The sequence below is a fragment of the Panicum virgatum genome, chromosome 9N (genome assembly GCF_016808335.1).
Source record: "Panicum virgatum strain AP13 chromosome 9N, P.virgatum_v5, whole genome shotgun sequence".
In the NCBI taxonomy this organism is placed as follows: Eukaryota; Viridiplantae; Streptophyta; class Magnoliopsida; order Poales; family Poaceae; genus Panicum; species Panicum virgatum.
Window position 1 is genome coordinate 32,371,287 of NC_053153.1, and position 121,896 is coordinate 32,493,182.

General features: G+C 44.3%; 5 protein-coding genes and 2 long non-coding RNA genes across 14 annotated transcripts; 3 read left to right on the forward strand and 4 right to left on the reverse strand.

Moving 5' to 3' along the window:
* Nucleotides 1-23,978: 23,978 nt before the first annotated feature.
* Nucleotides 23,979-25,828, forward strand: LOC120693141 (GDSL esterase/lipase At1g28590-like). Of its 2 annotated transcripts, none has more exons than XM_039976548.1 (4): nucleotides 23,979-24,373; nucleotides 24,456-24,671; nucleotides 24,899-25,050; nucleotides 25,165-25,828. In XM_039976548.1, the coding sequence occupies exons 1-4, from the start codon at nucleotides 24,091-24,093 to the stop codon at nucleotides 25,669-25,671; spliced, it is 1,158 nt and encodes a 385-aa protein (XP_039832482.1). In that variant the 5' UTR covers nucleotides 23,979-24,090; the 3' UTR covers nucleotides 25,672-25,828. The 2 variants fall into 2 exon arrangements, with proteins under 2 accessions (XP_039832482.1, XP_039832483.1); XM_039976549.1 differs by having other exon boundaries at nucleotides 24,902-25,050.
* Nucleotides 25,829-36,188: 10,360 nt separating this feature from the next.
* Nucleotides 36,189-38,477, forward strand: LOC120693442 (GDSL esterase/lipase At5g45910-like). Its single transcript, XM_039976871.1, has 5 exons — nucleotides 36,189-36,629; nucleotides 36,752-36,964; nucleotides 37,038-37,189; nucleotides 37,293-37,566; nucleotides 37,690-38,477. Exons 1-5 carry the CDS (start codon nucleotides 36,362-36,364, stop codon nucleotides 37,965-37,967), a joined length of 1,185 nt encoding a protein of 394 aa, XP_039832805.1. The 5' UTR covers nucleotides 36,189-36,361; the 3' UTR covers nucleotides 37,968-38,477.
* Nucleotides 38,478-74,615: 36,138 nt separating this feature from the next.
* On the reverse strand, nucleotides 74,616-78,636 carry LOC120692152. Its single transcript, XR_005682495.1, has 2 exons — nucleotides 75,651-78,636; nucleotides 74,616-75,193 (listed from the first exon to the last, which is right to left on the reverse strand). It is a non-coding gene; the product is annotated as an uncharacterized LOC120692152 (long non-coding RNA).
* Nucleotides 78,637-78,771: 135 nt separating this feature from the next.
* On the reverse strand, nucleotides 78,772-79,862 carry LOC120692921. The gene is made up of 2 exons (XR_005682791.1): nucleotides 79,730-79,862; nucleotides 78,772-79,279 (listed from the first exon to the last, which is right to left on the reverse strand). It is a non-coding gene; the product is annotated as an uncharacterized LOC120692921 (long non-coding RNA).
* A 787-nt stretch (nucleotides 79,863-80,649) lies between these two features.
* LOC120690254 (shewanella-like protein phosphatase 1) lies at nucleotides 80,650-85,003 on the reverse strand. Of its 6 annotated transcripts, none has more exons than XR_005681670.1 (11): nucleotides 84,607-84,982; nucleotides 84,375-84,478; nucleotides 84,138-84,251; nucleotides 83,584-83,802; nucleotides 83,244-83,379; nucleotides 82,788-82,963; nucleotides 82,562-82,653; nucleotides 82,371-82,440; nucleotides 81,850-81,952; nucleotides 81,478-81,589; nucleotides 80,650-81,064 (listed from the first exon to the last, which is right to left on the reverse strand). XR_005681670.1 is itself a non-coding variant. In XM_039972850.1 (10 exons), exons 1-9 carry the CDS (start codon nucleotides 84,788-84,790, stop codon nucleotides 81,866-81,868), a joined length of 1,182 nt encoding a protein of 393 aa, XP_039828784.1. In that variant the 5' UTR covers nucleotides 84,791-84,982; the 3' UTR covers nucleotides 80,650-81,064; nucleotides 81,850-81,865. The 6 variants fall into 6 exon arrangements, 3 of the variants coding, with proteins under 3 accessions (XP_039828784.1, XP_039828783.1, XP_039828782.1); XR_005681669.1 differs by having other exon boundaries at nucleotides 81,478-81,600; XM_039972850.1 differs by lacking the exon at nucleotides 81,478-81,589.
* Nucleotides 85,004-90,209: 5,206 nt separating this feature from the next.
* LOC120691142 (subtilisin-like protease SBT1.8) lies at nucleotides 90,210-94,639 on the forward strand. Of its 2 annotated transcripts, XR_005682117.1 has the most exons (3): nucleotides 90,210-91,932; nucleotides 93,602-94,512; nucleotides 94,543-94,639. XR_005682117.1 is itself a non-coding variant. In XM_039974132.1 (2 exons), the coding sequence occupies exons 1-2, from the start codon at nucleotides 90,297-90,299 to the stop codon at nucleotides 94,261-94,263; spliced, it is 2,298 nt and encodes a 765-aa protein (XP_039830066.1). In that variant the 5' UTR covers nucleotides 90,210-90,296; the 3' UTR covers nucleotides 94,264-94,514. The 2 variants fall into 2 exon arrangements, 1 of the variants encoding a protein (XP_039830066.1); XM_039974132.1 differs by lacking the exon at nucleotides 94,543-94,639 and having other exon boundaries at nucleotides 93,602-94,514.
* A 5,756-nt stretch (nucleotides 94,640-100,395) lies between these two features.
* On the reverse strand, nucleotides 100,396-113,263 carry LOC120690588 (serine/threonine-protein kinase RIPK-like). Its single transcript, XM_039973292.1, has 5 exons — nucleotides 113,206-113,263; nucleotides 102,095-102,230; nucleotides 101,147-101,283; nucleotides 100,925-101,048; nucleotides 100,396-100,809 (listed from the first exon to the last, which is right to left on the reverse strand). Exons 2-5 carry the CDS (start codon nucleotides 102,204-102,206, stop codon nucleotides 100,451-100,453), a joined length of 732 nt encoding a protein of 243 aa, XP_039829226.1. The 5' UTR covers nucleotides 102,207-102,230; nucleotides 113,206-113,263; the 3' UTR covers nucleotides 100,396-100,450.
* Nucleotides 113,264-121,896: the final 8,633 nt, after the last annotated feature.

Genomic DNA, 121,896 nt, shown 5'->3' on the forward strand with positions numbered 1-121,896 from the left:
TATTTTACTTATTGAGTTTCAGAATAAATTAAACCAGTTCACTATTCGACTAGCAAATGAAAGACATGTGAGAACATCTAAGCGTAAAACTTTATGATCCGGGTTGGGACACTAAACAAGTTATTTAAAAGATAAATTTATATTGGTATTAATCCATTTAACATTAATTGTGAAAATCGGTGTAGAACTCTAATTAGCTTTTAATTAAAAAAGCTAGTTACAATAGTCATTAATCAAATTAATTCTAAATTTAATTATCAAACTCGAACTACGGAACAACTAACTACCAAGCTATAGCTCAAGCTAAAACAAACCTAACGTAACAAGAACGGATCGAAAAGAAGCTAAAACCTGGAACCTATGAGCTAAACAACATTAGAAGGACCTTGCCGGGATTAACCAAAACTTCCAGGATTAGCACAAAAGATTTTCGAGACATACTAAACAGTGCTGATGTCGAGGTTAGAGATGAAAGATAACAATACTTGGACTGGACCGAGAGCATTTAACCTATCTTGAGGGCTTTGTATAAAAGATCATACTCACAAAATTAGAAGAAGATTACAAGATTTGTGAGGGTTCTTACTGCAAAAGCACGTGGCCTCATGTCCATGTCGGACGATGCTCCTGGGACTCCTGGGGCTTTCCTTGCTGGTCTTCAAGTGCACGAGAGACCATGGTGAGATGGGAAAAATAGAGAGGAGAGGGAGGAGGGCTCACCGTCACCAGCGGCGGAGGTTGTTGAATTCATCCGGAAAATCAGAGGCCGGCAGCCGATCCAGCGGCTGCTCGCGGCGGCCATGCTCCAGCAGAAGGGAGACAACGAGAATAGATGGAACGTGTGCAGTTGGGCGCTGGGAACCCCGGGACGGTGACCATCTGCGTTGGGGACAACCGAGCCATCTGGAATTGGTGGCCGACGACCAGCGATGGCAGAGGCTAGCGGGCAGCCTTCTTCAGCAGAGGAAACGGCTTGACGTGGGGTGGGGCAGGTGCACGGTGGCTTGATGATGCCCGAGGTGGTGGCAGCTTGCACCGGTGTTGATCCATGCGGCCGAAATCACGCGGTCTAGAGCCGTGGCGGCAAGCTCCTGGCGTTGCGAGGCCAGCGATGGCGCGAGACGTTGCGCAGGCAAGGAGGGCGGCGGCGCTTGATTGGCCAGCAGCAGAAGACGTAGGGAGGCAGCAAAGGCGAGGAAGCTAGGGCATAGGCCGGTGGCGTGATCTGTTACGAAAAGAGAGAGTCAGAGAGGGCCACAAGTGCATGCCTGGGGAAAACAACCCGACGCCTGCGTGGTGTCGATTCCAACTCTGATTGGGCTCGCGCGCAGCAAGATGGATGAGCCTGGGCATGAAGCGGCCCAGGGCAGGTAGAAGACGAGGAGCTTTAGGTTTGTTCACCGTACCTTTTACGTTGGTGGTTTGGAGCTTGCATTGTTGGGTTTGGCCCAACACACGCTGACGTGAGGAAGCTGCGGGAAGACAAAAACTTTGGAGAGAGGGAGAGAGAGAGGAAGCTGCGGGAAGACAAAAACTTTGGAGAGAGAGAGGGAGAGGGAGAGAGGGAGAGAGAGAGAGAGAGAGAGACTCATGACCTGACAATTCAGGATTTGAAGGCCAAAGTAAAAGTTCCCAAAGAATGAAGCGAAAAGAGACTTTCGGCAGATTAATTAGTGGAGACACAAAGTAATGGGTGTCGATGCCAAAGCTCATGGTGCTTCAACCATGACCAAGGACCCCTGGCCAGCCATCTTGATGGCTCTCCATCAACCTCGGGTCAGCGCTAGAGTGGCGAGCCAGTTTAATTACGGGCCAAAGTAGGTTCGGCTAGGGGTCGAACCTGAAAACTAGCTGATGGTGCTAGTGGCCGAAGCTGACGGCGATGACAAATGCAATATCACCAAAAAGCACCGAAATCAAGATAAGACTTCGTTTCGAGCATGATTTGATCGGGGAGAAAGATTAGAGAACCGAAACTCGAAAGAGCAAAACAATTTGAATTCAATTCGGAAAGAAAAGAAAAGGAATTTCAATTGCTAGAAATATATATTCAGATTTAAAATAAATATAAAAAATGTAGATAAATATTTTAATCCATGAAAAATATATTCTGAAAAATTCCAAGAATTTCAGAAAAGATCCATGAGATAGTTTGGGATGCAAGAAGTCCAAATAAAATATTTGAATCTCGTGAAAATATTCTAGAATTTTCCATCAATTGGATTTAGCTCTAGGAAAAAGTGAGAATAAGTGCCAGAAAATTCTGGAAAATTCTCAAAATATTCAGAAAATGGATAATTATATTTGAAAAGATGCTCACGTCCCAAAATTGAAATTTTGGGGTGTGACAAATATATAGATAATCCTTTCTTATTTGAAAATGAGATCACTTCTCCTTAATTATCATCTTTTGATTTGACCCAATTTGAGTGTTTGTTAACACTCTGCCTAGGACTTTTTGGTTTGGATCTAGTTAAAGGTGTATAGCAATTTTCAATAGGAGTATATGTCGACAAATTTGTAGTCTTAATATGATGGACTGATCATGATCAATACATATCTTGTGAGAGATTAACCCTTTTTAATCCTATGTCATTTCTCACGACCATAGAATTAGGGCATTCCACAACCCAGCGCCTAATTTACGTGCACATATACTGGGCTTCTGAATACAAAACATTCATAGGCTTTGGATTCAAATAAATCCATAAAGTGTCTAACAACATTTATGATGTTGATTTGCATTTACTCGGAGGATCTCTCCCCCTATTTCCGCGGATGCTTGTATTAAACTAAATTCCTAGCTTGTGACCATACTTCTCCCCCTCATATATTGATATAGGAGTTTGAGTGACATTTCACTCTTTCTGTCACATTAATTATAGGAATCTTGTTTGATGACACTTTTGATCAGTAAATGCATTTGGCAGGCTATTTGCAATGTGTTGCAAATATAAAATGTTCTGAACTATTGGTTCTGAATTATGTATGCGTGGATATGAGGATTGAATGTAATAACATTCTTCTATAATTTATAATTCCTGGCATTCTCTATGTGTTGTATTAATCTCCCCCTAATGCCCGGAATTATCTTCAAAATGTAATCAGCATATAGGCTTATGAATAAATGAATTAATCCCTTATGAGTGATCCAAAATATTTTATGAATGATGGATAAATATCTTATATGGATCCTCAATGCCCATGGATGTATGCTGTGATGGTGATATCAGTATATGTCAAATGTAACCGACACGCAGATGGAAAATATTTGGCTGAGGCCAATATTCTACGTACTTACTACAACAAGGGGTACCGTTTTGATTGCAGTTATATGAATTTGAATTAAGTTTACGGTGTGTAAGACCGTATGATGCCAACGTGATGTTGACTGCAATTTTATGATAATGGTCTATCAAGTAAGTTATTCTCTTGGTAAGAGATTTGGCTAATCTATTTTGTGTATATACAAAAAATATTCCACATTAACGCCTAGAGCCATACAATAATAATTGAAGGCTTTTGAGGAGAATTTAGCGGCATTGTTAATCCCGATAGATTTGATTGTGTGTTCCTGATAATATGCTCTTTAATTTGATAATTTGAGCAAATAATCATACTTAGCATGATTTTTTGTGGATAACAATACATACGGGACCATCTATTTGATGCATCAATAAGTACCAATTTGGTCCGACTAATGGATGAATGGACCACAAATGTCTCTTTGAATGCGTTTAAAGAACTATAGTGATTCAGCCTTCATCTTAAGATAAGAGGTTCTTAAGATTAATTTTCCCATGGCACATGTTATGCACACAAATATGAAGATTTGGAAAAAAATTTGAAATATTTATGTGGTGACCAATTGAATTGCCGATAAATTTTATGTCATCCATATCCAAGGATGATTAAGGCGATAATGCCATGTCTTGAGTATATCAAGATTCTGAAAATTATCTTGTACGCTGTTGGTATTTCTTAACGTTCCTAGAATAATCCGCAAGCGCACGAAAGATACCGTTGTAGAACTTCACCCAGAGAGTATTCAGGGTATCATAATTTCACAGGGAACGGATGTGTAACGATCTTCTGTCTAGCTTAACCCAGGAGAACAAGAAGTAGGAGAGCTTTGGGTAGTGTGGTTTATCTAAGGTTAAGCATCAAAGCAGGGTAAACTTAGCCTCGTCACTTGTTTACTTCTAGCACCGGTCTGACCCAGGTACTGTTAGGGACCTCCGGCTTGTAGCTCTACACCATACTCGGACATGGGGGAGAGCACTAACCACGAAGCAGCTTCGTAGCAGACCGACAGGGCTGTCACCACCTGCGGTCTACCCCACAATATTGTGGAGCACGAGGCAAACAAAGGTAATCTAGGACCTAAGCACCACTGTAAGGATCACCGGGGTGTCTGATCCGAGAGGGGGAGAGGGTGAATAGGGTCGCTCATCGCTTTCTATCCTAGAGCTCAATCTATTTGCATAAGATAAACCTAACACGTCCTACACATGCTAGTTATGACTAAGGTTTATCTATGCTACTCTCTACTTACCCCTAAAAGACTTGCAATATATAGCCAATCCTAATCAAACTAACTAGGAAAGTAAAGGCACGCAAGATAGAGCAAATGCGGAAACGTAATACGATAAGTAAAGAGGTAAGGGAGAGAATATGCAAACTCCCGTGAAGACACCAAGACACATGATTTAACGTGGTTCGGTTAGGACACCAAGTCCCTCCCTACGTCCACGGCCACTTGTCCAACACGAACAAGTGTGATGCCGAGTCTCTTCGCTTGATCACCGTCTTGCGTTCGCCCTCAAGGCTTCCGGCAAGCAAAGGCTAAGTGGCGCCAAGTCACCAAGACAAGGCCACCGCCACCATCTCTCTCAAAGCGTCACCAACGGCACCGTCTTCACTATTGGAGCTTCTCACCAAGAGGGGTCTCCTTCCCCGCACAAAGTGTTGTTGCCGCTTCACACCAAGTCGGAGGGTCACACGAGGAGTACACGGTTGCTTGCCGCAGCAAGACTTTGCTCAAGGGAGCTCTCGCAAGAACTAATCCCTATACAAGTGCACAAAGCACTCTCTCAAAGCTTCTCACAAGCTAGATATGACACTAAGATTTGCTAGGATGGTTGGAGATGTTAGTTTGCTTGGGCAACACTTCCTTCAACTTTTCTGGCGTCCAACATTATGCAGCAACCAGCCTTGGGGGTATATATAGCCCACACACCCCAAAAGAGCCGTTGGAAAAGTGGCTGACAAAAAGCACTATCACTGGTTAAACCGATGATCCACTTTGTGTCATCACCGGTTTAACCGGTGAGCACCTTTTTCCAACTAGTCGTTATACTTCAACGGCTACCTTAATCAACCGACGTAATTAACCGGTGAATGTATCTTCATCGCCGGTTTAACCGGTGCATGTAACTGTCCCAGAGTTCCCGAAAACCAACTCTCTGGACAAGTACACCGATGTTCACTTTGCCTTGATTGTCGGTTTAACCGGTGCCTGTAAAACTCATGCTACTTCTTCGGCCTCCAAGTCCATTACACCGGTGAGTGTAAAACACCCAACGCCGGTTAATCCGGTGCCAAACCCTAGCTCGCAGCTTCTGTGTTCATTGCACCGATGAGTGCAATTTGCTCATCATCGGTTTAACCAGTGATAGCAAATTGTCTTCGGTTTAACACCGTAGGTGCGGCCCTTCGGGCCTAGCTACGCCTATCTTCTCTTTGTCATCACTTGAACCTAAAAGCCTGAGAATGGTCATCTTAACAATCATATTAGTCCAAGTGTTGTGTTGTCTATATCAATCACCAAAACATTATATTGAAATATGGCATGAGAGGCCATTTTTGCTACAACCACGCTTAAGCCTTCGACTACGTACTCTAGCATTGCGCAGGGTTACCCATCTTTATCAGGGGCCCTCTACCAGAGTATCCGTTATGAGAATGGACGATGAACCCGTAAATAAATGAATAACTTAAAAATACTGAACCAAGAACTTAACAGAAGATGAACTCCAGATACTTACTCAAGTGATTCGTATCCGTCGAAGTAAAAGACGAAGAGAGGCCAACACGTCCAGCTCTTCTCTGATCCTCCACCTCGCACACTTCCCTACTCTAATTATACAAGTGGAGTCCTACTACTACTCTTTTTCCTTGTGTATGTGATGGAATGAATGAAATTGTGAATGCCTTAAGAGGGTGTGTGGAGGCCCCTTATCTAGTGTGAAGAGGTCAGTTCTCGGGTGAGAAAAGCACGGGAACGTTGGCAACCGACGTTGGGATGGCAGTGGCAACCTTCCTTCCAAAGCTGAGGGGGCGGGAACCTGTCCAGGTTCGACCGAACCTGGGGTTTGGCCGAGCCCCTCTGCCGCCTTTGCCCACCGACTTTTGCAGGGAGACTGGTGAGTGGGTTCTCTTGACTATACGTCGGTGCCTGGGCTTTATTCGTCGGTTTGTCCTGCTTTGTGGGCCCTCTTTGTAAGTGTGACACAGGGTTGGATATTTCGTGCACTTGTGTTGCGTCTTTTGTATATTTTTGCCTTATTCCGTGTATGGGTGCCTGCAATCCAAGAATCACCAAAACTCGTGGAAATGGTTAGAAATAAGCCCTATAACTACTTTTGGTGCTTGAAAGTCATGAAAAGATGCCGGAGTTGACGACTTTATTTCTGACTTATGGACCGTCAACATACGCAACATTTCTACGGATTTGATGTATGTGTAATACAATTCCGGTGATGTTGAAGGAAATCTTTCAAGCATTTGTTTGATATATCCGTAATTTTTATGATGAATTGATATTTATTATTGTTGTCATTATGTGTTTCCACATGGAAACTATTGTGATGGATATATTTTTGTAACTCAATAGGGTACGAGTCGAATTGGGATATAGGAGCGTATCCTCAATTGCTAATTTGGTACCCATAGGGAAAATTAATGTGCATCGACCAAAAATCAATTGATCACAATATCGCAGTATACAATTTGTGTGAAATTTCAAGTATTTAATTTCCCTAAGTATAAGTGTTAGTGGTACCATGTCCACTAAATAGATTCCTTCCTTGATTTGGATTGTTCTGGTAGGATAATTCTTGACAACAAATATTTACAACACAATATAAATTTGGCTAGATAATCAAGTTTCTGGGGATTATGGAGATCAGGTTGTGTCTCCAAATATGTCGTTGGATTGAAATTTCATGACCATGTTGTCAGTGCTCAATAGGTAGTTCCATGTAATGGGATCTCCTCAATATCATGTTCTATAAAACATCTTTATTGTGTTCCATAGGAATATCTTTGAAGCAACTGATATTACTATGTCAATTGTTGAAGTGAACTTCAAACTTGTCCCCTTGAACTTGTTTTCCAACGGATTTCAGATATAAATCAACCAAATATTTGGTATTGTTGCACTTTTAATGATGTGATTATGACAATCACATTTTTGACAAAACTTGAAAGTTGCCATGTTGAGTATTTTTTAAAAGTGCCTTTGCCTTTGTTAGGACTCATGTTTTGTGATGATCCTTAGTTTTCCCTTGAAATTCATTCAGAATTTCATACCACCAAAATTTTATTTTGGTATTCTCATCATTATAGTGATTTTCTACTTCACAAAGCTGAAGCTTGCAACACATCTTTGATTCTGCAGAATTGGATTCTACGATAGATTTGAACTTTATAAGGCGAAGTAGTGACTACTCGTGCCATGCTTCTGGTAAATGATTTCCCTATGTGTATCTTTCAAAATTTACATGGACCCTTTACATATATCTTGAGATATACGTGAAGATGATGTCTCAAGAAGTAATATATTATATTTGGTTGTGTCTGAAATATGAGCTTGTGTATTAGGCTTATTGATGTCATCAATAAAAGCTTTTGTTGTTAGCATTATTTTGACATTTATAGCCCAGAGCAGATAGTTGTGACCATCTGCTGCAATTTCAGTGAAATCCTTATTGACTAGATTAGCTATTTTTCTATATGAAAGATCATGTATAGAATTAATTTACTGTGGTAACTTTAAAATTTATATGTGTGTAAATTAATGCAAAATAATGAAATCAAGATGAATCTTGAATTCACAATTTAATGTATTTTAAATCAATAGTGCAACTATTGTAAATTGTATTCCTGTGGAAATTAATGACTCGATAGCCTTAATGTATACAAATTTAATTGTATGGATATTTTGGATATACACGTTGTAGGTAATCATCATAAGATGTAGACCTCTCAGTAATGGGCAAGTAACTTGTTGTCTAAAAGCATGGTCTCAAGGCAAATAAATTCTTAAAGAATTTATCGCAGCTAATGCCTAGGTCTCCATTACCTTGAGTTTTTCCAAAAATTCTGATTTATATACCTTAATTTTAATTTTGCATAACTCTACGTGATGTAGAATATAAATCAAGTGCTATATTTGCAATGATACAAATAAAATAAATTGCACATAAAAAGATTGTTCAAAAATAATATTTGTATAACTAATGTGAGATCTGCGGATCACATATGACAATTACTGCAGTAAATATGTTTTTCACATTACATTGGTGTTAATTTCTAAACTTGATAGTTTAAGTATAACAATATACAATGCAAATTCAGAATAGTTTGAGGACTAAAACAGAACAATCTAAGGACTTAAATATAAACATGTAGAACTGTAGTTCTAAAATATGTAAATATATATAAGTTAGGGGGCCTAATTGCAAATTTAAAAGGAGAGAGGTATGGCCCTCATGTGGCGGGCCTGCCATGCGGCCTGGCAAGGCCAGCCTGTGGACGGCCTGCCAGCGGCCCGGCTCGCTGTGGCGCGCCGGCCTGCTTGCTGCCCGGCTCGACCTACATTGTGGCGGCCTGCGTCTTGGCCTTTTGCGCCGGTTTGGCTGGCCGGCGGCCCGGCCAGTGTGCGAGGCCTGCTTGCGGCCCGAGGGGCCCAAATAAGATTAGGGTGGTAGGGGGCGGAAGGTAAACCCTAACCCCGACCCCCTGAAGCGCTGCTGCCCCCCCTTGGGGGCCGCCGCCGCTAGCTCGGGATGTTGTCGGTGCCGCCGCCGACCCCGGTGTGCATTGCTGGTGTGTGCCGCCCGCGCAGCCGCCAGACCCTTTGGGGGGCGCCGCGCCGAGCGACGCCGCGAGCGGTGCCCAGTGCCTCCATGTGCGCCTTCGTTCGTGCCTCCCCTTCTCTTCTTTGGAGCGGCAGCACCGGCCCCCGAGCGTCGGTCCAAGATCGGCCGCCGGCCACCGCCTGCCCCTGTGCGCCGCCATTGGGCGCCTCTGGGTGTGCCGCGCCCCCCATGTGTGCCGGCATTGATGACAGAGAGGTTGCGGGTGCCGAGGCTGCCACTAGAGGAGGAGGGACGGGCGCCGACCCGGTGGAGGAGGAGCGGTCGTCGAGGGCGCCACTGCCAGTGGATCCGACCGCCGATGGTGGAGATGCGGGGCGTCAAGGGATCAGGCCGCTGGTCTTGGTTCAGTGGTGGTGCCGGACTTCTTCGTCGACGACGAGGACTTCAATGGTGAGGCATCAAGTGGCCTCATCCATGGCAATGAAACGAAGGTGAGAAAGGTCCATTCTTACTCGTTGAAGTTCAGGCCTCGTCCATGTTCTTCTCATCGAATTTCATGGAGGCCAAAGTCGGTGAGTTCCTGGGAGCGTGAGACCCACTAGTCTGTGTTCTCGCCGTGTCTTTTCTAGTGATCTCGTTGAGTTCTTGGTGAGGAAAGGGAGGTGGAACTCGGCGGGTTTCCTGGATGCCGACGAGTTCTGTTTTCTCGGTGAGAGATGGTGCCCAATCGAGAGCAAAGTGCATGATAACATGTTGTAGAGTGAATGAATAAGTAGAGAATGATTGAACAACTGGTTCCATTGATAGGGGATTTTGGTTTATATACAAGCCAAGGGGCAAGGTGCCCGAAGGGACATGCCCCTTCGGGTTGATCGTTTCATGTAATGTAACTGCTAACGATGTCATTAACCTATTAAGTAATTAACTAATTACATAATTGATCACTAATCTATTTGCTTCATAACAGGCTTGACCCATTACCCTTCTAGGGGAAAGGAAGTCCCAAGTCTAGAAGATCAAGAGTACGTCCATGTGAACGCCTAGGGAAGCCAATAATCTTTTCTTTACTTTTCTTCTGCGGTTGTTGCGGTCTTCCCTTCCCACACGACAACACGCTGCAAACCAGGAGCTAAAACATTTTTGAGTCAGCCGCAAGCGCTTCTTTCGACTTGTCACGATGATGCCACTTCCATGACTTTTTGAGTCAGCTTCACCCATTGGCAACTTCCGTCGTTTCAACTCTAGAGAAGCTAAAACATTCTTACCGCTCATGTGGAATGGACATAAAGTAGAAGACATATTTTTGTTGTTTTTTAGATTTTATTTTATTTTTATTGCAAGCAGTAAAGGATATAGTTCACTTGGAAGAGATCCTCCCCCAAAGCTCTTGGTTTAAGGTCTGCTGACCAGGACCATCTTCATTCCTAGTTTAATTAAGGTCGAGTCGTCCATACTTAGAGGAGAGGTTGAGGACGGCGACATCTTCTTCACTCGCCACACCTCATGTTTTTCTTTGATCTTGTAGGTGTGGGTGATTGATCCTCGGATGAGAGCCATGGCTCTGTCCACTATCCTTGCCCCCTTGTCATTAATCAGGTACATCTATTCTTCCTTGTATTGAAACATGAACATCATATTCCTTCCCCTGATGCAGAAACTGATTTTCTTTTTCCAACATCGATCCTACATTTACCATCCCTTAAGAATGCTCTCCCGAGATTGAGCGATATTCTAGCTTTACCATCCCTTAAGAATGGTCGCCCAAGATTGAGCGATATTAAAAAGTCACCCACCATTACAAGGACCGCGAAGCCCACGAGGATGAACGAATCCTTGACTCTAACCAGAAGATTCTTCACTATTCCCTCAGGATACCACACCTTCGAGTCGGCCAACTGTACGCATATTAAGGTTGGGAAAGTGCTGCATAGCTTAATTTCACAAATGTTACATTATGCGTGATGTTGACGCTTGCTCCAAGGTCACGAAGGGCCTGCTCGAACTAACAATCGTATATCGAACAACTGATCATTAGGCTTCCTAGATCTCTCTTCTTTGGTGCTACTAGTTCACCCCACGAATTCCATCTTAGATATGTATTATGTAAGCTTTTCTACATAGTTAGTGAAAAATGACCCCTGTGATGGCTTACCCCATCTGGCGATGACTGCATTAACACTTTCTAGGGTAAGTTCAGGTTGCACCAGAAGCTTCCCAGTCTAAGCAGTAGGAATAGCAGCGGCTAGCTGAGCTAGTTGAATTTCAAGCATCTTGTTGAAACTCAGTTGTTTCTTGATAGCAGAGTAGATGCCATCCATCTTGGCATGAATGGTCTCCAATGACTTGTTGTTAGCGGCCAGCTTCTTTTGCATTGATTCATTGACCTTTCCTTGGGAAAGGAAAAGATCCCTCAAAGGAAGGTTGTTGGTTAGGATTAAAAGAATATGATTACCATTACCTCCTTGGAAGTAGGGGCGCGACTAATTCCACCTTTGACCTTGCGGATGGAACCCATTGTTGTTCATGTACATGACTTCTTGGGGTTTTTTTTGGGGGGGGGGGGGGGGGGGTCGTTCCCAACTTTACGGTGTTCTGGTAGACATTGCACATCATGCGAGTGTCTAAGATTTGAAGTGTGTGGATTTGAGTCTCGTCTTTGTAATAATCATCCATCTTGTTGAACGTCAGTCAGCAATGTACATCGACTGCCAACAACAACAACAACAAAGCCTTTTATCCCAAGCGAGTTGGGGTAGGCTAGAGATGAAACCCAAAAGACACAAAAGTCATGGTTCAGGCACGTTGATAGCTAGTCTCCAAGTGCTCCTATCCAAAGCTATCTCCTTAGAGATATCCCAATCTTTAAGGTTTCTCTTAACCAACTCGTTCCAAGTCAGCTTAGGTCTACCTCTACTCGACTGCCAACTCATACAAAAAATAAAGAGTGAATCAAATAATTGCTTGTGTTGGGCAATTAAAATTATGCCTACAAATGGCCTACAGTCTCTTACCCTTAAACTGTCAAGAATATCTGAAGTCAATTTGTGGAGATATGAATTTTCAACAAATTGAAGGCTATTGATTTGTGTATTCAATTATGTTTCAACTTATGTACAACACAATTATTTGAAGGGGTGGGTGACACCATAACCATCCCCTACAAATCAATTTCTAAATAATGAAGAAGAATTAGAAAAAGCTTGAAAACAGCAAAATAAAAAATATTCCAGCCAACCGGCCATCACCACGAGCCCTTTTACTAATGAGGTACCATTGTTTTGATGAAATATGCATACACGCATAAATTGGGATTCAAACCACATACCTCAAGCCTCGTGCGTACCCTCCTCTCCACTACACAACACAGAGATATGTTATTCATTTATATTAACAACGAAATCAATTTGTACCCCTATAAATCCATTTCCAAGGATGACGCCATCACTGCCCCCAAAAATATTTTTCTATTTTATTCCATAAATTCATTTAAATCTTCAATATATTCAAGAACAAATTTAAAAAGTGAAACTTCTACAATATGGTTATTGTGAACTATAGATATAGAAAATAATAGGCCAAATATATTTTAGTATATATAAAGGTTAAGATTGTTGAAACATAAAAATATAACTTAATTTGTATGAGATAGTATATAGTCCTAGCCGTATGTAGGGTACAACTAGTAAATGATCTTGATCCTAAATAGTCTTAAATGAATGATATATAAACTATAAAAATTTAAGAATACAACTACAACTTTAATATAGAACTACTGTACATCCTAGGTTGTTTGAAAATGGATCATTAAAAATTGTAGATTTTGAATCTGGGGAACTTATAGTAATTTTTTGGACTATTAAATGATCTCAAATGAATATGTTATCCACTAGAAAATTTCAGATCTCATCAAGCTCTCCAATTTCAGATTTTGTCAAGCCTTACAATTTTGGTATAAAGTTATTCTTCATCCGAGGTCATAAGAACAAATTATGAATTTTTGTACATGAGGCCATTTGTAGAGGTGGGTCGGGCCATCACCTGCCCCTAGAAATACTCACTACTACAAAAACGATTTTTAGCAACGGCTCAATTTGTCGACACTGTAGCAATCAGCCCGCCCCTAGAAACACCATTTGTAGGGGCGGTTCACACTCCGACCCGCCCCTACAAATATATGTAATGTTTTTTGTTTGTTTTTTGCTCAAATAGAGCTCTCTTTGCGTCTCGCTTGATTTAGATCTCGATGGTGTGGATTAGGCATAGTTCATTCGAATACCAAGCCTGTGGAGAGCACATACTTTTGAACTCTTACAGGAGACGTATCTTCACAATTTGTTAGGATAAGGCGAATCCTCTCTAACAACTTAGCACTAGCCACACAAGTCTGAAGGCAGTTAAATTGCCGTCTTCGATCCCACGAGGGCCACCACTTCTTGGTAAGAGGGAGAGGGAAGACATCAAATATTGTCTTTGGAGGTATGGAAAATAGTGGTGACCCATTGACGCATGGCAGGTTATGTATTAGGGTTTGCAGCCTCTGTTTCTGGCAGCGGCATAGAAGTACTTTGAGTCTACAAATTGTGGATCAATATCAAAGAGGAATATTGATATTTTACCCCAAACACCTTTTGGGGCAAGTGCCACGTTCTCATAATAGAAGTATGGTGGCCCAATAGCCAATCCAAGTAACAATCTGTTGTTCACTGATCTGATCTTAACCCGTTTGACAAATTAAAGCCAACCATTGGTTTTGGGAGACGCATTGGCTCATCATCCGAAGATTTAACATAAGTTCACAGCTACACAAATAGTGTGCAATACATAGTCACAACTCACAAACTACACTAAGAGATAGAAGATTTAACAAAAGTTCAATTGCATGCCTACATTACATTATCTACGAATATTATTCCGAAGCAAGATGTAGTCAACATACTTAACATCGTCTATCTTGTACCCCAGTGCATCGTCAATGAAAATCAATGCACAGATAAGTGCGTTGTTCTTTGCTTCACTTCTGCGGTAGGATCTGACATGGTTCGAAATTGAAAAGAACCCTGGTAGAGACCTTCCCTTGTATGTACCGGTCCATCCTCAGTTGAATAATAACCCAACTGTTCCACGGCTTGACATAAAATTTCTTTTAAACTTATCGCCGCAAAGGTGTTACCAAATATATCCTGCAATGGAGATTGAATATAAATATTACAAAAAAAATTTATTAAAAAAAATTCACATACTATGTCATGTAGAAACTATCATAATTCTTTAAATTAACAAAATTCACATACTATGTCATGTAGATTATCTCATGAAAGGCTCTCACAGAGACTAACAATATCATGTTGATCCCGTCGAAGTGCTTGGATTTTGAACCATCACAAATCTGGAATCAAATAATCATAGCTCTGAAGTTACAAAAGGCGTGCTTTTATGGAAGTTCTTTCATAAGTCACCTGAACTGTTGATTCTTTCCCACTAGCCACTATTGGCATCATGGTACCTGGATCTTGTCTTAATGGTACCTCGAAAGAGATTGTCATTTTCTTAAATTGTAAGCATTCTATGGTTACCACCTGAATAGGTGTACCACCTAGACATTGTAGTACTTCACTAAACCATTTAAAATAATCGATCTGCCACATTAGAGGTAACATAACATTAATAAGTATCAACCATTCTTATTAATCAGGCCAAAAAAGAATCATAGACCAAAGATGGGTCTTATTATGCTTGGAGCTGTAGTGTTCTGTTGAGAACATCGCCTCAGTCTAGCCCTGTTGACTCTGCTGAAAGTGATGCCAGGAGGGTGAGCCAGGGGCAAAGGGTAATCCTGATGCAGCGCACCACCACCAAATCCACCACTTGCCCTATACCTTCATAGAAAAATTATGCATATTTCATACATAATTAGCTAATTTCACTAACTAAATTTCCTATTCTCAAACTAATTAGCTAATTTCACTAACTACATTTCTTATTGTCAAAATAATTAGCTAATTTCAATAACTGCATTTCTTATTCTCAAACTAATTAGCTAATTTCAATAACTAAATTTCCTATTCTCAAACTAATTAGCTAACTTCACTAACTACATTTCTTATTCTCAAACTAATTAGCTAATTTCAATAACACTACATTTGGATGTTGGTATTGAGGCCCAGAATCAGGCATTGGCATTAGACCTCCTCCAATTCTGCTGTTTGGATAGTTTAGATATTGGCCCGTAGAATCGAAACGCAATACCAGGAAACTTTTGGCCACGCTCGCGGGAGCCCGCCAGCAATTCCGAGCCCTCCCGCTCTGAATCGACTCCTCCACCCCCCTCCCGCCGCTGTATATCCCGCGTACCCCTTCGTCGCACCCCCGAAAAACAAAAGCTGCCACCGCTAGGGAACGGAATGGGAGATTGAAGGAAGAAGACGGTGCCGCCGCGCCACCGCAGGTTCCCTCCCTCCCCTCCCTCCTCGTCCTCTGGCATCTCCGGCCATCCTCCATCGATTCCCCTCTCCAAGAAAATTATTTTTCTTGGTTTTTTTGTGTTTACATATACTACATACTTGTTGATAACATGGTCTCATATAGGAACAGATTTTATAATGTTCAAACCTTTCAACATTCACAATTCCACGAGTTGTACATCCAAACAAGAATTGGAATTGCATTCTAGCCTTTGATTCCAGTTATCAATTACAAGCACATCCAAACAACAACATTGGCATTGCAGACCATTTCCAATGCAGCTTGGATTTGGTATTCAAGCCCAATTCAATTCCTCCAGCTGAATGCCTACATCCAAACGAAGCCTAACTAAATTTCCTATTTTCAAACTAATTATCTAATTTCACCAACTACATTTCTTATTCTCAAACTAATTAGCTAATTTCACTAACTACATTTTTTACTCTAAAACTAATTAGTTAATTTCACTAACTACATAATTATTCTCAAAATAATCTAATTTCACTAACAAGCTAATGTTATACAAAAAAATAAAAATAAATCAACAATCTCACCTTAGCTCAGATTCAGAGCTGAAGATCCGGATTGCAGGCGCCGGAGGAGCTCGACTATGGGCGGTGGAGGAGGACGACCACGGGCGGCGGAGGAGGCGTAGGTTCGGTAGGGCGGGGGGAGGAGGCGCGCTGGTGGAAGTGGCCGCGGGCGTGGAGGGCGAAGGAACGACGCGGGTCGGGCGCGGGAGGGGGCGGGCAACAATTTTTCGGGGTGGGCGGGGTCATCACCCGCCCCAACAAATCAATTTTCAGGGGCAGTCAAGGCCGTGGACCGCCCCTAGAAATCAATTTGTAGGGGCGGGTGAAGCCCACCCGCCCCTAGAAATAGTTTCTCAATTTGTCAGAAAAAATATTTAATCCTAAAAAAATAGCAAACGACTTATAAAAACATGAAATTTTCACCATTAGCGTATAACAACATGTGGATCTAGTGAAAAATACAAAAAATTCAATTCGGGTTTTTTATTGTTTGAATGTGTGTAAAGGACAAAGTTGCTCTTAAGTTGTATGAGAGAATAGTGTGATTTAGTAAAGGTTAAAGTTTGAACATATTTTCTTATAACATACATTGTAATATAGTTTTATTATTTTTTCTGTATTTTACACATCAAAATACGCGTATGGTAAAAAAATTAGCATTTTTTTGATAATGTTTACTATATATTATGATTTAAATGAATTTTCATAATAAATGTGGAAAACTATTTGTAGGGGCAGGCAGGGGCGTAACTCTGCCCTACAAATCAATTTCTAGGGGCGGGCGTGGCCGCGGACCGCCTCTAGAAATCAATTTGTAGGGGCGGGTGAACACCCCACCCGCCCCTACAAATAGTTTACCAATTTTGTCTGAAAAATTATTTAATACTATAAAAATAGCAAACGACATAAAAAACATAAATTTTTCAAAACTAGCGTATAGTAACCTGTGGATCTGGTGACAAAATACAAAAAATACAATTCAAGTTTTTTTATTGTTTGAAAGTGTGCAAAGGACAAAGTTACTCTTAAATTGTATGAGAGAGTAGTGTGACTTAGTAGAGGTTAAAGTTTGAACATATTTTCTTATAACATACGCTGCAATGTAGTTTTGTTAGTGTTTCTGTGTTCTACACATCAAAATACGTGTATGGTAAAAATTTTAGTTTTTTTTATAACGTTGACTATATTTTATGATTTAAATGAATTTTCAGAATAAATGTGGAAAACTATTTGTAGGGGGGCGGGGCGGGCGTGGCCGCGCCTACAAATCTATTTCTAGGGGAGGGCGTGGCCGCGGACCGCCCCTAGAAATCAATTTGTAGGGGCGGGTGAAGACCCCGCTTGCCCCTACAAATTATTTCTAGGGGCGGTCGGCGCCATGGCATGCCCCTAGAAATAGTTTTTTGGGGCGGGTGATGCGCCCACCCGCCCCTACAAATCGAGCTCCTATAAATATCTAAGGACTTAGAAAAATTTTCAGACTCCCCTAGCGCGCGCGAGAAGACGCCGGAAGGCTGCCAAAATTTTCGGTGCTCCACCCGCCGCCGCTCCCCCGCCCGGCCGCACCCTCCACCGCCCCCGCCACCCTCGCGCCGCCCCCTACACCACTTCCTCTGCCGCCCCCGCCGCGCCCTAGCTTAGATCTGGCGCGCCGCACCCTCCGCTGCCGCTCCCCTGCCACCGCCCCCTTCGCCGCCCCCGCCACCTTCGCGCCGCTCCCTCCGCCATGCCCTAGCCTAGATCCAGCGCCTCCCCGCCGACCGCCTCGTCATCCCCGCCACGCCCGCTTCCTCCTCGCCGCTCCCTCCCACGGCCTCGTACTCCCATCCACCTCCGCAGTAGCCATGCACGCCTCCTCCCCGTCGCTCCCTCCCCCGGCCTCCTCCTCCCCGCCACCTCCTCCGCCGCCGCGCACGCCACCTCCCCGCAGTTCCCTCCCCCGGCCTCCTCCTCCCCGCCTCCTCCCGGCCACCTCCTCTGCTGCCGCGCACGACTCCCCGCTGTGTCCGGCTCCTCCCCGCCGCTCCCTCCCCCGGCCTTCTCCTCCTTGCCCCCTCTGCCGCCGCGCACGCCTGCTCCCCTCCGTGTCAGCCTCCTCCCCGCCGCCACCCCAAGCCGCAGCGCCACCCCACCCTCAGGTGACCAACCGCCGATGGCACATTTCAACTATCAACACTTGACACTCTTTCAGGAAGAGTTCAACTTGCACGCTCAGGTTTTTGCTGGCCTCTTAATAATTACTAATTTTCCTCCATATTCGCATACTCCAGTAGAAGTCCCCTGTTTTGTCGGTCGCACCGAGCTACAGCGAGTGATATTGAACAACACTGGGATAGAGCTTAATATCTTATGTTTGTTCAGCGATTATGTGCTACTAACCCGATCATACGTAAAGATGGCAACGGGTAAAATCCGTGCGGATATCAACTTCATAAACCCGTACCCGCATGCTAAAATCCGCGCCCGCGCCCGCGCCCGTGCCCGCAACCCGCAACGGGTAGAAAATGATACCCGTACACGCTATCAGCGGATACCCGTATACCCGCGGGTACGCCCGCATACCCGCAAGTTTTAGAAAATCAAGCACACAATCACTTTTTAATAGCATGTAAATATTAATATTCACCTCTATATCTCATAATTAATAAATTATAACCTAATAATCAACACGTCAACACCATTTGTTTGAGGAAACAAATAAATTTTAGCAAATAAATGAACCAGTCTCATACATAATACATCACAAGAGTCATTATTTGCGGGTTTGCGGATTCGGGTATTAATTTTTCAAACCCGTTTGAAGATATCCGTTGGGTTTAGAGTTGTACCCGCGCCCGTACCCGCGGGCACAAACTCAAACCCGTATCCGTGCCCGTCGGGTTTGGTATCCACGAGTACGCGGATATTTCGTGCCCGTTGCCATCCCTAATCATACGACGAAGCCACTCGCATCTTGAGTTTTCCATACATCCAAGTTGAGAACCATGTCCTTGCGATCGTAGGATGGACATCCGACTATGGTTCCACTACTTTATTCTTGGATCAGTCTATTCCACTAGAGCACTAGATACAAGGTAGACAACAACAGCCACAAGGAAATAACATACCACCCAGTCTTCTCATATCTGAAATGCCACCACAATTATTTCTGCAGTGTCGCACGGTATTACCTAGAATCTTCGCGAACATATGTAACCTTTGCGACATCCCTACGAGGAGATTGGATTTCTCAATCAGGGCAAACACATTCGCTCCAATGAACGCTATACCTAGTGTTGTACATATCTAGCCGTGTGCAGATTCATGCGGGGGGTGCAGGGGGTTCCTACTTGAGCATGTGGCCACTTTAGATTAGTGCTGATGTTCTTCCACCGGGTGACCCACAGGCAATCTAGGCCAGCGCGAGCGCGAACGGTAATTGCAGTTACAAAAGACTATTGCTCCATTAATGTTAAACTGTTCCCTCTAACAATTGTCACTCTTCCTGCAGCACCAAGCAACTTTCCACTCCGATACACACTATACCCGCAACCCCAAGGTGACTAGGGTGCGGGGACTTCTAGACAAGGAGGTGGACTTGAAGCACGTCATCTGCAATTAAGTATGGTTCAACTTATCTATACATCGCCCCTAACTATACTTAAGCACCAAAATAATCCGTAAACTGCACTACCTCATGCGCATTCTCATGCAGATTTGATTGAAAAAGAAGATTCGTCTCCTCAAGACAAATGGGGATCTGGTTCCACCGAAGTAATGGAGACACCACCGAGCACACCATCGGATAACACAAAGCCAATGGACGTTGCGGAGGGCGACCAGGAAGAATCCAACCACGACGAAGATGGAAACGAAGAATTACTATGGTATAGTTGTTACTCCAATTCTTATGTATACAACTATCCAACTAAAACCAAAGAACTTGTCCAGCTGTTGTTTTGCTAACACAACTCTTTTACAGCCCCGAAGAATAATAATTACAAAGATGAGGAGACACTAGAAGCGGCAAACACTCAAGAAAGTTTGCCTAATGCCACGACTACGTGCCCATCCTCAGTCTTGCCAACGGAGCAACACCAGCTGTGTTCTGTATGGATATGTGGTAGTAAGGACTAGTAGCTAGTTGTATGGATTGCATGTGATGTTTGTTGTAATGTATGGACTTCTATCATTTACCGTGTGTTCTGTAATGTATGGACACATAATTTTCAGATTAGTATGGACTTCTATCATGTATGGACACATAATTTTCGGATTAGTATGGACTTCTATCTTAATAATACGCGTAATGTATAAATTTTAGTTTTTTTATATTGTTTACTATATTTTCTGATTTAAATTAGTTTTTGGATTAGTATGGAAAATGATTTTCAGGGGTGCGTGACCCCCACGCGCCCCTGAAAATCAATTTCTAGGGGCGGGTGACCCACCCACCCGCCCCTGGATATGCATTTGTAGGGGCGGGTGGGGGGTCACCGGCCCCAACAAATTGATTTTCAGGGGCGGGTGACCCCTTACCCGCCCCTGAAAATGCATTTATAGGGGCGGCCCTTGTAGCCGTCCCTGCAAACCGCCATTTTTAGCTGCAAAAAGGAGGGATGGTTACGCCGTCCGCCCCTAAAAATACATTTTCGCCCGCCCCTATAAATCGTTTCTGCAGTAGTGAGTGGCTATTTTTAGGAGCAGGTGAAAATTGATTTTTAGGGGCAGGTGATGGTGACACTCGCCACTAAAAATGGTCGCTATTTTCAGGGATAGGTCACATCATCATCCGCCTGTACAAATGCATTTCCAGGGGCGGATCAACTGCTACAGTAGCTCCGCTTCTTTTATTGAAGCGGATTACATTTTGATCCACTACTTTAAAAAAAGGTGTTGCTACAAATCAATTTTCTATTAGTGCATATGTGCTTCGGTTATATATAGGCGGTGGATTAGTTGCGTTCTTTGATTAAATGATATATATATTTGCATATCATGCTACATAATCGAAGAAGATGTAGCACAAATTTATGCCTTTCATGCTACATAATCGAAGCAGATCGGGGTGAATCTATTCCGTAAAGATCGAAAGTTTTTGAAAATATTTGTTACTTGAATCAGATCCACCATCATATTGGACCCATATGTCATGATGGAGGGAAGTGGATGGAAGAAGGGTACATCCACATAAATCATAGGTTTGAGGATGTTTCTACATAACCAAAAACAAATCTTTTTTCACCCATCGAGACCATACCTGCCCACAACATCCAAAATCACCACTCGCCTGGCAGGGCACCCCACGCCCGTGCTCCCTCTCCCGCAACCGGAAACCCTATCCTCGACCAATGCAGTGCTCTTGCTCCTACTCGCACTCCCCAATTCACCGCGTACTTCAGAATAAGTATTATAGTGGGCTGTAAGTTGGCTAAATGCTGAGATGGAGGAGAGAGAAGAGGAAAAGAAAGAAGGTGGGCTGTAAACTTACAGCCCGCTTACGCACAAAAACTAAGAAACAAGGCAAGAAGATAAGATTTCATCAAACAAGAACGATGGCCTCAAGTAAAACTAAGCGTTACCACTCCACTCAAAGGTTGGGCTATCGTAGGCTGCTAGCCTATTGTGTTTCAAGTACATGAGTATGCTTCACGTTTAATTTATTACTGCTAGAGCTTCAAACTGTTTTGAGATAGGTTATTGAGTATTATTCAGCCCAACATGTACCCACGCACAGGCTTAATCTTGATCTTGACTTTTTTTTTCTAAGAAGGAGAATGGAGGTGCGATCATTTCTTTTTTTATGTTTGAAAATTGTTATTTCGTGGGAAGAAATAATGCATATAATTTGTTCGCAATTATCCGTTGTAGTCCATTCATGTTGCATTAGATTTGTGTCGACCTAAGCTATGAGATAAAAGTAACGTTTATCATGATACATAATTTAGAATTTATTTCAATATTAATTAAATTAATACTTAATTAAATATACTTTTGAATTGAAATCTAATTATGCTTCGTAAATCACGTGTGTGACGCATGTGGATCTACGCTAGTTTAATCAAACAAAGCAACTAATCTACCACCTATATATAACCAAAGCAGATATGGGATCAAGATGCACCATCAGACTATATATAATATAATCTGAACGCCAAACATGAGGTTAATAATTAATTAAGAAAAATGATCATGTGCAATATATGTGTAACATACGGGTAATATTTTAGAAAGCATAATAGACCTACGATTTTACACACTAACAAATTGATGCCCAGCTATTTCTCATAATTTTTGTTACAATTCGAGAATTCATCTTTTTTTTCTAGCGTGTCTCGTGACATTTAATGTGGAGGCTGCAAAAAGAGCATCCAATTTGTAATAGTATGACATCCCAACTCCATGTTAAATCGTATAAAATAGCATAGATAATAGTATGGTAAAACATAGAGCTATATCTTCATCAAGATTAAGGACGACACAAATGTGTCGATCTTTTTTGAATTTTTTTACGAAAAATGGAAGTGCCCAAACCCCTACTAGTTATACATCAAAAGAACAAAAGGGCAACAACAGAATAAAGAAATAACAAAAAAATACATCGAAATATCTCGCAACGGAGTTGACCCATACGGTACACTTTGCATTAGGCGGTGAACTATACAAGGTGTATATTGTGACATTGGCTTATTAGTTCGGCCGGATTCATTAACTAGAATAGCATTTGTAGCAGGAGCTGGAATCTTTTCACTAGTCGAATTATCAGTTTGGTTGAAGGATCTTAGGTATATGCCAATTTGATGTATCTTCTAATACATTATCAATCATCTTACTGGTACTAGAATTAGACGCATGTTTATCGCCACTGGTAGACTTTATGTCAAGTTAGGCATCTATTTGACTAAAGTGAACACCAAATATACTACGAATATTTTGACCCACAGAATCAAGCTTATTATTTAAGTGAGTAGTAACAGAACCATCAATCCTATTAGCTATTTCTGTTTCAAGAACGAGTTGTATACTCGTGTTGGTTTTTATCTTGTGCTTTGGAGAATCAAAGATGACACATCTTTCGTCTTCGTGACTTTCCCTCGCTGGTCCACAAAGAAGTGCATCATATAATGTTGCATAGCCTCTTTTTCCTGCCTTTGAATTTTCAGACTTCATTTGCTTTCTTTAGAATTTTAAAATCATTCGGACATAGGTTTGTGGTTGTGTTTCCTGCATAAGATGTTCGAAATTTCTTTTCATTTGACGAGTAAGGTCTCAAACTAGATTAAATAACATGAATATTATTTTTCACTCATTTTATTCTATTGTTTGAATCATTTGCAATTCAAATTTGACTTGATTCAAAAAGTTGCTTGAAATACAATTAATTAGTTTAATATAGCAAATAAATATAAAAATGTACCAAATCTTAACATGGAGTACCACATGTTGTATGTGAAGAGTACAAAAAATTTCGAGGTGAGAAGAGAAAAGAAAATTTATAACTTTGTTGTGTGCCAAAATAAAACACATGGCAAAACATGACTTTGTCGTGTGCCAGAAAAAAGCACACGGCAAAGCATATCTTTACACATGACAAAGAGGTTTTTTGTCGTGTGCCCGATAGCACACGGCAAACTACAGGGCACACGACAAAGAGCTGAACTCCGGTAGTGGTGACGCATGTGCGTCTCCGCTAGTTTAATCAAACAAAGCAACTAATCTACCACCTTTATATAACCGAAGCAGATATGGGATCAAGATGCACCATCAGACTATATATAATAATCTGAACGCCAAACATGAGGTTAATAATTAATTAGTCAAGAAAAATGATCATGTGCAAAGTGTAACAGCATATATATTACAGTTACAGATGCCATGAGTGGGTGAGCACTATTAGGGTGCAACAGCATATAATCAAGAAAATAAATCACGCGTTGGTCACAACTCACAAGGCAATTACAAATAGCTAGCTACCGTTGAATACACCCTCACCACCTCCAACAACTTCTCCAATGGCAACTTTTTCACACCTCCCCATGGTGCTTCCGCTTCTCCTTACCCTTCTCGTTGCAGCAGAAGCCGCTGCCGGCGCCGCCCAGCCCACCGGCGGCAGGCTCAGCCCGGCGCGCTACGCCCGCGTCTTCGCATTCGGCAACTCGCTCACCGACACCGGAAATGCGGCCATCTTCCCGGCCACGGCCACGGGCCCATCCACCCGGCAGCCGTACGGGCAGACCTACTTCGGCCATCCCACCGGCAGGGCCTCCGACGGCCGGCTCATCATCGATTTCCTCGGTACCCAAATTCCAGTCCCGTCGTTGTTCATGTGCTTATGCGCTGCCTGCAAGGCTCTCAAGCCAATCCGTGACGCTCGCAGTCAAAGAACTGAAGGTGCCACTGCCGACACCGTACCTCGCCGGTAGGACGGCCGCAGACTTTCTGGGAGGCGCGAACTTCGCGCTGGGCGGCGCGACGGCGCTGGACCCGGCGTTCTTGGCGAGCCGAGGGATAAGGTCGGCCGTGCCTGTTTCTCTCAGCAATGAGACAAACTGGTTTCACAACGTTCTGCAGCTACTAAGCTCCTCAGGCTACGGTACCAAAAAATATCAGAGCTCCTAGTTTTAAAGCTTAATAAACTCGATCCCTCGTGGTACCTGAACTATGTGAATTCTGCATCAAAACAGCATATGGAATTTGAGCCCTTTTTCCTTTGAATCACAAAGCTAGTTGACCGTCTGAATGGACAGGTGGATGCAATCAAATCAAACCACACATCCTAAATTCCTAATAACGTCATCATTTTGTTGAATAATAATGTAGCAGAGCAACGCAAGATCACGTCGAGATCGGTCTTCCTCGTCGGCGAGATCGGAGTCAACGACTACTTCTTGGCCCTCATGAGCAATAAGTCCATCGATGTTGCGGAGAGCCTCGTGCCCCACATCATCGGCACCATCCGATCAGCCCTGACCGTAACTACTCTACTCAACCTCATCGCCACCGCTATCGATCACAAAATCTCGGTATAGCGTCTCCAACGTTTTTTCGCTCCCGTTTCACTTGTCCTTGCTTGCTGATCTTTACAGGACATGATCGGCGCCGGAGCGAGGACGGTGGTCGTCACGGGAATGCTACCCCTCGGCTGCGAGCCCAAGCTGCTCGCCATGTTCCCGAGCGGCCCCAGCAACTACGACCCGGCGTCCGGGTGCGACGAGCGGTTCAACGAGCTCGCCGTGAGACACAACCGCGCGCTCAAGCGCGTGCTCTGGGAGCTCCGGCTCCGCTACCCCGGCAGGTCCCTCTTGTACGCTGACGTGTACCACCCCATCTATAGAGCCGTCGCGTCGCCGGCGAGGTACGGCTTCGGCAACAAGCCGCTGGCCGCATGCTGTGGAGGTGGCGGCGGGCCGAACAACTTCAACTACACGGCGTTCTGCGGCACCCCGAAGTCGACGACGTGCGCAGACCCGTCCAAGTACATCTCGTGGGATGGGATCCACCTCACCGAAGCAGCCAACAGGTTCATTGCACGCTCCATGCTAAGGGGAGTGCTGCTGCCTGTGGCGGAGCCAGGATTCCAGCAGCAAGCCTAGGAGACGAGATCCACCCAGGCCCAAAAGCAGAAGGGACAAATTTGCACAATATAAAAAAATTTTGGATACTAGGCTATCAACATGTACTCAATCGTTGTACACGGTATAATAAATCTTAATGGCATAAGTGTTGGAAATAAATTCATGAAAAAAGGTATAACCGCATTGTGTTCTCTAACATTTTTGTTAAATATTCTAACATGATAGTTGTGTTCTCCCAGAACAAAGAAAAGATGAAAAAAAACCCCACTCGATCTATGCACTGTGTGATCCTAAAGTTCTAACAATGGTATCAGTCACCTACACTAGAGTGTAGATCGAGATGGGGACAGAAGGATTCGACCACGAATTGAAAGAAAGGAAAATAAGAAAAGAAAAGGCAAATCGATCTCGAATCGAAAAAGTTTCAAACCCTAACCCTAGTCAAAGGACAGAGACGGCGAGCCTTACCTGGGCTCGTCGCCAGCACCAACGTCGGCCACCGCCGCACGTCAAAGGCATCCGCGGGGCCGGTATGCCGGCGCACGGGATGGACCCGCGCCGCCGCTCGTCGGCGCGCGGCACAGAGCTGGACTCCGTGCACGTGGGTGCTCCGGAAAGGGCACCACCGCCAGCCCGCTCGATGGCAGCGCGCTCCCGCACGGGAGAGCGCGCGCGTCGGCGAGGGGGGCGGCAGCGGTGCCAGTCGTTTCCTCCTCCGGCTAGAGAGCCGCCGTCGTTCGCGTGTGGAGAGAGAAAGGAATGGGGTAAATGACGCTAGGGTTCGCGGAGGAACCGGCCACCGGCTGATTTTGTTCCACCGAGAAGAGCGCCAGGCCGTTCGATCAGATTCGATGGTCAGGATCGCCCGGCCGCTGCTCGGGCTGAATGCGGCCCAAGAGGGGTCGCACGGGAGGCTGTTTTTCCGGCCCAGGCCCAGGTTGGGGCCTGGGCGCGGGTGACGCCGCGCGAGCGGGTAGGTTGCGTGCCTGCTGGGCCGCCGTGGCGGGCTGCCACCGGCCCAAGAGCCGAGCGCACACAGTTTTGGGCCGCGGGCTGACTTCTCAGCCGGGCTTCTTGCACAGTAAAGAAAGTTTATGTTTTTTCATTATTTCAGAGGCAATTTTGGTAGTTTTTGTATAGTCTTTTGATCTCTATCCAAATTTGAACTAACGGGATAATTTGTTTAGAGAAAAGTACAGTTTTACAGTAATATTGCTTTTGAATAAATGTGTTTTACATGTTTCCGCTGCAAAGTTTAAAGTTATTTCTCTCTAATTTAATTGGAACCAACGGGACAATTAAATTTAAGAGCATGTTTAAAGAGATTACTTGAAAACTGAATTATGATATTGTTATTTTCTGACCAACGTTGTTAATATCAATATTATAATTTTTGAATGGTTATTTGCTTTTATTTCTATTCCTGCCCAACAGTGATATAGATTTAATTGCATAAATAGTTGTATGTGTTAATTTTGACCAACGTTGGAAGTAATTCATACAATTGTTATTGTTGTATTCTCACTTTCTTTGTCATTTCAGTAGGGATGTACTTGATGACCTGCATCAAGGATGTCTCAACTCTTAAAGGTGACAACTATGGAGAATGGCGCAAGAAGGTTGACCTAGCCTTCATTTGCGCAGAGGTGGACTGGGTTCTCAACCTAAGCCCAAAGAGCCACCTACGCCAGTCAGGGCAACAGAGGACAGTGATGCTGAATGGCAGAAAAAGCAGAGGGAATATACTCCCTTATAGATGTCTTATGACTTAGACAGCAAAAGTGGGGGAATGCCAACAAGAAATGTATGGCATTCCTAAAGAACATGATTGAGCCTGCACTAGTGGGCTCAATCGCAGAGTGTGACTCCGCCAGTGGGTACCTTGAGAGAATACAGAGCCAGTTCACTGGTTCTTAAAAGACATATGCCACACAGATCATAGAGCAGTTGCTAAAAAAGAGGTACTATGGCGGTGCGGGTACTATAAGGGATCATATAATGGGGATGAGCACCTTGAACTCCAAGCTCAAACCAATAGACTTGGATCTCAAGGAAGAGTCTCTTGTTCACCTGGTATTCGCTTCTCTGCCAAAAAAGAGTTTGCAACATTTGTTGTAAACTACAACTCGCAACCAGAGAAGTGGAACATAGAAAAGACAATAGCAATGTGTGTGCAAGAAGAAGATAGATTGAAGCAACAGAATGGTGGTTCACTTAATTTTATGCACAATAAAAGAAAAAGGCCTTTCCAAGCTGGCTCTTCATCACAGTCCAAAGACAAAACTCCTATGCCACATAAGTATCAGCAACAGCGTCCTCCAGCGGAGCAAGATGAGTGCTTCCACTGCCGTGACAAGGGGCATCGTAAAGCAGATTGTCCCAGCTACTTAAAGATGATAATGGCAAAGAATTGTGTGAATGTAATTTCATTTGTAAATGAATCCCTGTATATACAGTTTTCTAAATCTACTTGGTGGATTGACTCTGGTGCAACTGTGCATGTTGCAAATTCTTTACAGGGGCTCCCTTCGATAAGGACTATGCTAAGAAGCGAAAGACACGTTAAAGTTGCGAACGGAGTACAAGCAGAAGTTGAAGCTGTTGGCGATGTCTCCCTCGAGCTAGTTAATGGCTTTGTGTTTGTATTAAAAGATGTTTTATTTGTTCCTTCGCTTCAAAGAAACTTGATTAGTGTGTCACGTCTTGACAAAGATGGTTATGGTTGCCATTTTAAAAATGGCAAATGTAAACTATGGTATGATAATAATTGTGTTGTTGATGCTTTCCTTCACAATGAGTTTTATTTATTATCTATGCGTGATAAAGTACATTCTGTGTGTGATGCGAATATAAATGTGATAGCGTCCTTGTCAGTGAATGCGAACAGGAAAAGAAAGAGAACTCGATCAAGTTGAATCGTCGAAATTATGGCACTGTCGTTTAGGCCATATTTCGAGGGGGGAGAATTGAAAGATTAGTGAAGAATGAAATTCTTCCTCCACTAGAGTTCTCTGATCTTGAACAATGCATAGAATGCATTAAAGGAAAGTTTGTAAAGCAAATTAAAAAGGGTGCCAAACGAAGTGCAGGAATTTTAGAGATAATCTACATGGACATTTGAGGTCCTTTTCCTATGCGAAGTGTGGATGGTTGTGACTCGTTCATAACATTCACAGATGATTACTCCCGTTTTGGATACATTTATCCAATTAATGAAAGATCAGAGGCATTGGATAAATTTAAGATATTCAAAGCTAAAGTTGAAAATCAGCATGATAAAAGAATTAAAATAGTAAGATCCGATCGGGGGGGTACTACAGCCGGCATACCCCGTATGGAAAAGTTCCTGGACCTTTTGCAAAGTTTCTACAGGAAAATGGAATAGTCGCCCAGTATTCCACACCGGGCGAGCCTCAGCAGAATGGAGTGGCTGAAAAGGCGTAACCGTACGCTGATGAGTATGGTGCGCAGCATGATGAGTTACTCCACCTTGCCATTGAGTTTGTGGATGGAGGCGTTAAAAACCGCCATTCGTATTCTCAACAGAGTGCCAAGTAAGTCGGTGTCCAAAACACCGTACGAGCTGTGGACAGGAAGAGTACCATCACTAAACCACCTGCGTGTGTGGGGGAGCCCGGCTGAGGCTAAAGTATTTAACCCAAATATTGGGAAACTGGATCCCAAGACAGTAAGCTGCCATTTCATTGGCTATCCAGAGAAGTCAAAAGGTTTTCGTTTCTACTGCTCAGACAGACACACAAAGTTTGTAGAAAGGAGACATGCTGTTTTCCTAGAGGAAGAAATGGAAAAGGGGAGCATGGTAGCTCGAGAAATTGATCTTGAGAAGAAGCAGGTGTGTGTGTGCCTACTCCGATGATTCAGGAGTCATTTTTCTCGCTACCTGTTGCCGCTGTATCGACAATACCTGATATTGTGATGCCAGCACCTACTGCTGCACCGACAATACCTGATATTGTGATGCCAACCCCTGTTGTGAGTTCTCCAGCTGTGGAAACAAATGATAATAGGGAACCTGTCCTTCAAGATCCGACTGAACAAATTGCCACAGATGAGGGGGAGCTACAACAGCCCCAAGAGCATAATGTTCCACAAGTTGAGGTACAAAATGTACCAGAAGCCGAGGCCCCTAGAAGGTCTCAAAGAGTCAGAAGGTCAGCTATTTCTAGCGACTATAAAGTTTATAATACAGAAGAGTCTCATATGGAGGGTGATCCCGCTTCATATGAAGAAGCCATGAGAAGTGTTCACTCATCAGAATGGCTTGAGGCTATGAAAGATGAGATGAAATCGATGAGTTCCAACGGTATTTGGGACTTAAAGTAAATTTCTAAAGGAGCCAAAACAATAGGCTGCAAATGGGTCTATAAGATTAAACGTGACTCCAGAGGGAATGTAGAAAGGTTTAAAGCACGACCCGTGGCAAATGGCTTTACGCAAAGAGAAGGGATTGATTACAATGAGACGTTCTCTCCAGTCTCATTCAGAATTATAATGGCACTGGTGGCACATTATGATTTAGAGTTATATCAGATGGATGTAAAGACGACGTTCCTTAATGGGGATCTAAATGAAAATGTTTACATGGCACAACCGAAAGGTTTTTTCGTGGAAAGAAAAGAACATATGGGATGCCGCCTAAAGAAATCCATTTATGGATTAAAGCAAGCCTTTAGGCAGTGGTACTTAAAGTTTGATGAAACCATAAGAAAATTTGGGTTTAATGAAAATGATGAGGACAATTGTATTTATGCAAAGTTTAAAAGTGGAAAATTTATTTTTCTTATCCTGTACGTGGACAACATTTACTTGCTAGTAGTGATGTCGGTCTGCTACTGTAGACAAAGAAATTTTTGTCCTCAAATTTTGATATGAAAGATCTTGGGAAAGCTTCATTCGTTTTAGGAATAGAAATTTATCGAGATAGAAGAAAGGGGGTATTAGGATTGTCACAGAAGGCTTACTTGGAAAAAGTTCTAAAGAAATACAGTATGCATGTCTGTAAGCCTTCACCTGCTCCTACAGTCAAGGGCGATAGATTTGGGAAATTTCAATGTCCCAGGAACCAATATGAGATCGATCAAATGAAAGCGGTTCCATATGCTTCAGCTGTCGGAAGCCTACAGTATGCTCAAGTGTGTACACGCCCTGACTTGGCATTTGTTATCGGGATACTTGGCAGACATCAAAGTAATCCAGGACAGGCACACTGGATAATAGTAAAGAAAACTTTGCGCTATGTGCAAGGCACAAAGGGCCTCATGTTAACGTATAAAAGATTTGACACCCTAGAGATAGAAGGGTACTTAGATGCAGATTTTACGGGAGACATAGATGATCGGAAGTCCACGTCCGGTTATGTTTTTACTCTCGCAGGAGGAGCTATATCGTGGAGAAGCTCCAAACAAAGTGCCACTGCATCGTCAATGATGTATGCAGAATTTGTTGCATGTTATGAGGCCTCGGGGCAGGTAGAATGGTTAAAGAAATTCATACCCAGTTTAAGAGTTGTAGAGAGGATTCAAAGACCACTCAGAATGTACAGCGACAATGATCCCGCACTGTTCTATGCTCACAACAGTAAGTCAAGTGGTGCTGCCAAACACATTGACATAAAGTTGAATGTTGTGAAAGAGAAAATCCAGGATCACTCTATTACTCTTGAGCATATAAGCACAAAGAAAATGCTTGCGGATCCGCTCACAAAAGGCTTACCACCTAGCATGTTCAGTGAACACGTAGCCGACATGGGTTTAAGGGAAAGCCTGTGATTCCTGGACAATATAGGGCCCAAAGGTTAAAGAATTGTTTCAGAACAGTGAAATGTATGGTAGCTGTTAAATCTATCGGCAACTGGCCGTGGATGATGAAGCATGTTCTATGCGCTAATCTGTGATGGAACGAGTAAAGTTAAAAGTGTTAAAAGATAAAGTGTAAAGTTGAAAGGAAAAGTAGAGATCAAGGGAGAGAATGTTAGGATTGATCTCGGGCCGGACTCAGCCCAACGGCAGAGTCCGACTCGGTCTCCCTCTCGTGCCCTGATCGGGGGCGCCCAGCCTTCCTTTGGCTGGTGGGCCCCTGTTGCATAGCGCCACAATAAATAGGGGTGAGGGGCCGGGGCGCTCGGTACGAGGTTCACCGCGCCGCCAACACCCTCACCCACAGAAACCCTAAGCCGATCTACTAGGGGGCGCTGAAGCAGCGGGAAGTTCCGCCGCCGCCGCCATCACTTCTGCGTCGCCGTCGCCGCCACCGTCCTTGACATCGTCACGCCGGCCTCGACGTCTCTGCACCACTTGTCGCCACCTTTGAGGGGATCTTCATCACCGAACCTGACGTGGCTAGCTCGAGCTCCTCCTCTGGTGGAGGCGAAGCTCCTCTACTCTCTCTCTCTCTCTGTGTGTATTTGCTGTAGATCTAGGAACCTTGTAACCAGAACAACGGAAAGATGAAAGAAACCTCACTCGATTTGTGCACTGTGTGATCCTAAAGTTCTAACAAAGAGCACGTGTATTCGCAGAGCAATCAAGGTATGGCGAGCGCCATACCTCGCCATACCGGGTCCTCCGCCCCTAGTTGTGATAGAATTTTGTTAGAGCATCTCCAAGAATTTCTTATCCCTCTTGCTCATCTTTATTTTTTTGAAAAAAAAGAAAAAACTCTCCAATAGTGTCATATCCTAATTCTCCGTCTCCTAACAATTGGCATATTATTCATCTTTATGTGTAAAGATACGCACCCCTCCAGTGACTCCCGATCGACTCCCGCGGGCGGTTTTTTTGGGCGCTGCCCTCCTTCGCGCCATCGTCCGCCGCCCTCCAAGCTACGATTATCCGCCCTGTGCCCCGCCATGCGCCTGCTGCCCTGCGTGCCTTGGCCCTGGCGCCCTGGTGTCCTGCGCCCTGCTGTGCCATGGTCGGCTTGTTGGCTGCTGGCTTGCTGGCGTCCTAGTTGTGATAGAATTTTGTTAGCAACCAAAATATAAACTTTTTTGTCAACATTTTTAATCTTCTTTTTTTTTCATTTTTCACCGCCACCAAATATTTGTTTTATACTCTAAATTAAAATTTTAGTTTGAACTATTTTCTAGCATAAAAATTGACATTCTTATCGCTTACTCCATAGATTTATAAAAGGTGGCAGTGCTATTCTTTCTATTATTAGTAAAAATAATCGTCAAAATACTAAACTAAATTTACCAAATTCATCGATTACTGAATTACTTAAAAAAATCAGAAAAATTAATCAGTGTTTTTAGTCTTCCTTTTTTTTCCATTTTGCACAGCCACCAAATATTTGTTTTATACTTTTTAATTAAAATTTAGTTTGAACCATTTTCTAACATGAAAATTGAAATTCCTATCGCTTACTCCAGAAATTTATAAATGATGACAAACATTGTGCATATATATTATTAAGTTTAGTATTTTTTATGCTATGAAATGAGCGAAATAGCTAATTTTGAATCATATGGTAGTGTAGTTTGTGCGCTTTTTTACAATGACATAATAAGTAATTCAACTTCAGATTTAGTGATTACTTTAGGGTATTTTTAATAATTAAATAAGTCAAATCTAAATATTACTTTCAGTTGTTCATATAAAACGAGAGGTGGGAAATTTAGATGGAATACTCAGGGTCTTATTTTAAATTATTTTTTATAATGCCATATATGTGTAACCTAGATGAAGATGAGGACGTTATATTTATCTTTGGTAATGTGATATTTGGGTAATTTAAATACATATTAGAGGGTTACTTATGTTATTTTTCATAATTATACATACAGGTAATTTTTTAGAAAGCATAATAGACCTACGATGTTTAGACTCTACCAAATTGATGCCCAGCTATTTTTAATTGTTGTTATAATTTTGAGAATTCATTTTTTTTCTAATGAGGCTTCAAAAGAAGCATCCAATTTGTAATAGTATGACATCCCAACTCCATGTTAAATCGTACAAAATATCAGGGATAATAGTATGGTAAAAATAGAGCTATATCTTCATCAAGATTAAGGACGACACAAATGTGTCGGTTTTTTTATGAATTGTTTTATGAAAAATGGAAGTGTCCAAACCCCTACTAGTTATACATCGAAAAGAACAAAAGTGTAGCAATAGAACAAAAGAAATAACAAAAAATTACATCGAAATATCTCGCAATGAAGGTGGCCCATACGGTACACTTGCATTAGGCGGTGAACTATACAAGTTGTATATTGTGCCATTGGCTCATTAGTTCGGCCGGATTAATTAACTAGAATAGCATTTGTAGCAGGAGCTGGAATCTTTTCACTAGTCGAATTATCGATGGCAATTTGGCTGCAGGATTTTAGGTATTTGCCAATTTGATGTATCTTCTAATACATTATCAATCATCTTACCAGTATTAGAGTTAGACGCATGTCTATCGCCACCGGTAGACTTTATGTCAAGTTAGGCATCTATATGACTAAAGTGAGGATCGAATATACTATGAATATTTTGACCCACAGAATCAAGCTTATTATTTAAGTGAGTAGTAATATAACAGAACCATCAATCCTATTAGCAATTTCTGTTTCAAGAACGAGCTGTATACTCACGTTGGCTTTTACCTTGGGCTTTGGAGAGTCGAAGATGACACATCCTTCGACTTCATGACTTTCCCTTGCCGATCCACAAAGAAGTGCATCATATAATTTTGAAGACAGCCTCTTTTTCCTGCCTTCGAATTTCATGCTCCTTCTCCTCTCTAGTCTTCTTTTTGAAACATCAAAAGCTTTATGATCCTCACTCCAGAGTTACTCAAAACTCAGCCTTACAACGTTTTTAGCATCAACTTCATTAGAATTAGGTATCTTACTATCCATGGTAGTCGCTTGATCATTTTCCTTCACCAGCGGAGTCACCAAAAAGTACATTGACGAGAAAACTTGCCACATCAAATATGGAGCACATCACGTGCAACATGCAGGAAGATCCGATGAATACTCATCCAGGAGGGATTGTCTCAAGGAAGCGCACCTTGGGCTGATCTAGGGACGATAGGACACCTAGAACATCCTTAAATGCCATAGAGATGAAGGAAGCACAGTAGAATCGGGTTGGAATAGCTAGAGTTTGGGGAAAAATGCAAAGGAAAAAGAAGGTAAATGGATAAAAATTTGTGTTTCGATCGATTAGATCCCTCAATCGAATGTGGCTCTTCATATTTATAGGCAGGGGAGCTCTTACCCTATTATGAGTCGAAACTCGTACTTATACCATATCAAAATACAGCTCCTAACTCGGGCTATGCAACCAAAACCAGTCTGACCACCCTATTAAACTGGTATGACCTATCTTTCATGTATCAGGTCTTCCCGAAATCATAACTGTCTCATCCGATATTCTCCCTCTGATCTCAAAATATATCTACTTTTAGGGGTTTTTTTCCAAATCAAGCCTTTTAAACTTTCACTATACATGATAGAAGGATCATAAAAATTGACAACATAAAAATGATATTAGTTTATTCATGATGATATCAACTATCGTATAACCTTTTTATTTAGTAGTAATTATTGTTTACAATAATATTGGTTAAAGTTGAAAATATTTGACTTTGACCAAGTTCAAAAGTTATTATATTCTAGGATGGGGTAGTATTCATTTTGATCATCTCGAGGAGAGCTACACAATGATGAAGTCAAATTTGTATTTTAACAAAGTCAACTAAACCGGTCCGACTAGTCCTTAATTACAGCAGGCCGGTTGGGCTAGCCATGCAAATTTTGATCGTTAACACCAATCTAACACCTAGTCAAATAAGCATCCAATCATTCAATCAGATAATAAGATTCAATCTCACATGAATCTGAATACCAGAAATAAAAATCAAAATATAACATAAAGTAACATGAAACTGCATGAACAAGGAACACTTCTGCATTAATTCATGGAGTTTTTGGAGTTGCTCATATCTAGCTCCAGAAATTTTTGGAGCTAAAGTTGTAAATAAATCAAGTGTCTTTAGCTGAGTAATTATACTTTTGTTTTAGATTTAAAATAAAATATAAACTATTTCAATCTATTATACAAACTTCAGCTCCAACATAAATCTCAGAGCTGGAACCATGCCAAAAATAGTTTTTATTTGTATTGTTGCCCATTGTATGGATAGCTTTTTTACGGATCGAGACAGACAGAGTTATTCAGAATTTATGTGTAAAATCGAAAACCCCCAAAAAAAAGCCAAGCGGAATATTAGGTATGTTGGGTTTCTTCATTTTCCCTCTTGGTTATTTCGGTTTGTAGCTTTTTGAAAACAGGAAGTGTTCAGACTGAATAAACTGAACCGCATGATCGTAGGTCAACGGTCATGCTTCGTCTCTCTCGTCCCTTCTCACTTGGAGTAGTACCTACTTTTACAGCGCTTCCAGAAAGGTTCCAGAAGTTATAAATAAAAAAAGAAATATTCAATTCAACCCAGGAATTCCCACAACTTCCCCAGTTTCCTCGAGCACAAATCAAAGCCGCCGCAGCTTTTCCTTTCTCGTAGAGCCGAAAACAAACACACCACGATGTCACGAACCCATCTCGCCTCTCCCTGCCTCCATCAACGGGGTCGCTTTAAGTAGCCCTGTTGCGAATGGCAAGCCACACCAAACGGCTCAGACTCAGACCGATCGGTCTCACGGGTCGTGACATCGGGGAAAGCGAACCAGATGGCGCCACTTGCGCGCCTCCTTGTGGCCGTGGCGCTTCTTCACGCCGCCGCGGCAGCCGCCTCGGACGGTGACGGCGGTGGCCGCCGCCGCCGGGCGCGGTACGACCGCGTCTTCAGCTTCGGCGACTCCCTCACCGACACGGGGAACGCGCTCCACCTCTCGCCCACAGGCGGGGGCCCCGCGAGCCGGCCGCCGTACGGCGAGACCTTCTTCCGCCGCCCCACCGGCCGCGCGTCCGACGGCCGGCTCGTCGTCGACTTCATAGGTGAGCAGCGCCGGCCACCGCGCGCGCGCGCCAACCAACTTCGCCGTCGTCCCCGCGTGACAGAATGACTCATTAATTTATTTGGTACGGTGACGTGCCGGCGTTCGTGGCGCATCATGCAGTTGAGGCGCTGGGCGTGCCGCACCCGACGCCGTACCTCGCCGGGAAGACGGCCGCCGATTTCCGCCGCGGCGTTAACTTCGCGGTGGGCGGGGCGACGGCGCTCGACCTGCGCTTCTTCGAGAGCGGAGGGCTGACGCCGTTCGTGCCCGTCGCTCTGGACAACCAGACAAGCTGGTTCAGGAATGTCTTGCAGCTTCTTGGATCAGCTAAAGGTAACAATATAATACACTCCTGCTAGTAAAGTAACTGAGCAAGTGTAAACGTCTTGTGTCCTGCGCTCGGCAGAGCAGAGGAAGATCACGTCAACGTCCCTCTTCCTCGTCGGAGAGATCGGGGTCAACGACTACTTGGTCGCCGGCCTCGGCCGGAACCGCACCGTCGGCGAGGCCAACACCTTCGTGGCGCGCGTCGTGGCCGCCGTCCGTTCGGTCGTCACCGTAAGCTCCATGGCACGCCGCGTGCTCTGCTCTGCTCAAGCACGTTTCAGTTCAAACCTGAAAATCATCAGCCGCACACGTCGGCGCACATCTATCTACGCAGGAAGTGATCGCCGCCGGAGCAAGGACGGTGGTGGTCCCGGGGATGATCCCGCTGGGCTGCGAGCCGCAGCTGCTCGCGCACAACAAGGGCGGCGCCAGCGGGTACGACCCGGAGTCCGGCTGCCTCACGCGCCTCAACGACCTCGCCGAGCTGCACAACCGCGAGCTGCGCCGCATGCTCAGCGGCCTCCGCCGCGCGCACCCCGGCACGGCCGTCGTCTACGCCGACCTCTACCGCGCCGTCACCGACCTCGTCGTGTCGCCGGCTAAATACGGTACGCACGCGCGCATTGGTCACCTCCGTGACGATGAGTGATCGAGGCGCGTGGAAGGTGCGCGCTGATCTGATCGATTTCTTCCTTGGTAATGGTATGGTTTCTCCGATCCGTCGCATGCAGGTTTCAGGAGCCGGCCACTGGCCGCCTGCTGCGGCGGCGGTGGCGGCGCGTACAACTTCGACGACGCCGCGTTCTGTGGCGCGGCGGGGACGGCGGCGTGCGCCAACCCATCGGAGTACGTGTCCTGGGACGGGGTGCACTTCACGGAGGCCGCCAACAGGCGCATCGCCTGCGCCGTGCTCGAGGGCTCCCACTCTCACGGCGCCGCCGACGAGCCGGCGCTGTCCAACTCATGGGCCACGACGGAGGCTTGGCGTCGCAGGATCGGCTGCGTCTAGTCTCGTTCCTCTCGTGCCTAGTTCTTCTCTCCTACTCCTGGCATGCATGTATGTAGCTACTAGCCAGCCATGAGACATTTAAATTATGTTAAATTATTAAAAAGTGAGGAAAAGCTCCAACTCGCCCGAGCCAGCAAAAATTCCAAAGGCGCCGGAAGATCAAGAAAAGACGAGCTGATAGCCATGGCCGCGATTAATCGATTGGCAACGGCGACGGTGCGAGGCATCACTGACTCCGCACGCGGCACGTCTGGAATCGCCCTCCGCGACCGTCCATCTTTCCGTCCCCGGGGTCTTCTTCAATCTGCGGCTCCTACTGAAATAGCTTCGCTGTAGTTTTTTTACGAAGAAACTGAAGCTATTTTAAAAATGTTGGGTAAAATGGCTTCAGTTGCTTAGGATCATGGTAGCCGTAGAGGCTACAATTTTTTTTTCTTCAGTCGCGTAGGCAAAGCTATTTTACAACTTATTTATGACCTACGTAATGAAATTATTTTAAAAATGGTACTTTGACATTGGTGAATCTGGTGAGGAAGCTATACTAAACTGTCTCTTGAGCTATCTGCTGAACTTTAATTGAAAGTGCAACGTGAGCTACTAGACATTAAGCTTGTTGTAGAACTACTTATCTAATTATATTTATTTTAAAGAAGAGGAAGGATTAACTTTTTTTGCGCCGTTAGGGGGGGCGTGGCCCCTGCTCTAGCCCCCTGGCTCCGCCATTGTGTCTCACCCAATTTTGTCGCCGCTGTATTTGTTCTCTATCCTCGTTCTGATCAATCTTTCTGTGGGTTTGTATTTTGTGTGTTCTATTTGATATGTGGGTCCGTTAGTTTGGTTCACTATTTGTATTTTGGGAACCACGCCTTTAACGTTTCCCGTCCTCTCCCTACCTGCCACCGAGCTTTTGACTTTCTTCTTCCCCCTCCATGTCTGCTAGTCCCCTCCATTTCTGCTCGGTGGAGCTCTCTCTCCATAGTGCGTCTTCGTTGGTTATCATCCTATTTTTTAACTAGTTTAGTTTGCTAGATTATAAATCTCATTACTTGGCTAGGTTTTATTTCAAAGGTTGTTTAGGGTCTTATGGAAAGGTTTTTTTTATTGTTTTCATGATTTTTGGCTGCAATTTGTTTTTATATTAGGTTCACTATAGCTCTCAATTATTGTTATATTAGGTTCAGTATACCTCTTAATTATTGTTTTCTAATCTTGACTCATCGATATTAGGGTTTTTAGGTTAGTTGTTGTCAATATTGCTGTGAGTGTGTGTGTCAAATGACTGAAATGGATTAGATTCTCTTGTGTCTCTGTTGTACAATAGTGCTTATATACAAAGTGAACAGGCATGCGCCTGTGACCGAAGGGGCATCTTGCCCTGTACGCTACCTACGAAAGGGTCTAAACGGTCACCGTCATTAGCAGTTGCTAATGACGGTAATTATCCTATTGATCACTAATTAATTAATACTAATAAATCCTAACAAATATGTCTAGCCAGACTTCATTTGTTGCGATCAGTGTGAAGTGTAGTCCAATGTTGGTCCATAATGTTTTTTTATTCGTACCTATCAAATTTACTTACAGTTGATTCTAATTGTTCTGACAGTCCAATATTCATTGTAAATTCTGCTAATATAACTGTCATTAGGTGTGAAGTCAACGTGTAGTGGGTTATTTGTGCCATCATTTTGAAGTTATTTGATCTTTAATTCTATAAATAGATTGCTCTATATATTCTGATTTTTTTTGTACATATACAGCTCAAATAACCTCAACTTTTGTTCGAATCGAGTGTTTAGATTTGTTATTTCTAATTGCTAAGTGTCAGACCCGGGGCAGCGGGACTGCTTATAGGGATAGAATATTCTAGAGTAAGGGATAGCTCATGGATGTACCTTACCTCTCTTGTAACTACCCGAATAGGTGTAGAACTAGCTGCAGTACAAAGGAAACTACCCGATTGTGTTGTAGTAGGACTCCAACTGTACTCGGCTAGGACTTTCCATGTAACCCTATCCCCCCAGATATATAAGGGCGGGCAGGGACCCCCTCGAAATAACATCAACATCTAAGGCAATACAAACAACCACACAGAATGTAGGGTATTACGCAACTCGCGGCCCGAAGCTGTCTAAATCTTTGTGTTTCTTGCACCATCGAGTTCCAGAGAAGTCGATCCCTATCTACAAACCTTACTGCTAAGGATATCCCTGAGCAGGCTTGGCGGTAAACACCGACAGCTGGCGCGCCAGGTAGGGGACTAGGCGAGTTCATCGGCGAGTTCGATGGCCAATTTCGCTTCCAGCACCGTGTCGCTTCCTCAAGGCGCCACCTTCGTCTTCGGCTCATGGATCTGCGTCGCCAACGGTTCAGGCGGCTTTGACAGTCACATAACCAACCCCAACATGCTAAGGCAATCTCGTCGGAAAGCTCCAATAAGCTCGCCGGATCGGATGATCATGGCGTCAGGCTGCTTCCCGACCTCTCCAAGGAGATCGAGATGAAACTCGAAGACAACTCGGGTTCCACTCAAACTCAGATTGATCTCAAACTGAATTCTACTCGGCTTGAGACTCCTCTTGCCCAACCCATCTATGGGCTGCGCAACGCATCATCTACTTACCGACAGATGATCAAAATCATCTACGAAAATAGTTTGGACCAACTACTTTGTGTTAAAAATTCCTCAGTCGCCGCTAGCCGGGAGGCACCCGTTTTCGACGTATACCCAGATCCAGTCGAGTTATCTCATGACAGCCTGGATTTCATCACCAATACATTGGCAATGATTCAACTCAAGTCCTGCCAGGATTACACACTCGCAGAATTACTCGACAACATCCGAGAAGTTGCCAGCATTGATGATCTCACGTTCCAACACGGTATCCCACTTACAACTGAGCGGGAAACCGGGTCTGGAGCAACAGAGCTAGCTGATTACGGATCTGACTTGGAAAGCTATTCTCCAGAACGCTTGGTCTCCATGATCAATCAGCCAAACAGGGGTGCTCCAAGCCAGCACGACCCCAATTAAACCCCGAATCAGATTTCAAAGGACAATCGGACTCAAGATGCTCCGCAAGATGAGGATGAAGCTACTCGCACAGCTCGCAGGGCAAGAAATCAACGTAAAGGAGAACGCAGGGCTCTAGCTACTGAGCGCGCTCGCCTCCCCCCGCGCATTCTCTACAATGAATTCAATAACATCGCGGATCCAGTCTTCACTACTCCTATCGCCGCGATGACAGAGGCAATCCTGCGACTCATGTAGATGCCACAGAACCCGCAGATGGAGCGAGTCATACACCTTGCCAAACTTACTGTCGAGCAACTCGAGAGACAAAATCCCTTGTCCTCGCTTCATGGCACCCGGTCGAGGGCTACCGCAACAGTCATACCTCAAGCAAGTCGAACCCCCGGATGCCATCATCGTCAACAACAGCTGGCGCAGCAAAACCAAAGAAACCAAGAGGATCAGGAAGTCACAAGAAATCGTCGCCCCAAGGGGGTCAACCACCAGCAAACCAAGCCCCTGGGCCTCAGCCGAACCGCAACAACAACAACCAAGAAGAAGTTGCCGATTCCATAATGGACGCTCGGGATATCATCAATGCAAGACGCAGAGCGCATCTCGCAGAGAATTCCGATCGCTTCCCAGCCCTCAGCAGCGTCTTCGACAACGTCGAGTACCCAAAGGATTTCAAACCCACAAATATCTAGAAGTACGACGGTAAGCAAGACCCTGCTCAATGGTTACGTTTATAATCGACCGCTATTAGTGTTGCAGGAGGAGACACCAACACCAAGGTCCTCTACTTCCCGATGGCCCTAGAGCCCGCACCTCTCACGTGGCTGGAGAGCTTGACGCGCGAGTCCATACACTCGTGGGAGGATCTCAAGAAGGTCTTCATCGACAACATCCAGAGATCTCTACATCGAGTGGCTACTCGACATGCTCTTTCAATGTGCAAACAAGAGCAAGGCGAAACCATCAGATCCTACGTCAAGCGCTTCTTCGACACAAGGGCTACCATCCCCAACGTTGCGGACGAAGACGTCATCAACTACTTTCAAAGTGGCATTACTGTCCAGTCCCTCTACCGTGATTTCGGGCGTAACCGCCCCAAAACGGTAGTGGAGCTACGCGACATGATGCAGCGCTGGGCAGACGAAGAGGAGAAAAAGCGCAGCCGCTTCCCGTGTCGTAACAACGATAATAACGGGAAGCGTCACAACGACCGAGGAGGGCCCAGTAACCAGCGGGATCCCGCGCTCAAACATAAGCCTGACAATACTGTTGGTACCATGGATCGCACCCCACGTGGTAAGAAGAATGAAAAGTCGCAGGATCTGTTTGACAAGATCCTTCACAACAAAAAGTGCCCAATCCACCCCAAGAGCAACCACTCGATGTGGGAGTGCACCATCCTGTGCAAATCCTTCCAGTCAACACCGCCAGAGGCTCCTAAGAAGAAGCAGAAAAAGGACGACGAGGACGACAAGAAAGACCCTGATGGGTTCCAACAGCAACAAAACATCGTCAACGTCATATTCGGAGGAGATCCTAGCTTCTCCAAACGGGCCCAAAAGGTACTACTCAGAGACATCCTCTCAGTTGAGCCAGCAATTCAGAGGCCATTAAAATACAGCGAGGTACCCATCACCTTCTCCAGGGAGGATCAATGGACCAGCTTCTCTGAACTAGGAAAGTTCCCGCTGGTACTCGATCCATTTGTCCAAGGATCCAAGCTCACTCGAGTACTTATCGACAGCGGAAGCGGGCTCAACTTGATCTTTGCAAGTACACTGGCGAAGATGGGCCTCAACTACATGAGTTTGCTTACTCCAAGCAAAGCCCCCTTCTACGGCATCGTCCCCGGAAACTCTTCCACACCAATTGGCTCGGTCACCCTCCCAGTCATATTTGGTACAAAACAAAACTTCCGGACGGAGTACATCAAGTTTGAAGTAGCCGACTTTGAATCTTCCTATCATGCCATACTGGGAAGACCGGCGCTCGCCAAGTATAGTAGTGCCACACTATGTGTACCTACTCCTCAAGATGTCGGGCAACACAGGAGTCCTTTCCCTACGAGGGGACCTTCTCAAGTCCTTCGAATGCGACAAAGAAGTAATAGATCATGCTTCCACTATCCGAGTTCCTAGCTCTGTTAGCGAAATACTTGCTGCCGCCATGGAACTATCACTCAACAAGGACTCGATGCCTTCCAAGAAGCCAAGCCAGTCGTCAGTTAAGTCAGCCGGTGACGTGGGCACCAAGACTATTCAGCTACAAGAGGGAGACGACTCCAAAACCGCCATCATCGGAGCTGGCTTGGGCGACAAATAGGAATTCGAGCTCGTCAACTTCCTTAGGGCCAACCGAGACGTATTCGCATGGAAACCAGCGGATATGCCAGGGGTGCCCAAGGAGTTGATTGAGCATGCTCTGAAAGTCGACCCTGAAGCCACACCAAAGAAGCAACGGCTACGTCGTTTCTCCCCGGACAAGAGAGAAGCCATCAGAAAGAGCTGGCAAAATTACTCGCAGCAGGGTTCATCAAAGAGTTCTATCATCCTGAATGGTTGGCCAACCCTATACTCGTCTAGAAGAAGAATAACAACTAGTGGAGGATGTGTGTCGACTACACTGATCTAAACAAGCATTGCCCAAAGAATCCTTTCGGGCTACCCCGCATTGATCAAGTAATCTCAGTAATTACTGACTTTCCATTGGCGGATATACTCCACAATCGGGATGCCACCGGACGAATCTCAAAGTGGGCAGTTGAACTGGGAGCCTTGGAATTCAATTTCAAGCCAAAAACAGCAATCAAGTCGCAAGTACTAGTCGACTTCTTAGCTGAATGGCGGGAAAATCAAATCCCAGCACCTCACAACATCCCAGAGCATTGGGTAATGTGTTTCGATGGTTCACTCAAGCTCGACGGAGGTGGCGCGGGAGTTCTATTCATCTCCCCCAAAGGAGAGCAGTTGAAATATGTGTTCCAAATCCTGTTTAAAGTCTCCAACAATGAAGCAGAATATGAGGCTCTGTTACATGGGCTTCGCCTAGCGGTTTCTCTCGGTATCAAGCGACTACTTGTCTACGGCGATTCTCTACTCATCGTCCAGCAAGTAAACAAAGAATGGGACATCAACAAGGATACAACGGATGCATACGTTGAAGAAATCAGAAAACTCAAAAATAAGTTCTCAGGATTGGAAATCCACCACGTAGATCGTGACAACAACGTGGGAGCTGATGTCATGTCCAAACTTGGATCTACTCGAGCAGCTGTTCCACCTGGAATCTTTGTTTATGAACTACATCACCCATCAGTCAAGGTACATAATTGTTGGCGCTCCTTAAGTATCCATTTTATCCCCTGTTTAACTTTGATAATGGCATGAATTTAATATCAAAATCACTAACCATCCTAACCTCGGCCCGATCATTGGTCGTTTTTGCATTTGCACATATATTTTGGAGGTACTTCGTTTTTGCAGGTTTTTGACCAATTTTGGAGCATGAAATGATGAGGCCCATGATCACGCAATAACATGAAGAAAGACGAAGGCCAAAGCCCAAACAAAGGACCAAAGGCCATGACGACTAGAAGCCCGTTCGTGCACATCCACCCTCCAATGAAGCCCAAAGGACAAAGCCCACAAGATGAGATCGAGATACTTCGGGGCTAAGCAAAGCAAATAGAGATTTAAGGAAGGATTCTCTGTCCTATCCTTCCCCACGAAGAAATCTCGAAGATAACGACGTCCAACGGGGTGCAATCGTGAAAGGTATAAACTCCAGAAGACTCCAGAAGACTTGGGGAGAAAGGAGGACGCGAGGCGGCGAGAAAATGGGCCAGGCCGGCTGGCCTGGGCCCATTGAGCCGGCCGGCCCAGGCCCTTTTCAGGGAGTCTCGGCCTCCCCTTCGACCTAGGATTTCTTGAGGCTATTTAAAGACCCCTCCCCCAGTCTCACGCAGAAGATTATTGGGGAGACGACACCAAAGAGCAGAGAAGATAGAGGGACACCTCTCGGAGAGCCGAGGGTTGTGCTAGTTGTCTAGGGGCTTCCCTAGCCGACGTGGGAACCTTGCAAGGAAGACCACGTCGGAGTTCTAGAGCTAGGATCATCAAGATCAAGGTAGGGCCCCAGTTGTGATCTTGTGATGTACAATCATTCATTGTGAAGTTACTTGTGATTCCGAATTTTTAGCGACCATGTTCTCTCTTTCGATTTCGTTCTTTTCTTTGGGTTTGCTTCATCCTAGATCTATTATCGAGATAGATCACTTAGCATGATCTTGTAGTCATGGTGGCTAGAGGTTCATGGCGGAACTACCAAAGGGGGTTTGACTTGCTTCAGGGTGTTTTTAGTAGATTAGATTCGTTTTACACCATCTCAACACAAAGGATTCTCTATGTTAGTTGATTGTTTCTTGTATCTTTGGTTCCGTGAATTGATAAACCTTGGGGGAATACTCTAAGGGAAAAGCTACACGATCCCGTGCGCTTGTGGTATATAAATTGGGGCGCTAAGGAGCGTCAACAAGCTTTTCTGGCGCCGTTGCCGGGGAACCATCGATTTAAGATCCAATCTTACTTGCATTCGTAAATATTTCTTTTTATTGATTTTTTTAGATCTCTTTTTTTTTTGTCCTAACTAAAAAAACGGATCTATTCCACAAAAATCAATCTAATCTAGAGTTTGCTTTATTTTTCTTTTATGTTTTAGATCTTGTATATTCATCTTTTAGATCTCGTATATATTTTTCTTTTCACTAACCCCTAACAGGAGATGGACGGGAGCCTCTCCAACAAACCCGAAAATTTTGTGGATGATCCAGAAAAAAATTTACAGGCAAAGGAGACGAGAAGCACGATCAAGGAAGCTGGAACTAGAAGATCCAAAAGAAGAAGTCGCCGGTTCGTCGTCTTCACCTCAAGCGACTCCACCAACAAGTCCAAAGGAGGCGCCACTTCACCAAGGGATGGCGCTACCGGAGCAGGAGCGTACGATCGGAGAGCTATGCACTCCGGACATTCGGGACTTGCCGATCCAAAATCTCGACAACATCGGAGTTCCATTCGAGATCAGGACTTCAATCATAAGGATGGTGCAAACCTCGCCCTTCACTGGAAAAGAAGACGCTAATCTACATCTTCAAGCGTTCCTCCAACTATGCCTCACCTTCGACATGCAAGGGATGACTCAAGATCAAATGAGAGTGAGGCTCTTTCCGTTCTCTCTACTTGGGAGAGTGCTGCAATGGTTTCATTCTCTACCGGCGCACACGGTGGAAAATTGGGAGTCCTTGATGAAGGAGTTCATGATGGAGTTCTACTCACCGGGCAAGACCCAAATTTTGCGCAACAAGATTGCTACATTCGCGCAAGCCCCGACGGAGACTATTGCGGAAGCCTATGAGCGCTTCAATGACTACATCTGTGCCGTACCTCATCACAAGTTCTCAAGGAAAGATGTGGTCCAAAAGTTCTATCAAGGCCTCACTACTGCATCAAGGGGGATTATTGACGCATCGGCAGGAGGATCGATCATTGAGCTCACGCCGACTCAAGTTTTCAAGCTATTCAAGAAGGTGGCGGACAATGACGCATGGGCATCATCGGGGCGCCTACAACCACTCCAAGCTGTGGGCGCCGCGAAGAGTGTATTGCAAGTGGAATGTGAAGAAGTGCTAGAAGGGAAGATCGACTCGCTCATGAGAAGGTTGGAGAAGATGTAAGTGGAAAAGAGATAAGCCCAAGCTATTGATTTGAAGGCGGCCGAAGCAAGGTCTACATGTGAAGAATGTGGAGAGTACGGCCATATCCAAAAGAATTGCCCGGAGGAAGCCAAGATGCTCGACTACATGAAGAAGGGAGAATGGATCCCGCAACCCAACTTCCGCTACGGGCAAGGTAGACCTCAATTTAAAGCGAGCTCTTCCATTCAAAACTCGGTGCCTCTTCGTATACAATTGAAGGAGTTCATGGAGGAGCAAGACAAGATCAACAAGGACACCGTCACCAAGTTCAAGGCTATGGACAAGATCTTGGAAAACATTGATGGCAAGGTGACGGAGGTCGGGAGCTCTAACCTTCAAGTACTCAACATGATGAAGATGCTAGAAACGCAAGTAGCCCAGCTCGCCGGACGCCTATCTAGCAACGAAAGAAAATTGCCCGGGCAACCTCAAGGTCCGGAGACGGCAAAGGCAATTCAAATTCGCTCGGGAAAGGAGACCGAAGAACCCGAACATGCGGCGGGAGCAAGGAAGCCTAAGCCAAGAGTTGAAGTGGAGACCATCATCACAGAGAAGGCGCCTACTCCTACGCCAGAGATAGTCACCGAAGAGCCAGAGTTTGAAATAGATGATATAGACACCAAGATTCTACCGCCAAGGCCACGATACCGCAAAGGTAAACATGAAGATGAGCAATTCAACAAATTTGTTGACATGGTACGCAGGTTGAGCATCAACATGCCGCTCTTGGACGCTCTAGAAGTTCCAACATATTCTCGCTACTTCAAAGACATCATGGGAAACAAGCACGAGATACCGCCAAGCTCCGTCAAGCTAACCGAGGAGTGTAGCACGGCAATCGCTAATGAAGCTCCTGAGAAGAAGAGGGACCCCGGATGTCCTACCATCCTGTGATCCATTGGATCTCTTATGTTTGAAAGAGCACTTTGTGATCTCAGCGCAAGTGTGAGTGTCATGCCAAAGAACGTGTTCGAGAAGTTAAGCTTACCGGAGCCGGAACACACCGCCATGTGCCTAGAGTTAGCGGACAATTCCGTTCGCTATCCTTTGGGAATCGCCGAAGACGTGCCCGTGAAGATTGGAGAACACTTAGTCCCCGTTGACTTTGTGATTCTCGATATGGGAGAAGGGAGCAAGGCGCCTCTCATACTTGGGAGGCCTTTCCTCAAGACCGCAAGGGCGAACATTGACATTGGCAAGGGGGAGATCAAGTTCGACATCAATGGCACCACAAGCGAGTTCAAGTTTCGTCCACGCCTCGAGGTATGCAATATGATCAATGTCAAATATGTTCCGCCTCACCGCCGTGTCACAGACGAGAAGCTGAAGAAAGAGGAGCCGAACAAGAAGGAAGCGAAGAAGGAGAAAGAAGTCATCGCGTCCATCGCGACAAAGAAGATCGCTGCACCCATCAAGATAAAAGCTAGAAGCACGCCTGTGAAGACCAAAAAGATGACTAACCTGGAAGACAAACCCGCACCAAGGATTGTGCGGAAGTGGGTACCCAAGACTGCAGCGCCATCACCGAGCGTTGGTCTGAAGTGAAGAAGAAGAAAGTCTAGCTATAGACTATAAACGAAGCGCTTTGCGGGAGGCAACCCGTTCGTCGAGTCAAGAATAAAGCTGCTGGGAGTTCAACCCGTTCGTCGAGTCAAGAATAAGCTGCCGGGAGGACAACCCGCGAGAGATTTGGGTAAGTGAGTCAAGAATTTTGCTACGCAAGAACATGATAAACTTTTGAACAATTGGTTGTTCGGTCGAACAATTCGATTTGTATTTTATTCGCTCGGTCATTTCGATGTTGTTTCTTATTTTAAACCAATGACATGAGCCATCCTATGATTTATTTGCCTCTTCTTGAGAAAGCCACATCCAAAATTCCATACCTATTTTTGGCGACCGTCCTCTCCATGATGGCCGGACCAAGTTGAGATAAAAGACAAGAGTAGAGCCGCGCTATGTTTATATTATTTAAATTCTTGATGCGTAGGTTCGCTCAAACATAGAGAGAATTTTTAGTTTCATAGGACTAGAATTTTCCAAACTTTAATTGTTCCCTTTTTCAAAAATTTCTCTCTCATTTTGGCAAAAAATTAGAACCTAAACTCAAGACCCACGGTTGAATTCGAGATTGTTCGCTATCAATTCATGAAAGTGAACGGTTCCGGTGCAACCAAAATTAATGTAGTCAGAAAATATTTTTCGACTTACAAATGTAAAGATGTTTTGATTCCCCTCTGATTATTCATTTAAGCTCATTGCATGCTTTGAGTTAATTCTGAAATTTCGAAGTTAGAGGAGGATTCAACATCTAAGCATGATTTGGAGAGGGTTTATGTGCTTGATTAACATCTATTGATCAAAGTGAGTTCACGGGAAGGAATTGTGCTCTCTACCTACCACCACATGCAAATGATCCAAAAAGGGAGCAGCCATGCATGGGAAGGACATGAAGTTTTCAGCAAAGATGGCACCATGTGATGAATGATGAAGTATGGGACAAAGTGAATGACACAAAGTGAAGAAATAATGTTGCAAGTGGACAACAAGGACAAGGAAGGAGTGGTGCACGGGTTTTGGACGGTGCAAAGCATAAAAGATGTACTGGACAGCGGCAAGAAATTGCGCCAGGAAGTCACCAGAGAAAGATGAAGTGGAGGAGGGCCAGGAACACCCTAGGCCGGCCGGCCCCATGGCCCTAGGCCGGCCGATCTGGCCTCTTTTTAAGTCCCCTGGTGCTCCCCTTTCACAGGTATGCTCCTCACTCAATTCCTTGTTCGTGTTCTTCAAGTTCTTCACCCAGAAACATAAGCTAGAGCTCTGAAAAATTCGTCCACTAAAATCAACTCCAAAAATCTCAGAAAATTCACCACAAATCCTAGTTTGCTCCACTCTTTGATTTATTGTTCTCCCACCGGCAAGAAAACCCCGGTGTGTTTATTTTTGAGTGTGTGCAGTAAAGAGTCACCATGAGTGGCTTCATGAAGTTCGTCACCGGGAGGAGAAGGACGCGTTCATCAACACACGACGCATCGGCAAGTTCTTCGTGGAGGCACTCTGTCTCCGGGTCTCCGCGGAGCATGGAGGAAGACAACCCCGCACCGAGAAGCGACATGTTGCTCCTTGGTAGGATGAGAGACCCAAGAAGCTCCTCCATGAGATTCACCGAAGGGATGCCACCTCCTCCACGGCGTTCGACAAGGTCATCCGCACCACCGCCATACAAGCCCAAGCATTCTGAATATGGGTTTACCATCTTGTCAATGGAAGAAGAAGAAAGGCTCAAGTTCATGAAGGGAAGGCTGTGAGCAAACTATGATTTTGATGATGAAGCATTGGAGAAGTTGGGATTCCATCATGACATCTACAAGCTCTTGGAGAACATCGGTTGGAAGTTATTTTCCGACGGTGTTACGGTAGACATGCAAGAAGAAGTGGCTTTGGAGATGTTCATGACACTAGAGAAAATAACAGAGGTGGTGGATGATGAAGAAGTGCCATGTTTGAAATTTTGGCTCAAGAATGAAGAAAAATTCATCACCTATGGAGAAATAGGGAGTTTGCTCGGGTTCAAAAGCAATGCAAATGAAATGGTGGAAGTCGAAGATGGAGAGCTCGATGAGTTTTGGACGAAGATAGCAAAAGATGTCAATCGCCAAAGGAAGAATATAAGTAATGTAATCCTCCAAATATTCCACTCTTGGGTGAGCAAAAGAATTCTCGGGACGATGAGAGAATCAAAGGTCACCGACCAAGAATTGAATTGGATGTATGCAGCATTGAAGAAGCAAGTGATTGATCCCACCTACATCATGGTTGAAAGATGGATTTGTGAAGCATCATCCGGCACAGGAGAAGTTGGTTCGGGGTGTTATCTTACACTAATAGCCTGAGCTATGAATCCGGGGTTAGCGGTGATCCAAAAATATTATGTCCCGGGAAGAGATATAGGGATTGAACATTTGAGGCAAGGCCATTATATCGGAGGGGATGAAAAGAAGGGATTCACTATTTCCGAGATGGATATTTCCCTCCCCGATCAAAGGCTTAAGTTATTCGCAAGAGGAAGGACCGATTGGCGAGTTGAAAACATTTGAGCAAAGGTGAAGAAAACAAAAAGAGGAAGGTTGATTGAAGGAACATGGCACAACAAGAAAATTTAGAAGTAAAGCTTCCACCACCAAGTTCCACTTATTGGAGGAATGAATTTCAAGGTGCATCAAGTGGATAAGAACACCCGCAAGGATGGACGAGTCAATGGGAAGGAAACCAAGATCAAGCATGGGGGCATGGTATGGCGGCGCCTCCACCGGTGTACCCCGGCGCCCCCACCATTTAGCAACTATGGCTACCCACCCCCATCATACCAAGGAGAGATGCCCGACCCATCATTTGGAGCACAATTTTTTGACCTCCCTCAACCGGAACAAGGAATGAGAATCATGGGTGCCTATGCAAGAAGAAACATGGAAGACATAGACGCCATCCGGAGGCACACAAGCCAACTAGAAGATGGAACCGCGGGAATTGCATATCAAATGGGACTTCTAGGCCTAGCGCCACCGGAACAATTTGATGGAGGAGCATTTCAACAATATTATGACCAAGGATACAACGCAAGAGGCAATCAAGGAGAGTGATCGACGACAAGACCATGAATAAAATGCGCGCACGTGTGGTTTGGATTTTTCTACTTCTTTTCATTTATTTTCAGCATGTGTGCAAGCTTGTGTGTGCGTAGCAATTTTCTATTTTATTTATTTTTCAACATGTGTGCAATTTGCTTTCTTTTGCTTTCATCACCATGATAAATAAATGCATCACCCACGCTTTAATGTTATGGTTAGTAATGATGATAGAAAGTTTGTGCCATGTTAAAATATGATGATCGTTGCCGCCTTGTCTACTTTCTTGTGCTTGGTTTGTGCATGTTTAAACTAATGCTCTCTCTAACATGATCTGAAAAATTAATTAAATGCCGGCTAATTTATTTGTGGAGATTATGATAAATTAAGACCCACATCTTTCTATTCTTGCTCTCTTACTTAAGCTTGTCAAGGAAAATTTAATTCAGATTTAATTTTGAGCTAACATTGTCAATGATACCTTTTGCAATTGCTCTACCCTTCTAAAAGCCTAAATGTTATATCAGGACAAACCATAGAGCAAGATTTATTTTCAGGTAAATTAATTCAAGAATTATATTCTTTGGTACTGACTAAGAAGCTGACCATTCCGTATATTTGTGTACCTCTCTTTTGCTAACCATTCTATCCATGCATTGTGAGTTTCTACACCGGGAACATCGCAAACCTCACTGGATAATGAAAAGCTCCTCGGCTCCGTTTGCTTCGTTAAACTCCAAGTACTTTGAAGATTATTCTATACTCAATTATTCCAACCATGTGCAATCCGATAACAAGGATTTCAGTTGTGCCTTGGGATCAACCGTTGCCATTTGCACATGTCCACCATCTAAAGTATGTGTTCCATTCTCCCCCTCTCCACAAAGAAATTATTTTCCAATGGTCTTTTTGACGAGTCTCGGTAAATCCATAAGAAGTATTTCTTGTTTTGATAATATCTTGATTATAATATCTTTTGTTAGGAATAACCTTTCTAGAGCTCTAGATCAAGCCTCACACATATATATGAGAGAAAGAAAGGAGAAAATTCTAGCAAGTTTGAGAGACAAGATGAGCTGAGAGTTTCCATGAGAAAATTGCAATGAGGTTTAAATTATTGATCTTGGTTTAGCATTATTTATGGAACTTACTTTCTTAATTCTGAGACTTGTTTAATTTTGAGAGCATGTGTTTGATAATTGTGGTGAAGCATTTAACTTGTATCTACCTTCCACATTGAAAAAGCTGGTTACAACTTAAACTATTAACTGCAAAATATTTTTGGGAGCATTGTGTTTTCTCGTGTATGATCAAGTGCAGGGATTGGACACCGAAAGGCAATAATGATTTTTATCAAAGACTTACTCAAGGACGAGCAAGGTTTAAGCATGGGGGGAATGTTGGCGCTCCTTAATTATCCATTTTATTCCCTGTTTAACTTTGATAATGTCATGAATTTAATATCAAAATCACTAACCATCCTAACCTCGGCTCGATTATTGGTCGTTTTCGCATTTGCACATATATTTTGGAGGTACTTCATTTTTTGCAGGTTTTTGACCAATTTTGGAGCATGAAAAGACGAAGGCCAAAGTCCAAACAAAGGACCAAAGGCCATGACGACTAGAAGCCCGTTCATGCACATCCACCCTCCAATGAAGCCCAAAGGACAAAGCCCACAAGATGAGATCGAGATACTTCGGGGCTAAGCAAAGTAAATAGAGATTTAAGGAAGGATTCTCTGTCCTATCCTTTCCCTCAAAGAAATCTCGAAGATAACAACGTCCAACGGGGTGCAATCGTGAAAGGTATAAACTCCAGAAGACTCCAGAAGACTTAGGGAGAAAGGAGGACGCAAGGCGGCGAGAAAATGGGCCAGGCCGGCCGGCCTGGGCCCATTGAGCCATCCGGCCCAGGCCCTTTTCAGGGAGTCTCGGCCTCCCCTTCGACCTAGGATTTCTTGAGGCTATTTAAAGACCCCTCCCCCAGGCTCACGCAGAAGATCATTGCGGAGACGACGCCAAGGAGCAGAGAAGATAGAGGGACACCTCTCAGAGAGCCGAGGGTCGTGCTAGTTGTCTAGGGGCTTCCCTTGCCGACTTAGGAACCTTGCAAGGAAGACCACGTTGGAGTTCTGGAGCTAGGATCATCAAGATCAAGGTAGGGCCCCGGTTGTGATCTTGTGATGTACAATCATTCATGGTGAAGTTACTTGTGATTCCGAATTTTTAGCGACCATGTTCTCTCTTTCGATTTCGTTCTTTTCTTTGGGTTTGCTTCATCCAAGATCTATTATCGAGATAGATCGCTTAGCATGATCTTGTAGTCATGGTGGCTAGAGGTTCATGGCGAAACTACCAAAGGGGGTTCGACTTGCTTCAGGGTGCTTTCATCCAAAGGGGGGCGTCGTGACAGGGCGTTGCTTTAGTAGATGGGGTATCGAAGGATCGGATTGGAGATTTTGGGTTTAAAGATGCTTTTCATTGAGATTCACATCTGTCTTGCTTCACTACATCTGGCTTGAACTACAACATATGCATGATCTAGGTGATCTAGATTGGTTATCTCTAACTTTCTCTTGCTACCTTCGGTGTTTGCTGTTTTTAGTAGATTAGATTCATTTCATACCATCTCAACACAAAGGATTCTCTATGTTAGGAGATTGTTTCTTGTATCTTTGGTTCCGTGGATTCATAAACCTTGGGGGAATACTCTAAGGGAAAAGCTACACGATCCTGTGCGCTTGCGGTATATAAATTGGGGCGCTAAGGCGCGTCAACAATAATCAACAAGTCACTGACATGGAAGCCCCGGCCACAATCAGTGAAGTGCTGAAGATCGAAGAAGACTGGCGGATTCAGTTCATCGACTTCATCAAGGAGTTCAAGCTTCCTCCACATGTTGATGCTAAGAGCACCGAAGCCGCCCGCATTATCAAGAGTTTCATTCTAGTTGGCGACAACCTGTACAAACGCTCTGCTTCGGGTATCGTCATGAAATGTGTTACCCTTGAAGAAGGCAAAGACATCCTCAGAGAGATACATGAAGGAGTTTGCGGCAACCATGCTGCATCAAGGACACTAGTCGGCAAGGCCTACAGGTCAGGATTCTTTTGGCCAACGGCTGTATCAGATGCAGAAGATCTTGTTAGACGATGACCTGGCTGCCAATTCTTCGGTAAGACAACTCATGTGCCAGCACACAATCTGATAACAATCCCTCCATCATGGCCGTTCGCCTGTTGGAGTCTGGACATGATCGGACCCTTAATCGTAGCACCAGGAGGATTCAATCACGTGCTGGTAGCAGTTGACAAGTTTACCAAGTGGATTGAGTACAAGCCCATTGTCAAGATCTCATTAGATAGAGCAGTGGATTTCATCTCCGACATTATACACCGGTTTGGATTTCCCCATACTATCATTACAGATCTGGGTTCTAACTTTACATCGCAATCTTTTTGGGATTTCTGCGACAATTCTTGCATAAAGGTCAAATATGCTTTAGTGGCTCATCCTCAAGCAAATGGTAAAGTGGAACGTATCAATGGCTTAGTACTCGACGACTTAAAAAAAGAGACTCTACGACGCCAACTCCAAGAAGGGTGGAAAGTGGATCCAAGAAATACCCCATGTGGTCTGGGAGCTGCGAACGCAGCCAGCAAAGCGACTGGACAATCTCCTTTCTTCCTCACCTATGGGTCAGAGGCTATACTACCCGCAAATATCATGTGGAAGTCTCCAAGAGTAGAAGCCTATTAGGAAGGAGAAGCAGATGAAGCTCGACAACTTGAGTTGGACTCAGTCAAAGAATCCAGGATTAATGCCTTGACCCAATCGGCTAGATATCTTCAAGGAGTCAAACACTATCATGATCGCAATGTCCAGCAAAGATCTTTCAATATAGGGGATTTAGTCCTACGAAGGATTCAAGATGAAACAGGACTGCACAAGTTAAATTCCAGATGGGAGGGACCCTCATTGTATCTAAAGTTACAAGACCCATATGATACAGAATCACCGATGCAGACGGCAATGAGGTACCCAATTCTTGGAACATCGAGCACTTACGCAGATTTAATCCTTGATCCAAGAGCATGGTGATGTCAGTTGATCTCTTTAATAAATCAAGAGTTTCTATCAATTGTTCGACTACATTAAAGGCAGTTTTCAGCCTGGCAGCATTATATTGGACTACTCTCTAATTGGTTTTTCAAACCAGGGTAATCTCCACAGATTCATACTGACCTAGATAACCTAATGGGGATAAACTTACACAGTTTCTCCATTAGGATAAACTATACAAGTCATATCCTTGTCCTCAATATAGGAACACAACCTACTCGCTGGCTCGAGAAGGTCTTTGGATACCTTTACTAGTTTGTCCAACTTGGGTAACCCGACGGGGTTCATCCTAACAGGTCAACTATAAGGAACTCCAGCATTGTGTTAAAGGCACAACTACTCGCTTGCTCGAGTACGTTTTGGATACTATTAAAATTTGTCCTACTAGGGTAACCCGACGGGGTTCATCCTAACTAATCAATCTTAATAGTTACTCCAGTCTACATGTTAGACACCCTACTCGCTGGCTCTAGTAGGTCTCAGATATTTTTAAGATGGTTTTATCTTGGGTAACGCGACGGGGTTCATCCTAACAGATCTATCTTAGAAATTACTCCAGTCCTTGGTTAGGACACCCTACTCGCTCGCTCGAGTAGATTATGGATATCTCTACATAGTTTTTTTTATTGCTTAGTTTCATCCAAGCTTCATCCTGATCAACTACGGAGATTACTCCATGCACGCACTCTACTTGTCTACTCGAGTAGTTTGTGTTTCCACTACTTATCCTATGGTATCAGACTATGCTTCTGAAGACACACCAACATGATAAAAGCAATACATTCAAAGACAAGTCTTTAAAATATTACAAGAGTTGTTACAAGCATATTATTCTGCCAAGTTCTTCAAGATCTCCTCGGCAATCACTTCTGATTTATTACAATATCCGTGGAAATCCTCATCAGAGCAATCAGCGGCTATTCCTTTAGCTATTGGAGCTAAGTTATGCTGAGGCCAGTAAGACTTGACAATTCCAATCATATGGGTTAGATAATTCTTGGAGGTGGCCGCCATGATGTCGAAGAACTTCTTGGGAGCATCTTCTAAACGCTCCACTAAAGATTTACTACTCGACGATCCTCCTTCAGAATCTACCATATCCACAATGACCTAAGTTGCTGCTACTAGTCAAGTTTGGTCACTTGAAGAACCTGATACAAGGATATCTCAGTGACTATCAAATTATTAGCAAAATACTGATGAAGAAAATATTCAAGTACTCACTAGCTTGAGCAATTTGCAGTTGTTCTTGGAGCTTGGTTTTCTCTTCCTCAAGGCTCTTGATCTGCTGTTTCATCTTATAAAGCTCTTGAGTATGTTCACGGTTAGCTTCATAAAGCTTGTTTCGTGCAGCAAGAGACTCATCAAGGCGCTTGGCAATTTGTGCATTTTGCGGAGCCAAGGTTTTTCGATTGTCAACGGTCTGATACAAAGCTTGAGACTTTAAGAAAGACAGATTGGCAACATCCTACAAATACAACAGATGATATGTCAGATATCATACATTACTCGATACTGGGAAAGACTTGACAAGCAGAAGCCTTGCCTTGGTAAATTTGAAGCTCCATTGCATATAATCTGCAAGCTTCTTCACATTTTCCACAGACAGCAACGGATCGTCAAAGAGTTCTTTTCCCAACTCCTCCTGAGCAGACTGAGGAAGCGAGTGAAAGGGTACTACTCGAACATTATATTTCCTTGACCCTCCAGCCTCATCTCCAGCAGAAGCAGTGGCGGTCTCTCCGGCAGCCGCAGATGGAGAAGGTTAGGTTATTTCGGGAGCCGACTCTTTTGATATCCCAGAAGTGCCTACTTCTTGACACGTTCCAGTCGCAGCAAAGGTCTCGATCAACCCAATTACTGGTGATTCGGGGGCTGATTGAGTAGTTGAGTTTGGGTCATTTTGCATCCAATTCCGGAAACCTTGAACTTGAGCCTTCTCATGCTCAGGAAGGTATTGAATCCTAAACAAGCCAAAGTCAATACAAGGCAGCCGAGGCTAAATCGGATCTAATGGAGAAAGTAAGATTCTTACTGGCCACTATCGGGTCGGTATGTTTTCCTCCGCAACAGTGATCCAGGAGTTGCCTTATGCTTCTTATCGCCACCAGAATGGGTGCCATCATCTGAAGACAGTGGCATGCAGTACCACATCTTATAATTCCTCTGCAGAAAGGAGGTTTCATCAGATTAGCAAAATGCTTACTTACATGTACTCGAGGATGCTTATTGACACTTACCCAGGTATTCTCGGGTGGATTGACTGCCGAGAAGAGTGCAGGTAGCGTCAAGGAGTTGTCGAAGTTGTTGAGTACTTTCCGACGCTGCAGAGGCTGAATCCGATGGCTCACGAAGGAAAGCACTACATGGTCTCCAGTAATTCCTTTCTTCTTCAACGTCACAATAGCATCAAGGAGGCATGTTACTTGACCGCCACCAAGTCTAGTACTCGTCCAACATGCTTCAACATCACAACATGCTTGTCAAGGAGGCACTACATGGTTCTCTCAAGAAGTGGAGATTCAAAGTTCCCGACATGAAACCAGAAACTTTTCCACTCGACTCCTTTACCAGCTGGTTTATAAGATAAGTACTCATCTCGGGTTTTAGGACAGAGAACTAACTCACATCCACCGATGACGGCAAGCTTGCTAACATTTGGAATGGGTACAAGGATGAAAAAATGCTTGAAAAGATGAAAATGAGGGAGGATGCCAAGGAATGCTTCACGGAAATGGGTGAATATTGAAAGATGCAAGATAGATTAGGGGGTCAGATGATACAATTGGATTCCCTAGAATTGAAGAAGAGCATGGAAGAATTCGGAAACAGGCACTGCCAGATAGCATTCCACGAAATTGCGAAACATGACGGATTCGAAAGTACCTTCGAATGGGTAATCCTCTCCTTTAGCTGCACGCCACTGAATTACAGCTTGACTCTGAAGTAGACCCATAGTCTCCTGTTCTTGCACAGCCGCTTCGGATATCTTGCTCTTTTGCCAACCTGTGGAAAGATCAGCAATTTCCTCGTCATCGACCTTGGACTTGTTCTTCTTGGGAGCCATCTTAGCGTCACGAGCTATGATCTTAGCTCGGGGGCTACGAGAGAGGCTAATGAAAGGCGAGCTGGGAAGGAAACGGCTTGGGAAGTTTTGGATCTGCCAATGACGGCGGCTTGGAATCAAAGGGATAAAAACCCTAAAAGTTACCGCTCGGGTTAACAAGGCTCCGAATGGCAATTTTGTGAATAATTAGAAGCTCAACGGCTATTGTCTATTCTGAACAGTTTTGGAAAAATTGAGATATAATCGTCTGCCATGAGTTTTGGATCCTTAAATCTAAATTGAAAGATTTAAAATTAAAGGCTCGGGGGGTGCAGGATATGTGCATCAGAGATTTATTTTTCAGTTTTTTTGGAAAATAATGAAGGAAAAAGACTGAAGTGACCCTCAGCCTGATTCTGCGATTCAACCTAAGGCTCGGGGGCTACTCCATATGAAGCGCGAGTACTTCGCGCACCATATATGATCAAGATTTCGAGGCTTGAGCACCTCACAGCCTCGGGCCAACCACAAGTACTTGAAGAACTACTCGACGTATCTAAAGAAAGGCCCAGAAGCAACCAGAAGGACGTTCTGACTAATTGAAGTACTCGAAGACGCCTAGCCAAGTGCTCGACGCCTGCAGGACTCGGCTACGAAGAGCTCGGGGGCTTGTCAGACCCGGGGCAGTGGGACTGCTTATAGGCATAGAATGTTCTAGAGTAAGGGATAGCTCATGGATGTACCTTACCTCTCTTGTAACTACCCGAATAGGCGTACAACTAGCTGCAGTACAAAGGAAACTACCCGATTGTGTTGTAGTAGGACACCAACTGTACTCGGCTAGGACTTTTCATGTAACCATGTTCCCCCCGATATATAAGGGCAGGCAGGGACCCCCTCGAAACAACATCAACACCTAAGGCAATACAAACAACCACACATGACGTACGGTATTACGCAACTCGCGGCCCGAACCTGTCTAAATCTTTGTGTTCCTTGTACCATCGAGTTCCAGAGCAGTCGATCCCTACCTACAAACTTTACTGCTAAGGGTATCCTTGAGCAGACTTGGTGGTAAACACCGACACTAAGTAAGAGTGTTTAGATTTTTTTTTCATATTGACAATACATTTTATTGAAAATTACAGTATTTATAGTACTGTAATATATATATATATATATCTTGAGTGTAATTAGCTATAATACTTTAGTGCTCGGATTTTTTTCTAGTTTGTTCATTTGCCTTTTACATTTGTAGGATTACACACTGGCCCCAAAAATTTTGAAATTTTGTAATCCATAAAAATATTTTATAAACTTTTTAAATTATGATATTTTGTTTATTATTTATTTTGGCATCAGTTTAACAAATTCTAAGTAAGAGTGTTTAGATTTTTTCCATATTAACAGTACATTTCATTGGAAATTAAAGTGTTCGTAGGACTGTAATCTATATATATTGAGTGTAATTAGCTGTAATACTTGCTAAGTAAGAGTGCTCAGATTTTTTTTTCTTTGTTCATTTGCCTTTTGCATTTGTGGGATTGCACATTGCCCCCAAAATTCTGAATTTTAGTAATCTATAGAAATATATGTAAATTATCATATTATGTTTATTATTTTTCTGCATCAGTTTAACTCATCATTTGTTACTTTTCTTGTTCTATTTTTGGGTTCTTTTTCCTGGTCGTTGGTTTCTGATCTGATGGCTGTATTTTGGCTGTATTTTTTGGGTGAGGAAGTCTTCTAAAAAAACTCTATCCGGGGAGGAAACGGCACCACCATTTTTTTCATTAAGAGGAAGCCACACCGGCATACTCGGGTAGAGAAAACCCCCGAACCCCGGCCCATGCCTGAGAGGGCCAAGCCTCGCGGTGAGCACAGCGAGGGAGTTTTTTACTCCAACAGCCGGAAATTCGCTTCTGATGAGAATCGAACTCAAGACCTGTTGGGGCGCGACGCTACCGGACCGGGCTAGCCAACTGGCCGCCCGGCCTTTCGCGGTGAGGAAGTCTTCTGTTTCACTCGATTTTTTGTTTCACTAGATTTGGGTGAAACAAACAGCAAAATCACCTGAGTGATGAAGTCTTTCAAATCACTCGAGTTAGCCATAGATTGATCATTGACGATGATACGTGAATAAGAGCATCTTCGGTGGTTTGTTTTTTCCTAATAAACCGTCAATATCCTCTACTTTTTACCATTTTCTTAATAATTATGAATTTTTTTCAATATAATATTTCACTCCAACAACCCTTAAATAATATTTGAGATAATATGAGGGACCGTAAGAGGATCTTCCCCCCAATAACTCCGTGAAAATGGTATTAGGAAATCCTAATAATATTTTACATAGAAATATTTATTGGGGATGACTGGGCATATTTAAAATAGAGATGCCTACTACTGACTTTTTTCCACGTCAACTAACTTCTGTCCAACAAACTTTTTCTATAACTTGCAAATTCGATGAATAGTACACTTTCAATAGTACACTCCGCTCTGTCTCCGCGTGGGGTAAAGCTAGGAGATTCAGTCACGGTATGGCCGCGCCATTTTAAGTACTGAGTCAAAACACCAGTTGATACTAAAATATAATATTTAATACTGGTCGGTGTTTTATCCCAGTAATAAAATTGTTTCGGAGTCTTCAAATTTGGACTCTGTGGTAAAATGGCTCTCGAGGCCATTTAGGATCGGTTTTAAATGTGACCAGTATTAATGTCTAGCAACAAATGCCTAGTTATCTAGTAGTGCTAGTGATTACAAGAGTTTTGGTAGCACTTTAGATCTTAGATTCGACTCCTCGTGAGAGCAAATATTCTAGAATTTAATGGTGTTGTATTTTCTAGACTACATTCTCGTCAACAGCGAGACGCTTACGGTGACTTCGTCAATCTCGAGGATTCGCCGGTTCAGTCTTTGAAGATGCTTATAGGATTAGGATTTGCATACGTGCGTTCATATGAGTGTGAGTGTATGTGCGTTTGAGTACTAAGTTGTATTGTGTAATCTTAAAAAATATAATGTACCTATAATTTATTAATAAAAATATTTTTAAAAATTAATGATTGGTTGGAACATTCGAAGATAAGTTTCCATCAATTGCTGACATGTGTCTAATATGTTGTAAACAACTTTCAGATACCAACAATCTCCAGATCATTTGGCAAATAAGGCTCGTGCTGAAAACTACACCTGTGCATTATCTAAAAGTATCAATGTTTTCTCTATCAAAGATAAATTAAAGTACCAAAAATAAATAAGAAGATGAATGTGCGACCGACGATTGACCCAAGAGATTGCTTTTATTAGGCACGCATGTAGCTAGTCTTTAGTGGTTGGAAAAGGTGTTAGGCAGCGCAGACCTCAGGAGCATGTGTAAGCAGACCCTGGACAATCGCTCGCTCACTTAAGATTCGCAAAAATTCTATATCACCCCCTCACCTATAAGGGTTGGACTACATAATCTTCAATTTATGAAACAGTCTATATCATCCCTTGAACTTCTTAAAACCGGTCAAATTAACCCTAAAGCAGTTTTGAAAAATCATAGTAAATCGTAAAAAATCATAAAATAAAAAATCTAATTGTTTTGGACTCCAAATGAGTGGATCTACACAGTGAACATATAATATGGTATGATTTATTATATTTTTTACATCTATGAAGAAAATCATAGATCTAAAGCTACAACAAAAAATATATTAAAGCATACCATATTATATGTTCACTGTGTAAATCTTCATTTGGAGTCTAACACAATTGGATTTTCCATTTTATAATTTTTCTGTGATTTACTATGATTTTTTGAAACTGCTTTAGGGAGTAATTTGACCAGTTTTGAAAAGTTCAGGGGTGATATAGTCCGTTTTATAGGTTGGGTGGTTATGTAATCCACCCCCTAGGTGAGGGGGTGATATAGACTTTTTCCCTTAGATTTTTATGCAGCCAGGAGAGGCGTTTAACTCGTGTCTTGTGAAAGGGAACCTTGTTATTTTATGAGTGTTAAATAAAATCTATTTACTAAACATATTGCACAGATGGATTGTAAATCGCGAAATGAATCTAATAAGCCTAATTAATCCATGATTAATTCATAATTAGCAAAAGGTTATTGTAGCATCACTGTTGCAAATTATGAATTAAGTAGGCTCATTAGATTCATCTCGCGATTTGCAATCCATCCGTGCAAAAAAATTGTAAATAGATTTCATTTAATACTTCATGCATGTGTTCAAATATTTGATGTAATATTTTTTAAAAAAAAATTGGGATCTAAACACACCCATAAAAATGGTATCAGCTTTCCTGGACGACCATGACATATAAGACAAATCTCCCTCCATATTTTAAAATCATGCATATATTTTAAGAATTTGATTTTTAGTCTAAGAAAACGAGGCATAAAAAATTGTACTGTTAGACATCCCCTGTGATAATGATTCCCTTGTCGCAAGTAATACTATGTCCAGTTACAGTATAAACTTGACTCTTTGAATAAGGTATGGTAATTTTGCAGACTTTAACTACTAATAGCATTGAAAATATTTACTTTCTGCAACTTGAAAATCATTGCATATATGCAGATGTATCCTAAAACGATTTTCAGAATATCATAAATATATTGAATTTATTATAAGTCATATTGCAACAGAAAAAAAGTGTTAAACTACACACTAGAGATGGTTATATTATCTAAAACATTATATTTCAAGGTGACAGTGGTTTGAGATCCAAACCAAAACCGCACCAAACCACTTACATTAAATATGATAATATAATCCAATCCAAACCACCTCATAGCATATAAAAACCAAACCGCACTACCCCATTTAGGTCCGCTAGAAGGTTAGGTTGAACGTTCGCGAAAAAAAGAAGATTAGGTTGAAATAGATACTCTGTCCAAAACAGTATAACTATATATATAAATATGGGTCCCGCGATGAGAACTGGACCCTTAAAATAAAACCTCACGTTCACACTATAAAATTTTATCGAAATTGACTGAAATTTGTTGGAGATGACTTATTATGACTGGCAGCTACTCTGTGCAAAGCGGTGCGGCTAAACCTATATGTGGGCCCCACGTCAAGAGCCGGACCCTAGAAATAAAACCTCGCGTTCACACCACAAAATTTTATCGAAATTGACTGAAATTTGTTGGAGATGACTTATTATGACCGACAGCTACTCTGTGTAAAGCGGTACGCCTAAACCAACACGTGGGCCCATGTCAAGAGCCGGACCCTAGAAATAAAATCCCGCGTTCACACTATAAAATTTTATCAAAATTGACTGAATTTTTTTAGAGATGACTCAGTATGACTGGCAGCTACTCTGTGCAAAATAGTGTGGCCCACGTGTTATGACCTATACGTGGAACTGATGTCAAGAGAACAACCGCTGGTTAATGTTCCAAACCAAAGCAAACCGTTTCTCTTGTAAAACCAAACCAAACCGGATTGATTGCTAAAGAAACCATTTCCCACCAAATTGAAGTAGAACCAACACAAAATACAAACCACTAAAACCAGTTTTAACCAAACCGTTAGCAGGTTGAATTATATTACTTGTGACCAGAGGAACGGAGTAAATAATAAAAAACCGAAGGATAATTGTTTGGGAGATCGCGCTTGCATTGGTTAAACCCAACCGGACCAGCAAGATTACAATTGTTTCAGATACACCCAGGAATGATTTGTCATGTATCATCCCCTAGGGTGTGTATGAATTGGAACTCATGGTTTGTATATGATTTCACAGCAATCTCATTGAGATAATTTCGGTCCCTATATGAATAGAATAAAAATATGTTCAAAATGGAGCTTCAATTAGCCTTCAATAATATATTTGTGCATCCCTTACGGTGCACCTAACCATATATTGTGCTAGGGAAAAGAAAAGTACACCACCAACTGAACGTGATAAGGCAGAAAGTACTTTTGTTCAACAACATTTTTGTCTGACTTCTTGCTGTTATCCTTGGAATCGAATTGCTCTATATATATTTCCACAAATCTGTTCTATCCTATATCCCTGGTGAGTTTAAAAGCACCACGTCACTTGCTTCACTGCAGATACTATGCAGACTTTACACGCCGACTCCAACGTGGCTTAACTTAACAGGGCTAAATTGTCCAACATCCTTTCCACGTGATGTAAACTATTGTCTCAAAATCAAGTAGTATCCCGTCCTCATGTGTTTGATGATATTATTGGCATCAGTGAATATATGACCTGGATTTCAGAGTCCCTATGTGTATGGCGTAACTGATCAGTTTAGGATGTTCAATGATTGTAAAGCTGAAAGTGATCGGATCGTGCTCTAGTCTAAGAGGGGGAGGAAGTGAATTAGGCAAGTTAAAACCTTAACCTATGGCTCTAACTAAATTGCACAATATTAAACTAAAGCGTGCTATCTATATGTGCAACTAGGGCTTTTCTAGTGTGAAACTCCTATCCCAAAAGAGTTTAGCAACCTATAGCCTTTCCTATCAAGAGACTACTCTATGAAAATAAAGACACACAAGAATTGTTAGTATGAAATACGGAAACGTAAAGAACGGGATAGGAGGAAGCAAACTCTCGACGCGGGTGTTTATCCTGTGGTTCGGTTAGCCACAAAGGTACCCCTACATCCACGTTGTTAAAGCACTCACTAAGAATATTGCTTCCTAGCAATCAAGTCTCTTCCGCGGACTCAACCACGGTCATCTTGATCCCGATTTCCACTAAGAAGCTTGTCCACGAAGGAAGAGGGTCTCCACGTCTCCCATACAAGATTGTCGCCGCCGCTCCACACCAAGTCGGAGGGTCGATGACATGTCGACGAGCCACCAATGCTCCAAGGGACCGGCGCACCAAGATCTTCTTGTTGGTTCACTCAAAAACCAGCCACAAGGTACAACACCTTGCTTGCTCACTCACTCAAGAGCTAATCTAGCACTTACACTCTCAAAGCTAATGCTAAACCTAAGGATTTGATATATATGCACTTGGGTTGGCTTGGAGAGTTTTCTGAATGTGTATGAGGCTTGTAGCAACTCCAGCAATCTTCAAATGGCCGAGGGATGGCATATATATGACCCACCAAGTCCATAGAGCCGTTTGTAGCCGTTGGGCCTTTTCTGCGCAGGGCACCGGTTAAACCGGTGGTAGGGCACTGGTGTATCCGGTTACTCACAGCTCTGCACTATCCATTGGCCTTCTAACAGCTGACGTGGATGTCACCAGTTAGACCGGTGTGTTGCACTGGTGGCCACCGGTTCAACCGGTCCTGAAGCTTTTCTCTTCAGCTGACGTGAAATTGCACCGGTGCTTTGCTCCGGTGGTTCACCGGTGTAACCGGTGCTGAACAATCTTCACTTGCACGCCAAATATGCTCTTAGAGTGATGGCATGGTGATTGCACCGATGCCTCAAATTAGCACCACCGGTGTAACCGGTGCTACTTGGACTTCTCCACTTGGCTGGGCATTGCTCAACCCTTTGCACCGGTGATAGGGCACCGGTGTATCCGAAGCCAATCGATTAGACCGGTACTTAGTCACCGGTTCAACCGGTGATATTGTTTTCTGCCTCCTTTTGTCCAACTTGTCGCTGCGGTTATTTGGACACTCCAAATATATTCTATCTCTGTTTTTTCACTGCGATTTGATATTTCTACGGTGGGTTGGACACCTCGTCTCGACATTACAGTGGACATCTCGTCTCAACGTTGCATTGGACATCTCGTCTCGACGGTGCATTGGACGTCTCGGATATTGCTTGACTCTATTCAAGGGACCTAAAGAATTCTACAAATAAGATCTTTCAAACTTGTTAGTCCCATTAATTATATTGTCACACAATCACCAAAATCATAAATAATAACTTAATGGGGCCATGTTTCTTACAAAAACCATCATCAGTAAAATGAACGAAAGGAATCTGCACGCGTAGAAGCAAAACCCACGCGGGAGATAGGAAACAAAGAAACATGAGGTGGCAAGCGGAAAATGCGATAGGGTCGAAAGCCGAAAGGTTCTTGGTCTGTCTGGCCGGGGTGACTGATCTGTCTTTATCTCGCGGCGGCTGAAAAAAAGTTGATGGTCAGGTTCGGCCCCTGCGGCGTTTGATGTTGCTGGGCTGCGCTAGTGCGCAGGCGCGGCGCGCCGATTGCTGCTTCTCTCCACACCGGGGCTGTCAGGCGTGCGTCGAATCTTACTGTTTAGAGTATTAAATAAAATTTATATACAAAACTATTTACATAACTTTTGGGCTAATTCTCAAGATGAATCTAACGAGATATATTACATGTTTAATTGATGATTACTGTAACAAATTATAGATTAATTAATCTCATTACATTCGTTTCGCAAATTAGTCTAGAGGTTATGCAATAGATTTTATCAGTAATTTATGTTTAATACTTTTAAATATCAAAATTTCTCCGATCTAATAATTAGACCGGAGGATACAAACAGAGCCCTGAATTCCCTGTGTGACCAGAAGAGTGCCGCGTGCCTTATCCTGAAAATATTGTTCCAGTTCTAGAAACGCGCGAGCATTTTGTTACGAAGAAATTAGTATTAGTGATCAATTTCTATAATAGTTAATTAGTTTAGTCATTAAGCGATTACCTTTATCGAAAGGGCCGCCATCCCGAAGGGGCCATTCACGAAGGGGCATGTCCCTTCGAGAATAGGCACTCTTTCCCTCTTGTACATATATAAGAAGTGGTCTAAACCATCAATCAATACAATCAATCATTCCATTCTACTCATTTCTAACACGTTATCACGCACGCCAGACTCTCCACTGACTCGCGATTGCAGAACTCGCTGAGTTGTTCGAAAGAACGGAGGAGGCCAGAGGGCCTCACGCTCCCTGCACAACAAAACTCGCCGAGAACCAAGAACACTACAGGAACTCGCCGAGTTCATGCAAGAAGATCGCAAGAAAGGATAGAGGCCACGAGGCCTAAAAATTTCATTCGCGGCTTCACGATTCCAGTCATGGACTCACCCAAAATGTAAGAATAGAGACTCGATGATCTCTACAGCACCAAAACGAACATCAACAAACGCTTCGCCGGTGGTCGGGATCACTGGATGGCTCACCATCGGAGCCCTCGCCGTCGACCAGGAAGCACGGCACCACCGGCGGCAGCAAACGACGCCCCCTCACCCACCCGTGGTCTCGGCCACGTCGCGGTCACGGGTTGCCGGCCATGCTGTGTGGCGCGGCCCATCGGGCACACGGCACTCAACGACAGCGGCGCCCAACAGCGGCGGCGCATCGGGCAGGCGACCCTCGGTCAAGCCGCCCTGACAAGGCCGGCGGCCGGGCCACAACCGGCGCACAAGGGGGGCGGATCGAGGCAAGAAGAAAAACGGAATGAGGGGGAGAAGCGGCGCTCCACCAGCGATGCACGGCGTCGCTCCACGGCGCTGACCTCGGTGGTGCGCGGCAGGGGCGCGCGGCCCCGCCGGAGATAGCGCTCCGCCGTGGCAAGGGGTGCCGGCTCTTCGTGGCGGCGCACAGCACAAGCAACGGCACACACAGGAGGCCGCGACGGCAGCGACGCTTGGCTTGGCGGAGGACGCGTGCAAGCAGCAGCAGCCCTCGGCCGCAGCGCAAGAGGTGGCGGCGCCTCCAGGGGCGCAAGCGACGGCGGCCCGAGGCGGCGCTTCGCGGTGGCCGCATGGGCCAAGCGGCGGCAGCATAACCGCAGGGAGGCGGCGGCGGCAGCCCCATGGAGCCCCTTTAGTCGGGCCGAATAGGTGGCCTGTAGGCCTCGCCAACGGGCCAAATCAGGCCCAGCCGAGCCGATCTGGGCCGCCGGCATGCAACAACAGCGCCAGGCCTTCTTTCTTCAATACAAAATTGCACAAAGATCCCATAAGTTCTATCTATTTACATATTTAGAATATTTTGTTCTGAGTTTTTTTCATCTGAGACCCTAAATTTTATGTTTGAGCCCCTAGACTGATACAACACTGCAATATACTGCATTTATAATTGATTATATAAATGCTTGTTTTAGACCTTTTTTTAAATGATTTAAATGATGCAAATTATTTACCTAGAGTAAATATATAGTTTTTGAGACCTATGAGTCTTTAGAAATTGCATCATAATACTTTATATTGCATAGATTTTTTTACTGTTCATAATACATTAATTTGTGTATGTTGGTGCCCCCAAACCATTTTTGCACCACATACTTGTTAAATTTGCTAGTTTACATAGTTGCAATATAACAAAGTTCTCATTGGATAAAAGACTTTAATCCATCTAGGATTAAAATATGCCATATAAATATCTTGATTATTTTGGTTATAAACACAAGGTAATGGAGTCTATGGCATTGGCTGCGTTTAATTTCTTATGAATTATCCTGCCTTGAGACCATGCCATAGCAGTGATCTAATCACCCATTACGAAGAGGTCTACATCTTGTTTCTACGAAACTTGATGATTACCTACGTTGTGTTTTTAATCAAAATAAAGGTTTTGGATTGCTCTTGGTCATCATATTATTTTATTATTACACAAGGTAGTAGAGTCCTAAGCAAAGGCTGTGTTTAATTCCTTGTGAATTATTCTGCCCAGAGACTATGCTTAGGCAGCAATTTAGATTGCCTACTATAAAGATCTACTCTATGTTTCTGACATAGAGATTATCTGCCTTGTGTATATCAAAATTAATGATGATTGGTTGTATGGTCTACACAATTTTGTGATTACCTACAACATTCTAAAAACTATGATAAGATATACTTCTATAAAATATTGCATTTCAGGTTACAACATTACCATAGTGATTTTGAGTTTTATCTTAGTTGTAAATTTATTAAATCAATGGTATGTCCTATGATGTGGATATTGACTTCAGAGGAGTCGGTTGAACTCTCTCTTGATGGCATCAATATCCCACATGGACAATGGACAAGTAACATTATTATTTTCTACTGTCCATCAAAATATGTTGTAACACTTGTTGTCATAAGTATTGTAAGTATCATCTTGATAAATTTGATGCTCAACAATATTTATGGTTTTCCTATATATTAGACGAGAATTTCATTGATTTCCTATATATTAGACTGGGAATCGTCCCAATCGGGATTGATATGTGCCTATTGGACATTTGTGTTTTCATAGATAAAGGCACATAAGTAATGAGATAAGTCTCATTTTGGCTGTATTATGCATACAACCATACCCGTACAACGTGTTGCGTATAAGAATTTTTCACGTTGTTGATCCATTTAAAATTTGGAATGGTCAACTTGGCCATCCAAAGAGATACGTGAAAAAATTAATAGCAATTCTTTTTTTGTCAGGATTTTCCCAAAGTATGGATACAGTAAGTACCATAGGGAAACAGATTTTAAGACTCTTATCTTAAAATCATATTGACTTTAGATTCCTTGATCATATTCAAAAGAATATAAATGGGTCTGATACAAAGATTGTATAGACAGTTCAGGTATTTCATGGTTGTATAGATACATCTGTAAGATGATCTAGAGTGCGGAAGTTTCCACACTCATCCATGCATTTAGAAGATAATGGCTCTTGTTATGGGCATTATCCTGAACATTACTAAACTATTGCACCTTCAATAACGATTGTTAGGTATAACAAGAGTTTAGTTACATATCCAAAAGGATAAATTGGAATCTACAACTATGACATTAAAGTCATTATAGGACCATTATAAGTAAATTGCTAGTGCCAACTTCGTGTTGGAATCAGGTAGACTTACACACTCCTGACTTATGATTAACTGCATACCCCCATATGCATTTAGTACGTAGGAATCCATAAAGATTTCCTATTTGCGTAAGATTAGGTTACATTGTATATATGCCAATCTCACCACCGCAGCATACATTGATAGGTGCATACAGGAAACTAGGGATCAATCTAAGATTTCAATCTCTGTCAATTGTTCAGTATCTAGATCTCTATAGAGGATCTATTTACAACCCGTATGCTGGTTTTAGAATAAATGAGCTTTCCAGGCATTAGGGGGAGATTAGTAGTACCATACTTAATGCCTGAAATTTTTTTTGGGATGCATAAAGCATTTCAAGCTCAGGATCACGTACTAAATAAATTGAACCAATAGTTTGTCGCATATTGTGGATATTGAATTCAGAGGAGTTAGTTGAACTCGCTCTCGATAGTATCATTATCTCACATAGAAGATGGACAAACATTGAGTTCATAGAATTATTGATTTGCATAATATTGCAAACAAACTGCCAACAAATTATAAAGGTGTTACAAAGTCTCTCCATCCTGCAAGGAAAGTGCCAGAAAGAGTGGAGGTACCTAATAATAAAACCACTCAACCCCATATTGGCTAATAAAGGGGGAGAAGCACTTCCAATTAGCAAGATGTGATTGCCGGCAAGCAAAAGAAGACTGGAATACAACTCAACCTTTGGTTGAAAGACACCTAGATGACATTTATATGTCATGTGGATATTTATAATCCACAACCCAGCTCATTATGCGCATAAACACTGAGGCTGGAAGATCGGAAAGCCCCGACTCTCGTTTTGGGAAGTCGCGACGAGTCATTCAGGGAATCTTGAGTTTTAGATAATTGGAGAATTATATGATAGAAAGGCTACACGCATCGATGCATACTTCTCTGAATAATTGTATACAATATTTCAAGTTATCCAGTTAATAAGACCTAGGCAGAGTGCTTTTTGTCACTCTTACTGGAACTTGCTAAATAATACTATACATACAGAGACAGTCTTGCTCACTAGAAGAGAGGTGTCTTGGTAATAAGGCCAACACCTAGTTGTACCTTTACTGTGGGTACAAAAGTGTTTTCATCAAAGAATGGATGAGAACAATGAGGTGGTGATATTAAAGTAAGACTAGTAGCACAAGAGGTTTACGCAAAGCCCAGGCATTGATTTTCAATGCTTATTCTCCATAGTAAGTTATAAATTTCCGACACTAACTTTATTTGGCAGTACAAAAGCATCTATCTTTGCAGTTGATAGATGTAGTAATTGCATATAATCACTTGATTTGGTATATTTTGAAGCTTCCGGGAAGGAGTTCACATACCAATCACCCATACATAAAAGCGCAACACATATTGTATATTACTTAAGTCAATATATGGCTTAAAGAAGTTAAGTCGAATTTGGTACAATCGACTTTGTGTGTATTCCTTAAATTGAAGGGATACAAGATTGATTACACGTTGTGTTCATTTTGGAGTCCTTGATTGGATTTCCTAGTATTATATGATTGTCAACAATTTTGACATCATTGGTAATAAACATTTGTCAATAGCACGTTGTAATCTAAAGACAGAGTTAAGAGATGGGAGATAAGGTCTAAACCAAAATTTTATTTTGTGTTTAGAATCCAAATATCTTCTCCCAAGTTTATATAGTAAAGCTATCTATATCCACATCATATTGAATGACTCAATATGAAAGGGAATCCTATGGTGGCTCTACCTCATGATAGAGAAAGGCATGAGGAAGATTGTTTATTATGCCATAGTGATTGAATTGAGATATTGGGATATATGGTCCATTATCCTAGTGCTATTTATGCGCTAATACATATATTGCAAAAGTTCCAGGCCGGATATTATCTTTGCAATACTTTGCTATCTAATAGCAGCACTATTCTACCTAAAGTTGGTAGATAGAAGTTAAAAATAATTTTTGATATATCTTAAAATAGCACATACGGATTTGATATAATCCAAGATCCGATTACGTGGATATCATGATTCTAGTTATCTGTAAGATCCCCAAATTCCAGATCATTGAAATAAGCTTTACAGGAATATGGAAAGACCAATATATAATAATCTTTAAGTACATAGACATTTAATGGTCAATTCCATTAATCATTCTGATATAGTATTGTATAAAGATACACATGAATGTGTATAGCTTGACAGAATGATATGTCACATATTGAAGTTATGTGGTATTAATTCTATTGAATCAAAGGTCATTATCTACAAAGATAATGCAGCTTATGTTGTTTAGATGGAGACAAGTTATACTTAATGTAATACTTTGCATTAAGATTTTCTGTTCCATAGGTCATATGGACATATGAACATTTGCAAACTAAGTAGTGTGATAATCTCGTTGAGATTTTCACATAGTCTACCATATTTCACATTTTATATGTGTTAAATACATTGGTATGAAAGGTTTGCAAGTTTCAGGGGAGAGTCTTTTGACTCTCTGATTAATAACTTGTTGAAAACATCATATTGCACTCTTTTCTTTGTATGAGTTTTCCCTTCGGTTTTCTCATATAAAGTTTTTAATGAGGCAATATCAACACAAGACTATGTCATATCATCCATTTTTCCCTAAGGGGTTTTTTGGTAGATGATATTGGGACATATGATACATTGTACTCTTTTCTTTATGTGAGTTTTTCCTTTTGAGGTTTCTCATATAAAGTTTTTGATGAGGCAATGTCAACATAAAGTTATATGCTATATCATCTAGTTTTCCCCACCGGGGTTTTTAAAAGATGATATTTGAAGCATATTGACCATAGGGTCAAGGTGTTATTAGACTAAGACTTTGGGTTATCTAAAGGGTCTATTGACATTGGTTATTGTATACTATGATGTTTCTCCTTATTTTTCCACTGGGTTTGAAGGAGTTTTGCCTAGTATACCCGAATTACTTTGGTTTTTCCCACAGGGTTTTCCAAAGATTCTCCTCGCATTTTTCCTGAAAGGTTTTTGGGGGGAGTTATATATATCGCATCTCCTGATTTTTCCCATAGGGTTTTCAAGGAGTTATTTGATTGATTACAAGACCACAAGAAGATCAAATTGATTACAAAGGAGAAGAAAATTGATAAGGGGGAGTGTTATGAAGAAATTAGTATTAGTGATCAATTTCTATAATAGCTAATTAGTTTAGTCATTAGGTGGTTACCTTTATCGAAAGGGCCGACATCCCGAAGGGGCCATTCACGAAGGGGCATGTCCCTTCGAGAATAGGCACTCTTTCCCTCTTGTACATATATAAGAAGTGGTCTAAACCATCAATCAATACAATCAATCATTCCATTCTACTCATTTCTAACACATTTTTCAGTCCATCCTTGCTATATTTTCCAGGTATGTAACTATTGAGATGTGAAAACATATCAAATAAAATACCGAGCACTAAACGTGCAGCACGTAAGGGCACGTCTCACAACGCCGATTGGATCGGTGTGGTAAGCCAATCATACCAGTTTTATCAAGAGCCCGAATCCAACGAACGCTTAGGAGGGTAGCATCCTATTGGGGCAAGCATATCTTGGATTATTTTAGACTCAGCAGTTCATATAAAACGTCCTCAAATATCGTAGAAATAAAGTAAAAAATAGCAGGTACGAGGTTGGAATGAAAACGGTCGGAAACGATCAATAGAAGGCTCCACCACTTTTACTTTCATAGTTTTTTTCTTAAAAATAAAATTATACAATATTATCGGGAACGAGAAAGGTGTCGGTATTCCAATAATTTCGAAAATGAAAATATACGATCGAAAATACATTAATAATAGTTGAAACCATCAAAATAATATTTCCAAGAACGGTAAACACGTCAAACCGTAGAACATGACACAACTATATAGTTTGACCTATCTCATACGCAAGTACCTACGATAAACATAATCTAAGTATCCAACCATCCGTGGCAGACACATACATGAACCATAATATCTTTGTACTCCCTCTATTTTTATTTAGATTTCGTATTAGATTTATCCTAAGTCAAATTTAGCAAATTTTGACTAAATTTATAGGAAACTAATAAAATTCATAATACAAAATTTATTTAATTGTGATGCGGACTAGGCCCGATCTTCCAAGAGGTAAAGGTACGTTCGATTGGTGGAGGACTCGACGTTAAAGATCTGAATTCAAATCAGCACGATTCAAACCCTGCAACCGCTACACCACTGCTCCGTTGGTTATCAACCATGCACAACTTGATTGACCTCGCCGAGAAGGCTATTCCTACAAGCGAATCGAAGGACACAAGCAAGAGGATGTAAACACGCAATCTGATAATTACAAATATGAATGAAGTGAATCTCAAGAGGGGTTCAAGCACACGATTCGAAAGGACTTGTCGCTACAGATACAACGATGCAATCTTTGTTTTCTCGAAGAAAAACACATGAACTAAACAAAACTCAAGTCTAAGTGGTGGCGGCTACAGAGTTTATGGGGAAAGCAGGGGCGTCCTAGGGTTGGACAACCAGGGTAGGGTGCTCACAATATGGGCTTAAGGCTCGACAAGATACAATGCCTGAAAAGGTCCAAAACAGGTGATGCAGCACCTTTCTGTGGTCACACAGAATGGTCCATGAGGTTTCTGGAGCTAAGACCAGAACCAAAAGAAGTGTCTTGTCGTAATGATTCCAACGCATCCAAGAATGCCTTATTTGGACGCCGTATGAGGGAGATATCGTTGTTTTGGTACAGGCATGTCGGCTGAATCCGAACCGAACTCGCTGTCCAACTTGGCGACGATTTGAAACTTGGTGATGAGGCCGGCTCATGCATGTCCAGCTTGGTGATGTCTCATCATTCTCCCCTTCTTGAATTGGAGTCATCCTCGACTCCATCACATCATCAATCTTGTACAAAAGGTTAGTGACATTAGGGTACATTATGCAAGATATAGGCTCATTGGTAAGAAAACACAAATCTCGACAAAGCATAGGATAACAAGGTGCATCTGGATTATCACATAAATCAGCAGCATCAGATGAAGTAGCAAGATAAACACCTTCTTTCAATTTATTTCCATTATTTTTAGCATCAGAAGATTCATTGCTAGTAGGTGTATTTTTAACATTTGTAGCAAGCTCTTTAAAATGTTTCCTAATATCAGCTGGCGATAACGGAAGCAAAGTAATTTTCTTGTCCTTATGCATGAAAGTATGTATTATTTCTACCATGGTGTGCAACATCATTATCAAATTCTCATGGTCGTCCTAACAACAATGAAGATGATTGCATAGATACAACATCAAAATCAGCATAGTCATGATAAGAACCAACATAAAAGTGTATACGTGCTGATTTAATTACCTTAGCCTTACCACTATTGTTGAACCATTCTAGGTGGTAGGGGTGAGGGATAGAACGAGTGGTCAAGTCAAGCTTCTTGACCAAATCTGAACTCACCAAGTTGCTTCAACTCCTGCTATCAATTATGGTGAGAACACGACAATCCTTAACAATGAGAAACTTGTGGAACAAATTCTTATGTTGGAGCTTCTCCTCATCCTCATGTTCCGCTTTAGAACTCAACACATGCTGCACAAGAAGGCTAGGAAAACCCACCGATGCAGCTAAGAAATCAATTGTCTCACCCTCTTCTTCCTCTGAATCTGCAACAATGTTAGTTGCAAGAACTAAATCATCATCAACATCACTAGCACATACATATCCATTGCCATCAGGTGCAGTGATGAAAGCGCGAGTACTTGGACAATCCTTCATGACATGTCCCATTCCCTTGCAGTGGTGGCACACAATGTTTGTAGATCTACTCAAAGAACCCTTTCCAATAGTAGTATGCTTCTTGTGTTGTTGGGTCTGCACAGTAGACACATTGCTTACCTCAGAAGCGGGCGCAGGAGCTGGAGGTGTTGCTGGTGGCTTAGCAACAGACGCCTTGGGCTTCTCAATGTCTGAACGCTGCTAAAACCCATCTCCCAGTGTTGGACCTGAAAGAAAGTTGGTCTTGGCGGCGTCCCTATACTTCCCGTTTGGCCTTAAGAGCAAGATGATACAATTGGGAAAAACAAGTCCATTCTTTGTAATCTAGAATGTTCTGTATATCACGATTTAAACCACCAAAGAATCTAGCACTACTTTCATCATCATCCTCACGAATACCACAACGTGCTAGACCAATAAGTAATTCTTGATAATATTCCTCTACTCCTTTGTCACCTTGTTTTAAAGTTTGTAATTTTAAACGTAAATCATATTGGCAATAAGGAGGAACAAAACGAGATTTCATGCGTTGTTTTAAAACAGGCCAAGTTTGAGGCACGATAGCAGCATTACTAGCATTGCAAAGATCATTCCACCAAAATAGAGCAAAGCTAGTAAATCACTAGTAGCAAGTCTAATTCTATGCTCAGCAGGAACTAAATGAGAATTAAACTTTTGTTCAACAGCAAGTTCCATATCAAAATAAGCCTCAGGATCAGCAGTACCAGCAAAAAGAATCATGGTAAATTTAGCTTTAGCAAAAGGATCATGGTTACCACGATTATAATTACCTTCCATACCTTGACGATTGCACCGAAGGCGGTCTGCATCACGAGCATCATCATCATCAAAGTCGGCATCCTCGTCCTCTTCCTCATCACCATGAGGTCGTCATCGATGCCGCTGTGAAGGAGGCCATTGTTCAACATGTTCAATCCGGGTAACCAGGCCATTGATATTGCGCATCAGGTCATCAAATTTCCCGTCATGTAGATGCACTGGTCATCAAAAAGTCTCTGAAGCTCGTCCTTCGAGACACATTCATTGAAGTCCGAAGGGGACTCCACTCCTTTCCCTGACCCTGTCATGGTTAAAAGACAGCAAAAGACAACACCAAGGTATTATCCCTATCAACTAACAACTACTGGGTGGTGGTGAAAGTGGAGTGCAAAATCTCAAGTAGCTAACCACCATTTTGCAAGTGTTCTTACCAAAGCCAAATAGGATGGTACAATCTGTTGCCGAGCTGGGTGTAACAGTTGCAAGATGAACATGTACAGACCGAAGTATATGGGGAGATTTGGGACAGGCATAATATGTAGCAAGGAGTAGCAAATAACGAATGCAGAGTAGCAAAGTTCAATAAGTATCCAAAGTACAAGTCACAATTGCTGGCTAAGACATGTCCTAGGTATAGCACAATAAGTTGGAACAAAGGACGGTGGATAAAACTTACAGAACAAGCAAAACAACACTTTATGCACTTGTTTTTAATCTTTTCGCCGAACTACCTCCAAGACTAGTAGGAACCAAGATTTCTTATTTTATTAAACTATTTTTTATATTTTTATCCGAACAGATGTAACACAAGCTCCAACCAAAAAATTTTGCACCTTAAACAGAGCTGGGATGTGGTCTACAGAAAATAAGGCATGTTTCTTGAAAACCTGAAAACAACTTAGGAGCCTCAAACTCCATCTTTATGATTTTTTTTTTGCAATTCTGAGATCGGCTCCAAACGGCGAAGCGGTTTAATCCTATGTGCAAAAATTCATCACCTTTCTATTGTAAAAATTTGAGCCAAAACGGAGCACCGAGTGAAAAGTTATACTTGTTTTACCGAAGGATTGAGATGGCACAACTTGGCAGATAGGGCGGCGGCGGCGGCTAAGGCAAATCTTCCCTGAACCCCGGCACAGAACACGGCTGAGCAAAGCTTCTCAGTTAGGGCAAAGTATCCCTGGTGGATGCATAAATAGGATATGCAAGATGAATCAAGGGAGGCCTGCGATGCAAGGTGAAGGCACAAGGCGGCTTGCAACCTATCTAGGGCTGGCGCGGTAGGAAGTCACACAAGGCGGCTAGTGAGGGCAAGTCGAGTAATAGGGTGGATCGACTTGTTGTTTAGGTAAAGTTGGAGTCGGACAGCGGTGGAAACAAACACACGGCAACGAGCGGTTGAACTCCGACGACAAACACATTGAACCAGCAACAAGACTCGACCACGGACACAAACTCAACAAAGTGAATCGAAAACGAAATTGCCAAGGCCAAAAAGGTTCTAGGTCAGCGAAATTTTTTTGTAGGCTCTTTTTGTGTCGATATAGAGATATGACACAAAACGAATCTAAGGGGAAAACGAAGGGTAATACCTCACGGGAAACCTCAATATCTAATACCACTTGATGAGGACTAGGCCCGATTTTTCGAGAGGTAAAGGTACGTTCGATTGGTGGAGGACTTGATGTTGACGATCCGACTTCAAATCAGCACGATTCAAACCCTGCAACCGCTACACTACTGCTCTGTTGGTTATCAACCAAGCACAACTTGATTGACCTCGCCGAGAAGGCTTTTCCTGCAAGCAAATTGAAGGACGCAAGCAAGAAGATGTAAACACGCAATCTGATAATTGCAAATATGGATGAAGCAAATCTCAAGAGGGGTTTAAGCACTCGATTTGAAAGGACTAATCGACACAGTCGAGGAGAGCAAGAACAGGGCCCTGAATGGTATAAGGACTTGTCGCCACAGATACAACGATGCAAATTTTGTTTTCTCGAAGAAAAACACAAAAACTAAACAAAACTCAAGTCTAAGTGGTGGCGGCTACTGAGTTTATAGGGAAACCAGGGGCGTCCTAGGGTTGGACAACCTAGGACGGGGCACCACAATATGGGATTAAAGCCCGACACAATACAAGGCCTGAAAAGGCCTAAAACAAGTGACACGGCACTTTTCTGTGGTCACACATAATGATCCACGAGGTTTCTGGAGCTAGGACCAGAACAAAAAGAAGCGTCTTGTCATCATGATTCCAACGCATCCAAGAATGCCTTATTTGGATGCCGTATGAGGAAGATATCGCTGTTTTGGTACAAGCATGTCGGCTGAATCCGAACCGAACTCGCTGTCCAACTTGGCGACGACTTGAAGCTTGGTAATGAGGCCGGCTCGTGCATGTCCAGTGTGGTGATGTCCTCATCAAATTGAATCTGTAATAAAATATATGTTGGTAGTGCATATGTTGGATAATATAATTGTTGTTATATTTTTTTCATAGATTTGATAAAAAATAGTTAAGTTTGGTTTAGGATATATCTAATATGACAGGTAAAAAAGAAGGAAGTGTATATATATTAAACAATAAATGAAAATTATGATGTGAATGATAATGAAATGTCAAGACGCACTAAAAGTATACAACCATATCTCAACTGATTGGATAATATGAGCAGCCATTCTTTAATCTGTAACATTTCACCATAATTAATTGAAGTTTTTCGACGAACATTGTTTAAACTATTAGTAGTGAACATGTGTAGCACGTGAACAAAATTTGAATAATATCCAATCAGACTAAGCCCATAATAAATTCAGCAATCTTCTCACACGGTTCAAAAATGCATATCTTTTATTAGGACATATAGGGAGAGAGGGCTCACCCGATAACATTTGGAGGAGTCCATGTTGTCCTCCTTGCCTCCCCGTCCCCGCCACCCGCCGGCCCCGCCTCCGACTCTGGCGAGCGCCACTCTCCTCCTACTCGTTCCCTCCCCTCCATCCAGCCTCAATCTGCTTGCATCCGCCTCCGCCCCCGCCGCCGACCTTCCCCTCACTGGTGTTTGAGACGCCAACGAGGACTGCCCTCCCCCCTCCCCACCCACCACCACGTCCGGAATTCCCCATGTCCACCTCCACTAACTCCCCCCCGGGCGCGGGCACTGCCCAACCGGCTTCCCCCACCTTGGATTGTTTTCGAGTCGGCGGTCCATCTAAAAAGTAAGAACAATAATTACGGAGTTGGAAGAGCTAGAGTTTGAAAAAAAATAAAAAATAATAAAAAGTAATAGATTGACATGTATTTGAACGAATGTACTCAATTGGTCATGGTCTTATATTTATAGGGAGGAGAGGTCTTAACACACTAGGAGTAGAAACTTATAAAAGTTTCGTGTCAAGAAACAATTTCCAACTCGGATTGCCCAGCTAAAAGTGATCTTACCGCTTTTGGAAACCGGTTCGATCCGTTTCTCCAGGTCAAATCTTCCTGAAATCATAACTCTCTCATCTGAACTCATAATCCAACGTTCTATATAATGCATTTCGATTGTCTCGGTGAAAGCTGCGCAATGTTGAAGTCAAATTTTCGATTTAACAACGTTCAGCCCGATTTATGCACACCGGTCAAGCCGATTTACACGGCTGGACCAACTTCAATCACCAACGGTATCATGTTTCTCGATCTTATTGATCCGGAAACTTGGTGAGTACAATCTCTTCCACGGTTCCACCTGCTACTACTACTAAAGATATAACTCTGCTAAACAAATCCACGAAAAAACATACTAAAATCGAAGCCAAATTTGCATGAGAAGTATCAGAGGTACTTTGTTTACTGACAATAATCCAAACAGAGTCAGCTGGTTATGTAGGCTTTTCTTCTGTATTTTGGTGTAATAATGTTTACAATGCTTCCGGATTCTAGCTATTGAGTGACAACACATGAAAAAGATTAAAAGAGGACTATGTTTTCTTTCAGAGGACAGAGCATTTACATGAGAAGCCTCGGCATAATCACATCTCCTCCAGCTCGCTCTAATACTTGCATAATGCATAGTCGCATGATACATTGATACCTGATGGCCTACAGCTCTGAAGAAGGCTACCATGGAGAGATCCTTGGATGCTGATGAAAGTGAGAGCACTATCAAAAGAATTTGGCTCCGGCTTGGCGAAATGTGCCGCAAACCTTCCCCTTCACGTGGGCCAGCATTCGACTGCAGTTTTCTTCAAGAATTGATATGGATGACATTTAAAAAGAAAATTTGGTTCACAGTGGTGACTACAAGCCTACAGCTGATCTCGTTTATGGATATATTCAGATTTTGGGAGAATCAACACTTAAAAATGTCTTAAGAAAATCCTAGTTCCTTGTTATATAATTCATCTTGTGCCAGAATATTGTCTTCTGATGGAAAATGTACGGATTCTTGAGGAAGTTGTCACCTTCCAGACCTGTTGCACTGCAGGCAATAGAACTAGGGTGGCTAATTGTAAGCTAACAAAATTTTACTTATGATAGGATACTTCGATTCCAAGCTGTAATTTAGGAGATCCAGATCTATAAAATTCATAGTGCAGTGCAATTTTGTTCAAACATGAAATACAGTTCTGACTGAAGGAAACATACTAATCACGTCGAGAAAACCTTCAGTTGAATTTACATATATCTCTGTAACTTCTATTCCTGTACTTCCACCCAAATTGTCTGGTACAGTAGCTCTTCGGAAAAAGAATGTTTGCTGTTATATACCTGCAGCAATATGATTATTTTCTTCCCAGACTTTTCTGTGTATCGCAAGCAATAGCTATGCATGAATGTTTGATGTCATCCAATTAGTATGTGTAATTATCAGAACTCTCGGAGCAGAATATTACAAAAAATATAACACACTATTACAAATTTGGTAAAGCTTCTAGATTTCAGAAGCTCCAAAACCAGCGTGGCATGCTTCAGTTATGTAGAGAAATGACGAAGGTGTTGAGATGAAAGAGTGCTTACACATGATTCTCAAGGTTTATAAATAGTCCAGCACTTCCATCTCGTCATATGAGTCCCTCCGCTTCTTCAAAACCCTTGGACTATCATTGACTATTTCTAGGACCTAATACAAGCCGAACATCAAACAGCAAATTGAAATTTTCAAATGTAGGTCTTCATAATTAAGAATAAATGAAATTAAATATTGGTTTAACTACTGTGTCCTACTAGTCAAGGAGGATGGAATTTTAGATGAGAAAAGAGGAAGTCATTTATTAAAAGACCTTAATTAAATATTTCAAGAAACTGTGTGATGCTCTCTATAAAATACACAAGTCACACAGAAAAAGAAAGTTACTAGTACACATGGCATGCCGATGATCACCAAATACAGCTTATGAATTATGTAGCAACATATCCAAGTGTCAACACAAAAATAAACAGAAATTTTGATCATAACAAAACTATCATCACATTTCAAATTTCAAATGTCTAATGAATCCTATTTTCAAAAAATATCTCTCTCAAAAATAATACTTTACCTCTGGTCTTGAGTAGAGAACACCATATGACATGCCCACATCAATGCACCAAACTTTGCCGTCGCATTTGCTGACCACAGATGAAAGTCATTGATTATTTATTTGTCATAAAATCCGGTATCTTAGAAATCTCCTATTGAGAATCTTTTGTATAGAATGATGTCCAATTGAGATGTAAGAATGATAGATACCAATTCACCCCATGGATCTGAGGAGTATGCCCAACCACCATCCCCTTTGCTCTGACAGATTCCAGCGTTTCCTCAGCAACGATGGAAGATAGCTGAAACCAACATGGACATCTATGTGATCACTCGTGAAATGTGTACTGTTTTTTCCACTGAGATACATATTTCCTGTGGTGCAAGAGGAAACATCAGAAGTTGAAATGGTTACTGGATTGGATTATTTTCTAACCAGCAAAGCACGGCGTGTCCTTTCAGCAGAGTCTTGCGAATACAATCTGCTCCATACCACACTGTCATAACCTCTAGTAGCTATGAAGGGGATGTCAGTCTCATCATTACTGTTTTCACCTGAACTTTTCATCCACCTTGACACTTCTCTGTTCATACGCCCAATCCCGTATTCAACTGCAGACATGAAGATAACAAATTGAGATAACATGGTTCACTTGATGCAATCCATGTTATTGAAAAGAATATTTATAATTGTAGCCGAAATTTTGTTGGAACACAAGATTCACGCTTAATTGCTAGTCTGAAACAAAAGCCTCTTCATGCATTTAATTTATACAGTGCACCTGTCAAGCAGGTTCTGTTATATACACTGAACCATATATTATCTTTTAGAATAAAATCTCGTAAGAAAATGTGATAGCATTGGTACAATGGGAAGGGAGGGGGGGTTCACCGTGATGAGGAAGAAGGCCACCATGACAAAATATCCAGTCATTGATCTTAAGGACAACAGGATGCCGTGCCAATTCACAAGCTAGCGGGCCACCTCGCTTGAAAAGCGATGATCTTGCAGCAAACCCTTTCTGCTTCTGTCTCAACATTTAAAGCTCAACATTTCAGAAGCAGAAGCAAAATATATAGCCCCACCAGTGCATATTTTTTGAAACAGCTCTGCAAATGAGTTACTAGCAGTAAATTATTTATTTCAGTGCTGATTAAGATGGTGGATTTCTCTTTCTGCCAAGTGGTTAGATTGAATTATATATATTGGTTGCAAAAGTGTTTATGCTCACCTTGACAAAGTTCCAAGAACGCCAGTCACCATTATTAGGTGAAGCTCTGTATTCTTTCTTCCTCCTTTCAGCGACGTTAACCCAGTTGAGAAAGGCGTCATCCCAGTTCCCATCACACTCATCCAAGTACTCAAGGAAGCGCATGCACTCATCAAAGCCTCCCGGATCGACGTATCGGAAATCACCTTCCACGTTCATGGTTTCATGGTTCCCATTAACCTGTCAAAAAATCGAACTCCATGTATATAAGAATATAATTAGTGGTATTTTCAGAGAGGGAAAAGTCCAGTTTACACCCTCTAACTATCACAAAAATCCGACTTTCAACCTTCAACTACAAAACCGAATAATAGAGGACATCCAACTGTCGAAACTAGGCAAGTTTAGCCCATATGATGGTTCAAAGATGGTTTTCCATTTTTTTTAATTAAAAATATTCAAATTTAAACTAAGAAAATTATAAGTGATTCATTTTAAATCAGAAAAATATGAAACTAGTACAATTTTTTTAAAGTGTAATAAGGAACGGTAGGTAGAGTGGCCGTCAATGAAACCTGAAACACAGCGCCACCTTGAGGTTTGGCTTGCACGTTCAGTGAGCTCAGTAGGGAGAGTATAGCAATTTCATCTGCACCACGATCAAGGATGTCCCCAACTTGAACAAGTACCTATCACACAAGAACATACATCTATTTTATTTCCGAGGGAGAAATGTTAGTAGTAATGGAGCAATACTATGAAACGCGCGATGCTAAAGCACTGAACTTGAAATAAACATCGAGGGGGCTTACCGTGCGCCCGCCTGTCCACACATGGCCATCTGATTCCGCGCTGAGGACACCGGCCAACACCAGCGCGGCTCGCGTCTGGGAGAGATCGCCGTGGACGTCGCCAACTGCACGGGATCGAGCTTCGTCAGGTTTATTAATTCACACGGCGCGTACGGTGTATTATGGACGGTACGCAGCACGAATTACCAATACTGGGAATGGACTGAATCGGCAGAGATGCTGACGTACGTACTGGCGACAATGCGGCGGCCGGGCGCCGACACGACCGTGGGCGGGTCGCCGGCGACGGTGATGCGGCGTGGGGGTCCGCCGCCGCCGCTGGCGATGGCACGGCAGGATGAGGCGAGCCTGCCGCTGCTGGTCCTAGGATAAGGTGGGGCCACGAAACCCAGCCTGCTGAGAGAAAGAACGGCCATGGATAGACAAGACAACCAGAGCTTTGCTCAAAGTCGAGAGCAGCTACGAGCTACGAAGGGGAGGAGAGAAGGCGGCAAGCGAGGCGAGAGGCGGGCAGCTGCTGCGAGCTGCCGCTGTAAAAACTGAGCGGCGAGGGAGTCCATGTCCATGTAACCGGCCGAGTTCTTGGTAAGGAAGGCGAGGTGAACTCTGAGCCAGTCGTTTGCAGATTGAGTTCCCCGTGACGCCTTTTTTTTTTTTTTGAAGAGGATGCTCGGCTCGGCTCGCTGCAAGGACCACACACGCTTGAAGAGGGAGGCCCATAGTGTAGTGCGTCGGGCCGGGCCGGATCGGCCGATGGAATGGCTAGTAGGCTCAAAACTGCAAGCCCGGCACAGCCCACCAGCGTTTCGTAAACGCTCTGGAGACGTGTCCCTACTCCCTACTGCCGTGGCGTATTGCGTGGATCACCGTTACGCCAGCACCATCTCCTCATCATCTGTCTGACTTGCGCCCTTTCTCTCCCTCCCTCTTTTGTAAAAGGAGGATCAATCCCTCCCTCATCACAAAGGATAAAGTTTGTAAGGGAGATTCTCGAGATTCTAATGCCACCCGCTAGCACTCCAGGGAGAACATATGACACGATATAAAGTTCTCTAATTCGATTTTTTAAAGGATTCTAAGGCCATGTTTAGATTCCAAAACGCAAAATGAAATTTTTTTGTAAATCACTTGTATGGTATACTAAATGTAGTCGAAAAATAAATCGCATTACACAAATGGATTGTAAATCGCGAGACGAATCTAATGAACCTAATTAGGACGTGATTAGACACTAAATTGCTACAGTAAATATGCTCTAATGATGAATTACTTAGGCTTATTAGAATCGTCTCTAGTTTACAGACGAGATCTGTAATTAGTTTTGTGATTAATATATATTTAATACTTCAAATGTTGAAGATTCCTTTCAAAAAATGTAAAAATACAAAATGCAAACTGATCTAAACAAGCCCTAATTCGATTATTCACAAACATAACAAGATCCTTTCAAAAGTTTCAGAATAATATTGTAGCATGCATTATGTCCAAACACAAAGTGGTGGATGATACCATGCTAAACGTCACTAGTTGGGGTCCTTCGTATATCTAATTATGTTCCACTAATCCGTTAGAAAGCTAAACTTTGTAAGTCTGTAACCAATAATTAGTCCAAATATATGACGTTGAAGCCATTTAATTCTTTACAAAGTAGCATTCATAGCAACTATATAATCTTGAAAGGATTTGCCTTAAGATCAGTAACACACTAAATGACATTGTTCGCACGGCTGTTTAGCCCGTGTACACACCATATAAATGCTATACACAGCGACCAGTCGTATCCATTTAATCAGCCGTTTACCATGTTTAATGACCATTTAATCCATTTAAATGGTCGTTTAGTCTGAATAAATAGCTAAATGATAGGCGATTGACTATTTAGTGTTTACTGTTTATGCTAAAACTGCTAAATGGCTAATAGGCCGTTTGGTTCTCCAAGAGCTCCTCCCTCTTTCCAAATTGTAGACGAGCTACAATTTGAAACGGAGGGAATAATTATTGGCTACCAAAATATAGCTGAGTCGCTTCTCTTGCACTATTGCAATATTCCTTTTAGAGGCGGTCGAAAAACATTTTCAGAGGCGATCAAAGACAACCGCCTATGAGCAATCATCTCTGAAAAAGGGGTATTTTTTAGAGGCGGTTGCACGACCGCTTCTGTTAATGGAAAAAAAGGGACAGGCCCCCCGAGCCCATCCGCCGCGCTGCTCGGGGCCGCATCCCGCCGCCGCACCAAGGCCACCGACCACCGCGCCGCTCGGGGCCGCATCCCGCCGCCGCACCAAGGCCACCGACCACCGCACCGCTCGGGGCCGCCCTGAGCGTGCGGGCTCACCCGAGGGCGTCGCGTCTGAGCCGAGGCCGAGTCCACCGCGCACCCCGCTGCCGATGTTGCTGCTCACCGGGGCCGACCGCTACTCGCACCGCCGAGGTTGGCCGCTGCACCGGGACCGCCCTGAGCGCGCGGGCTCACCGAGGCCGCCGCATCGAGTCCGAGGCCGCTGTGCTGCCTCCGAGGTCGCCTGAGCCGAGGCCAGCCGCTGCGGCCGCCTGAGAGGAGCGGAGGGAGGGAGAGAGAGAGATTGGAGTTAGGGTTTGGGTCGGGTATATGGGTTTTATTGGGCTCGGCCCATTAACTGAGGCGGGTTTTTTATAAGAAAACCGCCTCTGAAAATATGAGTATTAATAGAGGTAGTCATCATAATAATGGCCGCCTCTGTTAATAGATTTTGAGAGGTGGTTTTTTTAACCGCGTGCCTCGGTTAATAAATGACCGCCTCAGTTAATCTTGGGCATTAACAGAGGCGGTCATTTTTTATGCCCACCTAAGAGTTGCTGAAAAAAGATCGTTGTTAATCAGTTTTTTAGTAGTGCCGGGATCCTAACTAATATGCCAGCTATTAGTAACACCAACCATCTGATCAACAGTTAGCTAATACCCCCCCCCCACCCCCCTGTATAGTTAGTTCTATGGATCCAAATGGCCATAGGGTGATTCACGTGGATTTATTTTTTTCTAAATACAACACAAATGTAGAAGCTCAAATACACGCACCCATACTCATCTGATCCCTATGAATACACGCATGAACTCTACCCTTATAAAACCTCTAAAAGATTAAGCTGGCAAATTTCGAGATTGACGAAGTCACTCCTGTTGATGTAAAGAACAGTACTGGTCAAATCATGGAATAAATCCAAAAAAAATGTGAAATTAAATCAAGTTAAGAATATTTTATATATCACTGAATATATAAGTATTATATACAAAATGAGCTGCATATTACTTACTTACATACATACGTATTATATTATATATATAATATTTCGGTTCTTTTCACTTAACTAATCCATAGTGTATAAGATTGAGAGATTCGCCAATATATATTCCCGTATCTTAGGCCGTTAGCCTTTGGAGCTTTCACTTTAATTTACGCGTGTTGCTAATCCTCACTGTCATCAGCTATATATGAGCAGGGGTCCGTGCGTGGAAAACGCGGTGCCACCATGCAGGATGCAGGGAAAGAGTGCCGGCCACCAGGCAAAGAGGCGTACGGCAAGCATCGAGCTAGTAGTGAATCTCTTAGTCGCTTGGTGCGCCACGACCTAGCAAAAGCTATTGTGCCACTTCGATCACGACGAGACACGGAACTAATAATAATATTATCGGTTGTTTTTCTTTTGCATAAAATCAATCGGTCGCGATTCAGGCCTTATTTAGATGCACTCAAAATTCCAAAACTTTACAAAATTCTCCATCATATCGAATCTTTGAACGTTTGCATGGAGTATTAAATGTAGTTAAATAAAATAAATAATTACATAGTTTGACTATAATTTGTGAGACGAATTTTTTGAGCATAGTTAACTCATGACGGGACAATAATTACCAAATACAAACAAAAATATTACAGTACTTTGCACCCATGGTTCACAAAACCGGACGGGAACCGACGCGGTTTCCGCGGTTCCCGTTTCTCGTTCCGATTCAAAAACGAAAACCCAGTCGGAAAACGCCAGAAACCGCACGGAAACGCCGGAAACCGCCCGGTTTCCCGTTCCCGGACTTCACCAGGAAATAACTTCCCGACGGGAAGTTAAACCCTGTTTGCACCTCAAACTTTTCGCATCTAAATAAAGCCTCAATCGAGACTGTTCATTCCCGTGGCCGGCCGGGGATCACGTACCGCGCGTGGATAGCGTCGCGGGGATAGGCATCGGCAAGGCCGGCTCGATCAGGGCCGGGGGAATCATTCAATCAATCATATCCGGGAATTATTTGAGCGATGACCGGCATCCTTTCTCTTTTTCTTTTTTTCTTTCAACAAGGTTATTATGACCGTAGGCTCCCCGCAAACCTTTTTCTTTTGGATGGAGAAAATAAATAAATAAAAGGAGAAAAAGCCGATGCATCTTGGACACTGTAGGTTCCGCGCCGCCATGTCAAAGTTGTCTACACCTAAATTATAGGTACCTCTGATGAACTCTATATAAACTGCTTATATGTTACTTTGGTGGAGCTTCATCGTTCCAGCTCCTTGTGCTTTTGAGAGGGGGAGCTTGAGAGAAAATAAGCTTAAGTGATGATGATTAGTACGTGGACAGCATTGCTCGAGGTGAAGTTGAAGCCGTTTAATTTGGAGCCTAGCCAAAGGAGAGCCCTCATCATAGTTCTAGGTGCTCAACAGCTAAAAAAGCACCCCTGTTTGCCACGCACGCACCGAGCTGGTTCCAAAAGAGGAGCAGGATAACGGGAGCCAGCCCATGACGGATCCGATACGATCCCTCTCTTTGCTGGACGTGGACAGGACGGGGGGCGGGAGAGCAAGCGTGCGCCCGGTGAGTGGCGGAGTGATGCTACTTGGTATGCTAGGTGCACGTACGCACATCGCCACCGAGCCGAAGCAAGCAGCAGCATAAGTGCATACTGTTTGTTTTATGAGTAAATTGCACTTCAAACCCTCAAACTTGTCCTCAAGTTTTACATAGGTCTCTAAACTCTCAAATCGTGCATCCAGATCCCTAAACTCTGTTAAGTGATTCATCGGAGGTCTCAAACACACACGTGAGTTTCCCACGCTGATGTGGTATGGCATGTGGCGCCACGTGAGCTCCCCTCCTGCGCGGACGGGCCGCATGCATCTGCCGCAGGCCGCGGCATCTGCTGCTTCCTGTCTTGCTGCCCGGTGGTGGGGCAACCTGTCAGTCACGGGTACGCCGGTCACTGTTCCCGACGCCATTCCTCCGGGGAGTTTACCGTTCACGGGCCCGCTAAAGTTACCGTTGGAAACCTCGTGCTCGGCCTCGGAATGACTGTGCGCACATACGGGCCGTTTGTGGGTTTTCCTAGAACAGTGACGTCCTAAACGAGTAAATATGCGGTTGAAGCCAGTAAAAACCCTCCTAGACGAGCAACTGTGCGGTGCGGGAACTATATTTTCTTTTATTTTCCATTAAAAAATACAACATTTTACAACTTGATCCTCCACATATCACATTCTTTCTATAGGTAAAAAGTTCAAAAATCATCCATAAATTATAGGTTCATAGTATTGCACAACGACTATCAAAATCAGACTCGTTTATAAAACACAAGATAACTTAATCCCCTAATCTCTAGCCAGATACCAATTAGTAGCTAAATTCTCAAACCCTAATGATACTCCATTACTCGCTGATCATGTCTCTAATGTTGTGTTTTTCCTTACAACAAACCTAAAGACATTCTCCATCTTCATCCTCCCACACCAGTACAGCACTCATAAATCATAGTAATGCGCATCCACAGAAACAAAAAAAAAGCCCCAGAAACCTCTCTAAAGCCCTGCAAAAGGGCCCTACCTCGCCACAAGCCACAAGTGCTTCCCACGCAGCCGCCATTATTCTCACTCTCACTCTCCCCAACAGTCGCGCTCCCCCACAATGGAGCTCGCTCTCCCCCTCCTCCTCGTCCTTGCAAGCCTCTCGCTTGCCAATGCCAATGCCAATGCCGGCGGGACAAACACGACGACCTACATCGTGTTCATGGACGCGGCGCGGATGCCGGCCGTGCAAGCGTCCCCGGCGCACTGGCACGCGGCGCACCTCGAGTCACTCTCCATCGACCCGGCGCGCCACCTGCTCTACTCCTACTCCGCCGCGGCCCACGGATTCGCGGCGGCGCTGCTCCCGGACCACCTGGCCATGCTCCGCGGCACCCCCGAAGTGCTCCAGGTTGTCCCCGACGAGGTGTTCCAGCTCCACACCACGCGCTCCCCGGAGTTCCTGGGCCTGCTAACGCCGGCGTACCAGCCGGCCATCGGCAATCTGGAGGCGGCCACGCACGACGTGGTCATAGGTATCCTCGACACCGGCGTCTGGCCGGAGTCGCCGAGCTTCGCGGGCGGCAACCTGCCGCCGCCGCCCGCGCGGTGGAAGGGGGTGTGCGAGGCCGGCGTCGATTTCCCGCCGAGCGCCTGCGGGAGGAAGCTGGTGGGCGCGCGTAGCTTCTCCCGCGGGCTCCGTGCGGCGAACGGCGGCGCTATAGGCGTGGGGAAGACGACTTTCCGGTCGGCGCGCGACAGGGACGGGCACGGGACGCACACGGCGAGTACAGCGGCGGGCGCGGTGGTGGCGAACGCGAGCCTGCTCGGGTACGCCACGGGGACAGCGCGTGGAATGGCGCCCGGGGCGCGCGTGGCCGCATACAAGGTGTGCTGGCCGGAGGGGTGCCTCGGCTCCGACATCCTCGCCGGCATTGACGCCGCCGTTGCCGACGGGGTGGGCGTGCTGTCGCTGTCCCTCGGCGGCGGCGCGGCGCCTTACTTCCGGGACACCGTGGCGGTCGGCGCCTTCGGTGCGGCGGCGGCCGGCGTGTTCGTCTCCTGCTCCGCCGGGAACTCCGGCCCATCCGGCGCCACCGTCTCGAACTCCGCACCGTGGGTCGCCACCGTCGGCGCCGGCACGCTAGACCGCGATTTCCCGGCCTACGTCACGCTCCCCACAGGCGCACGTCTCGCCGGCGTGTCCCTCTACGCGGGCTCCTCCCCTTCTCCCCGCCCCGCCATGCTCCCCCTCGTCTACGGCAGCGGGCGCGACAACGCGAGCAAGCTCTGCCTCTCGGGGACGCTTGACCCGGCCGCGGTGCGCGGCAAGATCGTGCTCTGCGACCGTGGCGTCAATGCGCGCGTGGAGAAGGGTGCCGTCGTCAAGGCCGCCGGCGGGGCCGGGATGGTGCTGGCCAACACGGCGGCCAGCGGCGAGGAGCTCGTGGCGGACAGCCACCTGCTCCCGGCCGTGGCGGTTGGGCGGTCGGTCGGCGACAAGATACGGGAGTACGCGGTGCGCGGCGGCGGCAGGCCGATGGCAATGCTGAGCTTCGGCGGCACGGTTCTTGGCGTCCGGCCGTCGCCCGTCGTGGCGGCATTCAGCTCTCGCGGCCCCAACACCGTCGTGCCGGAGATCCTCAAGCCGGACGTGATTGGCCCGGGGGTAAACATCCTGGCCGCGTGGTCCGGCGTAGCGGGACCGACCGGGCTCGCCAAGGACGGCCGCCGGACTAACTTCAATATCATCTCCGGTGAGCGTCCCACTGTCACTATCAGGCTGTTGCATTCCTCGGATTCAAAATTTCTCATTATCTTGTCATGTTGCTATCGTCCGTATCTCAGGCTCTTGCACTTCCCAGATTCAAAATTTCACATCTTATCATGTTGCTAGCTTGTTTGGGGTTACTGATTTACTGCTCCTACAAACATATTTCAGTCAGTAAAAGGGGAGATGTACTAGGAAACAGATTCAGGCCCTGTTTGGTTCCGGTAGCATGAGTAGCACGCACAATTCCCGAGAAAAGAATCTTCAATGCATGAAGTACTAAACGAAGTTTATTTGCAAAACCTTTTCACGGATGGATGTAACTTTTCGAGACGAATCTAATGACGGTAATTAATCCATGATTGGCTACAGTAATGATACAGTAACCAACCTCTAATCGTGCGGTCAAAGGCCTCATTAGGTTCGTCTCGCGAAGTAGCGCAGAGCCGTGGAGTTAGTTTTACAAATTGCCTTTATTTAGTACCCCTAATTATTGGTCAAAATTTTTGTGCTACTTATGCTAGAGCAAACCAAACAGGGCCTCAGTCATACTCATGCTGTTGCAGAAAGGCCGTTTCATCCCAACGTTCATTTTCTGTCGTAAGAAATGGCATTTGCTTTCACAGCCTTTTGTCAGGGATGCACATGTGATGCATTGCAAGATATGAACTCATAAGGCAACAGCAGCTAGGAGCCTAGGACAAGTTGCCTTTTTACTTTTGTTTCTTTTGATTGCCAATTCAAAAGGCATGAGGCAAGCAGACACTGTCACACTAGTGTTTGAGTACTCTCCAACTTTTTATAGACTGGATATTGTGAATCTGTAGTAACTGAAAAGAAAGGTGTCGATTGTCGTGAGTACCGAAATTTGCTACACAATTGAACAATTCTGTGAGATCTATATCGCATTAATTCTTACTAGTTGTCTGATGAATGTCAGAATAGTCTTTGATTCTGAACAATTCTGTGAGATCTATATCTCATTAATTCTTACTAGTTGTCTGATGAATGTCAGAATAGTCTTTGATTATATCCTGTACTATGACTTCAGGTCCAGGAGTAGATTAAATTCTAACAATGTTTGCTTACTGAGTTGATGCTGGTATATTAATATGTTCTTAGAAACATAGTTTGATTGATAGTAGATAAAGCTGTTCCCAGTGTACCCCTGGATCATGTGCACTGCTGCTCTGTGTTGCCATGGTGGATGAACTGATAATCTTATGTGCAATTTAGCCACGTTGTGGGCCATTTATGATTAGAAGAGAAATACACAGGAGATTTTCCCTTTGTTGAAAAAATTACAAGCAGATGGAATGGAAGGGATAACTGAGTTGATGGTACCATAACAGAGAATTCGAATCTTGAAATCAAGTGAGATTTTTTTTCTCCAGTTGCATTATGTTCCATCCAGGCACATACTCTTGTATTCTCAGCTATGGTTTTCTTTTTTTTTTATGGGAGCTATGGTTTTCTCATATGTTGATGCATAGATAGTGCTTTTCTCCCATGATTTATATTATTTAATCTTGACTGTATCAGTTTGCATGCTATTATGAGCTGAGCTGAACACTACATTTGACTAACTAGTCTTTCTAATTATTCAGATGTTTACATTTATCTGATCAATTGATTGATTACTTTGATTCCTGCAGGGACATCAATGTCCTGCCCTCACATCAGTGGAGTTGCGGCGCTACTGAAGGCCGCTCACCCTAACTGGAGCCCTGCTGCCATCAAGTCTGCACTTATGACCACTGCATACACCGTTGACAACACAAACTCCTCTCTGCGGGATGCAGCAGACGGGTCACTTGCAAACGCATTTGCTTATGGCGCTGGCCATGTTGACCCACAGAAGGCGCTTTCTCCAGGCCTTGTGTATGATATCTCCACCAATGACTATGTTGCCTTCCTCTGCTCCCTGGACTACAGCGCCCCACACATCCAAGTGATCACCAAGATGTCAAACTTCTCCTGTCCGAAGAAATTCCGTCCTGGTGATCTCAACTACCCGTCCTTCTCGGTGGTGTTCAAGCAGAAATCGAAGCGGGTCCTGAGGTTCAGAAGGGAGCTAACCAACGTTGGCCCAGCTACGTCCGTCTACAACGTGAAGGTCAGCAGCCCTGAATCTGTTAGTGTCACGGTGACGCCGACTAAACTGACGTTCAAGAAGGTCGGGCAGAAGCAGAGATACTATGTCACCTTCACGTCGAAGGCTGGTCAAGGCCAAGCAAAACCGGATTTCGGGTGGATATCCTGGGTGAACGATGAGCACGTTGTTCGCAGCCCGGTTGCCTATACATGGAAGATGTGAGGACGGTAAGTTCAGGCTTCCTGGTGCCTAATCATGCTCTGGAGCAGATGAAAGATAGATAGCTTGATGTAGTTTGCTGATCACTCCACAAAGAGAATCGGCGTGGAGCCCTCGACTACAAACCCCTATATTTGTTTCTTCCCTCGGTCGGTCGGTCGGTAACTCACCGGGCCTTAGTTTCGCCTCTAGTTTTCAGAAGTCCGGCATGTAACTTGTGAAATTAACATGTGAGGTTTCCTTTCTTTCTAGTTTATGCCTGCAGACACGAAATCAATCTGCCATTTGGTGTAGCCATGTGGCTGGTAATATGTACTGGCTCTGCATTGACTCTGTTACCTGAAGCTGTGCAGAATGAAATGATTGGGTTTCTCTGCTACCTTGTTGCCTGTCAATCCTTGTATTGACCTGATTTAATGTTTTGGACATGCTCGTCTGAATTTCATATTTGAACTTTGGTACAACGCTGAACATGTTACTGCTATTTTGCCCTCCACATGAGTACATGACTCATGAGCTGCCGCTCTAGACGCTGGTGACGGGATTGTTGCCCCAAATCTTTCCAGTGTGTCGCACAGAAACATGAGAATTCAGATCCCAGCATATTGTGCCGTTTGCAGATACTAGACTGGTTCGATGGACATTACGGTCTGCTTTCTGGGACAAGGAAAAGAAAAGGCTGCGTGCCTTGTCCCACACCACGCCGCCTTTTGCCCGGCATGAGTGTGTACGCCTGCAAAGCACGCGTGCTCTCTTCTCTCCTACCATCTTTCCTCCCGCACTTGTCATCTCCGTTAGATATGGTCTGTATTGCTATTATTTTTTTTCCTTCCAGCATTATTTTTTCCCCGAAGGAGTCCTTCCAGCATATATGAAAGGCAGTCCGTTAACGGAATGATTAGGCCTGCTTGGAATGGCCCAATGGGTGCAAAGTCAGTCATATCTGGAGTAAGCCACATTTATGCTGACCAATACCCCCATCACTGCACCTTTGTTAGGCTGCGTTTAGTTTCAAAAATATTTGCGCAGTATCCGTCACATCGAATTTTTGGACACATGCATAGAGCATTAAATGCAGTTGAAAAAATAACTAATTATATAGTCTAACTGATTCATACAAGATGAATCTAATGATGCTAATTAATTCATGATTAGACATTAATTGTCAAATAACAACGAAATGTGCTACAGTAGCCAAACCCAAACTTTTTCACCAACTAAACACCCCCTTAGCCTAAAATTATAATGTGTCTTGGCCCATGCTAGCCCAAAATTACTTTTCATTCATCCCAAATCGAAGTCACGAGCTTTGTACCTTGTACGGGTGCTGTTATATATCGCCAGAGAGCAACAACCATCATCCAAACAGCGTTTTTTTATGCAGTGATTAAACAGGCTGTTAGCCCAGCAAACATAAATATACGTTCTGTTCGGCTGGCTGTGGTTGGTGACTGGTGCTGATTTGTTGTGAGAGAAAAATACTACTGGCTGATGCTGATTTGTTGTGAGAGAAAAATACTGCTGGCTGGCTGATGTGAACAAAGTTATATACTGTCATTACTCCCACTAGAGGAAAGACACATGTGAAGACGAAATTTGATGACATCACCCATATATATAAAACGGTTTCTAATAGAAAAATTTATAAGTCTTGAAATATGTATCCAAATTAAATTTCGACTACACCGTTATGCTTCTTGCGACAAGATCTACAAAACAAAACAACACTTGACCATATTTTGGATAATATTTATCTTTTCTAATAAAGTAATAATATTTGATAGCCACGAACAAATGCTTAAGTAAAAGGAATAAATAATTAGTTTCTCCGAAAAAAAAAAGATTAAATATAATGAACAAATAATAGTACACCGCAAACAAAAAGGTTGATCAAAAGAACAACAAGTAGCAAACTTGTCCATGTTACGTTGTAACAGAGTCTTTACCTTGTTAATATGGTTGGGGATACATCATTTTGTTGTTAATATGTTACTTGTACTATCTAAATAACATGGGATGCATGCATGCAATAAAAGATGAAGTAATACCATCACCCGAGGTGTAAGGAAGCTTAAAGCTTAAATACAATAAGTCACGAACTAAGCATCCAAGTTCATTTTTTATTCCAGTACTGTATTTTATATGATAAAAAACAAATAGTTTGTAGGATAATATTTGAAATAGTTTTTCATGTTGAAGACAACTTAAAATGAATTATATAATTCACGGAACAAAATAATTGCACACCATGAACAAATTATACGAACGAAAGATACAATCAGGACAAATTATATGAAACAAAATAAAATGTACATATCAAACAAATAATATATACTCATGGAATAAAGCTTACATCTGAAACAAATTATATAAACCTGCATGACAATGATATGTACATTTAAAATAATTATATAATATTACTATATACCTAAAACTTAAGGAAAAAATCTATAAGTTTGAAATAAATTATATGAACTTCTAGAACAAGATTGTACACCTAACACTGCTAGAAAATTCGACACTAGTACCTGGTGGGAACCCCGTGTTAGTAACGGTCTCCCGCCCGGTACCAGCGCGTCGGTCGAAGTGACCGGTACTAAATGCGCCAGCATTTACTATTACCGACTGGTACTAAACTGCTGATCGGTCGCCATGTGTAGCTTTTTCTTTACTTTTCTTTTCTCAATTTCTTTTCAGTTTTTTTTCATTTCCACACGGCACCGACCACCACTCCATTCACAATCACAAGAATCACAAAAAATTCACAATCACATGAACTACTTACAAATTTCTCATGAATTAGGTACGAATTTTACAAGAATACATGAACCATAATAAAAAAAATTACATGAACCACAATCCCTGCGTGCCGGGCCGCCTGGGAAAGCTCCCTCGCGCCACCCGCGCGCCGGCAGTAGCCGGTGGTGCCGAGCCCTTGCTGGCCGGCGGCCTCCAAGCCACCCGCGCGCCGTCGATGGCCGGGGAAGGCTTGCGCGGCCCTCTACGTCCCGAGGAGGCCATGCCGACGCGGAGTAGGCGGAAGAAGGAAGAGAGAGGAGGCCGGCCGCCGTCCCGCATGGGGCTTCCATCTCTGCCGCGCGTCTCCATCACCGCAGCTGGCCATGCCCGTGCGCGTCTTCATCGCTGCATCCTGGCCGCGTGGGCCGCCGAGGCTTCTGCCTCCGCTGCCAGGCCATGCCCGCGCGGATCTCCACCGCCGTGGCTGAGCCCGCGAGGCGCGAGGGTCTTGGCCGCCGTGGCCGAGCGGCTCCTGCCCGCACGCGTTGCCGCGGCCGGCCAGGTGCGCAGCGCCGAGGGCACCGCCCGACGGGCCGCCGGCGCCCGCCGCTTGCTCGAGAGAGAGAGAGAGAGAGGAGAGAAGGGAGAGGGACTCGAGAGAGAAGAGAAGGGAGAAGACAAGAGGAAAAGGAGAAGGGACGAAGAGATAAAGGCCCGCTGGCCGTTGTCTGTGAGATTTTTTAGGCGTGGTCTGTTTGTACTGGTTGGAGGCTCCGTCCGGTACTAATAGGATATTTTTTATACCGGGTGAAGCCTCTGCCCGGTATTAAATATTCTGGGTGTTATTTAGTACTGGCTGGAGCGACCAGCCGGTAGTAAATGGTTACTTCGTGGTGTTAGTGGTGCACTTTTAGTGCTGGCTGGTGGGCACTGTAGCCTAGGCCAGGTACTAAAAGGCTCCAGGGAGTAATGTAGCCTAGGCCCGGTACTAAATAGGCAGTTAGTACCGGACCAAATTGTGCCCGGTACTAACTGCCGCGGACGAATGAGCCGTTTTCTAGTAGTGTAAAATAAATAAATATTACAATAAATCAAGGAAGAAAAGAGAAAAAATAATTTGAGAATAAAATAAAATCAACTAAAATAAAGAATAAAGGGAAAATAATAGAAAAATAAAAATTAAGTATTAATATATTTATATCACTCTCTCACATAAAACATTGGAAAAATAAAAAATAAGCAAGCGCAGCCTTATATGCATAGCTTTTTAGTTAATGAAATGAACAAACTACATGGACTTACATAACAAATATTGTCCATCTGAAGTAAACTATTTGAACTCAGAAAATAAATGATTGTACATGATAATAGATAAAATATGGACATAAAACTAATAGTATGAAAAAAACAAATTAGGCATATGAAGTACAAGAAGAATGAAAACTAAACAAAAAATAAAGTAACATGATATATAAAAAGAATGTATGAAATGAATAAAATAATAAATAAATGAAAAAAGAATAAGAATCATAAGATAGTGAACGAGCGAAAAACTAAAGGAATAAAGAATTAAAATAGATAGAACGGCCAAAAGGAGAAGTATTGAGTGTTATAATCATATAATATATAATTTTTTATTAAAAATCTATATAGAAAAGAGATAAAAATAAATTTATACCTAGAACAATCTGTATAAAATCTGAGAAGTCAAAGTACAAAGTAACATGCTATCAAAGAAAAGAATTAGAAAAAATAAAAAGAAAAGATACGAAAACAAGAAAGAAAAACAAACACAAGAAAAAAAACACATCAATGAGAAAAGAAAGGAAGAAACAAAATATGAATGCACGTTTTTCAATAGTGCTTTAGTCTACCACGATCTGAACCAGACATACAGTAATAATATTTTCACTTACATCATCACACGCATTTCCATACAGCTACTTCACGTGAGCTCACAAGCATGGATAAGTTTATTAATTGTTGGACTCACTTATTGGGCTAATTTACTGCAACGGCCCACCTGAGTTTGGCATTTTCGCACGAGCAACATATAGCCCTTGTGGCTTCATATGTCTCGACTTGATTTTAACTTCCACATAATGATGCTATGTCACGTCTCTCACTTCTTCTCAACTCCTCGTTCCCTCTCTCTACAGTAAATAGAGCAAACCGAGGGCGATTGTCGCTCCGGCGCCAAATCTGGCAGGTTCTTCCCGCCTCCCATGGCCTAGACCCTGTTGGAGGTGTGGGGATCCACGGATTCAGCAGCCATTTACATATTCTTATCTATTAGGCTTGTATTAGGTAAATTAGGGTTAGGTTTGACCACATCGACGAGGTGTGGGTTCGTCTCCCTGCGCTTCTACTGCTGCTCCAGGGTGCGACGCTGGAGGTGCAGAGAGGTCGACGCCATAGGTTTCGGCATGGGCTTCTCCAACATCTTCGCGGCTTCCCCGACACACTAAGCGGCGGCATCGTCAGGTTCTATCCATTCCTCGTCTCTGTGATCGGTCGGTTACCATGCCTGCGGAGGGCTTGCGGGTTTGTGGCGGCGGTCCTGGTGGCGAGCTCCGGTGGTCTCCCGGTGGCGTGAGGTGCGCTGCGCATGGGGCTGCGGTGGCCGCTGACGAAACTGCCAGCTTTTGTCCCTTCCAAGTCTACGTTGTCGCCAATGGCAGATTTGGGAGGTTTGCCTACCAACTCGCTGAGAAGTTGGTTTGGGATCTATGTACCACTGCTTCTGGTGGTTTCTTTTCCCTCCTAGGAATCTCGTCGTTCGGCGAGCCGGGGTTGTTGGTGATTGAGGCGCCAGATCCCTTGTTCGCCGGCGAGGTGATGGCCTCTGGTCCTCTCGATTGGCCTATTCGTTCAGTGCTCAAAAGGCATGTCGATCTCCCTAATGTGTTGCTTATGGTGCCGTTGAAATTCTCTACTGTTCTTCATCGGCAAGGCGATCGGCTTCACAGGCGGCAGCTTCGATCGTCGGCGACAAGGGAGACCGGGAGTATATCTTGCAAGGGCGTGGATGTATTTTGGTTTTCTTTCAGGGTTGCCTTTGTAAGTTTGGAAATGTAAACTACCAGAAATTTAAGTGAATATAATTCCGTTTCTCAAAAAAAAAAAAGTAATGGTGCTATGTCAGCCCTTAGGATGGTAAATCGGACTATGTTATCGTTTTAGGGTCAAATAATCTTTTTATGGAAATATTTTCCATAAAAAATTATCCAAGTAATTTACGAAACAACAATTTAAGCTCATTTGCCTTTCTTCAAATTAATGAAACATGATACACGTCAAGAAATCATTAGTATGCGGGGAGGAGACTCCATTAATCTACTTGCAACTTTGCAAGAAAACCTTGACTTTCATCCCCCCCGTTAATTTCCATAATGATGCGGACAAAATTCAATTTGTGGATCCTTCTGTTCTCTTACACATTAGTGACCGTTCATTTGTTCTCTGACGGCGCCGTGTACACAAATGGTTGTACATTGCCATCATCCAGAGAAAGCAATGACTCCAGGGCCTCTACAACGGCTGACATCTGGGGACGCGATTTAGGGCTTACATTCAAGCACTTGTGAGCGATTGCTGCGGCCTTTTGGGCAGCTTGAGTAGGGTACTGCCCATCCAGACTTCGGTCCATCACGCGGGCAAGCCGGCGAGGATCGTTCAGGCACGGCCGCGCCCATTCCACAAGGTTTTGCTCCCGCGGCGGCCTGTTCTTGTCCACCACCTTCCGTCCTGTTAGTAGCTCCAGTAGTACGACACCGAAACTATACACGTCGCTCTTTGTTGTCAAATGTCCTAATTATAGAGAATAAACAAGAAATGGTGTCAATTGAGTTCTGTGTATTTGTTCAAACTTTTGCTTGCGTATGGAAATAACAAAGATATAACCAAAAGAATGCGAAGCCTATACCAATCATGATGTACTCGGGTGCGGCGTAGCCCTGCGTGCCCATGACTCGGGTCGAGACATGGGTTTCATCTTCACCAGGCCCATCCTTTGCTAGTCCGAAATCCGATAGCTTTGCTGTGTAGTCCTAAAGGAAGGGAAAGAACCACATGAACTGAATGTTATGTGATGATATACAACACTGAATTATGCAATTGGTTAACGAATCTAAGCTTGTACACATACCGAGTCCAATAGGATGTTGGAGGTCTTGAAATCGCGGTAGATGACAGGTTTTGCAGCTTCGTGGAGGAAGGCCAAACCTTTGGCAGCTCCAATGGCGATCTTCAATCGTGCTGACCATGGCAGGGAAGCAGAGTATTCTGTAGTATTCATTAAAGCATTTTAGGCCACTTAACCAACAACAAAATGCAAATTATATCATTTTAGTAATTTTTCTAAACGAAAGCATTTAGTATGACATAACTTTGACCACTTTCAACTTATGAGCTTTGCTAGTTCCCTGATGCACAATACAATGGTTGGCCATCTCAATATGATGTTCTGCGTGGGTTCTTTAATAAAATGAAACTATTAAATTGCATGCACCAGCCAATTCAACTGAAAAGCTTAAGCTGATAGGAAAAGGACAATTCACTTATACTCTAACATAAACAACCAGAGAGTTCAATGGCCTTTTTTTTTATCACACTTGGATTCCATCAACAGCCTTTAACTAACCCATTAATGTGAACTGGTCTCTTTCTGTATATAGTTGCAAAAAGGAGTAATATGATGTATGAACCATGAATAATACAAAAGTTATATGCATGAATCATATCAGGTTGTCAAGACTAGGTCATAGATGCATGAAGACAAAGGATGATGTAAACATGTCAAATATATACGTGACAACAAGTTTCTATAAGAAATCTAAAAAGCAGTATGAATAGTCTATGTCTTTTATATTTGGACATGCACATAGACGAAAGCTAAAGGAAAAAATTACATAGAGATCATGATAGTGACTACTATTGATGAGTGCCTCTGGTTCTAAAAGATAAACTTGTCGATCCATTTATTTTTTGCAAGGGCACTAGGTGGATTATTTATTTCCAAGATAAATACGGAAAATAGTTTGTCAAATTTTGTTGTTAATAAAATATATGAAGTAAACTATAGAACCTGCCGTACTTTTGAAGAGATGCTTCTCCAAGCTGCCCCTCGCCATGAATTCGTAGACAAGAAGCCTGTGCTGATCCTGGTAGCAGTAGCCGATCAGTTTGACGAGGTGTGGATGCCGCATTTGCCCAAGGAAAATGACTTCGGCCTGCCCAGCCCAAACAAATAAATAATCCATATCACGAATTGATACAGGTCAACATATACATCATCTTCTAGGTATTTTAAGGAATATTTTGACGGCAAACACCTATTCTAGTCGAATTATTTGACCAAATAATGCAGTGTTGGTTAGGTGGTTGACAAGTTGACTTGGAGAGTTCTGAAAGGAAATCACGTCTGAAGAGGAGCGAAGACTTGGCGACTTTCGTCCAACGTGATCACAGCTAAGCCAGATAGCAACACTACAGTTTTCTTCGGAGTAGGGTGGGATAACTTTCATGTTTGTTTATTAGTCTGAACGGCAACCGTTCATCATTGTGCAGAACAGTGCTTGAAATTGTAACAAGCTTGAAGTTTTGTTTAGTTAATCCTACTTCCTGAACATGCTACCCCAAACTGCAAAACGCATAACAGTATCTATGACCATGAGACTGACAACTTTGGAATTTTGCAGATTAATTCTTCAGTGCGAATTGAGGAAAATGCTTAAAATTAAGACAGTACTCATCACAATGTCAACAATTCAACATCACGCCCCGGAAAATTGGCTCATTCATGAAAAAAAAACACCATGGTAAATAGGTCCCAGGTCTTGGCTGGCTAATTGTTCAAATATACATTAGTACATCTCAATTATTCGATAAAACACTAACATGGTGTTTTGTTTGATGATGAATAATGAACCAATCTTAGATGGGTAAGATGATTCCAAGAACTTTGCTAGTATAACTCGAGCCATCATGCTTAAACTAATTATGTGCATATTGAGGAATATGAGATGGTGATGGACCAACCTGTGACGGAATCGTCAAATTAAAACTCTAATTAAGCGTAATGACCGTCATTTGAACACATTGGGCGCATTAGCTTGACGGCTTAATTTGGCGATCCTTTCTCAACCCACGGCCCGATTGAAACAACACCGGTAGTCCACCGCGAAGGAGGGCGCAGATGGTACAAGCACAACATAATACTTAAAAATACATACACTATATGAGTACAAAACATTTGGTTTTACAACCCGAGTTCAAATATACACATAATTTACAAGAGTTGCATAATTTACAAACTTTTCAACCGATGTACTGAAATTCGAATAGACTAGATCCTACAACTGCACTAACCTTCAAAAGCCCTGACTAACCATGACCGATCCGACCGGTCTGCGCAAAAACAGAAAGGCTGAACACTCTGCCCTCAAGTGTACAACCCGACAATCCCCTAACCTACGGGTCTCGCTCCACCACCTCCCACCCCTCTGCATCCCGGCGGATGAACTTGACACAACAGGGGCAGAAGTCTACATCTGGGTGTCCTGTAATAATAATGGTGGCAACAAACCCTGAGTATTCTAGTACTCAGCAAGGCTTACCCGACCAGTGGGTATAACTTAGCCCACATATCTAGACATGCAAGGCTTTCTGGCTGGTGGTTAATTTGCATAAAAAGCTTCTAAATAAGTCCTTATTTTTCCACTTTTAGCTCCAAATTTAATATACAAAAATCATTAACTAGTATTTGCACCTGCTAAGCAAATCCTGACAAACTTGGGATAATAATTCATGATAGTAATTTCCAATCATCACTTAAAATTCCATATAACATTACTACGATGCGGTGCTGCGATTAAGGTGCTCATTTCCGAGAGCGACTGACGGCGAATCGATCCGATTTAACCTTGCAAGATGGACCTAACCAACACGGCACGCAAAAGCCCCGTCGGACCCCACGCGCCAACCTTTCCCCTCCCTGCCTCGAACTACAGGAACCAGCCGAACGACATATGGTCAGCCGAGCTCAACATGAGACCACCAAAAGTAAACACATGCATCCCAATTCTCCGTGACTACTCGACTCGCCCCAAGAGTTGGGTGTGGGTTTCTATACTTTCGAAGCAAAGCAGTACTCGGCTTACCGGTTTCGACTACCTCCTACTCCTGGTATGCGGTTGGTACTGTTCAAACTCAATCACAGGGCCAGACAACGAACGGTCCTTAACCGACACAGACGGGGCTAACTTTTCCCCGCCCGGTCTCCAAATTCTTTTCCTTTCTTACCTAATTCAATATTCCATATATCCAAAATAACTAAATACCCTATATCTCGCGAGTGACCCGAAATCACTCGTCTTCTACCGAGTTCTATTAAGCATAGCATTTCTATCGTCCTCTACATACTAGTATAACTCGAGAAAACCTAGGGATCATGCAACTAGGGATCCAAATAATTCCTGAACCTAATGCACAAGTAATAGAAACTTACATATAGGTGTCATAATTTGAAATAGAAGGATGTGCACCGGGGCTTGCCTTCGGGCTGCTGCTCGACACTGGGCTCAGCTGGGCCTTGGGCCGGGTGCTCACGCCGCTCTTCCTGCTGAACTTGCCCCTGCTGCTCCTGTGGCTCGGCGATCACCTCGTACACGGCTCCCTCGGCGGCGGTGTCTACACGTATGAAATGATATGAGAATGCATGCATGGGTTGAAATCTTAAAATAGCCAATGACTAGATGCAACTACTAGTAATTTACACAAAAATTGCACTCCATGGCCCAAAACATTCCCCAAAAATCCGGAGTATCCGGACGAATACCCGGAGTATCTGGACTCCCAAGTCCGGAGTTTCCGGGCCTATACCCGGAGTTTCCCCCGGAGTGTCCCAAACCCGGAGTATCCGGGCTTATACCCAGAGTTTCGCCCGGAGTGTTCCAAAACCCGGAGTATCCGGGCTTATACCTGGAGTCTCCGGACCCGACAGCATTTTCGCCCCAAAAACTGAAATCTTGATTTTTGGCAAAACCACCCCACCAAATTTGAAACCCTCTTGAATCCTAGTTGAAGGATGCATATAGAGATGATTGACCAAAGGAAATCACCTAGAACATCCTAAAACAACCAAATCGGCGAGCCCTAGCTTCTAGTACCTTGAGCTAGTTCCTCTTGCAAGAAAACTCGAAAACGATGTCGCCCCAAGGTGGAATACTTGTAGAAGATGATCCCCCACGCCGAGTGAAGCTCCCTTGGCCTTGGAATCAAGTTGAAATGAACGATTTTGGAATCTAGAGCTTAGGGGAGAGGGAGAGCTCGTGAGGGAGGTGAGGGAGAGAGAGGTAACGGGAGAGAGAGAGTGATATTTTCTATTTAAATGATTGTGGGGTCCAGATGACCAAATTATGGAAATAGAAACTCCACGCCCAGAGTATTCGGGCCAATGGCCGGAGTATCCGGGTGTTACAATCCTTCCCCCTAAAAGAAATCTCGTCCCGAGATTTAATGGAGGTGCTGAATTAAGAAAAATGGAAATTGGTGAGTACCTTGATATGTTTGTAGTAATTCCGGATATTTAGACCGAACAAAGTCCTCCGTCTCCCAAGTAGCTTCTCGCTCGGAGTGATTACTCCATTGCACCTTATAGAATTTGCTAGTTTGATTCCGAGTGACTCGGGTTTTGAAATCAACAATTTTCACCGGGTGCTCGGGATACACAAGATCGGGCTCCAACTGTAGCTCCTCTAGATCCACAATCTTGGTGGGAACACGGAGGCATTTTCTGAGCTGAGAGACATGGAATATATTTTGGACCGCAGATAATTGTGCAGGAAGTTCCAGGCGATATGCCCCTGGCCCACATTGCTCAATAATAGGAAAACGGCCCAACATAGCGAGGTGCAAGCTTTCCTTTTACTCCAAATCGCTGGACCCCCTTCATCGGAGATACCCGCAAATAAACCTGATCCCCCACTTGGAAGGAGATAGCTTGCCACTTTTTGTCCGCATAACTCTTTTGGCGGGTTTGAACCACTTTCAAATTTTTCTATATGAGCTGAACTTGCTCCTCAGCCTCCTGAACTATATCAGGCCCAAAGAAATTTCTCTCCCCAGCTTCCGACCAATTTAATGGTGTCCTACACCTCCGTCCATATAATGCCTCAAAAGGAGCCATTTTGATACTCTCCTGGTATCTGTTGTTGTAAGAAAATTCTGCAAGTGGCAGACATTCATCCCACTTTTTACTATAAGAGAGTACACAGGCTCGCAGCATATCCTCCAGAATTTGATTGATCCTCTCTGTCTGACCGTCCGTCTGAGGATGATAAGCTGAACTACGAATGAGCCGAGTACCGAGGGCTGAGTGTAACTGCTCCCAGAAGCGTGCAACAAACTAGGCACCACGGTCAGAAATAATAGTCCGGGGTACCCCATGCAAGATAAGAATCCGACTGATATACAACTCCGCATAGTGCTGTGCCCTATAAATGGTCTTCACAGGTAAGAAATGGGCTGACTTCGTGAGACGGTCCACAATCACCCAAATAGAGTCATACCCCTTTGAGGTCTTGGGAAGCCCAACAACGAAATCCATACTAATATCTTCCCACTTCCACGATGGTATACTCAGGGGCTGCAAGGGACCAGCTGGTCTCAAATGACTCGCCTTCACCCTTCTGCAAATATCACACTCAGATACATATCTGGCAATTTCCCGCTTCATCCTCGTCCACCAAAATCGCTGTTTCAGATCTTGATACATTTTGTTGCTGCCCGGGTGAATAGAATATCGGGAAAGATGAGCCTCATCAAGGATTTGTTTCCGAAGCTCAAAATTTTTAGGCACTACTAACTGATCTTGAAACCAAAGAACCCCCTCACTATCTCGATGGAAGCACTACACCTGAGGATCATTCTCACTAAGCCGTTGCCTGATCTTATCCATGCTCGCATCATTTTTCTGAGCCTCCACAATTTGATCTCTGAGTGTAGGTGTGAGGGTAAGATTAGTAAGTGTGCCTTCAGATACAATAGCCAGATTTAATTTTTCCATTTCTTGGCACAAGGTTTCATGCACCACTGAGGCTGAGGTGCAACTGCAACTTACCTTGCGACTCAGTGCATCCGCAACGACATTCGCCTTACCAGGGTGATAATGAATCTCCAAATCATAATCCTTTATCAACTCTAACCACCGCCTCTGGCGCAAATTGAGCTCACTCTGGGTAAAAATATACTTAAGACTCTTGTGGTCTGAGTATATGTGAACAGAATTGCCCAGGAGATAATGGCGCCAGATCTTTAATGCATGTACTACTGCTGCCAGCTCCAGATCATGAGTGGCATAATTCTCCTCATGTCGTCTGAGGGCTCTGGAGGCATAAGCAATCACTCGCTGGTCCTGCATAAGGACACAGCCTAGGCTCGTACCTGATGCATTACAACAAGTATTAATGGCCGAATAATATCCGGCGAAAACAAACATGGATGAGAACGTAGTCGGGACCCGTACCTGATGCATCACAGTACACATCAAAAGGCCGGGTAATATCTGGCTGAGCGAGGACAGGGGCAGACGTCAGAAGCTTTCTCAAAGTCTGGAAGGCCTGCTCGCATTTGTCGTCCCAACTAAATCTCACCCCTTTCTTGAGTAACTCAGTCATGGGCCTAGCAATTTTTGAGAACTCCGGTACAAACCGGCGATAATAGCCTGCTAGCCCAAGGAAACTCTAGATCTCTGAAATAGACTCTGGAGCCTTCCAATTCAGGACATCCTGAATCTTGCTAGGATCAATAGAAATCCCCTTGTCTGAGATGATGTGGCCCAAGAACTGGACTTCTTTGAGCCAGAAATCACATTTACTGAATTTGGCGTACAGCCTGTGCTCCCACAAGCGCTGAAGCACAATGCGGAGATGCTCTGTATGTTCTTCTTCATTCTTGGAAAATATCAGGATGTCGTCAATGAAAATCATGATGAACTTATCTAGCTCGGGCATGAACACCGAGTTCATGAGATACATGAAATGAGCAGGGGCATTCGTTAGCCCGAAAGTCATGACCAGATATTCAAAAAGTCCGTATCTGGTGGAAAAAGCCGTCTTGAGAATATCCTCAGCTCTAATCTTTATCTGATAATAGCCAGAGCAGTGATCAATCTTGGAAAATACTTTGGCCCCGAATAGCTGATCAAACAGGATATCAATCCGGGGAAGTGGATACTTATTCTTGATTGTGACGGCATTCAGAAGTCTATAGTCCACACACAACCTAAGATTTTGATCTTTTTTCTTAACAAAGAGCGCAGGACAGCCCCAAGGTGAAGTGCTAGGACGAATATAACCCTTATCAAGCAACTCTTGCAATTGTTTCTTTAGCTCGGCTAACTCATTGGGTGGCATACGATAGGGTCTTCGGGAAATGGGTGCCATGCCCAGTTGCAACTCAATGGCAAACTCCACATCACGATCAGGAGGCATTCCAGGCAACTCATCCAGAAAGACATCCGGATACTCACATACCACTGGTATGTCTGCTAACTTTTTGCCCTCAACCTGATTGACCGTGGGAGTCACTGACATGTGATCCCTCAAGTTCAAGGTCATACTACCATGGATAGAAGATTTGGTGTGCACAGATTGTGAGGTCGTGTCTAGATTAACTCCCTGACCTTCCATCCAATTCATGCCCAATATAATATCTATCCTTTGTGTTGGTAACATTATCAGGGTTGTAGGAAATTTTTTTCCATGCAATTGCAGGGGTACTTGCTTGAAAAATTGATTAGTGATTAACTTTCCCCCAGGTGAGTAAATATGATACGGTTTGGGCATACTCTCAATCTTCAGCCCTAATCTAACCGCACATTCTTTGCTAATAAAAGTATGGGATGCCTCTGAATCAAATAATACTGTAATGGGTCGATCGTTTACTGAGAACGTACCCGCCATCACTGGAGCGCCCTCAGGAATACCCTCGAGGGTGGTGTAGTGCACTTGCCCTGGCTTGAAATGAGCCACGTGCTGCTTCTGGCTCTGTTGACCAGACTGCTGGCCCTGTTTTGGTGGCATCGGGCAGTTCCGTGCAAAGTGCCCCCGACTGCCCACAGTTGTAACACGGAAACAAATTGGGGCGTACCCCCGGCTGTTGCACCCAGACCTTCTGCTCGCTCTGCTGAGGAATAGGAGGCCTGACCGTCCCCTGAGGCTGTGTATATTGGGGTGGCCGATACCCCCACTGCTGCTGTGGCTGGTGCTAAAAGGGGGCTCTCTGTGGGCCTGACTGGACAAGGCGAAACCGTTGTAGGGTGCTGCTCGAAGATCCTGCTGCCGGTGCTTTTCTCTTTTTCTCTGCCTTATGAGCCAAGTGGGTGTCCTCCTGTATGATAGCCCCATTCACCAGCTCACTGAACGTGTTGAACTTGAACATTGCCAGGTGATCCTGGAGCTTGCTGTTAAGCCCCTGCCTGAAGCACGTCTGTTTCTTCTCATCAGTGTCTACATGATAACCAGCATATTGGGATAGGGTGTTGAACGTCTGGGCATACTGCATCACACTGTTGTTGCCCTGCTTTAGGGCCAAGAACTCAGTCAATTTTATTCTAATTACCCCTACTGGAACATGATGTGCCCTGAAGGCTTCCTTGAACTCTGCCCACGTGAATTGAGTGCCAGCAGGAAACATAGCCACGTGGTTGTCCCACCACGTACGTACGGGACCTCGGAGCTGCTGTTCTGCAAAGGCAGCTTTGTCCCCATCATTGTATGGGTATAGCGTGAATTTGGACTCGATGGTCTTAAGCCAGCTGTCGGCTTCCAATGGCTCGTCCGCTTTGTGAAAGAGCGGCGGCTGGGTCCCCAGGAACTCTTGGTACCCAGGAACAGGTGGTGGGTGGTGTCCTGGCCGTGGCGCTGCCCCCTGCTCCACGAGCTGACGAAGGAGTGCCGTCTGCTCGTCGCGCCCATTCAACATGGCCGCAATGGCCTGAGCCAAATCCGGAGGGTTCGATGGTTCCCCCATTCTGCATTCAGCCATGGTTGGATTAGTCCCATAATTTTGATTACAAACAATCAACCATGGAAGAATACAGAAAGCGTAAATTAAATAAAAAAACCGGGAATCTTTTTGCAACCAAATCCGGAGTATCCGGATTATCATCCGGAATATCCGGACACCCCAATCCGGACTATCCGGATTCTCATCCGGAGTATCCGGACACCCCACCCGGACTATCCGGACCTATGTCCGGAGTATCCGGTTACACTCGTGATGTTTCGCACCGTTCCCACCCCTAATGCTGGAATTTAAATAAAAAAATGACATGATGCATGACGCATGATCGTCCTACGGTAACCCATCAGCCCAAAACCAACCATCTACCCACGATTCGAATACTAAATATATAGGGCTATTACAAATAAACCCGCCCACACCACCAAATAACCTTTTATTTTAAGTTGAAATTTGTTTTTAATTCGTGAAAACCTCAAAATTAGTCATGCTCGTACCACCCCCAGTGTGTTTCGGCTCTGATACCAGCTGTGACGGAACTGCCAAATTAAAACTCTAATTAAGCGTAATGGCCGTCATTTGAACACATCGGGCGCATTAGCTTAACGGCTTAATTTGGCGATCCTTTCTCAACCCACGGCCCGATCGAAACAACACTGGTAGTCCCCCTCGAAGGAGGGTGCAGATGGTACATGCACAACATAATACTTAAAAATACATACACTATATGAGTACAAAACATTTGGTTTTACAACCGGAGTTCAAATATACACATAATTTACAAGAGTTGCAAAATTTACAAACTTTACAACAGTTCTAGACATATCTAGACATGCAAGACTTTCTGGCTGGTGGTTAATTTGCATAACAAGCTTCTAAATAAGTCCTTATTTTTCCACTTTTAGCTCCAAATTTAATATACAAAAATCATTAACTAGTATTTGCACCTGCTAAGCAAATCATGACAAACTTGGGATAATAATTCATGATAGTCATTTCCAATCATCACTTAAAATTCCATATAACATTAATACGATGCGGTGCTGCGATCAAGTTACTCATATCTGAGAGCGACTGACGGCGAATCGATCCGATTTAACCTTGCAAGGTGGACCTAACCAACACGGCACGCAAAAGCCCCGTCGGACCCCACGCACCAATCTTTCCCCTCCCTGCCTCGAACTACAGGAACCAGCCCAACGACATATGGTCAGCCGAGCTCAACGTGAGACCACCAAAAGTAAACACATGCATCCCAATTCTCCGCGAATACGCGACTCGCCCCAGGAGTTGGGTGCGGGTTCCTGTACTTTCGAAGCAAAGCAGTACTCGGCTTACCGGTTTCGACTACCTCCTACTCCCGGTATGCAGTTAGTACTATTCAAACTCAATCACAGGGCCAGACAACGAACGGTCCTTAACCGACACAGACGGGGCTAACTTTTCCCCGCCCGATCTCCAAATTCTTTTCATTTCTTACCTAATTCAATATTCCATATATCCAAAATAACTAAATACCGTATATCTCGCGAGTGACCCGAAATCACTTGTCTTCTACCGAGTTCTATTAAGCATAGCATTTCTATCGTCCTCTACATACTAGTATAACTCGAGGAAACCTAGGGATCATGCAACTAGGGATCCAAACAATTCCTGAACCTAGTGCACAAGTAATAGAAACATACATATAGGTGTCATAATTTGAAATAGAAGGATGTGCACCGGGGCTTGCCTTCAGGCTGCTGCTCGACACTGGGCTCAGCTGGGCCTTGGGCCGGGTGCTCACGCCGCTCTTCCTGCTGAACTTGCCCCTGCTGCTCCTGTGGCTCGGCGATCACCTCGTACACGGCTCCCTTGGCGGCGGTGTCTACACATATGCAATGATATGAGAATGCATGCATGGGTTGAAATCTTAAAATAGCCAATGACTAGATACAACTACTAGTAATTTACACAAAAATTGCACTCCCTGGCCCAAAACATTCCCCAAAAATCCGGAGTATCCGGACGAATACATGGAGTATCCGGACTCCCAAGTCCGGAGTTTCCGGGCCTATACCCAGAGTTTCCCCCGGAGTGTCCCAAACCCGGAGTATCCGGGCTTATACCCGGAGTTTCGCCCGAAGTGTTCCAAAACCCGGAGTATCCGGGCTTATACCCGGAGTCTCCGGACCCGACAGCATTTTCGCCCCAAAAACTGAAATCTTGATTTTTGGCAAAACCACCCCACCAAATTTGAAACCCTCTTGAATCCTAGTTGAAGGATGCATATAGAGATGATTGACCAAAGGAAATCACCTAGAACATCCTAAAACAACCAAATCGGCGAGCCCTAGCTTCTAGTACCTTGAGCTAGTTCCTCTTGCAAGAAAACTCGAAAACGATGTCGCCCCAAGGTGGAATACTTGTAGAAGATGATCCCCCACGTCGAGTGAAGCTCCCTTGGCCTTGGAATCAAGTTGAAATGAACGATTTCGGAATCTAGAGCTTAGAGGAGAGGGAGAGCTCGTGAGGGAGGTGAGGGAGAGAGAGGTAACGGGAGAGAGTGAGAGTGAGAGTGAGTGAGGGGGAGAGAGAAAGAGTGATATTTTCTATTTAAATGATTGTGGGGTCCAGATGACCAAATTATGAAAATAGAAACTCCACGCCCGGAGTATCCGGGCCAATGGCCGGAGTATCCGGGTGTTACACAACCTATATCATTTCGCAAACCAAATAAAAATATGAGCGAGAAAGTGATGGTGATATCCCATTCCTCAAAGAAAACACCAGTACACCACATAAACATACCAACACCCTTGGCTCAACCACATCTGCCCAAACCATTCACATGTAAAAGAGACTATTCAATATGTGCAAAGTGAAGTTACTTCCAACCACACAATTCCACATTGGCGATGAACTAAAAGTATGTCTCGAAAAATCTACTAGGCCCTTGTTTAGATACATAAAATTTTGGATGTAAACCACTGTAGCACTTTCATTTGTATTTGGTAATTATTGTCCTGCCATGAGTTAACTAGGTTCAAAAGATTCATCTCGCAAATTATAGATAAATTATGTAATTAGTTATTTGTTTAACAGAGAATCTTGTAAAGTTTTGGAATTTCGAAGGCATCTAAACAAGGGCTAGGTTATTATTTGTCTTAATCAAATAATTAGCCTCGAACTGTAGCTTAATACCAGCCATTCTTTGTGTCCCTGCGAGCCCTCGAGGTCGAGCAGCTTGACGGCGACGGCCTGGGTCTAATACTCAGCAAGGCTTACCCGACCAGTGGGTATAACTTAGCCCACATATCTAGACATGCAAGACTTTCTGGCTGGTGGTTAATTTGCATAACAAGCTTCTAAATAAGTCCTTATTTTTCCACTTTTAGCTCCAAATTTAATATACAAAAATCATTAACTAGTATTTGCACCTGCTAAGCAAATCATGACAAACTTGGGATAATAATTCATGATAGTCATTTCCAATCATCACTTAAAATTCCATATAACATTAATACGATGCGGTGCTGCGATCAAGTTACTCATATCTGAGAGCGACTGACGGCGAATCGATCCGATTTAACCTTGCAAGGTGGACCTAACCAACACGGCACGCAAAAGCCCCGTCGGACCCCACGCACCAATCTTTCCCCTCCCTGCCTCGAACTACAGGAACCAGCCCAACGACATATGGTCAGCCGAGCTCAACGTGAGACCACCAAAAGTAAACACATGCATCCCAATTCTCCGCGAATACGCGACTCGCCCCAGGAGTTGGGTGCGGGTTCCTGTACTTTCGAAGCAAAGCAGTACTCGGCTTACCGGTTTCGACTACCTCCTACTCCCGGTATGCAGTTAGTACTATTCAAACTCAATCACAGGGCCAGACAACGAACGGTCCTTAACCGACACAGACGGGGCTAACTTTTCCCCGCCCGATCTCCAAATTCTTTTCATTTCTTACCTAATTCAATATTCCATATATCCAAAATAACTAAATACCGTATATCTCGCGAGTGACCCGAAATCACTTGTCTTCTACCGAGTTCTATTAAGCATAGCATTTCTATCGTCCTCTACATACTAGTATAACTCGAGGAAACCTAGGGATCATGCAACTAGGGATCCAAACAATTCCTGAACCTAGTGCACAAGTAATAGAAACATACATATAGGTGTCATAATTTGAAATAGAAGGATGTGCACCGGGGCTTGCCTTCAGGCTGCTGCTCGACACTGGGCTCAGCTGGGCCTTGGGCCGGGTGCTCACGCCGCTCTTCCTGCTGAACTTGCCCCTGCTGCTCCTATGGCTCGGCGATCACCTCGTACACGGCTCCCTTGGCGGCGGTGTCTACACATATGCAATGATATGAGAATGCATGCATGGGTTGAAATCTTAAAATAGCCAATGACTAGATACAACTACTAGTAATTTACACAAAAATTGCACTCCCTGGCCCAAAACATTCCCCAAAAATCCGGAGTATCCGGACGAATACATGGAGTATCCGGACTCCCAAGTCCGGAGTTTCCGGGCCTATACCCAGAGTTTCCCCCGGAGTGTCCCAAACCCGGAGTATCCGGGCTTATACCCGGAGTTTCGCCCGAAGTGTTCCAAAACCCGGAGTATCCGGGCTTATACCCGGAGTCTCCGGACCCGACAGCATTTTCGCCCCAAAAACTGAAATCTTGATTTTTGGCAAAACCACCCCACCAAATTTGAAACCCTCTTGAATCCTAGTTGAAGGATGCATATAGAGATGATTGACCAAAGGAAATCACCTAGAACATCCTAAAACAACCAAATCGGCGAGCCCTAGCTTCTAGTACCTTGAGCTAGTTCCTCTTGCAAGAAAACTCGAAAACGATGTCGCCCCAAGGTGGAATACTTGTAGAAGATGATCCCCCACGTCGAGTGAAGCTCCCTTGGCCTTGGAATCAAGTTGAAATGAACGATTTCGGAATCTAGAGCTTAGAGGAGAGGGAGAGCTCGTGAGGGAGGTGAGGGAGAGAGAGGTAACGGGAGAGAGTGAGAGTGAGAGTGAGTGAGGGGGAGAGAGAAAGAGTGATATTTTCTATTTAAATGATTGTGGGGTCCAGATGACCAAATTATGAAAATAGAAACTCCACGCCCGGAGTATCCGGGCCAATGGCCGGAGTATCCGGGTGTTACACAACCTATATCATTTCGCAAACCAAATAAAAATATGAGCGAGAAAGTGATGGTGATATCCCATTCCTCAAAGAAAACACCAGTACACCACATAAACATACCAACACCCTTGGCTCAACCACATCTGCCCAAACCATTCACATGTAAAAGAGACTATTCAATATGTGCAAAGTGAAGTTACTTCCAACCACACAATTCCACATTGGCGATGAACTAAAAGTATGTCTCGAAAAATCTACTAGGCCCTTGTTTAGATACATAAAATTTTGGATGTAAACCACTGTAGCACTTTCATTTGTATTTGGTAATTATTGTCCTGCCATGAGTTAACTAGGTTCAAAAGATTCATCTCGCAAATTATAGATAAATTATGTAATTAGTTATTTGTTTAACAGAGAATCTTGTAAAGTTTTGGAATTTCGAAGGCATCTAAACAAGGGCTAGGTTATTATTTGTCTTAATCAAATAATTAGCCTCGAACTGTAGCTTAATACCAGCCATTCTTTGTGTCCCTGCGAGCCCTCGAGGTCGAGCAGCTTGACGGCGACGGCCTGGGTCTGCCGGAGGCCGGGCCTGATCCTCTCATCGACGCGGCCCTTGTAGACGGGCCCGAACCCGCCCTCGCCGACGAAGTTGCTCATCGAGAAGTCCCGCGTTGCCGCCCGGAGTTCGTCCACCGTGAACGCCAGCACGTCGGAACCCGCCAGCGACAGCGACAGGTCCTCCGGCGACGGCAGCGGCGGCGGCGGCGGCGCGGGCGGCCTGGAGCTGGAGGCCACCTTCGCGGCGTTCCTCGGGTCGGAGCCGGAGTCGCCGGAGAGGCCGGCGTGGGAGGAGCTGAAGCAGCCGAGGCCGAACAGTGAGCTCCACGACGTCGACGACGACTTGGGCTTCCCCATGCGCGCGCGTGCTGATCAGAAGTGGAGTGATTTTGGTTATGTGGAGTCGTTTCTGAGCAAGGAGAGTCGTTATATGGAGTGAGCTGATTTGTAGGAGTAGTTGCTGCCATCATCAGTCAACCAATCAAAGGTTTGGTTTGGTTGGGAAGTTACTTAATTAGAGAAATGTCTGGTACTTTCAATTTTCCGAATTCCGGATTGTATTAGAATTGACATTTTTTTTGTAAAACTTCAAATAACAGATATTACATTACATATGGGATATTTGAGGTTAATCAAATTTACTCCCTCTGATAGTGAATATAAGTCTATGCCTATGGATTTATCTAAGTCAAACCTGTTTTAACCATTGACTATCGGTAGGTGAAATTTATATAGAAGAAAAATTCTGTTTTTACAACTCAAATGTATTAATATTGTGTGTTCTAGGGTCTGTTTGGCAAGGCTAAGGCTCCGGCTCCTTCAAAAACAGATCCAACTCCGACTCCTCTGGTGGAGCGATGCTTTTATAGAGCTAAAGCTGTTTCGGAAAATGTTTGGCAAAACAGTTTCACTAGTTAGATTGAGGTTGTAAAATATCTAAATTGTCCTTTCTTATTTTTTCTTTTACCTTTTTCTTCCTTTTTTCCTTCTTTTTCTCTTTTCTTTCTTTTACTTCCTTTTCCTCTCCTTTTTTCTCTCCCTTTTCTTTTTTTTCCACCTCTCCTTCTTATCCATCCTCCCCACCTCCTCGTCCCCGTCTCCTTCCACCTCCATCAGAAAAGTGTGCATTTTGTGTTTGAAACACCAATAAAAATATGCATATTGTTTTTGACAACAATGAAAAGTTTACCCTATAGCATGTATTCATAGTACGCAAATAAAACACATACCTCATGAGATCCATGTACCATGAAAGCGAATCTTGTGTAGCTTTCTACACAATTATCAAACCATGTAGGTTGCTCATGTGTTAGAGTTAGACACAAGCAACCCACCATATGTAAGAACACTAGAAGAGGCAACGCATGCAAATATCCTAGACAAAGCAATGGGGCTATATGATGATGAATGGAAATCTAGCTACCATTTGGACTTCAAGTATCTTTTGAAAACCACACCATTTGAGACCCCTTCATATTGTAGATGACTTCCTTGGGCACCTAAAATAGAGCGGTTCCAACTTAAAACCTTCTCCCCAACTTTGTGAGCAACCACCTTGTCATTTCTCTTCTTCTTGATTACATAGGAGATACTTTTGCTTTTGTTTCTCCGGTTGGGTTTGGTGTAGATGAGAGACTCTTAATGGCGATGTTCTTCTTGTTCTTCTCATTCGGAATCTTCTTTTATTGAGAGCAATTGTAGGACTTGTGACCTTCTTAATATCTCTTGAAATATGTCACAATTGCACCCTTCTCATGCTTCTTCACCATTTCTTCGCGATTATCTTGAGAAGGTTGGACAATACTCTTACCCTTTAATCTTAGCAAGTCCTTCATGACTGTTAGCATGTTATGTATAGGCTGGCCCACGGGTCTTGGTTAGCCGGTCTAATGGCCACTGGGGCTGGGCGCCCACTGTGTCTAGGTGCGCCCCCCTCAGGATCTCTCTGTTGATTAGGATAGGTAAGGATCCCCCTGATAGGGTTGTTTCCATCTACTGCGGCATCCTTGCCTATATGTACTTGTACCGTGCTTTGCACCCTAATCAATCAATCATATTCCTAGCCATATTCGCTTTCATGGTATCAAGAGTCCAGGTTTCCCCTGTGATTCTCCTCCTTCCGCTGCCCTAGCTGCGCGCCATCTTGGCTGCGCCATGGCCGGAACCATCCCTCCAGCCGCCGCTGACCAGGATGCTGCAGATGCCACAGCCGCCAAGGCCGCGCGCGACGCCGCCCTGAAGGACGCCGAAGCCACTGAGCAGGAAGCGGCCGCCACCGGGCAGGAGCGTGACGCCGCCGCCGCTCGCGCACACGACGCCCTTGCCCATGCCGCCGCCAGACAGACAGAAGGCTGCCGCTACCTTTCCTGATCCTGACGACGATCGCGACAGCCACGACGTCGCCAAGCACGTCTCCGCTCCGGATCGCGCCGCCTTCGACAACGCCGTGCTGCTTCATGAAGCCGCGACTCTTCTCAACCTTCACGCTCAAGCCGTCGCCGTCAACATCCGGAGTGTCGTCCACATCATCCTCGACGTCAACCCCGGCAGTTATGCACGGTGGCGTGAGCAGTTTGTCCTTGCCGTTGGCAAGTACTCCCTCCAGGAGCACATCCTCTCCGATGCCGCCTCGCCCGAGAATCCCGGCTGGGCGCGCATGGACTGCGTTGTCCGGTCCTGGATCGCCGGCACAATCTCCCACGATCTCGCTGATGCCATCCTCGAGCGCAACTCCACTGCACGCTCAGCATGGCTCGCCGTCGAGACCCAGTTCCTTGGGAACCGTGAGACTCGTGCCCTTCATCTCAACGCCGCGTTCTGGAACTTCGTTCAAGGTGATCTTTCTGTCACAGATTACTGCAAGAAGTTCAAGCAGATGGCGGCCGAACTTTGCGAGCTCGGCGAGCCCATCAATGACCGCACACTGGTGCTCAACGTGCTGCGCGGCCTCAACGAACGCTACGCCACCCTCGGATGCATCTTCGCCGTGGCCGACCGTTCCCCTCCTTCCTGGAGGTCAGGAACGATCTTCTTCTGGAGGAACTCACCACCGCCAACCGCGTCACCGCGCCCTCCACCTCCCTCGCCGCCGCTACGCCCGCTGCCTCCCAACCTCCTGCGCCGGCGCCTGCGCCCAAGTCAAGCTCCCGCTCTCGGGGTGGCTTCGGGGGATCCGGCGGCTCCTCCAGGTCGCGCCGCAGCAAGCGCGACAGGAGTTCCAGAGGCGGCACCGGCGGTACCGGCGGCGCTGCCCCTTCCAGCGGTGGCAAGGGGGCTCCTGCATCCTCCACTGGGTCTCCAGCGCCGCTTGGGCCATGGCCCTCTCTGCTGAACCCCTGGACCGGGTCCATTCACATGTGGCCCGGCCAGCAGGGCCCGCGCTTCGCCCCAGCCCACAGCCGCAGCCGGCCATGCTGGCCCAGCAGGCGCAAGCCCAGGCGTTGCAGGCCCAGCACGCCCAGCTGCAGGCGCAGGCCCTCCTCCAGGCGCAGGCCCTCCAGCAGGCCCAGGCGCAGCTTCAGGCAGCCCAGCAACAGGCGCCACAAGCCGCGCTTCCTCAGGCGGCCATGTGGGCCGCGCCGGGTTATCTCAACCCGACCACGGGCCTCCCTTCCTGGGACCAGCAATCCCTGGCGTCCACCTTCAGCACCGTGTCGCTCAACCCTCCGCACCAAAACAAATGATATTTCGACTCAGGTGCTTCCTCCCACATGACATCTGCTCCTTCCACTCTTTCTTTTGCTTCATCCCCGCGGTATCTCTCCCCTTCATCAATTGTTGTTGGTAACGGTTCACTCTTACCTGTCACTGCCACTGGTACAGCTCGCCTTCAGGCCCCTTTTCTCTTAATAACGTTCTCGTTTCTCCGAACTTTATTAAGAATATTATTTTTGTACGCCAGTTTACTTGTGACAACAATTGTTCCATTGAGTTTGATCCCGCTGGTTGTTCTGTGAAGGATCTACAGTCCCGGAGAGTGATCGCCAGGTCCAATAGCTCCGGTCCCCTCTACCCGCTGCAGCTGCCCACCGCCACGTCTTTTGTCGCCGGTGCTGACGCTACTCTTTGGCACCGCCGCCTAGGACATCCTAGTCATGAGGCTCTCGCCAAGCTTGCTCCCGCCATACCTTCATGTAATAAAAACAGTAGCAGCTCTTTGTGTCATGCGTGCCAGTTAGGTCATCACATCAGGCTTCCTTTCCCTACGTCCTCCTCTCGTGCGTCAAATAAATTTGATCTTATACATTGTGATCTTTGGACATCTCCTATGGTCAGTATCTCGGGTCATAAATATTATTTGGTCATTTTGGACGATTTCTCACACCACTTATGGACGTTCCCATTGCGCCTTAAGTCTGACACATTTTCTATTCTCGCTAACTTTTTTGCTCATGTGACCACCCAGTATGGCGCCACTATCAAGGCGGTCCAGTGCGACAACTCCAGTGCCCGCACGTTCCTCCTTGCTCATGGGGTTCATCTTCGTATGTCGTGCCCCTACACTTCCTCCCAGAACGGTAAAGCTGAGTGCATTATTCATTCCATTAATAATGTCGTTCGCTCTCTACTGTTCCAAGCGAGCATGCCTGCTTCATACTAGGCTGAAGCACTCGCCACTGCCACATACCTCCTTAACATTTTGCCTACCAAAACATTGCAATTTGCCACGCCGCATTTTGCCCTTCATGGGTCACTACTGTCCTATGATCACCTTCGTGTTTTCGGTTGCAAATGTTATCCTAACCTTTTAGCCACTACTGCACACAAGCTGGCTCCACGTTCTGTCCTTTGCGTCTTCCTTGGCTACTCAGCTCATCATAAGGGATATCGCTGCCTTGACCTCGACTCCAACCGAGTGCTCATCTTGCGCCATGTCGTATTCGATGAGGCTGCTTTTCCTTTCGCTGAGCGCTCCACTGGCTCCGCCAGCCTTGACTTCCTGGATGATTTCACTAATACTGAGCCGACCCCCATTAGACCGACTCATGTTTTGTCTCGTGTAGGACCTCTTGGTGACATGACGCCTCTCCCTGGACTGCCACGTGCGGCATTCCACCCCGCACCAAGCGTGGCCGGCCAGGTTCCGAGCTCGGCTGGCCCGCTGCCACGTGCGGCCCTCCCCAGGACGGCGCCGATTGTCCCGCCGGGCTTCCAGCCCCTGTCGGCTGATCGGCAACCGGCGGCTGCCACCCCGACGTCCTCGCCCTTGGCTGCGCCGGGTTCTTAGCGGACTCCCCTGGTCCGTAGCCCCCCAGCTGGTGGTGCGGCACCAGCAGTCGCCTCGCCGCCGGTCATCGTCGCGCCACCACCGCGCGAGCTGCATCACGTCTATTCGCACCGGCGTGTGCCTTGACCCGCCGCACATGCTTCTACCCCGCCGACCGCTGCCCCGCTGCCTCGTGGTGCGGTGCCTGTTCCTCTAGTGACGAACCAGCACCCCATGACCACGCGGGATAAGCGCGGCATTCCTCTTCCAGCGCTTTACCATGCTGCGCCACTGTCCCCGCTCCCGAAGACCTTCCGTAGCACCCTTGCGACCCAAATTGGCATGCTGCTATGGAGGAGGAACACGCTGCTCTTCTGCATAACCATACATGGGATTCAGTTCTGCGTCCACCGCGGGCTAATATCGTTTCTGGCAAGTGGGTCTACAAAGCATAAGTTCTAGTCTGACGGCAGCCTCGAGCGCTACAAGGCTCGTTGGGTTCTCCGGGGTTTCACTCAGCTTCCTGGTGTGGATTTTGCTGAGACCTTCAGTCCGGTGGTCAAGCCTGCTACGGTGCGTATAGTGATCTCTTTGGCTCTCTCCAGAGGTTGGCCTATTCATCAGCTCGACGTGAAGAATGCCTTCCTCCATGGCACCTTGTCCGAGACAGTCTACTGTGCTCAGCCTTCTGGTTTTGAGGATCCCGTTCACCCCAACTTGTTTGTCGTCTGAACAAGTCGCCCTATGGTTTGAAGCAGGCTCCTTGTGCATGGTACAGTCGGTTCACCACCTTCTTGCTGTCTCTCGGGTTCGTTGAGGCCAAGACTGACACTTCACTGTTCATCTTCCGGCGCGGCACTGACATGATTTACCTGCTGCTTTATGTTGATGATATTGTGCTCACACTTCCTCCCCGGCACTCCTCCGTCGCACCATTCAGGCGCTACAGCTGGAGTTCTCCATGA

Excerpts from the sequence above, each read along its gene's own strand:
- LOC120693141 (XM_039976548.1), top strand. The coding sequence starts at position 24,091 with ATGGCAACTTTTTCACACCTCCCCATGGTGCTTCCGCTTCTCCTTACC. Across the intron at positions 24,672-24,898 it reads ACTAAGCTCCTCAGGCTACG|CAGAGCAACGCAAGATCACG; the intron begins GTACCAAAAAAT and ends ATAATAATGTAG. Across the intron at positions 25,051-25,164 it reads CCATCCGATCAGCCCTGACC|GACATGATCGGCGCCGGAGC; the intron begins GTAACTACTCTA and ends TGATCTTTACAG.
- LOC120693442 (XM_039976871.1), top strand. The coding sequence starts at position 36,362 with ATGGCGCCACTTGCGCGCCTCCTTGTGGCCGTGGCGCTTCTTCACGCC. Across the intron at positions 37,190-37,292 it reads CCGTCCGTTCGGTCGTCACC|GAAGTGATCGCCGCCGGAGC; the intron begins GTAAGCTCCATG and ends CTATCTACGCAG. Across the intron at positions 37,567-37,689 it reads CGTGTCGCCGGCTAAATACG|GTTTCAGGAGCCGGCCACTG; the intron begins GTACGCACGCGC and ends CGTCGCATGCAG.
- LOC120690254 (XM_039972850.1), bottom strand. The coding sequence starts at position 84,790 with ATGGCCGTTCTTTCTCTCAGCAGGCTGGGTTTCGTGGCCCCACCTTAT. Across the intron at positions 82,964-83,243 it reads TGGCCTTCTTCCTCATCACG|TTGAATACGGGATTGGGCGT; the intron begins GTGAACCCCCCC and ends TCATGTCTGCAG. Across the intron at positions 82,654-82,787 it reads GGACACGCCGTGCTTTGCTG|CTATCTTCCATCGTTGCTGA; the intron begins GTTAGAAAATAA and ends TGTTGGTTTCAG.
- LOC120691142 (XM_039974132.1), top strand. The coding sequence starts at position 90,297 with ATGGAGCTCGCTCTCCCCCTCCTCCTCGTCCTTGCAAGCCTCTCGCTT. Across the intron at positions 91,933-93,601 it reads TAACTTCAATATCATCTCCG|GGACATCAATGTCCTGCCCT; the intron begins GTGAGCGTCCCA and ends TGATTCCTGCAG.
- LOC120690588 (XM_039973292.1), bottom strand. The coding sequence starts at position 102,206 with ATGCGGCATCCACACCTCGTCAAACTGATCGGCTACTGCTACCAGGAT. Across the intron at positions 101,284-102,094 it reads GGAGAAGCATCTCTTCAAAA|AATACTCTGCTTCCCTGCCA; the intron begins GTACGGCAGGTT and ends TGAATACTACAG. Across the intron at positions 100,810-100,924 it reads ACCCGAGTACATCATGATTG|GACATTTGACAACAAAGAGC; the intron begins GTATAGGCTTCG and ends CTCTATAATTAG.